Consider the following 142,323-nt stretch of genomic DNA (forward strand, 5'->3'; position numbering starts at 1 on the left):
TTTTGTTTGTTTGTTTTTGTTTTTTTCTTGTGAATGGTCCAGGAATATAGGAATATAGGTATATATGAATAAGACAGGAATATATGAATAAAACAGGAATATAGGAATATAGGTATGTAGGAATAAGACAGGAATATAGGAATAAGACAGGAATATAGGAATATAGGTATATAGGAATAAGACAGGAATATAGGAATATAGGTATATAGGAAAGACAGGAATATAGGTATATAGGAATAAGACAGGAATATAGGAATAAGACAGGAGTATAGGAATATAGGTATATAGGAATAAGACAGAAATATAGGGATAAGACAGGAATATAGGTATATAGGAATAAGACAGGAATATAGGTATATAGGAATAAGACAGGAATATAGGAATAAGACAGGAATGTAGGAATATAGGTATATAGGAATAAGACAGGAATATAGGGATAAGAAGTTATAAGCAAAAGAGATGGAAGCCGACAGCCATCAGCTCTGACAGCAAATAGGGATTAACCTTTAACTAGGCCTTTCTTTGTTTTTCGATGGGCATCGCTGTCAGCAACCCAAATGTTATTTTTTCCCTGCAGCCCTGGGATTAGCTAGTCTCGATAACCTCCCCCACTCACAACCAAAACCAAAGTTAACTTTTAATGAGTTCTTCCTGACAACCTGCTTTGCACTGTTTCGTATTCTCCCTGCCATGGGAGCCCAGCTATGTCAGGAAAAGCTGCAGGTTTTGGGCAAACATCAGTTAGCCATGTTGGGAAAGACTTCAGGAATATCCACCTAGCAATGAGTTGAAACCCTCTAAACCTTGTTAATGGAAAACTGTTAATCCTAAAAAGCAATTTATCTCTAAAAGTTTGACTTCGAAATTGTAAAAATTCTTTTGTCCATGCCTAATGTCTGCCCCTTACTATAAAAAGGGGCTCCCTTACTATAAAAGGGGCTCATAACGCCCCCTACAGTTGCTACAGTTACAGAATCCCGAACTCTGGCTGTGGTCTCAGCTAGCTGACAAGATTTGGTGCCCCGCGGTGATTTTTTTTGGGATAAAGTTTTGCTTCTGGTTTTTGACTGTGGTTTACACCCCATTATTTTGCATGTTCACCTTGGACCCAACACTTGTTTTCTACAGGCTAAACCCACAGTCCATAGTGGGGGTAACAGAGTTCTGCCCCATCTCCACCCCCCTTGTTTGGAGAAGAGCCAGTCTTAGTACTCTTTCCACTCCCTCCCACTTGGGACCTACAAAATCTCCAGCTCAAAGTCCAGTTCTGCATTTCCCACACTGCAACACCCACACAAGGATCCCCGCCACTGTGCACCGGGGAGGAGAGGCTCAGAAACTCAGAATCAGGTGAGTGGCAGAGTGGGGTGGTCACCATTGCCCTGCCCAGCTACAGGTTCCAATATTCTTCCAGGGCCAGCTACTTCCTACACCTTGATTAGTCTATCTGACCCCTGCCTGGGCCTCTAGCCTCTCTGTTCTTTCCCCACACATACTCCACCTCAGAAGAGCTTGTCTGAGGTCCCCCTCCCCCCCCTTTCTTGGCTGGTTTTAGAATCCTTTTTAGTAGAAAATCTCTCCCTGGCCTGCAACACGCTTAGGAACCAAACTGGTTATGCTCATCTCAGAGCAAGAAAGGTATCAGGTCTGGATGGTGTGGGGCATTTCTGAAGGTAACAGAAGCTCAAGGAGGAGAAGTGAGGAGAGGCACCCACGCGCCAGGGGCCGACCTTCCAGCTGCACAGGGCCAGTGCTCAGTTTCCTGAAACATGCTGGAATTTTCCCACAAAATGTCAAACCCTGTATTGATTCAACCTTAGAGTGCTTTAATGTCTGGACTATGCTCGGGCACCACGGACATGCAAAGTTCTGCAGGAGAGCAGTGATGTAGCCACAGTAGTGACCTTTGCTGGAGTTAGACTTGCCTCTGATCCCAGGTCTACCTGTCACCTCAGTGAGCTGTCAGAGCCCCAGGATCCCAATCTTAAAGCAAGAATTCAACACAGTATTGTGAACTTGTTAGAAAAGTGAGTCTTATATTCTGTTCTCAATGCAGCAACATGGAGTTGATGGAGGATTTCTCCCGTCCACCACTGGTGCCGGTGAAGGGCATCCCACTCATCAAATACTTTGCAGAGGCTATTGGGCCATTGCAGAACTTGACAGTCTGGCCTGATGACTTGCTTATCAGCACATACCCAAAGTCTGGTGAGCAGGGTGTTATCAAATGGTGCTTGGGAGGTCTTTGTGGGTTGGGCCAAGGTGCCCTGGTGGGTGAGGGAGACAGCTGTCTGCAGCATGGAGCGGTGGAAAGTTAATCACACCATGCAGATACATGTCCATGTGGAAGCTTATTACTAAAGGGAGAGAGGAGAGAGGGGGGTGAGGTGCATGCTACCTTTGGTGGTGGGGAGAGAGAGTGAAGGGGGAGGAGTTTTTTCTTAAAGGGGGCTTTACATAAGATGATGTCAGGAGGCTGGGCGAATTCCCAAGGGGTGGGTCCCCAAGAGGCGGTTCCGAATCCTAACATTTCTTCATTTTTGATTACTATAAAAAGGTGAGCAATTTGGAGGAGAGGAAATGAGGGCCCCAAATTCTCAAGACTGCTTCCTGCTCACAAGGGGCGAAGTGGGAGGAAGTTAGGAGTCAGGGTCACATGTGGCAGGAGGTATGAGTGAAGAAGTATTAGTTAGCTGTCATCCTGGAGACTCCTTGAGGGAGCTGAGAAGGCAGGTTGCCAGGGGAACAAATAGATTGTTATCATTGGCCCCATGAGCAAGGCTAGCCATGGAGAAGTGCTAACTGCCAGAAAGAATGGAATGGAAGAGTGCCCTGGTTGTACAGAAGAGGCAAGGGTGAATGAGCGAGGCAGGAGAGCACATATGCCCTTCATTGGCACATCTTGGAAAACCAGGTTCCAGTTGGGGGGTAGGTGCTGGCTTGAGCCTGGAGTGGTAGTACCAGCAGTGAAGTCCCAGGAGCTTGGCAAGATGGCACACCAAATTGAGGGATGATGTGTTCCAGGAGTACAGGAGCCTTCACATCTGCTGTTTCTCTGGAGGTGGAAAATGTCCTCATCCTGGAAAAATGTCAACAAGTTAGGAGATAATGGAGTTTTTATAAGTCAGCATGTGGGTGAAGAGAACCTGCTGGTCTTCACCCGGTTGTTCTTGATTGGTGGTGCAGTGGCTGGGGTGCATCATCTGGAGGTGGTGCAGTTGCTGGGGTGCATCTGGAGGTGGTGCAGTGGCTGGGGTGCATCTGGAGGTGGTGCAGTGGCTGGGGTGCATCATCTGGAGGTGGAGCAGTGGCTGGGGTCCATCTGGAGGTGGTGCAGTGGCTGGGGTGCATCATCTGGAGGTGGAGCAGTGGCTGGGGTCCATCTGGAGGTGGTGCAGTGGCTGGGGTGTATCTGGAGGTGGTGCAGTGGCTGGGGTGCATCTGGAGGTGGTGCAGTGGCTGGGGTGCATCTGGAGGGTCTCTGAGGATCTGGCCTTGGCACGAGTCTGCCAGGAGGGGTGGATCTGTGCAGGAACCTGCAAATGTCTATAAAATACTGGAATAGATTTGTATCTTGGTGTCATAACAAAGTGATGGCTTTGGGTTAGAAGGCAGGAACATCTATCCAATTGGGCCTGGTTTCAGCCCAATGAAACACATCTTTAAATCTATAACCAGAGGAAATTTACTGAATGGAAGTGGTTGAGTGAGTGAAGAAGGAGGAGGGAGGCTTCCCTACTCTCTCCAGTGCTAGCCTGTCTCTAACAGCTGGAACCAGGAAAGTCCACAGAAACCTTGGAGGTGAGGGGGAGAGCTGTTAAAACTGGCAACATCATCAGGTTGAGGAAGATAAGTGAACAGAAGTGAGACAGTTTTCCTATCTTCATATAAACAAACTTAAAGCACTTTTTAAAAATCTAATTCACTAAGAGATACTGAGAGAAGTCATTGAAAAATGAGTTAATCTCTTTTTTAGTCTGGTAGCAAGGTGAACAGTGTGAACTGTGTCTAGATTTACTATTATCTCTAAGAGAATGAGACCTGTGAATTTTATATAGAGAACTGAGAAGGCAGCTGAAGCAAAGCCTGGTCATCAAATGGCATCTGAGAGCTGAGAAGGATAAATTATACCTGAGTGCAGACCAAGAAGCTTTTGAATCTATTAAAAATGACAGGGACCAGTCCATTTTCAGTTAGTCATACCCAGGTCTCCATATCATTGGAGGCAGAAGTGTCAGAACAGCATCAATCTTCAGCCTCCAGATCCATAAGGTAGGTGTTTTTTTTTTCATGAAAGAGGGACATAGGGAAGATTGATCTTACTTTTTTTTTTTTTTTTTTTTTTTTTTTGGTTTTTCGAGACAGGGTTTCTCTGTGTAGCTTTGCGCCTGTCCTGGAACTCACTTGGTAGCCCAGGCTGGCCTCCAACTCACAGAGATCTGCCTGGCTCTGCCTCCCGAGGGCTGGGATTAAAGGCATGCACCACCACTGCCCGGCTGATCTTACTTTATCTAGGCTAAAGGGGTGCAATAATTCTCCGATGTTCTGCTGGGAGTCCAAAGTCTGGGCTATGTCCTGGCAGCAGGTGTCACATTGGGACATCTTGCCCAGAGGTCAGTGTTGCCATCATCCAGGTGGAGACATCGTGGTGCCTCATAATCTTCTTCAGAGACCTTGGGTCACTGCTAGGATTTGGGAGTCTGTCCGATATAATAAGCTTTTTGATTAACATTTTAAATGCCATATTCTGCAGATCTCTGAGCATTTGAGGATTGCCTGTCAATCAGGTATGAAGGACAGATTATCAACTTGTGTTCCCTAACAGTCTTCAATATGTCAGCAGCTTTCATAAGACTAGGACTTACTGTCTCCTGAGAAGGCAAAGAAGAGTGACAGCGGAAAGATCCCAGAGTCAAATGAGAACAGGAAAAGGGGGCTTGAGAGTAGGGATGTGGCCCAACTCTGGGGAAAAGGCCCTCTCAGGCGACCAGTAACTCCATTACAGAATGAATATATATACACACAAATATCTTATTTATCAAACATATGCCATTATTTATGTCAGTTCTCTAGAAGCTTGATATTGAATACTTGGCAAAGACATTGGTATAAATCTCTAAGTTAGCTATTGTTAATCTGAACAGATAAATTTCATATCAATCTAAGTTTTTTGAGGTTTGCTGTTTTCTTACTCTAGAAGGAGATAAAATGAACAGAGAGCTCATTAGGACTAAATGTATTTTTTTTAACCTTAGTAAACCTCAGTAAAAGATGACTGCCAGCCTTGTGGCTGTCTAAATCATGATGAGGTCCGGGGAACAAAATTAAATGTTATTTAGACTTAATTTTGAGAGCATATGTAAATTAAATCTGGACATATAGTTTTCGCAATTAGTTACAGGTTAACAAAATTAGCAAGGATAAGGAGGCCTACATGCTTAAGCCTGAATAGACCTTGAGTAGGGAGAGACATTTTTTAAGCCATTGGCAGTGATATCTGCATCTATTACCATTTTAAGGCCCTGTAGCTCTGATCTGATCTTTGAGTACAGCCAGATCATAATCCTGAATGATTTATATAGAAATAATAATTTCTTAAGCTTATATAATACCTCTTTGGTTCTGCATAAAGAAAATCCAGTGTCTTATTGCAGAACCATTTTAGTTAAAAAAGTCTATCAACTGACAATATTGGATCCAGTTTCCTGGTATATCAATGGGCATTAGGTAACCATTTTGTCCCCTATGCCAGGGTGTTAACCTTTAACTTAGCCTTTTAGCCTGTTTTGGGAGCAGGGAGCATAGGATGACATATTTTCTTCCATAACTGCTTCAAGCCAAAATGGGGTGCAGATGGTCAGAGCCCAGTGAGGCTGAAAGCCTAGTCAAAGGTAAGGAGGGAATTTAGGCCTATGGGGTATTTATCAGAAGCATGTGGTCATCTGACCTAGCTGTAGAGACAGGAAACAATTACATTTGGCTGGACTGGTCCACATCATATCAGCCTTCAGCAAGTCCAGAGCTCGTGGTCATTTGGAGCAGGTTACAGTCAGCAGCTGCTGCTTCGATGTGTTACCAGCCAAGTGGAAACTTGCTGAAGCAGATAGACTAGAGACAAAAGTTAAAATTTATGAACTCATTTGGAACCTTTAGGCCCACAGCCTTAGTAATTGGGAAGGGGAGGATTTTGAAACTCAAGCTGTACTGTTATACTTATCTGGAGTCATTTTGACCTCTGTGAAGTGGATCCAATGGCTTCTTTTGATCCTCTGAGGCTTATATAAATTTTTACTTAATGAAAGGACATAAAACCTTTAGATATATTAGTATTACCAAACAGTACTGAAATCCATATCGTAAAAAAACAGGCAATGAATATCTACAAAATTACAGTAGACTCATACCCTTGAGTCCTAGCAGAAGTACAGATTTGTGTTAAAAGCATGTACATTTTTTTGGAGACAGCCAGGTACTGTAGATGAATTACTAAATGGTCTTATTAAATAAAAACCCAGAGCCAGATATCAGGGTTGAAACCTGAAAGATCAGAGGAATAGGAAAAGCCACAGCTAACCTCACCTCACCAACTCCACAGTTTCCAAAGAGATCTACTTCCTGTATACCTACACCTATATGCCTTTCTGTTCTCCTATATCATTTGCTCTCTCTGTCCAGCTACATCACTTCCTCTTCCTGTCCAGCTCTGTCACTTTCTGTCTGTCTGTAAAGACCTCCAGAACTCTATGGTTAGTACTGGAATTAAAGGCGTGTGTCAAAATGCTTGGCTCTGTTCCCAGTGTGGCTTTGAACTCACAGAGATCCAGACAGATCCCTGCCTCTAGAATGATAGGATTAAAGGTGTGTGCTACCATTGCCTGACTTCTGTGTTTACTATAGTGGTTGACTTTTTCCTCTGATCCTCAGATAAATTTTATTTGGGGACACAGAATATTGGGGGACACAATACATCATCACAAGGTGCACAGTGAATGGAACTGTCTCTGACTTGATGAAGTTTAAGTCTATATTTAGAAGAAATATAAAATATAAAAAGAAAATCTACAATCTTGAGCTTATAACCCAAATAGTATCAGAATTCTATTAACATTAAAATCTGAAATTTTAAAATCTTAATATAACAATATCATAGAAGGAGAAAGTAATCTGAAGCATTTAAATCATTTATGTCAAGAGACCTAGCAGCTTTAGGAATAGTAAAAGTTGATTTTTTTATCTATAAAATGAGGTGGCAAGCGGGCTATATCATCATCATGTGGTGCCACTGATGCCCTAGAGCCCGGGAGAGAGGAAGAGGATAGATCTCCAGGCCCTGCCCACAAGAGTGCTCAAGTGGCCACAGAGGAGCACCAGACTGATACAGGAAGCTTGAGTCCTTGGCCCCTGTAAAATAATGCTTGGCTTGAGATGGAGCTTTCCTATCCTCCCCCCTCCTCGAAGAGATGGCCTGAGCACCTGGCACCCAGCCCATGCTTGAACCATGGACAGGAAGTCACATTTTGCTGCCCTTAGTAAAGATGGCTCCTGCCATCTTTCAAATGCCCTTATCAAATATGGTGACAGAACTATAAGACCTGTTTGTCTTTGACCTTAGTCAGGATGGTGCCTGCCTGACCACTTAATTACCCTCTGGCACCTGACCATGTGTTCACAAGGGGTTTTTTTTTTTCTTTCAAGACATATGAAACATATATGGAACACATAAACTCAAGCATTCAAAAGTCAGTCAGAAACACATTCATGTGGCCACATCAATCACACATTTCCATCTGTGCATATGAAATAAACTTTTTCAACAGAATGACAGACAAAACTTCCCAGGAAACTATCAGCTGACCAACTTAAAAAGTCAGAGATAACAATTACAGGACTTCAGGCATAGACTGAGAGACAGCATGGTGGGAGGAAGGCAGGAAGTAGCAGAAGAAAAGGGAGGCATCCTGGGTCTCCTGAGCCTCAGTATCAGCAGCAGTAGCAGAGGGAAGGTGGGCTGTGGGGGGAGGGGTGGGGCTCGAGGTGGTGGCAGCAGGAGGACTGAGAAGAGTGGGAAACAGGGAGCAGACAGAGACAGGACAGTACGAGACAGTTTGAGCAGAAACTTGAAGGAGCGGGTGGTGAGGAAGGAGTCAAGGGTTAGGAGAGCAAACAGTACAGGTGTAGAAAAAACCTGGAGCCAGATACTGGGATGAAAGCTGAAAGATCAGAGAAACAGATCAAGCCAGCCCCATTCTTACCTCTTTGAAATCCTCAGCCTCAAGAGAGTGAGTTCCTCTACCTTCAGGCCTTATGTACCTTTCTGTGTCCTGCCATATTACTGTCTGGGATTAAAGGTATGTGTCCTGCCCAAGCAAAGACATGAGATCTCAAGTGCTGGGATTAAAGGTGTGTGCCACCACATCTGGCTCTGTTCTCAGTGTGGCTTTGAACTCACAGATATCCAGACAGCTCTCTGCCTCCCAAGTGATAGGATTAAAGGCTTGTGCCACCACACCCTGACTTCTATGCCTAATTTTGTGGCTGGCTTTGTCTTCTCATCCCCAGGAAAGCTTTATTGGGTACACAATGTTTCATCACAAACAGGGATCACAGGCAGCAGTTATAAAGTTAGAAGTTTGGTAGGAGGCTCATTTTCCATAAGTGAGATAGAAGAAGATCCAGCTGGCTGAGCTTCCAGCATCCCAGAGGCTCAGCAAGGACGGATGACAGAGTGGGGTGGTCAGTGGATCATCATCCAAAGATTTAGGGGCACTGGAGCAAGCTGGCACAAGCTGTCCCATATGTGGTCGGACAGGAACAGGGGCTGGAGGGCTGAAAGACCAAGATGTGTGGTGCCCGGTACAGAGTCTTTGGACAAGGCCAAAAGGTGAGAAACCATTGTTGAGAACGATACAAATCCTCACTTGTGGAAAATGGCCAGAAGGTGTAGGGGGCTTACCGATTATGGAGTGAGTGTTGAAGTTTCCAGAGATTCTAGCATCTCAGAGTGCCGGCAGGCAGGAGCAAGAGCCAGGAAGGCCTCTGCTGAGTTACACAGCACCAATGTTATGAAATGACATGTGGGAGGCCTTGGTGGGTTGGGCCTAGGTGTCCCAGTGGGTGAGAGAGACACACCATGCAGACACTGTGGAGGGCTGAGGCTGTGGCTGCAGCATGGAGCAGTGAAAAGTTACACCATGCAGACAAATGTCCATGTGGAAAGGTTATTATTAAAGTGAACGGGGGTGGGGGGAGGAGGTGAGCACTACCTTTGGCAAAAGGGAGGAAAGAGAGAGAATGAAGAGGGAGGAGTTTTTTCTTAAAGTAGACTTTAATAAGATGATGTCAGGATACTGGGCAAGTCTCTCAGGGGTGGGTCCCCAAGAGGGAGGCTCAGAATACTAATACAAAGGTTTCCCTAATGTCCTATAGACCTCACTTGGGCAAGTAGGTCCAGACTCTGGGTCCTCCTCACCTCTTGTTCCCTTCTTTCCAGGTACTACCTGGATGAGTGAGATCCTGGACATGATCTACCAGGACGGCAAGCTAGAAAAGTGTCGCCGGGCCCCCATCTATGCCCGGGTGCCCTTCCTTGAGTTCAGATGCCCAGGAGTTCCCTCAGGTAAGAGCACTAGGGTGCTAGACACAAGTGGAGAGAGGAAGGACCTCTTAACAAAGTTCTCTGTTCAACTATAGGTCTTGAATCTTTGGAAGAGACACCAGCCCCCAGGCTCCTTAAGACGCATCTGCCCCTGTCCTTGCTTCCTCAGAGTCTGCTGGATCAGAAGATCAAGGTAAAAACAAAAACAAGAAACACCAGTTATGATGGTACCTTCCAGCATTTGGAAAGTAGAGGCAGAAGGATCACCGTAAGTTCAAGACCAGTCTGAGCTGTATCTGACCCTGTTTCAGGAAGACAGAGAAAAAGAAAAGAAAGGATAGAGGAAGGGAAAGAGGGGGAGACAGGGGAGAAATGGGGGCTAAGGGGAGAGGATGCAAAAGCTCCTAGGGTCATCCTAGCCTTGGTTTGTTCTGCTGGGAATTGTGGGACTACTCAAGCCCTGTTTCATCTTGTATGGACGGTCTCTGGCTGTCACTCTGGCTGGGCTCAGATAACAACGAAAATGGAATTCTTCAGTGTAAGCTACAGAAGCAGAGTCCAGGTGCTCACAGGACATAGATGGAGGGGCTGGTGGAACTCTGACCTACCACATGTATGTGTTGACAATAAAAGAGTCAGATAAGCCGGGCGGTGGTGGCGCACGCCTTTAATCCCAGCACTCGGGAGGCAGAGCCAGGCGGATCTCTGTGAGTTCGAGGCCAGCCTGGGCTACCAAGTGAGTTCCAGGAAAGGCGCAAAGCTACACAGAGAAACCTTGTCTCGAAAAACCAAAAAAAAAAAAAAAAAGAATCTTAAAAAAAAAAAAAAAAAAAAAAAGAGTCAGATAAAATATAGTTCATGGAATAGCCAGGACTTTGGCATCAAAGATGTAATTAGGTCAGTGGTACCCATACTATGAAATCTCAACAAGTCAATTTCTAGACCTGTGTTCTCTTCTGCCATCCCCAAAAGAAGTGCTGAGAGTCCCCAGTGCTAGAAAGTATGGCTCCTCACTGGGTCCTGTGAAAGGTAACAGGACAGCAGAAGGAACCAGAACTAGGGACTGTCTGCCCCTGCAGGTGATCTATATTGCTCGAAATCCAAAGGATGTGGCTGTCTCCTACTATAATTTCTACAACATGGCCAAGGGGCTGTTCCCTGATCCAGGCACCTGGGAGAGCTTCCTGGAGAACTTCATGGACGGGAAAGGTGAATCTGAGTCTGTAGCAAGGAGGGGGCTGGACCCAGGGGCAGAGCTGGAGCTAACAGGGCCTGTGTCTGTGCTGTCTTGTCCCCAGTGTCCTATGGGTCGTGGTTCCAGCACGTGAAGGAGTGGTGGGGGCTGACACACACTCACCCTGTTCTCTATCTCTTCTATGAAGACATGAAGGAGGTGAGGATGCCTGCTACCACTTCCTTCTGGGTCCCACAGGCAGGAACCTCAGGAACCTGGCCCTGTCCTGGCCCTGAGCCCCATCCCTATCCCAGCCCCACCCCAGACAGCACCTCCCATCCTACCTCCTGGCTCAGGATCTCAGCACAGAGCATGCTCAGTCCTTATCTTGGAGTAGGTGTCAGTCATGTGCCAGGATAGACCTGGTGGCTTGCTGCTCTTGCTTCTCCCTATTCCAGAGGTGCCAAGTCTGGGCACCAGTGATCAAAGTCTATCCCTGTCCTCTCTAGAATGAAACCAGGGTAGGGTAGGAAGCTACCTACTTTGCCCCAGGGAAAGAGGCTCAGACTTAAGACACAGGGAGTCAAGAGGTTCTTAGTGGAAAGGCATAGATAGCTTCCTGTCACATCACAGAGGTGCCTCCCCTTGTCCCAATGAGCATCATCAACCTCCACTGAAGCATCCTTCTGTGCTCCAGGACCCCAAAAGGGAGATCAAGAAGATTCTAGAGTTTTTGGGGCACTCCCTGCCTGAGGAGACCGTGGATCTCATTGTTCACCACACATCCTTCAAGAAAATGAAGGAGAACACCATGGCCAACTACACCACCCTCTCTTCTCACTACATGGACCACTCTGTTTCCCCCTTCATGAGGAAAGGTGGGTCTCAGGAAGGATGGGTATTAAGGGATTTGGAAAGCTTCCAAAGCCACTTGAGTCTCCTCTGTGATTGTCACTCCGTCTTTCTTCTGTCCCTCCCAGGCATTGCTGGGGACTGGAAAAACACCTTCACTGTGGCCCAGAATGAGCGTTTTGATGTTCAGTATGCTGAGAAGATGACAGGGTGTGACCTCATCTTTCGCTGGCAGGTCTGAGTGACAATATGACTAATCACCCCAGAGAACTGTCGACACCACCATAACACCTCCTTGGGGATAAATGAGCATGTCTTCAACCTACCCCTCCATTACAAGTCAAGGGGAGAACCTAAGCTGCAAGACTGAAGACCAACAAAGACAAACCTTGAGTTTAAAAAGGACTGGGAGTTAGTTCAATGTCATCATGCTTGGCTGGCTTGTCAGGTCCTGGTTAGATAACATCAAAAAGGAAAAAACATTTTTTTTTTGCTTGTTTGTTTTTGTTTTTGTTTTTTAATGCCATAGGCATAGGATTGAGAATTTAAGGACAACCTAAATGCTCTAAAACACAAAAGGTGAGGTGTGGTGGCAGCACATGCCTTTAATTCCAGCACAGAGAGGCAGAGGCAGGGAGATCTCTGTCTGAGAAAACATAAGAGGTTCCAGGCCAGCCAGAGCCCCACAGTGGTACCTGATTAAAAATAAGTGCACACTTGTAACCCCAGCACTTTGAGATAGAGACAGGAGAACCATATAGATGTTCAGGGTCATTCTGCTCCACTACAGAGCAAATTCCAGGCTAGCCTTGGCTCCTCACAGCCTGTATCCACGTGAGGAAAAAGAGGAGGAGGAGTTGCTGCCAGGATGTGGGCTCCACAGCAGTCAGGTCCAGCTGGGGCCACAAGGCAGGGCTGTTTCCACAGCACTGGAAAGAATCGGAAAACAAAGAACTGGTACTAGAACAGCTGGGCCTCTTCCCATCGCACATCCTGCCGTGTGGGTGGGGGGTGGTATAAGCTTGATGGGGGCTGTGGTGCAGTATTTAAACTTGATCAAAATAAAACCCTAGTTGTCTTTTCCCAAGAGGACACCACTGGCTGACATAGGCCTGCCAGTCAGCTTTCCTTTTCTGGGCTCCATGAGGTTGTGGGTCCCTAGGATGGGTGAAGGGGGACCTAATATCCATTTGTGCGTTTGTTGGCTTCTACCCTTAGCAACAGGTGGTAAGCATCCATTGCTTTATGAGTCTCTCCCCCAGCAGAGATTCTCTGTGTCTGAAACCCAGCCCATCTCCCCTGTATGTGATGGGTCTCTCTGTACCTGTCATACCACAGGGAGAGGAGGTTGGGGTGCCCATTCTTACTCCAGCCGAACAACAACCACAGAGACAGAGACCCAGTCCCTGCTACAGAAGGGGCTCATAGAAGCTTTTCAGGAGTTCTCAACTTCCTGATGCTGTGACCCTTTACTACAGTTCCTCATGTTGTGGTGACCCCCACCCATGAAATTATTTTGTTGCTACTTCATAACTGTCATTTTGTGACTGTTATGAATCAGAAGGTAAGTATCTGATATGCACGATATCTGACATGTGACCCCGTGTAAGGGTCATTCTACCCCCTTACAGAGTCATGACCTACAGGGTGAGAACTGCTGCTTTAGACAAATATGAAAAATGGAGGGAGAGCCGGGTGGTGGTAGCACACTTTTTTTTTTTTTTTTTTTTTTTTGAGATAGGATTTCACTCCATGGCTTTGGAGCATGTCCTGGAACTTGCTCTGTTGCCCAGGCTGGCCTCGAACTACAGAGATCCACATGTCTCTGCCTCCCCAGTGCTGGGAATGAAAGTCCCGGCACTCGGGAGGCAGAGGCAGGTGGATATCTGAGCCAGCCTGGTCTACAGAGTCAGTTCTAGGACTGCTTGGGCTGTTACACAGAGAAACTCTGTCTCAAAAAAGACAAACAAACAAAATTGTGATTTGAAAAAAAATCTAAAAAGGAGGGAAATGAATCACCAGATAGTAAACTCTAAATCCAAATAAATCCCAGGCCCCACAGGCTGGAGAGACGGCTTAGCAATTAAGAGCACTTGCTGCTCTAGTACAGGACCTGATTTCTGTTCAGTTTCCATACTAGGCACCTCACACCAGCCTGTGACACTAGTTCCAGGGAACAGATGCCTCTGGCCTTCACAGCCACCTGCACTCACAGGCATATATATCACCGAACACACACACATAATTAAAAATAATCTTAGCTGGGTTAAGAGCCCTGGCTGCTCTTTCCAAAAGTTCTGAGTTCAATTTCCAGCAACCACATGGTGGCTCACAACCATCTGTAATGAGATCTGATGCCCTCTTCTGTCATGCAGGCATACATTCAAATAGAACACTTAAATACGTTATGAATAAAACTCTTAAAAAGTAATAAAATAATAATAAAAATACAATTCTTTAAAAGAAAGGGCTAGGGAGATGATTCAGTGGTTAAGAGCTCTTGCTGCTCTTCTATGGGACTTCAGTTCAGTTCCTAGCACCCACATCAGGTACCTCACAACTGTCTGTGAGTCCAGCTCCAGGGATCAGATGCATGTGGCCTTACAGCCACCTGCACTCATGTATAATGCCCATATGCACACATTTACACCTACACATAATTTAAAAATCATAAAAATAATTATTTAAATAAAAGGAAAAAGGAGCTGGTTGGTGGTGGCGCAATCCTTTAATCCCAGCACCAGGCGGATCTCTGTGAATTTGAGCTCAGCCTGGTCTACAGAACAAGTTCCGGGACAGCCAGGGTTACACAGAGAAACCCTGTCTGGAAAAGCAAACAACAACAAAAGATAAGGAAAAGCCAGGTTAGGATTAACTGGGGGAAGGAAGGGAACTGGTTGTGGGGGAGTCACAGGAGGGGAATATGAGAGAGAACCATGTGAGAAAAAAAGTTTAATGACATCACTATGATAACACATGGGAAAATTTATGGCTGTATACAAGTCATAAATCAATGAAGCTGAGCATGGGGGTTCATACCTGCAGCCTTAGCACTTGGAATATCAGGGCAGGAGGGTCCACCCACATTCAAAGCCATCCTCAGCTATAGAGCAATGTTGAGGCCAGTCTGGGCTAAATGAAACTGTGTCTTGAAATTCCCTTCTGAAGGGAAGATTGAAGCTCGTAAGACTCAGAACATGAAGCTTAAGAGGGGCAGGATGCTCAAACCCTAAATGTCTCCAGCAGCTGGAGACACCTGTGCTGCCTTGTCACCTAGGCTCCTGTAAGTCACCCCCTTTTCCCCCACAAGGTAGCTCCTTAGCTCAGTAAGGTGGAACCTTGTGGGAGCCCACAACTGACTCAGTTTCTCAGTTTGAATCTGAAGTCTATTTTGAGTCAATAGAGTTCAAGCTTGCTTGCTTCAGGGCTGTGAGAAAGTCCTGATTAGCTCACAGAGTCCCCTTGAAGGGCTGTGAGAAAGTCCTGATTAGCTCACAGAGTCCCCTTGAAGGGCTGTGAGAAAGTCCTGATTAGCCCATGGGAAGGAACACACTATCTAGCTAGTTGTAGGCTGCTGATGCCAGTCGGGGGTATACTGAGATAGAAAAAGAAACTGCCTGCTCCTTGAGGCAAGGACAGGATAGACAGTGGTTGAATGCCTGTGCTGTGTTCTACCTCTGTCCTTCCAGACTGTATATAAACTGGCTGTGAAGTAAACTCAGGGCTGTCCGGCATTGACCGGCAGACCTCTCGACTCTGTTCTGTCTTCTTCATTGTCTCTACAATCTGCACGCCTCTACCCAGCTACCCAGCTGACTGGTCAGCAAACTCCAACAGAACCTGTGGACCTGTTCCTTTACTCTGGCCTTGGCACCCTTTTTGAGCTGAACAACTGTTTGGCAATATCTTCCCTGGAGAAGACACCCAAATGTTCCCATCCCCTGTGACTGAGCAGCCCATGGTCCTACGCAGGGGCCAGTGTGGTCACATCAAACCTAAGGATATGGAGATCAGAACTCCACTGGGTTGGCTTCCACGGGACAGCAAACAGCATTCCAGGTGAGGAGCAAGACTCAACACTGCTTCCCGGGAGACACATAGAGCCTGCCAGAAGTCTTTGTCTTGTCTGAAAACTGGGGTGTTGAGAAGGAGGAGAGGCATGTCCAGCTGCTTGGGAACTAAAACCCTGAGCACTGTCACTCCCCTAGCAGGCTGGCAGCGGGCCACCCTGTGGTCTGGGGGCTACATGGGTGCCGGCAGCCCAGACCAAGAGCGGACCTAGAAGGCTTGTGAGCAGCCTTCGCAGGGACTTAGAACTTCCTTCCTTCCTTCCTTCCTTCCTTCCTTCCTTCCTTCCTTCCTCCCTCCCTCCCTCCCTCCCTCCCTCCCTCCCTCCCTCCCTCCCTCCCTCCCTCTCTCTCTCTCTCTCTCTCTTTCTTTCTTTCTTTCTTTCTTTCTTTCTTTCTTTCTTTCTTTCTTTCTTTCTTTCAAGTTGGGACCTGAAAGCCCTAAGTGGGGAGAGGAATCCATCCAAGTGTACTAACTCCAATGGCTGGAAGGGAGGCAGAAAAAGCCAAGTCTCTTAGTTACCTCAGAGCCCCTCCACATGAAAGGGGCTGATACAGCCGGTCCAGATTTACAACTTAATGGCTGTTCAGGCCTGGGTCCCTCACTTCCGCCACTCTGGGGTCCACTGCTCTGGGGTCAGAGTTTTCTGCTCAGAGACATGGACGTGCGGGAGCTCTTCAGCTAAGCATTCATTCACCAACCTGGGGGAGAGATGGGATTGGGAAATGATCGGCCTCAGCTGGGGTGGTAGGCTCCGAAGCAAGCATCATCAGGGAGACAGATGTCTCCAGGAAGTGGGGATTCCAGGAGAGGAAAGAAATCCAACCACAAAGGCAGGGGCACTCTCGGGTTACGGGCCACATCTTGGGGCTTTGGGAGTGAGTCCCCACCAGGGTGGCCAGAGACAGGAGCTGCAGCCTGGGAAACTCAGGTTAATGTCTGGTGCCTGTGTAGGCCAGAAGAGGGTAAAAATTCCCCTGAAACACAGTCCTAGATGATTGTGAGTCCCCCAGATGGTGCCAGTGCTCTTAACTACTCTCTCCAGCCTCCAGCCCCCTCTTCCTCCATCACCCCTCTTTTAAAGCAAGGTCTCACTATGTAGCCCAGGCAGACCTTAACTCAGGTTATCAGGATTGCATGGCAAAGTGCCTTTACCCACCTAACCATCTCACTGGCCCCTTATTTTATTAATAAACTTCAACAGATTGATATGGTGAAAATTGGCTACAGAGAAAGTGTATTTTTGTAAAGACATCTCAAACAAGGATGTGAGAAACAAAATGGCCCACGTTTACTTAGGACTATGGTGTTTGTAACCCTGAGGTTTACCACATCAACACTCCTCATTCCTAACTCTAACCACTATACCTCAGGAAACCACCTTACAACTTTTCTAGACAGGGTTTCTTTGTGCAGCCTTGGCTATCCTGGAACTCATTCTGTAGACCTGGCAGGCCTTGAATTCAAGAGATCTGCCTGCCTCTGCCTCCAGAGTTTTGGGATCAAAGGTGTGTGCCATCACTGCCTGGCCACCTTACAACTTTTTACAAAGGGAAATGTTTAAGAAGTATAAGTAGCTGAGCAGCAGTAGCAGGTGGATCTCTGTGAGTTCAAGGCCAGCCTGGTCTACAAAGCAAGTTTCAGGACAGCCAGAGCTGTTACACGAAGAAACCCTGTTTCATAAAAAACAAAACAACAACAACAACAAAAAATCCCACTAATACATTTTTTAAAAAGACTTTTTTTTTTTTTTTTTGTTTTTTGTTTTTCGAGACAGGGTTTCTCTGTGTAGCTTTGCGCCTTTCCTGGGACTCACTTGGTAGTCCAGGCTGGCCTCGAACTCACAGAGATCCGCCTGGCTCTGCCTCCCGAGTGCTGGGATTAAAGGCGTGCACCACCACCGCCCGGCACTTTTTTTTTTTTAATGAGTACTCCATCTGCACGTATGTATGCATGCATGCCGGAAGAGGGCATCAGATCTCATTATGGATGGTTGTGAGCCACCATGTGGTTGCTGGGAACTGAACTCAGGACCTCTGGAAGAGCAACTAGTACTATTGATTGCTGAGCCATCTCTCCAGCATCAGGAAGATATTCTTTTTGTTTGTTTTGTTTGTGTTTTGAGAGAGAGTTTCTCTGTGTAGCCCTGGCTGTCCTGGAACTTGCTTTGTAGACCAGGCTGGCCTTAAACTCACAGAGATCCCCCTGCCTCTGCCTCCTGAGTGCTGGGATTAAAGACATGTACTACCACACCCAGCACAATCTTTGTTTTCTAAGATTTAATGCGTATGCATGTTTTGCCTGTATGTGTCTGTACACCACCTAGTGCCTATGGAGGTCAGAATAGGGCATGAGGTCCATTGGAACTGGATCTGATTGTGAGCCTTCATGTGGGTGCTGGGACCTGAAACTGAGTCCTCTGAAGAGCAGCCAGTGCTCTTAACTACTGAGTTATCATTCCAGCCCATTTGCTTAATCTTTAAATCTTGTTACATTTGCACCCTGTAGGGAAAATGTGAAGTTTTGAGTGTGTTAGATTTCACAGGAGGCAAAATGAGACCAGAGTCTGAGCTCAGACAAGAATGTGTTTATTACCACACACAGAGAGGGCCAGCCTCTCTCCCTGGGGGATATGGAGGGGTGTGCAAGGGAGAAAAGCTAGCTGGGACCCTTTACAGAGCCTTGGGAATGACGCTGATGCAGCTGTGGGGCTGTGTGGGAGCCTGAAATCTCTCTTCCCTGGAGTTGTTTGCGTCAGACAAGCGAGGTTATCTTGGAACACAGGCTCTCTTTACAAACATTCCTATCCGGGCTGAGTGAAGTTGAAGAGGGTCAGCTGTAATCTCCTAATAAGTCTGTTTTTACAAAGCAAAAGGCACTCTACCACAGTGAGCGTGTTGTTTACCTGGGCAAGGCTAAACCAAGGAACCATAGGAGAGGCAAAGCCTTCTTCCCCAGGGTGAAGTTCAGTGGGATGGCAAAGCCTTTCTCCTGAGTGCAAATGTTGACAGTGTTTGCAGAAAATGTCCATTCTCCACATGTTTACAGCCTGCAGACTGATGCTTTACAGAGTGCTCCTATCATGGTTAGCTAACCTGCCTCCTTGTTTATCTGATGGAATAACCCCACCTCCTTGTTCAACTGTACTAAAAGTGCTGAACTAGAGTGCTGCAGCTAAATCCAACCCCAGCTTTTCTGTACCTGTTTCCATGTGTCATTTATTTATCCCGTCAAAAATACTCAGGGACTGAGGCTGTGCAGGATGAGGCAGCATCCTTTGAGGAATGTAACTTGGAAAATGACAGGATCATAGAGCCCCTGTAAAGATATCTAAGCATGACTACTCTCTAAGTAGGCCACACCCAGGTCCTGGGATGTATATTGTCCTTTTCCTGTGTGACTGTCTCAATATTTAATAAACTCACTAGCTGCTTCACTCCAACTCATTCGAAAATCAAGGATCTGACCTTCCCTAGTGGCTGTCCCCAAGGTCAAGGGAGCACCTCAGATGCTGGTCCTGTGTTGGTATATCCTCTAGCACTGACAAATCATTCATTCAGCTTGACACTTCTCTGTTTCTTTTGGCTTATGTGATGAAAGATTTGTCAGCCTTGTCTTTTCAGAACCAACCAACGGCCGTTTCATTGACCTGTTGTGTTTTCCCAGGCTCCATGTCTCTAATTCCTGCCTGCCCTGTTCTTTTCATTTACTCATTTGTGGGTGGACTTTTTTCTAAGTCTTGAGATGCATGCATTTACAGCCTCATGAATGCTCGGCAAGAACTCTACCAATTAGCCACATCCCCAGTCCCAATTCTTAGGAATTTTTAAGTTGCCTTGTTCAGTCAGAACTGAACTGCATGCTCACTCCTGCGTGATCTGGAAAGCCCCATTCCTCTCTCTCTCCAAACCCCAGCCCCTCAGAGAGCCTCTGAAGAAAAGGAGCCAAAAAGCCCAGTTCCCCACATTCTTGGCAACTACTGCAGCTCCTCCCCTGAAGTTGCAGCTGCCCAAGTCCCCGCCTAACGTGCTCAGCTTTTGACCAGATTTGGGCGCAACCCAGCTTGTGGTGGATACATCATCACCTCTTGCCTAGCCTATAAAGTCTGTCTGTTTTGTTTGTGGGTGTGGCCTCTCCGGCCTCTATTTCTGGGACTAGAAAACAGGCCTGGCAGTTGTTTTGCATAAATAACCCTGTGGTTACACTTTTTCAGTTTGTCTTGACCCCACTTCTTGAGTCAGCAGAGAAACCTATCAGTCCTCCCTGATCTCCTCAATGAACGCAGGTTGTTACAAAATCTATTGTTCATCTCCATGTATCTGGATAGTATCTGTACAGTCCCTTTGTTTGAGACAGGGTCTCCCTAAGGCAGTACTGGAACTTGATAGTCTTGATAGCTCAGACTGGCCTTGAACTCAGAGATCTACCTACATGTGCCTCCCATGTTCTAGGATAAAAGGCATGCACCACCTCACCTGGCCTTTATAGTTTCTGTCATCTCTTGTCATTTATCTTGTTTTATTCCACTCTGATCTTATTAAATGCAAAAAACAAAAACCCCAACCAACCAACCAAACAACCAACCAACCAACCAACCAACCAACCAGGTCACCGAGATGGCTTAGTGGATGAAGGCACTTGTCCCCAAGCCAGACAAGTGATCTCAACCCCATGGCCCACATGGTGGAAGAGAACTGACTCCTGCTAGATGTCCTGACCTCTTGTACTGTGGCGTGTGCTCCCGCGCTGTCCTGCGTGTACGCACACACAATGTAGCAAGATTTGAGAGATATGAAAATATATTCTAATTATTTTGTTGTTTGTTAAGGCTAGCTTTCAGATTAAGATGTGACCTGTTTTAGAGAAGATCCCATGGGTGGCTGAGAACATGTATTCTATAGCTTTGAGCTGGAATTTTGTATAGATGTCATTTAAATGTAACTCTGGTTTTTCTTGTTCGTTTTGGTCTGGATGCCATAGCTACTGGTACAATTGGGTATTGAAGTCATCTACTACTATTGTATCTGGACCCATCTGTCCTTTTATCCCCATTAGCCTTTATGAAGCTGGAAGGCCCAACATTTGGTGCATATATATTTACAATTGTTCTATTTTCTTTATTAATACATACTGGCTTCTTGACTTCCATTCTTTCACATTCAGTCTCTGTATGTGTTTCTTAGAAACCAAAATAAATTTAATTTCTTTTAAAAGACACAGCCTCAGTCAGGTGTAGTGGCACACAGCTTTAATAACAGCATTTAGGGGGCAGAGGAAGGCAGATCTCTGAGTTTGGGGGCAGCCTGGCCTACATACTGAGTTTCAACACTACCAGACCTTGTCTCCTCCCTCCCCCCAAAGACGACAAGAGTCTCACTATGTCACCCTACCTGCCTCTTCCTCCTGAGTGCTGGGATTAAACACATGTTCCCCTGCCTGACTCTAGTTTCAGAGCACTGACTGCTATTTTAGAGAAGCTTGTCCTGATATGTTTGTAATCTAGGAAATAAAGCTTGCCTGAAGATCAGAGGAGAGAGCCAGCCACAGAGTTAGGAACAGAGCCAGGCAGTGGTGGCACACACCTTTAATCCCAGCACTAAGACGGTTGAGACAGTAAGTAATATGGCTGGGTAGAGAAATGTAGGTGGAAGTTTCTGTCCCACCAAGAACTCCAAATACCCAGCAGCCACTTCCCAAATTACCACTCTTATATTAATTTTAACTGCTCAGACATTAGCTCAGGCTTATTACTGGTTAGCTCTTACACTTAAATTAGCCCATAATTCTTATCTATGTTTAGCCACATGGCTTGGTACCTTTTCTCAGTTAGGCATTCTCATCCTGCTTCCTCTGTGATTGGCTGGTGACTCCTGACTCTGCCCTTCCTCTTCCCAGAATTCTCCTAGTCTGCTTGCCCCACCTGTATTTCCTGCCTGGCCAATCATCGTTTTATTAAACCAATTCAAGTGACAAATCAGTATACAAGAGCGTTATCCCACATCACTTCCCCTTTTTTGTTGAATTAACAAGGAAGGTTTAACCTTAATATAGTAAAGCAAAAAGTTATTAAGTAAGAATTATAGTAACAATATCCAACCCATTTGCATTTGACAAAATTAGAGAAAATACTAATTATCTATCTTTTTTTTATTTTACAATACAATTCAGTTCTACATATCAGCCACAGATTCCCTTGTTCTCCCCCCTCCCGCCCCCCATTAATTATCTATCTTATCTTGGTGAGTTTAAAGTTTTGTACCTAATTCACTTTCTAGCCTAACTTGTATTACCAACCAAAAACTACCTTTTGATGTCTTTCAAACTTATACACTTTATGCCTCTTTAGTGAGTTTCTTTTCTGAATTTGTTAACAAGGAAAACTATATCTAGTCTTCAACTCCCTCAGAGACCATTAGTTAGCGATGACAAGGTAACACCAAATTGTAAGATGAAACAAAAAGTGTTGTGGGATGTCTTTCTGTATGCTGTGAATATGTGTTGCTCTGATTGGTTGATAAATAAAGCTGCATTGGCCTATGGCAGGGCAGGATAAGGTTAGGTGGTACATGGAGTCAGGGAAAATGCCAGCCTGCCGTGGAAGAGCAACAAGGTGCCAGCAGACCAGTAACGCCATGCCCATGTGGCAACATATAGATTAATAGAAATGAGTTAAGTTATAAGAGCTAGCTAGCAAGGAGCCTGACCCATAGGTTATATAATTTGTAATTAATATTAAGACTCTGACAATTATTTTATAAGTGACTGCAGGACCTTGGGGCTGGGTAGGAGCAGAGAAACATGAGACCATGGGGTGGGACTAGAGAAACTTCTGGCTACATTTTGGCACTCAATGTGGTAGCAAGAATTTCCACCCAAAACCTGAGAAAGCTTTAAAAAAAGCATTCTAAAACAGGGCTAAACACAGCATCCTAGTTGTGTCTCTCAGGCAAGCCATGAATCAGGGAAGCCGTGGTGTGTGGCCTTAAGCTACAGTATAGTGGGTTTGTGGCATGTGGGTTTGACCTACAGCGTGACAGGTTCCTGCTGCAGTACACAGAGGTGTCTCCAAGCAGTGCAGCACACTACATGGTGGATTTAGCTTTTGCTAGTACAGACAAAAAAAAAAAAAAAAGTTTTGGGCTACATGCTGATGGATGGATGCATAGACCCACTGCTTCCCAGACTCGGTGGTGAGCATGGAGGTAAACATCTCCGCCATGTTGGGAAGCTGAGGTGGGTGGAGCCAGCAGCCAGGGCTGCCACTTTGGTCCTAAGCCACACTGCAGTTTAAATCAATGGTCAAAAAGTGATTACAGATTCACAATAAAGCAGATTCAGTTTACAGTGTGTGTAAAATGTATGAAAGCTTGGGAGTGAGAGGAAAAGGAATACAGACAGTTATATAAAGTAACAGTTTTAAAAAATAAAGTCTTTTTTGTGGCTGTCTTTCTCTTGCTGTGGTAGAAGTTTTGAGATTTCTTTTATTTATTTTATTATTAAGATATTTTCTATTCATTTTACATACCAACCACAGATTCCCCTGTTCTCCCTCCTCCTGCTCCTCAGTGTTTCCCCCCACCAACCTCACCCCCCCCATTCCCACCTCCTCCAAGACGAGGTCTCCCCTGGGGAGTCAGCAGAGACTGATACATTCAGTTGAGGCAGGTCCAAGCCCCTCCTCCCTGCACCAAGGCTGTGTAAAGTGTCTCACCATAGGCACTAGGCTCCAAAAAGCCAGCTCATACACTAGGGATGGGTCCCGATCCCACTGCCTGGGGGCCTTCTAAACACTTCAAACTAAACAACTGTTTTGCCTATCCAGAGGCCTAGTAGTACCATGGGAGCTCCTCAGCTATTGGTCCACAGTTCATGCATTTCCACTAGTTTGGCTAGTCATCTCTGTACTTTTTCCCATCATGGTCTCAATGTCCCTTGCTCACAGAATCCCCCCTCTCTCTCATTGATTAGACTCCTGGAGCTCAGCCTAGCTCCCGGCCATGGAGCTCTGCATCTACTTCCATCAGTCACTGGATGAAGGCTCTATAATGACAGTTAGGGTATTCAAATACCTGATCACCAGAGTAGGCCAGTTCAGGCACTCTCTTGACTACTGCCAGTAGTCTATGGTGGGGTCATCCATGTGGATTCCTGGTAACTTCCCTACCACTCTGTTTCTCCCTATTCCCATGATGTCTTCATTTACCATGGCATCTCTTTTCTTGATCTCCCACACTGTCCCTGTTCCAGCTCAAACCTCCTGTTCCCCTATGTTCTCATCCCCCATCCCCTGCCCTCCATTGCCCCCCTCACCCTCAGTTTGCTCATATAGATCTCATCTATTTCTCCTTCTCTGGGCAATCCATGCATCCTTCCTAGGGTCCTCCTTACTAGCTAGCCTCTCTGGAGCTGGGGGTTGCAGTCTGGTTATCCTTTGCTTTACATCTAGTATCCACTTATGAGTGAGTACATACCATGTTTGTCCTTCTGAGTCTGGGTTACCTCACTTAGGATGATATTTTCTAGTCCATCCATTTGCCTGCAAATTTCATGATGTCATTGTTTTTCTCTGCTGAGTAGTACTCCATTGTGCATATGTACCACGTTTTCTTTATCCATTCATCAGTTGAGGGGCATCTGGGTTGTTTCCAGGTTCTGGCTATTGCAAATAATGCTGCTATAAACATAATTGAGCATATGTCCTTGTGGTATGATTGAGCATTCCTTGGGTATATGCCCAAGAGTGGTATATCTGGTTCTTGAGGAAGATTGATTCCTAAATTTCTGAGAAACTGACATACTGATTTCCAAAGTGCCTGTACAAATTTGCATTTCCACCAACAGGGGAGGAGTGTTCCCTTTGCTCCACATCCTCTCCAACATAAATTGTCATCAGTGTTTTTGATCTTAGCCATTCTGACAGGTTTAAGATGGTATCTCAGAGTCATTTTATTTTGCATTTCCCTAATGACTAAAGATGTTGAGCAATTCCTTAAATGCCTTTCAGCCACTTGAGATTCTTCTGTTGAGAATTCTCTGTTTAGCTCTGTAGCCCATTTTTTAATTGGATTGTTAGGTATTTTGAAGTCTAGTTTCTTGAGTTCTTTATATATTCTGGAGATCAGCCCTCTGTCAGATGTGGGGTTGGTGAAGATCTTTTCCCATTCTGTAGGCTATTGTTTTGTCTTATTGATTATGTCCTTTGCCCTACAAAAGTTTCTCAGTTTCAAGAGGTCCCATTTATTAATTGTTGCTCTCAGTGTCTGTGCTACTGGTGTTACACTTAGGAAGTGATCTCTGGTGCCAATCATTCAAGACTACTTCCTACTTTCTCTTCTATCAGGTTCAGTGTAACTGGATTAATGTTGAGGTCTTTGATCCACTTGGACTTGAGTTTTGTGCATGGTGACAGATATGGATCTATTTGCAATCTTCTACATGTTGACTTCCAGTAATGCCAGCACCATTTGTTGAAGATGCTTTCTTTTTTCCATTATACAGTTTTGGCTTCTTTGTCAAAAATCAGGTGTTCATACATGTGAGCTTTAATGTCAGGGTCTTCAGTTCGATTCCATTGGTCCATATGTCGGTTTTTATGCCAGTACCAAGCTGTTTTTATTATTGTAGCTCTATAGTAGAGCTCAAAGTCAGGGATCATGATGCCTCCATAGGTTGCTTTATTGTACAGGATTCTTTTACCTATCCTGGGTTTGTTTTTCCATATGAAGATGAGTATTGTTCTTTCCAAGTCTATGAAGAATTGTGTTGGGGTTTTGATGGGGATTGCATTGAATCTGTAGATTGCTTTTGGTAAGATTGCCAGCAGCCAGGGCTGCCACTTTGGTCCTAAGCCACACTGCAGTTTAAATCAATGGTCAAAAAATGATTAAAAATTCATAATAAGGCAAATTCAGATGGAATAAAACCCTAACAGTTTACAGTGTGTGTAAAAATATATGAAAGCTTGGAAATGAGAGGAAAACTTTATAGAGTTATATAAAGAGATAGTTTTAAAAAATAAAGTCCTTAAAGAGACAGTAAAATATAAAAGTTAAGCCAAGCAAAGATGAAAATTACACAAAGATTCTGGATCTTGCATATTTTTATGTTGTCTTTGGGATTTTTAAGTGCAGAGAGATATTTGACTATAAAGGCTACCAAGTTAAACCAATATGTATATTTTAAAGGTATCTTGACTTTGAAATTTATATCTAAGGATATGTTGCTTTAAAAAAGAGGTTCTGCTTTTGTTTCCACAGAAGATGAGAACCTGTGGATTGCTTCAAGGCTAGTATGGTTTGATCAACCAAGACTCCCCCTGGAAGTTCTCTGATGACACCATGACCCAGATGATCCAACATCCAAAACAGCTTCAAAGCAACTGACTGAGATGATCCAGCCTCACAGACTACTACAGCCTAGATTTAACTATAATTCTTAATTTTCTCAGGATCCCCATAAGATTGCCAGGGCCCCCAACCAGTAGGAAGTAGTATGCGAAGTTATGCCCAAATTCCCAAAATATTGTTTATAAATGTTTATTTTTACTTAAAGGGGGTTGATTATATATGCAATCACTTTCTAGTGCTGTCTCTTTTAAAGACTTATTTATTTATTATGTATACAGGAGAGGGTGCCAGATCTCATTACAGATGGTAGTGAGCTACCATGTGGGTGCTGGGAATTGAACTCAGGACCTCTGGAAGAACAGTCAGTGCTCTTACCCTCTGAGCCATCTCTCCAGCCCAACAATCACTTTCTAAAGAAAAGGGGATAATATAGATATGATAGGATAAAAGGGTAGATTATTGAATCTACTTTTAAAGAGCAACAACTTGTTTGAAATGGTTTACATTGCTATGGATTTTAGTTTAATTTTTTATTTTTTTATTTTTTTATTTTTTGGTTTTTCGGAACAGGGTTTCTCTGTGTAGCTTTGTGCCTTTCCTGGATCTCGCTCTGTAGACCAGGCTGGCCTTGAACTCACAAAGATCTGCCTGCCTCTGCCTCCCGAATGCTGGGATTAAAGGCGTGTGCCAGCCGGGCGGTGGTGGCGCACGCCTTTAATCCCAGCACTCGGGAGGCAGAGCCAGGTGGATCTCTGTGAGTTAGAGGCCAGCCTGGGCTACCAAGTGAGTTCCAGGAAAGGCGCAAAGCTACACAGAGAAACCCTGTCTCGAACAACCAAAAAAAAAAAAAAAAAAAAGGCGTGTGCCACCACTGCCCAGATTTTAGTTTATTGATAAAAATTTAAAGTTAAATTTGTTATACTGTATATATTTCTACTCTTGTTTAAGGTATTATGCTTATGCAACTCATTTAAAACTGTAATATATAATTAAGAAATACAGATTAATAATCAGTCATTTATGATAATCAAACTTATAATCATGTTAATTAAGTTTTCTAGGTATACATAGATATATTTCAATAGGTAGATAATCTTCAAACACTTCAAAGACCTACAGAATATGGCATTTAAAATGTTTTAAAAACTTAGACTTTTCTGGACAGAGACACTTCTGCTCCTGGCAGCAAAAATTACTTGAAAGAGGACAATGGGCATCAAAGAAACTCCATATTGAGTTTGCTTTCTCTGTGGCAAAAATAGCCATTTGAGCAAGAAACTGCTCTTGCCTGGAATGCTTGGTATGGTATAAACTGGACATCCAGGACCCATAGGAAAATAACCACTGAATTTTGCCAAAGCAAGGCAAAATAGTCCTTCAGATTCCTGCTTCATAGACTGCCAGACATTCCATGAGACATAGGGAAAAGTGACTGAGAGACTCTAGGCCTATAGATTGAAGATGGATGCCCCAATGTTGCAGAGGAACTTTGGATGACTGTCCAGGTAGCCAGCTCTCTCTGTCATTTCTAGAATTATGAAGTTGCTTGCAATGCACTTCCTGTTTATTCAGGTAATATCATATCCTTCTGGGTTCTTTGATGTAGTTGAAGACTAGATAGATATAATTTTCATTGGTTATAATAAAAGATAAATTAGATATGCAACTTTAGACTCACAAATATAGAAGATAGAATATTTTCTTTAAATTTGCCAAATACAAATAGACTAGATATTGTAACTGTCATTCTTGCTTGACAATTGTTTTATTATATGTAATTTTACTATGTTAAAGTTAAAACCTTCCTTTTTGATTGGACAGAAATAGGGAAGTGCTGTGGGATATCTGTGTGCTGTGAATATATGTTGCTCTGATTGGCTGATAAATAAGGCTGCATTGGCCTATGACAAGGCAGAATAAGGTAAGGAGGTACATGGAGTCAGGGGAAATTCCAGCCCACTATGGAAAGAGTAACATGGTGCCAGTAGACAGGTAATGCCATGCCCGTGTGGCAACATATAGATTAATAGAAATGGGTTAAGTTATAAGAGCTAGCTAGCAAGAAGCCTGACCCAAAGGCCATATAATTTGCAATTAATATTAAGCCTCTGAGTGATTATTTTATAAGTGGCTGCAGGACCATGGAGCCAGGCTATATCAGAGAAACATGGGATTGTGGGGCTGGGTGGGACTGGAGAAACTTCTGGCTACAGAGAAAGGAATATAAGGCAGGAAGAGATAGGAATTCATGCTCTTGCAGAGGCTCTGTAGGGTGAGGTTAAAGGTGGTAGCTGTGCCTTGCTCTGTTTTTCTGATCTTTCAGCTTTCACCCTGATATCTGGCTCTGGGATTTTATTATACTAACACTTAGGATTCGTGCATCATATGGCACCCAACATGGGACATAAATTCATGAAAAAGCCTTTTGCCTGTAGCTTTGCAGCCACCAGGTCAGGCCAGAGCTGCACATGGCCGGAGTCTCCACCCAATCTGGGCTAGAGTCCTTACCCCACCAGCTAAGTTTCTGTTGCCGCCCCCTCTGCAGCAAACTCCATAGGTTTTTGGGCTCCACAAACCACAGGAGTTAGCCAGTTTTGCACATTCCTCTGTGCAGACAGCTGACTCCACAGGCACAGGCACAAGCCCAGACCCAGGCACAGGCACAGGTCCAGGATCAGGCTCCAAACACGCCCGGATTAGCTGCTTTTGCATGTTCCCCTGGGCAGACTGTTGGCTCTTTGGCTTCTCCATTCTCCCAGTGGGTCATGGCTTTCTCTGGGCTCCCTCCTCAGGCTGCTGCCACATCATCATCTGAATTGCCATTGTCAGCAGATTTGGTGAATCAATTGGGATTTCTTCAAGGGAGAAATTAGTTAAAAGAGTTTTTTCCCCCACATTAAAAAAAAAAAAACAGGAAACAATATTACAATGGAAGGAGTTTGGTCTCTGTTTGATAGTACACTAGATGGCCTGAAAATGGAACAATTAAATGAAAGGATAATTAACTTAGATGGGATTGACGTAATGTCAATAATAAACATTATCAGTTTGATCATTCTTGTTTTATCCCTAAAAAAGTTGGTTTATATGAATGCCAAGTTGGTTGATATGAGTGCCAAGATACAAGTCTTAGAGAAACTTATTAAAATAGATCATAAAGATATTCAGACTCAGACAGAAAAATTTAAAGGAGAACCTATTTCAGCATTGCATTATAAGGTTACAGAGAAACAACCTAAGGCTTTCAAACAGCCAACCTTCACTTATCCAGTAACCTTACAGGAACTGCCAAATGATAGATATCCCCAAGACTGTGTAAGAGCTGAATGGACTCCTATGCAAATGTTAGATTTGAGGAAATTCAAAGAAGCAATAGACTCATATGGCATGCACTCATCATTTGTGAAGTAGATGTTAAACTCATGGTCAACTTGTAATAGAATTATTCCTCAAGACTGGAAAGATTTGGTTATAGCTGTCTTAGAGGATGGTCCCCAATTACAAATGGAGGACCTATTAGAAGGATGAGGCTAAGACCATTGAACAATGACGTAAGGCTAGAGATATTAAACTCTCCCAAGATCAACATCTTGAAGAGGACAATTATGCTGATATACAAAGACAATCTTTATATGATGACCACACCCTGGCTTTATGCTGCACTGTAGCATTGAATGCTTGGGACAAAATTGAAGAGGTAGGAAAGAAAATGGAATTGTTTACAAAAGTTATACAGGGTCCCAAAGAAACCTTCACTGATTTCTTACAAAGATTGACTTTAGTAGTAAATAGAATGATGCCAAATTCAGAAGCTAGACAAATAATAATTGAATTTCTGGCTTTTGAAAATGCTAATGCACAATGCAAAAGGGTAATTAGGTCATTAAAGGCAAGATCAGCACCCTTGGAGGAATAGATATAATCAATATTGAATCCCATGACCATTATGAGCTTGGGTAGGAGAGGTGATTTCCAGAGATTTGAAGAAAAACAGTAATGTCAAATGTTTCAAATGTGGTAAACAACGTCCACTTAAAAGGGACTGTAAACAGAGCATTCCTTACATTTTTTTCAAGGAATAATTCCAACAGAATGCCCCTTCCTTCTGGATTATGCAGAAGGTGTGGCAAAGGCAGACATTGGACTAATGAATGGAGATCAGCAATGGACAGACAAGGTAATCCCTTGTCTTTGCTGTCGGGAAACATCCTGAGGGGCCTCTTGTAGGCCCCATGTCAAATTTGGTTCAGTCCTTTCCTGTCATCATGTAAGAAACTCCTTCCCAGAGCAATTAAAGAACCTAGTGTCTATTGTAAAAAAACTATACTGCTCTGGATGATAGAATAGCTATAGAAGAGAGAACAAAAATTTCAAGAGAAACTAGAACAAGAGAGATCTCTCAATTAGAAGAGGTGATAGTTCATCAACCAGCATGACCATTCAATTTAAACTAAATTATACTGCTAACAAATATTTTTCATTTGATCTGATATAACTTGCCAAAAGGGAACCTCCCCAAAGTTAGGGTTCGGGAAGGGCTTTGTTTTTGTCTTTCAGGAGAATTACGGCTAAGGAATCTGAAGAACACTGAACAAATGAGACATCTGAAGAAAAAGGATAAATCATCCAGAAAAAAATGTCCCAAGGAAAAGAGTAAATTGGCCTATTGGTATATCACATAGCTAACAGGATAAAATTTCATAAATCTTTCTAAATGTTTGTTTCTGCTGTTCTCTACAGATACATAATACAAATGGTCTTTTTGTAGTCTTAGTTCAATTAAAAATGAAAGCTGGCTGGGCAGCGGTGGCGCACACCTTTAATCCCAGCACTCAGGAGGCAGAGCCAGGCAGATCTGTGAGTTCAAGGCCAGCCTGGTCTACAGAGCAAGCTCCAAGATAGGGTTTCTCTGTATAGCTTTGGTGCCTGTCTCAAAAAACCAAAAAAAAAAAAAAATTAAAGCTGGCTTTGAAGTTGGAGTGTGGCTCTCTCCTTCTCTAAACCCAAGCATGCTTGTTAAAGAAAAATGAAAAATCTCTGTATATCACGTCAGAAGAGCTACCTGATATGGGACAGAAGAAAAACCAAAATTAAGGGACTATTCTATTGCTACTAATCTCATAATCCTTTGGTTTTTACTCTTTAAAACTTTTTAAGGTATGAATTTTATATCAAAATTTAGAAGATATATATATATACATATATATATATATATACATATATATAATTTTAAACTTCTGTCATGATATCAATGGTCATATAGAGTACTAACTAATTCCAGAAAAAAGGCTTCATCTAGCTTCCTGTACATGATTTCGAGTTTGAGTCTCTTATCAGTTTTCTGCAGTGAACCATGACCATGACTAACAGCAACCTTTGAAGTCTCCAAAAGGATGACGGGACCCTACAATGATGATTTGATCAGGATGATGATAACGCCACTAAGCTTTGGACTACAAACTGTTCAGGACAATTTTGAGATGGCTAGCTGAGATGATCCAGCCTCACAGACTGCTATAGCCAGGACTTGAGACGAGCCCTGAACTTTCCCATTACGCAGAGACCGGACAACAAATGACATAGCTACCTCTCCTGTGATTTGACGATTAACCCAAAATTTTTCTTTTCAGGATCCCCTAAAGATGCCTTCGCCCCAAGACAGCAGGAAGGAAATTTAAGAACATGATGCCCACATTCCCAAGAGGTGTGGTGGGTAAATTTGGTTGTTCAATGTGTTATGGATATTTGTCATTAATTAGGGTGGTTGTTATTGGTAATGGTCAGGAAAAAAGCTAAACAAAGGAGATTAGATTCAGGGTTCTTGTTTGAAAAAAAAGTAGATATAGCTATAAAAGGTAGATTATTGGATCTACTCTGAAAAAAAATATAGAAACAATAGGATAAAAGGATAGATTATTGAATCTACTCTGAAAAGAAAAAGGGAGAATATGGATATGATAATATAAAAAGATAGATTATTGAATCTACTTTTAAAAAGCAATTACTTGTTTTAAATATTTTACATTTATATAGATCTTTGTACATTAATACAAAGTTGAGATTAATTTTGTTAGAATGTACCCTACATACATTTTTAATCTTGTTCAAGGCATTGTACCTATACAGCTCATTTAACAATGTAATATAATTTTCTAGTCCTTTAAAGTTATTATTACCAACTACTTAGGATGTAAAGAAATTCAGGTTAGTAGTTACTCACCTATTACAATCAAACTTGTAGTCAGGATAGGTATATTTTCAAAGTCAGAGATATATTTTAGATAGACAAGTGGTCTTCAAACATTTCAGAGATCTATGGAATATGGCATTTAAGATGTTTTAATAACATAGATTTTTTTTTTCTAATGACAATGAGACCTGTCTGCTCCTGGTAGCACCAATCTACTTCAGGGAAGATGATTGGTATTGAAGAAAACTCCATATGGAGTTTACATTCTGTGGTAAGTTAGCTATTGGGCAAGAAAATGCCCTTGCCTTGACTGCTGACAGTATGCTGTCCAAATGGGACAAGCAGGACACAAAAGAAAGGACTGATGAACTTTGCCACAACAAAGTAGGAAAGCCCTTCAGAAAACCCTGCTTCACAGAAAGGTCTGTCAGATATGCTAAGCCTGTAGGCTGAAGATGGATGTCCCAACATTGCAGAGGAACCTTGGATGACTGTCCAGGCAGCCAATTATTTCTGTCATTTCTCACATTTTTGGAAGGTGCTTGCCTGTACTTTCTGTTTACTTAAGTAATATTATTTCATTCTTGGGTCTATGAGGAAGTTGAAGACTAGATAGGTATAGTTTTCCTTGTTAACAAATTCAGAAAAGAAACTCACTAAAGAAGTGTAAAGTATATAAGTTTGAAAGACATCAAAAGATAGTTTTCGCTTGGTAATACAAGTTAGGATACAAAGTGAATTAGGTACAACACTTTGAACTCACCAAAATATGATAAACAATGGAGTATTTTTTCTGAATTTGTCAAATGTTTATGGACTGGACATTGTTATGTAATTCTTGAATGTATATATTGTATATACTTATTGTATATAGTTTTTCTTATATTAGTTATAACCCTCTTTTATTATTGTAGACAAAAAAGGGAAAATGTGGTGATATATTTGTAATCTAAAAAATTAGCTGGGCAGGGGTGGCACATGCCTTTAATCCCAGCACTTGGGAGACAGAGCCTGGTGGATCTCTGTGAGTTCAAGGCCAGCCTGGTCTTCAGAGAGAGATCCAGGACAGGTACCAAAACTACAGAGAAACTCTGTCTCTAAAAACAAAAACAAACAAACAAAAAAAAGCTTGCCTAAAGATCAGAGGACAAAGTGAGCCATAGAGTTAGCCACAGAGGCCAGGCAGTGGTGGCACACACCTTTAATTCCAGCACTTGGGATCACATACCTTTAATCCCAGCACTAGGAAGGTTGAGACAGGAAGTGAGATGTCTGGGCAGAGAAAGGAATATAAGGTGGGAGGAGACAGGAATTCCAGCTCTTGCAGAGGCTCTGTCAGGCTGAGGACTTGGTAAGAGGCTGTGGCTTGCTCTGCTTCTCTGATCTTTCAGCTTCCTCCATTCTGATATCTGGCTCCAGGTTTTATTATAAGACCATTTAGGATTGGGGCAACAGAAGCTGTTGATTCCCAAAACCCACACAGGCCAAATACTCACACACACATAGGAAAGCTAAGCATGAGTCAGAGTGAGCAAGCCAGTAAGCAGAACTCCTTCAACATTTGTCTCTGCTGCTGCTTGACTTCCTTCCCCAAATTCCCTTAGTGATAGGTTAAGACTCGAAAGTGTAAGCCAAATAAACACCTTCCTTCCCAAGTTGCTTTTGGTCATGGCGTTTATTCCAGGAGCAGAAAGTAAACTCGGCCAGTTCTTTTCATGTATGCTCTCATTTTCCTGTGCTCTTACGATGGACACTATCTCCTCTGGGTTTAGGATTCCTTTTAAGTATCTTCTGCATTGCTGACTTAATAGTAATTGCTTTAATTTGTACAACACTTAAAATGTCTATTTCTCCACTAAATATAAAGACAACTTTGCTGGACACAGCAACTTTGGTTGGCAGTTATTTTCATGACTTGAAATTTGCCATTCCATGTTTTCCTGGCTTTCATAGTCTTGAATGATAAGTATGATGTTATTCTGATGTATTTGCCTTTGTGAGTTGGCATTTTTCTTTTGTATCTTTTAATAGTGCTTGTTTCCTAGTTTGGGTATCTTGACTACTATGTGTCATGAAGAGGTTCTCCTCTATTGGAGTTTTAAATACCTCTTGTGCTTGGCTATCCACTTCTTTTCTTTTTTCTTTTTTTTTTTTTTTTTTTTTGGTTTTTCGAGACAGGGTTTCTCTGTGTAGCTTTGCGCCTTACCTGGAACTCACTTGGTAGCCCAGGCTGGCCTCGAACTCACAGAGATCCGCCTGGCTTTGCCTCCTGAGTGCTGGGATTAAAGGCGTGTGCCACCACCACCTGGCTACTTCTTTTCTTATATTTGGGAAATTTTCTACTAAAATTTCAGTGACTAGGTTTTCATTTTGTGAAGACCATACTCATGGTGTCCTTTATTCCCTCCACCAGTAAGATACATTGATTCCAATCACATCTTAGAACAGTAGGGTACATTTATTTCAACTAGTATTCAATTCTCCTTAAGATTTATTTGGCCTAAAATCACTCTATGTAGTCCAGACTCAAACAATCCTTCTGCCTCAGCCTCTCGGGACTTAAAAGTATGCAACAGCATAGCTTCAGGTTTGGTTTCGTGACTGTATCCCAAGTTCTTGTAAGCTGTGGTTATGCATATATATTTTTTGTTCTTTATTGTTATCTAACTATAGTATTCCTTTGGCCTTGCCTTCCATCCCTGATAAGTCCTTCTTATCACTGGTCTATTACTTGGTGGTACTTTCCACTGTTTTTATTTGATTTGTCCATTTTTTTCACTCCTAACATTTATGTTTTTCATCTAAAACACGCCTTGCTGAGTTTTGCATCCACGTCGCTAACTTTGTTCATCCTGAATTATTTTCTTACTTTGTTTGCTTGTGTTCTCTTTGAAGCCATTAATTTTACAAGTAAACTTAATTCTTTTTTAAACACAGTATGTAGCCACTACTCCCAACTTAACTTTTAATTTCACACACACACACACACACACACACACACACACACACACACACACACTTAAAGATTAAAAACAATTATGTATAGATATGTGTGTCTGCATGTGAGTGCAGGTGACCACAGAGAGCAAAACATCACACCCCTGGAGCTTTGATGGGTGCTGGTAACTGAACTCAGAACACCTGGAAGAAAAGCAAGTGCTCTTAACCACTCAGCCATTGCTCTACTCAACTCTGAATTCTTCCTCCAGTTCTTTATCAGTTTCAGTATCTTGGATCTGGCAGTAAAGGTGTTATGTTCCATTCAGGGACCATGCTACCTAGTTTTTCATGTTTGTTATGATCTGTGAGTCTGTTGGGACAGATGCGACCCCAGTATTCCTAAGGGGGGGAAAAAACATAAACCATTGAACAACCAACCAACCAACAATAGCAAGTCAAACCAGATATAGAAATGCATTTTAGCCAGGCGGTGTGGCCCATGACTTTAATCCCAGCACCTGGAGGGCAAAAGCAGGCAGATCTCTATGAGTTTGAGGTCAGTCTAGTCTACAGAGAGAGTTCCAGGACATCTAGGGCTGCTGCACAGAGAAATCCTGTCTCTGGGGAAAAGAGAAAGCACTTTAAATCTACTGAAGTCAACTATGATACCACCAAGAACTGCAGAAAATAAATTGCCGAAAAAGAGTGTAACTGGGCGTGGTTATATATGCTTTAATCCCAGCAGTCAGGAGTCGGAGGTGGGCAGATCTCAGTTTGAGACCAACCTGCACTGCCTATCTAGTTCCAGGACAACCAGGAACACATAATAGAGATATTGTCTCAAAACACCATAAAATAATTGGGTAAAGGTTGGAACAAGAATTGAGTGAAGTAAAGGAAAGAGGCACAGAAAAAAGAAATTAGATTCTTTAGTTAAACAAAGAAACAAGAGAAGCTTGTTAGGAAGCAGGAGAGGAGACAGCAAACAATAAAATAAACGCACAATAAAAAAAAGTACATGAGCAGAATTAGAATCATAAGGAACAACAACAAAAATCCCTATACTTTAAAAAACAAGATCAAACTGGGGGTGGTATCACATGCCTCGATCCCAGCACTTGGTAGTTGTAGGAGGATCAAGAACTCAGGACCAGGCCGGGCGGTGGTGGCGCACGCCTTTAATCCCAGCACTCGGAAGGCAGAGCCAGGCGAATCTCTATGAGTTCGAGGCCAGCCTGGGCTACCAAGTGAGTCCCAGGAAAGGCACAAAGCTACACAGAGAAACCCTGTCTCGAAAAAACAAAAACAAAAACAAAAAAAAGAACTCAGGACCATCCTCAACTATGCTACACAACACCTCTCAAAAATAAAGTAAACTTATCAGGAGTATAGAAAAAACGGGAAACACAAGAGCCGAGGGAAAGAAAATGCAGGAAAACGTCCTGGGTTTGGAATGGAGCCCACTAGACAGGAGAGCAGGCAGTTACCTTGGAGATTTCCTGTTTTATGCTGTTTCAACTGGTGCTGAGCCCAGAGTATTCAAAGGCCAACTGCTCAGCAGAGCCAATGCTCCTCAGAGACCTCCCTTCTTTGTGTCCTAGGAGAGACTGTAGTCTCATCCCATCCCAGACTCCCCCGTTTGTATACTTCAGGGTGGCTGACGTCTAAGCCAAGTGTGTTCCCCAGTGACTGAAACATTTATCAGAGGACCCATCTTAGCACTTTCTACTCTCGCTGAGCATGAAACACTCCTGCAGGAAGGAGGGACTCCATGGAGTGACCTAGAAACCTGCACGGCTGAGGCCGTCCTGGAGTTTACACCACCTGCTGCCTCTGTCCTGGTGCTTCTGCCCTCAGAAGTACCCAGCCCCCTTTCCTACAAAACTGCATGTGAAAAGGGGGGGGGTGACATTCCTGACCTCTGTCTCAGAGCTGCCCCACCCTCTAAGGAGGGTGGGGCCACCACTGCCAAGCGTCTCGTGGAATCTGTCCAGCCTTCCCCTAAGCCACATCTTAAACAGCCACCCTCCTCCAGGAGCTGAGGCTGGGGAAATCCAGGGACAATTGACTGTGATCATTTCCTGTTTTCAGGCCCCCAAAGTATCTCAGTCCCAAGCAATATGCCCCTTCCAAGACAGAACACGCCAGGATGGACGTCTCAGTTTTGCCTTGTCACACAGGAGTTCTCTCACACAAAATGCTACAGCTGGACTTAAGTTTAATCTTGTTCTGGGGCTAGGAGAGACCACCTTCAGATTAAAAAAAAATACATACACAACACACATATGTTGTGTGTACCTGTGTATACACATGTGCATTCATGCTGTGTGGGGATCAGAATACAACCTGTAGAAGTCAGTTCTCTCCTCTCACTGTAAGGGTTGATTGAACTCAGATCATCAAGCTTTGGCAGCAAGTGTCTTTTTCCTCTGAGCCATATTTGTCAGAATTGCTGGTCACTCCCTCAGCTGCACGACCACACATGCGCAGTTCAGTAGCCAAGTAAGAGGCCTTACGTCTTATGTCATCCGTGGGCTCTGTGGACACTCAATCTGAGCATGCGTGGTGTAGCTCAGTAAACCCATATGCACATGTTCAGGGAAATCCTTAAAAAGCCAGTTACAGACCCACCCCACCCCCCACATGTCTTTCACAGGCCTGGTCACTCTCTTCTGTCCCACCCCCCTCCTAATGAAGCTCTGATATTGGGTTTTGTTGTGCCTTGTGACCCTTCCTCACAGAGTAAAAGTGCTGCAATAAAGTAAAACCAACAATATTGCTGGCCCAAACTACCCTTTGGGTCTTCAGTCTTCTCTTTCTCCCCGTTCACTGGCTGCAGGTGCGCTGGCAAAGAGACTTTCCAGAGGCAGTGACCTGTAAGCACACTGTTGAGACTGCTACAGCTCTGAGTTTCAACTAGACACTGTCCCTCCAGAGATGCTGCTCTGCTTGTGACCCTTTCCACAGGTGCCGAGTTCTGAGATGGATCCTCTCTATATAGACGCCAACTTCCGCGAGTGGATCCCCTCTCCATAGGAGCCAACTTCTGTGAGTGGATCCCCTCTCCATACATTCCTGTTAGTGGATCTCAAGCCTCTAAGGCCTGGCATTGGATCCTAATGCCCACCCATAAGAAAAAAAAAAGACATAATACATGGAGAAATGAATTTATAGTTTTCTTCAAAACTGAGAAATGCTCTATAGCTTGTCTATAGACTGGAGAAGCCAGAAGCTAGGAGGACACATAGGGTGGTGGTCTCTCTCCTGGGACACTGGTCTCCCTTGTGTTTTCAGAGCTCCTGCAAGGACCCATCTTCATTCCAAGCACAGAACTCTCCTAATGAGACTGGGTGTGGTGATTCACAGCTGTAATCATTGCACTTGGGAGTCTGGAGCAGGAAGATTGTCACAAGTCCAAGGCCACCTTGAATTACATTGTGAATTACTGGTCAGCACAGGCTTGCTGTAGAATATTTTGTGTTCTGCCAAAAAAAGCTTGCCTGGAGATCAGAGGGCAGAGCCAGCCACTAGTTAACTATAGAGGCCAGGCCATGGGGGCACACACCTTTAATCCCAGAACTTGAGAGGAGGAAGCAGGAAGATCAGGCAAGGCCACCCTGGGCTTCACAAGATTGATCCAGTCTAAAAGAGAAACAGAGGGGGGCGGTGGTGGCTCACACCTTTGATCCCAGCACTTGGGATCTCAGGCATTTGATCCTAGCATTTGGGATCTAATGCCTTTGATCTCAGCACATGGGATGCTCATACCTTTAATGCCAGCACAATAGGGAGTTGGTGACAGGATCGCCTCCATTCAGTCTGAGGATTCCTAGTGACAGGATGTCCCCCATTCGGTCTGAGACTTTGTAGAGGTCAGAAGTCTCTAGTGGCTGCTGTGCTTCTCTGACCTTTCACCTTTCACCTTTGATATCTAATTAGGATCATGCTAATTAGGATCATGCTTCATAGGCTACAGTGTGAGACCTTGTCTCTGTCAGGTCCAAATTCTGTTCCAAACCCAGAATTTCTCAGGAACCTATAAAGCGGTTCCCCTCTCCCAAAGGAGCCATTTCCTTATCATTGGCAGAAAGGACAAATGGCCATCTGTGGTGTCTAATAGCTTACTACAATAAATGCTGGCCTCCAGGCTTCCTCAGTATCCTAAGTACCTGTTAACACATTCAGTCCATGCTGGCATGCCAATTCTTCTCATCCCAACCCTACCCTAAACTTACTCAGCTCAGAAGCTTGCCTTCCCCCAGCTTCTCATTGTCCTCACAACCCTGCTATTTCCGCTGTACACATGCTCTGTCTTCCTCTGTGTCCTCTTCGCTCTTCATCTCTTGCTGCCCCACCCCCGCACCCCCCACCCCTCATGGCCAAGTCCATTCTGCTGGCCATGTTCAGTCTTCTTTCTCTCTGGAGTCTCCCACATGCCTCTGCCTGTACCCTTCCTCATATCCACAATACAAACCTTCCCCTCAATCGTACCTGGGAGCAGACATGTCATCAGTTTGTACAGTCTCAAACAAACAAGCTTTCCCCTAGAGAAACAGAATTCTTAAATCTTTCCTGGAGGGTCTTGTCACCTGCCGTTCTACAGCTCTCCCCTGAGATACAACTCTGTAAAAGTCAGCAGATGCACACCTGTGACTCAGAGACTCTGCAGCTCCAGTGCAGCTTGATGCAGAAGACGAAGTTCTAGAGGGTGGGGTTCTTCTCCTTCCTGGGGCCCTGAGACTCACCCAGCTGCAGCCTTTCCTGTCTTTGTGGAGTTGCTTGCACGTCCAGAGGGTAAAAACCTTTCTAGGGACTGTGTGGCGCTGGCTGAGGTAGCCCAGCAGCCATGAGGCAGGGGCACCTTCCAGGGCCTTTGGACTCCAGGTCTCTCCCCGGAACAGCCTCATCTACTTTGCTGCAGCTCCAGTTCGCTGACCTTGCTCCCTCTCAGCGCTCTGTATTTTCCCTGGGCTCACCAAGAAGTTCCGGGTACTGCTGTGGTTGCTCTCATCTAAACCCAGATGTCCTCAGGACTGGCTGGGAGCCAGCAGGAACATGAACAGCTTTGTCCCCATTTGGCCACGCCCCTCCATTTGCTAGATGGTGTCAACTGTCCATTGATCTACTCTTGTTTTCTACAGGCTAAACCCACAGTCCACGGTGTGTGTGTGTGTGTGGGGGGGGATAGTAATAGAATTCTGTTGCAAGAATTCTAAATGCTATTATAATAATAAAAAAAACCCTGGTGCCAGATATTGGGTAAATGCTGAAAGATCAGAAGACAAAGAAACCACTAGAGAAACTTCTCACCACTACCGAATGCTCAAGCTGAATGGAAAGTGAGATCCTGTCTCCACAAATCCTCTGACTGAAAGCCTCCGAGTCCTCAGCTGAAAAAGCATCTAGCTCCTGTCTCCTCACGCCTTATATGCCTTTCTCTGTCCAGCTATTTCACTTCCTTTCTAGTACTGGGATTAATGGTGTCTGTGATCCCAAATGCTGGTAGGAAAGGCATGAGATCTCAAATGCTAGGATTAAAGGCGTGTGCAACCTCTGCTTGGCCTCTGTGTTTAATCTAGTGGCTGGCTCTGTCCTCTGCTCCTCAGGCAAGCTTTATTTGATACACAGTACACCACCACAGAGTTCCGCCCCATCTCCGCCCCCTTCTACTCCCCTTGTTTTTGGAGAACAGTCAGTCCTAGTAATAATGCCACTCCCTCCCACTTGGGACCTACAAAATCTCCAGCTCAAAGTCCAATTCTGCATTTCCCACATTGCAACACCCACACAAGGATCCCCGCCACTGTGCACCGGGGAGGAGAGGCTCAGAAACTCAGAATCAGGTGAGTGGCAGAGTGGGGTGGTCACCATTGCCCTGCCCAGCTACAGGTTCCAATATTCTTCCAGGGCCAGCTACTTCCTACACCTTGATTAGTCTATCTGACCCCTGCCTGGGCCTCTAGCCTCTCTGTTCTTTCCCCACACATACTCCACCTCAGAAGAGCTTGTCTGAGGTCCCCCTCCCCCCCCCCCCCCCTTTCTTGGCTGGTTTTAGAATCCTTTTTAGTAGAAAATCTCTCCCTGGCCTGCAACACGCTTAGGAACCAAACTGGTTATGCTCGTCTCAGAGCAAGAAAGGTATCAGGTCTGGACGGTGTGGGGGCATTTCTGAAGGTAACAAGCTCAAGGAGGAGAAGCGAGGAGAGACACCCATGCGGCAGGGGCCGACCTTCCAGCTGCACAGGGCCAGTGCTCAGTTTCCTGAAACATGCTGGAATCTTCCCACAAAATGTCAAACCCTGTATTGATTCTACCTCAGAGTGCTTTAATGTCTGGACTATGCTTGGGCACCAGGAACATGGACAGTTCTGCAGGAGAGCAGTGATGTAGCCACAGTAGTGACCTTTGCTGGAGTTAGACTTGCCTCTGATCCCAGGTCTACCTGCCACCTCAGTGAGTTGTCAGAGCCCCAGGATCCCAATCTTAAAGCAAGAATTCAGCACAGTATTGTGAACTTGTTAGAAAAGTGAGTCTTATATTCTGTTCTCAATGCAGCAACATGGAGTTGATGGAGGATTTCTCCCGTCCACCACTGGTGCCAGTGAAGGGCATCCCACTCATCAAATATTTTGCAGAGGCTATTGGGCCATTGCAGAACTTGACAGTCTGGCCTGATGACTTGCTTATCAGCACATACCCAAAGTCTGGTGAGCAGTGGTTCCCCTAATGTCCTGTAGACCTTACTTTGGTAAGCAGGTCCAGACTCTGGGACCTCCACACCTTCTTTTTGTTGTTTGTTTAGTTGTTGTTGTTGTTGTTGTTGTTGTTTTTCGAGATAGGGTTTCTGTGTGTAGCCTGGGCTGTCCTGGAACTTGCTCTGTAGACCAGGCTGGCCACAAGCTCAGAGATCCACCGGCCTCTGCCTCCCAATTGCTGGGATTAAAAGTGTGCACCATCACCTCCTGGCTCCTCCTCACCCCTTGTTCCCTTCTTTCCAGGTACTACCTGGATAAGTGAGATCCTGGACATGATCTACCAGGATGGCAAGCTAGAAAAGTGTCGCCGGGCCCCCATCTATGCCCGGGTGCCCTTCCTTGAGTTCAGATGCCCAGGAGTTCCCTCAGGTAAGAGCACTAGGGTGCTAGACACAAGTGGAGAGAGGAAGGACCTCTTAACAAAGTTCTCTGCTCAACTGTAGGTCTTGAATCTTTGGAAGAGACACCAGCCCCCAGGCTCCTTAAGACGCATCTGCCCCTGTCCTTGCTTCCTCAGAGTCTGCTGGATCAGAAAATCAAGGTAAAAACAAAAACAAGAAACACCAGTTATGGTGGTACCTTCCAGCATTTGGGAAGTAGAGGCAGAAGGATCACCGTAAGTTCAAGACCAGTCTGAGCTGTAACTGACCCTGTTTCAGGAAGACAGAGAAAAAGAAAGGAAAGGAGGGAGGAAGGGAAAGAGGGGGAGACAGGGAGGGAAGGGGGGCTGAGGGGAGAGGATTCAAGGGCTCCTGGGATCATCTGAGCTTTGATCTGTTCTGCTGGGAATTGTGGGACTACTGAAGTCCTGTTTCATCTTGTATGGACGGTCTCTGGCTGTCACTCTGGCAGGGTTAGGATAACAACGAAAATGGAATTCTTCAGTGTAAGCTAGAGAAGCAGAGTCCAGGTGCTCACAGGACAGAGATTGGGAGGGGCTGGTGGAACTCTGACCTACCACATGTATGTGTTGACAATAAAGGAGTCAGATAAAATATAGTTCATGGAATAGCCAGGACTTTGGCATCAAAGATGTAATCTTAGGTCAGTGGTACCCATACTATGAAATCTCAACAAGTCAACTTCTAGACCTGTGTTCTCTTCTGCCATCCCCAAAAGAAGTGCTGAGAGTCCCCAGTGCTAGAAAGTATGGCACCTCACTGGGTCCTGTGAAGGGTAACAGGACAGCAGGAGGAACCAGAACTAGGTATCATCTGCCCCTGCAGGTGATCTACATCGCTCGAAATCCAAAGGATGTGGCTGTCTCCTACTATAATTTCTACAACATGGCCAAGGTGCACCCTGATCCAGGCACCTGGGAGAGCTTCCTGGAGAACTTCATGGATGGGAAAGGTGAATCTGAGTCTGTAGCAAGGAGGGGGCTGGACCCAGGGGCAGAGCTGGAGCTAACAGGGCCTGTGTCTGTGCTGTCTTGTCCCCAGTGTCCTATGGGTCGTGGTTCCAGCATGTGAAGGAGTGGTGGGGGCTGACACACACTCACCCTGTTCTCTATCTCTTCTATGAAGACATGAAGGAGGTGAGGATGCCTGCTACCACTTCCTTCTGGGTCCCACAGGCAGGAACCTCAGGAACCTGGCCCTGTCCTGGCCCTGAGCCCCATCCCTATCCCTATCCCAGCCCCACCCCAGACAGCACCTCCCATCTTACCTCCTGGCTCAGGATCTCAGCACAGAGCATGCTCAGTCCTTATCTTGGAGTAGGTGTCAGTCATGTGCCAGGATAGACCTGGTGGCTTGCTGCTCTTGCTTCTCCCTGCTCCAGAGGTGCCAAATCTGGGCACCAGTGATCAAAGTCTGTCCCTGTCCTCTCCCAGAATGAACCCAGAGATCATGCCAAGACAGCAGGGTAGGAAACTACCTATTTTGCATCAGGGCAAGAGGCTTAGAGTCAAGGCATTAGTTCTGAAAGTTTCTTGGTAGAAGTGGCCAGCTTCCTGTGGGTGATCCCCCCAAACTTATCCCAGTGAGCATCCAGAGTTCCTCTCTACACTCCAGAACCCCAAACGGGAGATCAAGAAGGTCCTAGAGTTTTTGGGGCGCTCTCTGCCTGAGGAGACTGTGGATCTCATTGTTCATCACACATCCTTCAAGAAAATGAAGGAGAACCCCATGGCCAACTATACCACCATCCCCTCTGAAATCATGGACCATGGTGTTTCTCCCTTCATGAGGAAAGGTAGGTAGTGGACTGGATGGTCATTTGGAGTATTTGGGGAAGGGACGTTGGATGCACCAACAAATCTGCAGTCACGTGGGTCCTGTGGCTGTGACTCAACAGTCTCTCTCTTTCTCTCTCCCTCTCAGGTACCACTGGGGACTGGAAAAACACCTTCACTGTAGCCCAGAATGAGCGCTTTGATGCCCATTACGCTAAGATGATGAAAGGCTGCAACCTCAAGTTCCATTGCATCTGTAAGTGGAGGAGGCTATACTGGGAATAAAGGCAAGCTGACATAATCCATTATGACCTCAAGACTAAAACATGACGCATCCTGCTGTATTCCTACAGGAAATCTGAGCTAGGAGAATGAACAGGACTGAGGACGTGTATGAACAAAGATGGTTTTATCAACGTGTGTCAGGAAAGCAATGGATCCGAGCACTGAAGAGGAACCCAAACACGCAAGAACAGAAGACAAACTGTGTTTTACCTGAAAGAATAAAGGCCCTGGAGCTGACTGGGTCTTCTCCCTTCTGTGGCCACCAGTCCGTGTGTCTGAGGGGGGAGGGCAAGAGGTTCTGAAGCACTGAGGCCCAGGAGACACGGTCAGAGGGAAGAGTATTTATTTGATTACAGGAACTCCTTTGTTGCCTTCTCCTGTGAGGTCGGCAGTGGCAGACTCTAGCCTGCCCCCAGCTTCACTTTTTCTTGGGCTCCTTACAAGCCACCACGTACCTCTGGGCCACATTGAGAGGAGGGGAGTAGCCATCTGCATAGGAGGTGTCTTCAAACAGGACTGAGTAGTCATCCTGAGGCTGTAGGACACACAGGAAGGGCTGGTCAAGACGTTTCTAGGCCAGGGCAGCCTCTCCTTGCCCAGAGTCCCAGCTGATCTCCCTGCCTCTCCTGCTTCCCTCTCTACTCTGGAGACAAGGGATCTACCAGGAAAGCCTATGTTTAGGAGATGAAGGACAAGAAGACAGCAAGAAGGAATCCTGAAGAATGATTCAGGGGACCGACCAACCCTTAAGGTTCTGGTGTCATCAAAGGCTTTCTATGGTGGCTCCTTACCCGCTGTGGGGGTGTGTGGATCAGGGCACGGTAGAAGCAGGTGGTCTGGGGATATAGGGCCAGCACCAGCTGCTCCTTCTGAAACAAGGCCTCAGGGTCTGTCTCAGGGTTAGCTTTCCACTGGGGCAGTGGGATGATGCGCCGACGGCTCAGGGTGTGTCTCCTGGGGGAACAACATAGGCCGTGACCAATGGAGGCTTCTCCCCCAAGCTTGGTGACCCCACTGCTCCCCATATGGACACTCACTCTTTCCCTTCTTCATCAATGTCGTCTACCTCATACCTGCGGGCAAACAAAAGGGAAACAGTGCTGGGACATAGGGCACAGTCTGCATCCAGGAGGAAGGATGAGACAGGATGAAAAGAGGCTGAAGCAGCTTGAGGGAGCACCCCACACACACACAGCCTTCGGGGGAAGTCCTCCCCGAGGCGGCAGAAGCCAGAGCAGTGAGAAGGCAAAGTCAGACACACACTCACTTGTTGGTAGCATGGCTGTAACTGACTACTTCAGCTAGGATCCACTGCTCATCCCCATCCACAGCCTTCACTCTAGCAGCCACCTTGTCTCCAGGTTTGGCCACATAGTCCCCTGAGGCTGGAATGGCTCCACAGAGCGGTGGGGGCCTAGGAGAGAAAGCCTGTTAGTCTGGCCCCCTGACACCAGCCCTCTCTGGCTAGTTCCTGCCCTCACTTGTCACCAGGCTTCCCGATCCAGAGGGGCAGGGTCATGGCTGACTGCTGCAGCAGCGTCATCAGCACCCCTCTGCGCATGGTCTTCCGTGGGGGCTCCGAGTCATTGTAGAGACCTGCGATCTTGGCCGCTGTGGGAAGCAAGTGAACCCCTGAGGACACGTGGATGGTACCTGACCCAGTCACACCCCAGCAACTGCTCTGAGCTGGAGCACTTTATACCAGCATCCCAACACCATCCATGCCCCTTCTTAACAGACATCTAAGGTTGGGAAGTGACAGGCCCAACTCTCAAAAGGGTGAGATGTCAGGACAGTGGCCACCATCATGGAGAAGAACTAAAAAGGAGGGTTTCCAGGAAGCAGGTTACATTCCATTTCCTGATCACGGTGCTGGATATGTGAATGTGCTGGGTCAATGAAAATTCCTGAAATGAGATACTTGTGTTTATCTCCTTTCTACTAGTGTATGTAATTTCAGTGGAAGTGGCACAAATTATCTAGTGTGGATCACTGGCCTCATCAGCCATGGCTCATCACACTCTTCAACTGAAAACAAACAAAAATGGTACCATGATTACGCTAAAGGGTGAAGAGTTGCATCTGGGGCAAGACAGAAGTCAGGAAGCCAAGGAGGTGGCACCTGAGGAGACCCACAAAGCAGGGAACTAAGCCAGTTTCACATGTGTGGCTGGCTTTGGGGCACAAAGAGTGACAGATGTCACCAAAGCACGCCATAGAGGGAGCAGTGGTAGGAAGGAGAGAGGTGACCAGCCCTGGATAGAGTGAGTAAGGGCAGTGGGAAGGGTGGGGTAAAATGACTGGGTCTGGGCAGAGAACTAGGCACACTCCTGGCCTCTGAGTCTGTCTCCGACAACTGTTGGGTGACTCCACCAGATCATGTGCCATGCTCCCTGCTGGGCCGTGACTGCTTTCCCCCAAGCCCCCACCATGCCTGGTCAAGAAACGCCCTGCATTTCTCCCACTCACCGATCCGCCTCTCTTCCAACAGAGACTTGATCTCAGCTATCTTATCCAGCGCTTTGCGGAGGATGCTAGGCAGGGAAGGGAGAAGAGAGTGCTCGGTGAGGCACTCAGCATAGGCTTCTTGGCCGTTGGGCTCCCCAGACCAAGTCTATGCTGCAGACTACAGATCCTGTTGTATGTCCTGTAATCCTGCCACTCTGGAGGCTGCAGCAATCCTGTAGTGAGTGTGATGCCACCTTAGCTACACGGTGAGCTCCGGGTCTGCCTAGGTTAGAGAGAGACCTCACTTCAAACAAAAAAGGAGGAGGTTTGGATATGGCCCAGTGAATTAAGTACCTGTTGCACAAGCTTGAGGATCTGAGTTAGATTACCAACACCCATCTGAGAGTCAGACATGGTGGCATGTGCCTGCAATCCTGGCACTGGGTTAACGTGGAGACAGCTGGACCCCAGGAGCTCATTGGCCAAACACCCTAGCCAAGTCAATCAGTTCCAGGTTCAGTGAGAGACCCTGTCTCAAAAACTAAGGTGGACAATCAAGGAAGACACTGATATTGACCACTGGCCTACACATGCACTCTCTCCCATGAACATGCACACTCACATGCCTGGGAACCTACACAAACATATATTCATACTGCTTAAATATACATACCACATATATACACAAAATAAAAAACAAAGAAAAAATATGAGACCATAGACCCTAAATAGAAATAGGTATTACCCCAGGTATCTCAGTCAAAAAGTCTGTATACGTCACAATCCTGTGACAGTGGCCCCACAGGATTATAATGGACTTGAACAAATTTTACTGCCTCACAGCACCACTGCCAGCTTAATGTCGTAGTGCACATATTACATTCTCTGCAGTGACAGTCACATACAAGCAGGGCACATACAATCATATACACTCAATAACACTTGATTATACTATTGACTACGCCACTGACTTAGAAATATACTGAGGCTGGAGGGATGGCTTAGCAGTTAACAGCACTGACTGCTCTTCCAGAGGTCTCAAGTTCAATTCCTAGCACCCACATGGTGGCTCACAGCCACTTATAAAGGGATCCGATGCCCTCTTCTACCATGCAGGTGTATATGCAGATAGAACACTCACACAAAATAAACAAACAATATTTATCTGGATAGTGATGGTGCAGGACTTTAATCCCAGCATTCGGAAGGTAGAGGCAGGCAGGCAGATCTCTTGAGTTCTAGGCCAGCCTGGACCACAGAGCAAGTTCCAGGACAGTCAAGGTTACACAGAGAAACCCAGTCTTGAAAAACCAAAGCAAACAAAACAAACATTTACTAAATTATACTTTTGAGAAAACACATGAAACACTGGTAGCTACATCACACATTTCATGTTCAGAGAATGTCTTTATTGTGTAAGAGGCCACAGTGAGTGGTCAATACATCCAAGTTTGTGTCAATGCTCTGTGATGTTCACGGTAGGATTCATCAATGACAGGGCTCAGAATGTTAACTAACCAATGATTATAAATTTTATTCAGTGCTCAGGATGGAGCCAAGTGCCATGTGAAAGCCTGGCAACTGCTCCAACGCTGTTTTCCACTGCGAAAGCATAGGGGCAATGCAGTAGAGTGGCAGGACAAGCCCTGAGAAAGCTGGTGCATGAGGTCACTGATACTGCTTTGGCCAGTTCTGTAGAGATCCTGCCAAAGCTCTGACCCCATCCTGAGATGACAGGAACGGAAGTTCAGATCTGAGTATGCCACGTCCCTAATAGGCTGTGTTTGAGCAGGTGGTCCTTAGTTGGTGGAGCTTTTTGCAGGGTTGTGGACATTTAGGAGGGGGGCCTTGCTAAAGGAAGTGGGCTGGTGAGGGGCAGACCTAATTTAGTGTCCTGCCTGAGCTCTCTGCTTCCTTAGTACAACGCAGGGCAACCAGCAGCCTAGAGCTCCTGGTGCTGCGCCTAACCTTCTCACCATGAAGCCAAAGGAACCCCTCTTCCTTAAGCTGCTTTCTTGTGGGAGTTTCATTACAGTAAGGAGCAATAATAGGGAAGCTCCAGGGGCTGGGCTAGGTAGCAGAGGGGGAAGCAGAACCCTGGGGGGCCTAGAGAGGCCAGGCAAGCTCAGGGCAGCCCCAGTTACAGGGACTCATTCCTCCAGGACTGAAGCCATTTGCACTCCTGGGTAGTCCTGTACCCTGAGCCTTCAGAAGTCAGTTTACAAGGGTTCCAGGCTGGCAGGCAGGCCAGCAGTGGATATCACTATACAGGTTCTCCAGAAGCCTCTTCTCTCAGATCTTGTGATCAGCAGAACAACTCGATTGTGGGTCATTTTTTTCTGTTTCCACAGCAAACCCTTAGCAAAGCTGTAGCTTGGGAGTGTTGGGACTCAGACAGTGAGGAACCCAGAAAGCAGACAAAGAATGATAGTCAGGAGGCCAGAGATACTGTGAAAGGCTGATATTGCTGCTGGGCTTGTTTGGAGAACATAGTTTTCTGTCCTACATTCAAAGTTGCAGTCTACATGACATCAAAGGAACAGCAACAACAAAACCCACCAAGAACCAGCCCAGTGCTTCAGGAACAAACACAAAGGGATACTAATCGGTGATGTGAAGTGGGATATTCAAACAGTCACAAGAGCTTGCTGATAACACAGTGGGAAACACACCTGGGAGATCCCACATCAAGTAAGGAGACAGCATCTTGGGCCTTCGAATAGAAGGCTACTACTGTGGTGCCAATGCCTGAGGTGCCAAGCCTGAGTCTAGAAGCCAGGAAGCACTAAACACTCTCATGGGAGGAACATGCCACAGAATAATTAACCTATAACCTTCAAAAGGTCAAGTCATAAATGGCTAAGAGAGTGAAAAGTGATCCAGATCAAAGCCTGGAGACCGGACATTTGAGCAATGGAGATCTGCACTAGAACAGGCCTCTTTCACGATGAAATAGGAATAAGCTCTCTGGGTCACAGTTTTATATCTGCACTGATATCCTAATTTATATGCTATATAAGAAACAATATGGTGTTTATTACTAATCACCCAGAAGAATTCAGTAACACCGGTGGCATGGGTTTGTCTGACCTAGATGGAGAGTAGCTTCATCTCTCTTGCTTGCTTTCTCTCTCCCGGCTACTGAGTTGGGAAGGTCTGGTTGGGTATTTGTAGGGTGATGAAAATCTGAATTAGCAAAAGGATTTCAATGCAAGCCCATGTTTACCAAACAGGCTCCTAAGTGTTGAATGCTGGGTAAGTTGTGCCAGAGTCATTCCATACCAAATTCGTTTGAGTCTTCACTCTGTCAGCAGTTAGGACAGAAAGGGCAGTTGACTTTTTACTCCCAATGAAGATTTGGAGTCTGCAAAGGCGCTGGGTCCCATCCCCAGCACTACAAAAGGAAAAACCCACAAAACCAGAAAAACAAACACATGCAGCCCTCTGACCTACACGAGCTACTCCAGTCCAGATGAGTGGGAGGGCACGGCACTCAGAAGAACTCATTTTGTTTCTTCTGTAGGAGCAGAGCCCACTCCTCTTTCTGTTCTGTGCTCCAGCCTCACATGGGGAGCCACACCAGACGCTTCTGTCCAAACTAGAAGCTTTGCCATCTTGAACCTCCCTTCTGACAACTACCTCCCTAAATAGATCTCAAAAACTGCTCTATTGAACTGGTTTTTGCTCTCTACCCTTCTACCATGTTCCACTGACCTCCATCACCACCATGGACTTGGTCTCTAACTGGCTTTGAATTCTTCCCCAACTCTTCTTTTTTATTGCAGCTTTAAGTCTTATTGTTTCCCGAGGCCTCTAGAGTGAGGCCTGTGGCACTCGAGGCCCTTAGGAACCACCTCCCCTGCTTCTGAGCCATGTAGGCTACTCTGGTCCTTATCCCACAGCTGGCATTCTGAGGGGCCCTCAACACACAGCCACTGTTAAAAACAGCAGACTAAGACTTATTAGGAAGGCTTAAGATTATCTGCCTACAACTTGCATTAAAAAGTGAAGAGGCTGGGCAGTGGTGGCACACATCTTTAATCACAGCACTTAGGAGCCAGAGCCAGATGGATCTCTGTGAGTTCAAGGCCAGCCTGTTCTACACAGTGAGATCCAGGACAGGCACCAAAACTACACAGAGAAACCCTATCTTGAAAAAAAAAAAAAAAAAAAAAAAAAACCAAACAAACAAAAAAAAAATTGAAGAGAATTGGCTACACATAACAACACATCAACGGTAACTTCTGTCAGAATCCTGTGAGATGTGTTCATTTAAAGTAAGTTGAGCTGTAGAAAGGCCCTGTTCAGCAACCTAGCAGAGTACTAACTATGGACTTCTGCCTTAGAAACCAGACTTCCCCATTTACTAGCTCTATGAGTTTTGAAGATTTATTATCCCTCTATGATTCAGCTTCCTTAACATTTACTGTTTATTGTACCAATTTAACAGTAAATTTAACAGTAAATTGGTACAATACTAAAAACTACATCAAAGGAATGCTTTGAGGATCAAGTGGAGTAAAGAAATATATAAGGTATTTGGACCAGGTATGGTGGAGCACACCTTTAATCCTAGTACTAGGGAGGCAAAGGCAGCCAATCTCTGGGAGTTGGAGGCCAGCCCGCTCTACATAGTTGAGTTCCAGGACAAGGGCTACATTGTGTGACTCTGTTTCAAAAAATAAAAATATTAAAAAAGTACTTGGAATGGTAACATGACCACAGTAGTACCATATAGTGGTTGTTACCATTACAGGCACAGCAGTGCCATATAGTGGTTGTTACCATTACAGGCACAGCAGTGCCATACAGTGGTCCAGGTTACCATTACAGGCAGAGCAGTGCCATACAGTGATCCTGGTTACCATTACAGTCAGAGCAGTGCCATACAGTGATCCTGGTTACCATACAGGCTGCAATAGTCAGCATATTCCCATCGGGGGAAGAATAGTTTATAGAATCCAGCATTCTCTCCACATTATCCCACTGTCTGTTCACAATCCAGTGGGAGTTATCACCAGATTTTAATGGCAAGGCAACAGTTTCAACTGACTTGACTGCAGGGTCACCTGACTAGGAAATGGTACACAGGGACATGACACTGATTACTGCATCTATAAAGCAGTGAACTAAAGGGGAAGAATGGGTAATGAAGGTAGGGCTTGGGAAAGCTCAAGCAATGGGAGAGGCAGAGCAGGAGGACCCTCTTCACAGACAGAAGGCAAGCTGGGGCTGTGGCTTCCGGTCACATGTGGTCCAGAATAGAGGTCAGGGAACGGACAGCAGCTGCCCTGTGGGTGGTACTCACTTGCACTCAGCCTCCGCATCGGCCTTGGCGGTTGTGTAGAGGCCACGCAGCTTTGTCCGGTAATAAGGAGAAACTATAAACACAGGATGAGGAGGCATGAGCAAGAGGAGGTGGCAGCATGGGACCCTGACCCAGGACATCAGAATCAGCTTGAAGAGGCTCAGAGGCCAGGGCCTGGATTCTAAGCTTTAGGAGTTCAAACATGCTCCCAAGAGGTTAGTAAGATGGCTCAGCATGGAAAGTACTTGCCTTGCAAGTACCAGGAAACAACCTCTATCACCAGAACCCAAGTAAAGAAAAGCCAGGCACCTCAGATGTGGTAGCATTTGCTTTAATCAGCACTTGCAGAGGCAGGTGGATATCAGTAACCTGAAGGCCAGTCTGGCCTACACACTGAGTTCTAGGACAGCCAGGGATATATAGTGGACCATTTCAAAAACAAAAACAAAAACAAAAACAAAAAGTGAAAGGTGCCTGAGGAATGAAACATGAGGTTGGCCTCTGCACACATACACAAGTGCATATATGCCCCCTCACAACACACATTAAAAAAGTGTTCCCTGATCATCAGGGTCACATTTCCATATGGTAAAGACACCACCACCATTCTTTTTTTTCTTTTTAATAATAATTTATTCGTGCTTTAGGTGCATTGTGTGTGAGTATGTCAGATCCCCAGGAATTGGAGGGGATGGTAGTTGTGAGCTACCATGTGGCACGTGGGTATTGGTAATTGAACCTGGGTCCTGGAAGAGCATCCAGTGCTCTTAACCACTGAGTCACCTCTCCAGCCAGCCCCCACCATTCTTAGAAAGCACTTCTAACCTGCCACCTGTCCATACCAAGACAGGTACAGAGAACCAAGAAGAAGCTGGTACTGTCCAAAGTTATTCTGAGTTAGAAAGCACCAAGCACAGGGAGGGTAAGCTGCCTTTGTGCACATTCAGAGGCCATGGGGGAACTCTGCTCCAGAAAAGCCCTGTGCCCATGAGCTCTAAGGTAAGGGTGAGTTTTCATGCACACAAGGCTGCCTTTCCAGTCCTGAGCTGACAGACTCTGAGGTCCTGTGGTGCAAGGCAGTCAGTCAGTCATCAGTCCCTGTCACTTTAGGTCATTCAGCCAAAGGAACAACGACCCTGAAGAGCAACTTTGGACTATGCAGATACAAGCAAAAGTCCCCTTGGAAGACATAGTAAGGCCATGCTCCTGGTCTCAGTCCTTCCCACCTCCCTTCTCTTCTGCCTCATTTACTCACTCTTGTTCTCAGTCTGCATTCGCTCATGGGTTTTCTGGATGTTCACCAAGTTGTGCTCGCTCCTCGAACGCTCTTCCTGTAAAGTTGACGTCAAGAGGCCATGAGGTTGACCTTTACCCTAACGACAGCCCACTGTTTACATTACGGCTCCCTCTGCGTTGTGCTGCCCTATGGGTTGAACAGCCGCTTCAGTTGTAGACCTCTCATTACAGCATCATACACAAGAGTCCTACCTCCCTAAACATCCTCCACACCCCTCCTAGCCTTTCATCCCACCCCAGTTCTCCCAAGGCTCTGCCATTCACATCTTTTTACTTTCTCTAGTGTGTCTTTTCTGGAATTTGTCACACAGTTGGAATGAAGCATACAATATGTAACCTACTGGGATCTTTCACTTAGCAAATATGCACCAGTATTTTAGGATTCTTATTTTTCAGGGTACACCAACTAAGGGTAGGTTCTGGAGAGAAATTTCTGGGAATTGCTCCCTACTGGCTCACTGGACCATGTGGTGCAGAACAACTAGTGTGTGGCTATAAACATCAATAAGCCGGACATGGTGGCACATGACTTTAATACCAGCACTTGGGAGGCAGAGGCAGATAGGTCTCTGAGTTCTAGGCCAGCCTGGTTTAGAGAGCAAGTTCCAGGCCAGCCAGGGCTACACAGAGAGACCCTGTCTCAGGAAAACAAAACAACCATACATACACACATACAAACTTCAGTGAGCAAATGCTTGGAAAGGTAATAATGGACAAATAGAGTAATGGCATGCTCAACATGCTATGAGTATGCTACAGGAACAAACACATACAACTCTTTATTTGTGAATGAGAGAAAAGCTATTTGAATATATAGGAGGAAATGGGATTTCGAGCACTATGGGGCTGGAGAGATGGCTCAGCAGTTAAGTGCTGCTCTTCCAGAGGACCCAGGTTCTAGTCCTTGCGCCCATGTGGCAGCTCACAATTGTCTATAACTACAGTTCCAGGGGATCTGATGACTTCTTCAGGCCTCCAGAGACACCATGTATGCATGTAGTAAACAAACATACATGAGGGTACTCACCCATAATCGTAAAGTAAAAATAAGTCTGAAAACAAAAAGATTAGAGTACTAGATATCACCTGGCAGATGCAATTCCTTGGTACTACACTCAGGACAAATAAATGTGCATGTGACTGTCACCTTTTTAATCCCAGAACAGGCACTGTACATTTTCTGGTCTGAAACATGTACCTTACTACACCTAGGTCATCAGTATACATCTGCAACATGAGTGGCAGAGTCAACACTGACCCACAGACAGAAAAGGGCTTTGGAAGAGGCAAGTGACAGCCTATGCCTTGTGGGACAAGACAAATACATGATGAATGAGGAGCTGCATTCAGAGGAAAAGTATTTGTTAATTAGGATAAGATGATCAACATGAGTTCTCTTATAGGAAAAAAGCCAAGAATGGAAGTCAATTTAGAAATGGTGGGGGACTCTAGAGTCAGGCAGGACCAGCACAAATGCTAGGCAACTCTAAAACCACCCATCGTGGGGAAAGAAGGGGTTATAGACTGAACCAACAGAGCAGGTTAGGCATTGTGAACAGATAGAGGCCAGAGAAGCCACGAGACAAAGGCCTTCCACCCTCATTCCTGCAGCCTATGGACATCTCCAGGGTACTTGTAACATGTGAAGTACCATGACTACACAGTAACAGAGCAACCTAAGCTATGTCCTGAAGCACTGTCATTACCAGTAAGAAATACTCTAAATACCACCTGTGTCTATCTCAAAAGAAGGTGGTAGGCTCTAATACATAATGCCATGGTAACCTGTGTCTATCTCAAAAGAAGGTGGTAGGCTCTAATACATAATGCCATGGTAACCTGTGTCTATCTCAAAAGAAGGTGGTAGGCTCTAATACATAATGCCATGGTAACCTGTGTCTATCTCAAAAGAAGGTGGTAGGCTCTAATACATAATGCCATGGTAACCTGTCTGGACTGAGGCAAGGTGACTGGCTTTGTTTTCAGCTGAGCTGCAGCCCAGAAATATGTGGTCATGGGCCAGGTTAGTAATCTGGGTAGCAGATGGTGAACAGGGTTAACTCAATAAACCTGGGTTGTCTAAACCCCACACATTCTAAAGTGCTTCCAGATCCTGGAAGTTAACTCTAAACCCTTCGACTGGCTTACCTCATAAGAACATCTGTGTTTACTTGGAGTTTGGGGGTGGAGGAAGAGGAGTTTGGGGGTGGAGGAAGAGGAGTTGGGTGGAGGAAGAGGAGTTTGGGGTGGAGGAGGAAGAGTTTGGGGTGGAGGAGGAGTGGGTGGAGGAGGAGGAGTTTGGGGTGGAGGAAGAGGAGTTTGGGGGTGGAGGAGGAAGAGTTTGGGGTGGAGGAGGAGTGGGTGGAGGAGGAGGAGTTTGGGGTGGAGGAAGAGGAGTTGGGAGGAGGAGGAGTTTGGGGTGGAGGAGGAAGAGTTTGGGGTGGAGGAGGAGTGGGTGGAGGAGGAGTAGTTTGGGGTGGAGGAAGAGGAGTTTGGGGGTGGAGGAGTTTGGGGGTGGAGGAGGAGGTGTTTGGGGTGCAGGAAGAGGAGTTTGGGGTGCAGGAAGAGGAGTTTGGGGTGGAGGAGGAGGAGTTGGGGTGGAGGAGGAGGAGTGGGTGGAGGAGGAGGAGTTGGGTGGAGGAGGAGGAGTTGGGGTGGAGGAGGAGGAGTTGGGATGGAGGAGGAGGAGTTGGGATGGAGGAGGAGGAGTTGGGGTGGAGGAGGAGGAGTTGGGGTGGAGGAGGAGGAGGAGTTGGGGTGGAGGAGGAAGAGTGATTACGGATGGGTACGGCTCTAAACTGACTGCGGTGACAGTTATACAACTAAACTTCTAAAAATCACTGAATTGTGCACTTTCAGCAGGAGCCTTGTGTGGTATGTGACCTGTCTTTCAAAGCGCTGTTAAACAAAAGTGAGATCTTGTACTGGACAGAAAACCCCACAGGAATGGCAGTCAGACACGAGTCTCCCCCTCCCACCTCTTCTATGGTATCTTAGCTCGTGGAGGTCTCTCTGAACATAAGCCCCTCCTCTTTACAGCGTAACACCACAGCCCATGCTTCACTTCGCTCTTACCTGGGTTTGCTTGATCAGCTGATGGAGCTCTGTGAGAAGCTCTGCAATTCGGGAATCAGCAGAAACGAGGGCCATGGGACGAGCCTGTGACGGGCATCTGGTCGGAGGAAAGAAAGGAGGGAAAGCTGTCAATGTCTGCTGTGGGTTGAACTGTATTTCCGACCCACGAAGTCCTAATCCTTGGTACATGTAGATGACGTATTTGGAAACAGGGTCTTTGCAGACGGAAGTCAAAAGTAAGATGAGACCGTCACCTGGAGCGACTGTGTCCTTATAAGAAGAGACAAACGTACACAAGGGAAAGATAACCAGAGAGGCCGAGACTGGAGTGATGCAGCAAGCAAGCGACTGTTGTTGGCCTTACACTTGAAAGCTTTTGCCGTTGCCTGCAGAATGGCCAGAATGACAGCCAAGCACTACCACTCTGCTTCAAATAAGACTTTACATGAAGACGATTTCCAAGTCAAAGAGACATTATTTTCTCACTAGAGAAGAAAGACAAATCACTAAAAAAAAAAAAAAAAAACCTTTTTCAAGGTAAAGTAAATGCATTATAATAAAAATAAAATGTTTTTGCATAACAAAAATTAGAAAAAATGACAATAAAAGGTAAAAGGAGAAGTAATGACTAGTTGAAGACAGATACATCTAAAATAAAGGTTTACTTGGGATGAGGAAAATACTTTTTGGAGGGGTGCTGGAATTTTGTGTAATAGCTGCCTCTTAGAAGGGTTGTTCTGGTGCCAGGGATGGTGGTAGATACCTGCAATTCCACCTACTCAGGAAGCACAGGGGAAAATTCCACATTCCAGGCCAGACTAAGCTACAGGAAAACTTATTTCAAAAAAGGAAACAAAACAAAGAGTGGGTGTGTAGCTCAGTGGTAGTGTTTGCCTAGTGTGCACAGGTCCTAGGTTCAATCCTAGCACTGGGACAAGGAAGAAAAGGGAGAAAAGGCTTTCATGGACAGGATCCTGAGGGTGCACAACAGGGATCCTAAGGAAGCAAGGGACACACGGCTTCATGCCCACTCTTTGTATAACCTCACCCAGAGGAATATAAGCAGAAGCTCAGCGTTTTCTAAAAAGGGCTCAGAGAGGTAGAAGACCATGTGGGATAAAGACAAGAGACAAGGTTTACCAGGAGAAATGATCTGGTGCCAGAGAAGCCCCCTTCTGAGTGTGTGTGAAATGCACACCGAAGAACATCTTCCTAGGCATTGGGGGTGTAACAAAGAAACAGAGAGAGAGCTGGGGAACAACCCGCTGAGGTGACAAGCAGCCTCTTGAAAAACAAGATGTTGAGCTCAAAGAATAATTAATACAGGTACATTACTGCCTACTGGGCTCGATATAGGAAAACTCTATGCAAAAGGGGTGTGCGTGTGAGTGCGTGGGTGTGTGTGAGTGCGTGGGTGAGTGCGTGTAGGGTTAAAAAAATTAAATAAAAATGTCCTGTGGGGCTGGAGAGATGGCTTAGAGGTTTAGAGCATTGACTGCTCTTCCAGAGGTTCTGGGTTCAATTTCCTGCAACCTAATGGTGGCTCATAGGCATAGAATGAGATCTGATGCCCTCTTCTGGTGTGTAGGCCAACATGCAGACATAATGCTGTATACATAATACATCTTTTATATATTATATTTTGTTATTTTCATTAGGTTGTGTGTGGGAAATTATAAACGCCCTCTCCCTGGAATCACTCCCTTATCCAAAGACAACTGTTGCTTTGGTTTGTATATTGTTTGAAATGTATGCAGGAAATAATCCTGTTGGAGCTTGAAAAGTCTCCCCAAGAGACTATCCTTTTTGGTGTTCTCATTGAAATGCCAGAATGTCTATATTTGCTCAAATCTATGGTGACTCATTGTCTGTGGAAATATAGGGGTGCATATCAAAGGATCTGTTGACCAATAGTCTCGCAAGCTATATTTTCTTGTTTGGCCCATCAGAATAATTAAGTCAAGGAATTTCTCTTTTTTTTTTTTTTGGTTTTTCAAGACAGGGTTTCCTCTGTGTAGCTTTGCGCCTTTTCCTGGAACTCACTTGGTAGCCCAGGCTGGCCTCGAACTCACAGACATCCGCCTGGCTCTGCCTCCCGAGTGCTGGGATTAAAGGCGTGCGCCACCACCGCCCGGCTTCAAGGAATTTCTTGATGTCCTTCTGTGTAACTGGAGACCACTTCAGTGTTCTAGATGGTGTTTTGAGTTTCACTGCAGTTTGATCATGATGGTTGGGACAGCTCTTTGTACAACATCTCAAACAACTCAACACCAAATGAGACATTAAATTCATCACCAAAAAAGAGATTGGTCACAGAGGCTACAGAGTCACACTGAGAAGGAAATGTAGTGACCCCGGCATGACCTTCAAATGTTTGTAAGTGTGGTGGTGTGCCAATTAAGACCAAAAATTATCAGTAGCTTAGTTAGTGTAGGAATCTCTTGAAAGTACCGCTGCCTTGGGTTTCCTTCCAAGTTAATAATTTTACTGTCAGTAGAATCTGTAGAATTATCTCCAGCATTGTCAAAAGCAGTCATCCACATCTTCAACCTCACTAGGAATATATGATAGATTATCGTTGAATACTTCCAGAAGTACATCAGTTTCACTGGTTTCATTGGGTTTCCTCCTTTTTCCAAGAGAGGACATTTCTAAAAGCACCAGTAACATGAAGACAAAGACTATTGAAATGACCAAAATACAATGTAACTGCAATGCTTTATGGGTTCGTGCAATTATATAGTTTTTGCAGATTAGCCTGCATGGTTTCCACCAATGAAATCGTTCATTCGAAGTGGACAATACAGAGTGTTGACATCTAGTGTTGACATCTAAGGTCTATCACAGACAGTATGTGAAAAATGAGAAAACTCATGAGCAGTCCTTAAAAGATGGTGCACGAAACACAGAAAACTCATGAGCCATATGAAATGTGTTAATAGATAATGGTCCTCAAACTCTTCAGAGATCTGCTGAATATGGCATTTAAAGTGTTTAATTTAAAAAAAAAAAAAAAGCTTCCTGTAATAGACAGAAATGCCAGCTCCTAGCAATGACCCTGAGGTCTCCAGGTTTGAAAGAAAATGACCCCCAAATGGAGTGGCACTATTAGGAGGTGTGGCCTTGTTGGAGCAAGTGTTGTTTTGTTGGAGGAAGGGTGTCACTGTTGAGGCAGGCTTTGAGGACTCCACTCATATGCTCAAGTCATGCCCCATGAGACAGTTCACTTCCTGTTGCCTTTGGATCAAGATACAGAATTCTCCAGCACCATGTCAGCCTGCATGCCACCACACTCCCAGCCACCATGCTCCCCGCCATGATGATAATGGACTAAACCTCTGAAACTGTAAGCATCACCCCAATTAAATGTTCTCCTTTATAAGGATTGCCATTGCCATGGTCATGGTGTCTCTTCACAGCAATGGAAACCCTAACTAAGACAGTTCAGTTCAGTTCATATGTAAAAATCAGGCCTCCCTTTTCTAGAGCTGCTAGGTCTCCTGCTAAGAAAGGCAGACAGTTTACCTTGCTGACAGGCTTCACACTAAAAGAGTGAAACTCGCCGGGCGGTGGTGGCGCATGCCTTTAATCCCAGCACTCGGGAGGCAGAGGCAGGCGGATCTCTGTGAGTTCGAGGCCAGCCTGGGCTACCAAGTGAGTCCCAGGAAAGGCGCAAAGCTACATAGAGAAACCCTGTCTCGAAAAACCAAAAAAAAAAAAAAAAAAAAAAAAAAAAAAAAAAAAAAGAGTGAAACTCACAAAACAGGTTTCAGTGTAAACTTTTATTATTCCTTTATTTAATGAACTTGCTTTATTTACAATGCTCTCAATAATCAACCACCTGTGTTTCATGGTATTTGATTGGATGGAAAGAAAAGGTTTGAAATTTATGTAAGTTGTGAGAATCTAAGAAAGTAAATGAAAGTTGTAAAGGTCTAAGGATGTGAAAGTTTAAGGAAGTTCTGAGGGTATAAGAAAGTGACTTAAAGCATGTAAATGCAAGCTATAAAGGTCTGAGGAACTGATTTAAGGTATGTGAAAATGAGAAAGGTTTCAGATTTCTTCTCCTCTCTGCTATTGTTATACTAGATTTCTAAAGTTCAGCGTTTTAATATTAATCAAGGGAGTTTTCATAGGCTATTTATCCAGCCCTAGTAAAGCAATGACTGTTATCAAGTCACAAGCTCAAAACTGTAAATGTCCTTGGTTGTCTTCTAAGTATAGATTTAAAAGTGCTTCTCATTGTGCTGAAAACATCTCTGTCCAATCTACACATCCAGCCCTCTGGAGAGAGGAAAGAGTGCTCACGCTTTAAACCCAAACCACAGCTTTTGCTAAGACTCAGCTCTTTACAAACACTTACAATGAGCATTTCAGTACAGATTACTAACAGTGGTAATGCTAATACATTAAAAACTTGTACCTCGCCGGGCGGTGGTGGCGCACGCCTTTAATCCCAGCACTCGGGAGGCAGAGCCAGGTGGATCTCTGTGAGTTCGAGGACAGCCTGGGCTACCAAGTGAGTTCCAGAAAAGGCGCAAAGCTACACAGAGAAACCCTGTCTCAAAAAACCGAAGGAAAAAAACAAAACAAAACAAAACAAAAAAAACTTGTACCTCTTTTTGTAAACATTAAAAAAAAAAAAAAAAAAAAAAAAGCTCGTCGGGAGGTGGTGGCGCACGCCTTTAATCCCAGCACTTGGGAGGCAGAGGCAGGTGGATCTTTGTGAGTTTGAGGCCAGCCTGGTCTACAGAGCAAGATCCAGGAAAAGGCGCAAAGCTACACAGAGAAACCCTGTCTCAAAAAACCAAAAAAAAAAAAAAAAAAAAAGCTCATGTAAACTTCAGTGAGCTCTGACTTGTACCTACCTGTCATAGGTCAAACTGACTCCAGGTAAGTACTCCTGCCAACCAACAGCCTAAGCCTCCCTGCCTACCGCCTATTCCTAAGGGTGGGATATCTATTTCTTCCCCCACCCCTACACACACACCCATTGACTGGCTTGGGACTACTTCCACATCCACAACTACCAGGACTATGGGCCTGAAAGTTTCAAAAGTACACCCGACATAAAAAAAATTTTCCCCTACACTTAATTTCTGTCCCTACTCTGTTATCTGTCCCAGCAGGTTTCCATCAGCTGGAGAGAGCAAACTGCTCCCAGACTGCCTGCAATGCTCCAGCTGTCCAAGTGTTCCTTCAGAACCTGCATCCCAGACTGCTCCAAAGGGGCCTGTGCTTCACTAGCCCCAGGTGGTCCCTTAGAACTTGGGCAGTGATGGAAACAGATGTCGCCCCAGCACGCACTTCTCTCTCCTTTCTGGGCCTTGACCAGCACTCCAACCACCCTGGGCCCCAACTACCACACCCCAATTTCAGCTAAGAATCAGGTACACAAGAGATTATGTCACCTTTTATTATCAACAAAAAGGCTGCAAGGTTAGGCCCCAAAGAAACTCAGGACAAATGGCTAACTGTGTTGCCTATTAGCACACCAAAGTGTCTGCCTGGACTGCAGGCTCACTCAGCACCTGTGGCTTCTCAGCACTTCTCCCCTTGGCCCTACCTTAAACCTCTCTAGCCCAGGGGACTTCTCTTCCCTCCCCCAGCTTCTTCTAGTTATATAACCACGCCATTTTGGTCACGTGCTCTTTTGGTTCTCTCTTAATCCTCTTGGCCCTCTCCCCCTACCCCACACCCATCTCCTCTCATGGCCCAGTTCAGTCTGGATCCTTCCAGATGCCCCTGGCGTATTCTCTCTCATATCTACAATACAATCCTTCTCCCCAGCCCTACATTGGAGTGCCATGTCCTCATTTTCATTCACAGCTGTCTCTCTAGTCCTGTCCTTCACAGAACACACAGCTTGTTGCAAAGGCTCAGGCCAGCCCCATTCCATAGCTGCTGCTGTCCTTGGCAATCATCCCATGATCATGGCACCTCCAAATATGCTGGTGTCTCTACTACAACTGGGCGGCACTTCACCAATAGCCTCTCCTGGGCTCTCTTCAGGGCCCCTGCCACACGGTGCCAAGCCTCAGCCGCCCTCCAAGACCCCTTCCATCCCAGAGCTTCAACTGCAACTGAGGCTGCATTTAACCAATGGCTTCTCACAATGCCAGGCCTCGGCTACCCTCCAGGATCCCTTCAAATCCTGAAGCTCTCATGCCACCATAACCAGTAATGCAGGGAGATTCTTACATAGTATCAAGTTTGGTTGCCAGCTAGAGATGCAGCCTTGGCTCTCTCTGGATCACAGTTTCCGATGCTGGTCTCTTATTAATCACTGCTTATTTCTCAACTCCAGCTAACCAGCACTGATTGTCCCACTAAAGCAAAAGTGTCACTTTAGTGGGTTGGTCTCTGATTCTTCAGCTCCAGCTGACCAGACACCATAGAATCTTAATTCAAATATATTATACAAACTGTCCTGAAAGGCTTTGAGGGACTCAAACTCTACAAGCCAGGCCTCCATCATTGGCATTTCTCCAGAACGCCTTATCTCCCAAGCTCCACAGAACAAACAAACAGTCCATTAAGCTCTAAGCACCCAACTGCTTTTCCAGCCCCAAAGTTCCTAAGTCCATAATTCTCCTGAAAACATATATGTAGGTCTGTTACAGCAATATTCCACTCCCAATACCAATTTGTCTTAGTTAGGGTTCCTTTTATTTTCTTCCTTTTTATTTGTTTATTCATATATTTTATGTATACGAGTGCTCTATCTGCATGTACGCCTGCATACCAGAAGAGGGCATCAGATCCCACCATGTGGTTGCTGGGAATTGCACTCACGACATCTGGGAGAGCAGCAGGTTCTCTTAACTGCCTTGCCCTTTCTCCAGCCCCATTAGTTAGGGTTTCGATTGCTAGGATTAAAAACACCCTCATCAAAAACAACTAAGGGGCCAGGCGGTGGTAACGCACACTTTTAATCACAGCACTCGGAGGTAGAGGCAGGTGGAGCTGTGAGTTCAAGGCTAGCCTGGTCTACAAAGTGAGCTCTAGGACAGGCTGCAAAGCTACACAGAGAAACCCTGTCTCAAAAAAGAAAAAAACAAAAAAACAACTTAGGGAAAAAAAGGTTTATTTCAGTTTATACTCCATGCTGAAGGGAAGTCATGCCAGGAACTTAAGGCAGGAACCTGGAGTCAGGAACTGAGGCAGAGGCCATGGAGGAACGATGCTTACTGGCTTTGTTCCCATGGCTTATTCAGCCTGCTTCCTTATATAGTCCAGGACTATCTGCCCAGGGCTGACATTACCCAATGGGCTGGGCTCTCCTAGTCAATCACTAATTAAGAAAATGCCCCACAGGTTTGCTGACAGGCTGATATTATGGAATTATTTCTCAACTGGGTTTTGTCCTTCTCAGATGACTCTAGCTTGTATCAAGTTGATAAAAACACAAACCCAACCAGGACAGGTGTTCAGATGGTAACTGAGGTGGCAAGGTAGCACTAGGGAAAACATCTAGACTAATGAACAGAGACCAACTCAATGTTGGGCTGGAGAGACGGCTCTGCAGTTAAGAGCACTGGCTGCTCTTGCAGGGGACCCTATTCTATCCTCGGCACCCACAAAGCAGCTCACAACTGTCTGTAACTTCAGTATCAGGACCTCTCTGGCATCCCTGGGCACCAGACACACATGTGATACACAGCCATACCTGCAGACAAGATACACACACACATAAAATAAATAAAAGTAAATTAAAACCTATCTTCACATCTGTGGCTGATCTCCAATAAAGATGCAATGATAATTCAATAAGGAAACATGTTTTGTCCTAAGTGATGCTAGGGACCACTGAAAATTGGAATACAGAAGAATGGATTTAGATTGCTATCTAAGATTTACCCAAAACAAAACAAAACAAAAAAAAAAAAACAAACACCAAAAAAAAAACACCCAAATGATAGGAAAATACAATTTCTGAAAGATACACATCTTTCTATCATTATGACAAAATATCAATATAAATCAACTTACAAAGACACACAGCTTTCCCTCACCATGACAAAATACCCAATATAAATCAACTTATGAGGAGAAAAAGCTTATTTTGACTCAACTTCAGAATTTCAGTCCACGTCACTTGGCTGTGTTGCTCTGGGCTTGAGAAAGGACAATACATCATGGTGGGGGACATATGACACAGGGGCCTGCTCACCTCATGACAGTCCAGAAACAGAAAAGGCAGCAGGAGCTGAGGTCCCAATATCCTTTCAACTGAGCCCTGGTTCCTCCTTCCTGGATGACCTGTTCTGTACAGTGTGGAGATGATCTTTGTCAAGTAGGAGCAGCACCCAGCAAAACACCATCAATGAATTTTCAAAACCTCCAGCAGAGAGGACTGGAGTAGTCCAATTGAGAGAGCAAAGAAAAGGTAACTTGGAACTGGGTGCTTATGAACATCTAGCAGAAACCGACTGAGGAAGCTGAGGCAGGCAGCTAGAGTTCCCGAGTGAGTGGTTCTCATGGATGAGCTGTCCGGGGCTGAACTCTCGGGTCACGGTTCCCATTTCGGGCACTTACATGATGGAATAAACAACAGTAGTCTATGTAGAGAATGGTTCACCTTCTGGCTGTTCTCTTCTCTCCTGTCACAGGTTAGAGGCCAGCCCATCCCCAGACAAGGGACCTTAGTGGACAATGAGATAAACATGCTTGGGTCTGAAATGGAGGGGTCATTCCCAATTCCAGAGCCAGCCTCTCAGTAAGCTCAAACAGCACATGACGACTGACCAGTATCATGTACATTACAGGCTTATTTCCTAATGGTTCTACCACCTCGCTACACACTGACAACTAAGCCTTTAACACACGGGCCTCTGTGGAGATAGTCAAGAGTAAAACTAAGTAGGGGCACACACTTACAATCTCAGGGCTCTAACAAGACCTTGTCTTTAAATAAATAAATGTAGCCAAGAGTGGTGGAGCACACCTTTAATCCCAGCCTAGGGAGGCAGAAGCAGGTGGATCTCTCTGAGTTCCAAGCCATGCAAAGCTACACAGTGAGACACCCCTCAAAAAAAAAAAAATCTAACCTATAGAAATATAAATGTCCAACAAACAATAACATTCTCCCCTTAAAAAAAATCCAAAAAAGCAGCCGGGCAGTGGTGGCACATGCCTTTAATCCCAGCACTCGAGAGGCAGAGCCAGGCCAATCTCTGTGAGTTCGAGGCCAGACTGGTCTACAGCGTGAGATCCAGGACAGCCATCAAAACTACACAGAGAAAACCTATCTCGAGAAAACAAAACAAAACAAAACAAAAAACAAAAACAAAATCCAAAAGAGCAAAATAAAAAATTAAAGGAGAGCCAGTCTGCTTGTAATCCTTAGGAGGCTGAGGTAGGAATGATGTGGAATTGGAGGATAGTCTGTGCACAGAGAGACCCTGTCTCAAAAAGTTTTAAAAAAGGCCACAGATGTAATTCAGTGCAAGGGAGCTTTCCTAGAGAGAACTCCAGGGATCAATCTCTAGTACTGCAAAAAGAAAAAGAAACCGCAATATCCCACATCGTGTGCACAAGAATGTATGATCTCTGAAGGAAACATTTGGTATGCTCATAGGCATAGGCTAATAGGAGCCACTGTGCCTCCTGCCTTCTGGATCTGACAACAGCCACCTTTAACTCCAGGTCTGGGGGAACTAATATCCTTTGAAGGCTCTGCAGGCACCATAAGCACATGCATATATCTTCACACACACACACACACACACACACACACACACACAGCCTCATACAGACACACATGCACATATACACATAAATAAAAAGCTTTTTTTAATCTTAAAGGAATAAGAAAAAAAGAGGGCTAGAGAGATAGTCCAGCAGTTAAGAGTTTAGCACTGTTGCAGAAGACGTGAGTTTAAGTCCCAGGATCCACATTAGACAGGAATCTGACACCTCTGGCCTCTGCAAGCACCAACACTCACATGCACATACCTCTACACAGACTCACCCATACACTAATTTAAGATAAAATAAATGTTGAAATAATTAAATAAAGAAGAGAGACCGGCGAGCCACCGCCATGACAAGCGATATGTAAGGTACCGGTGAGCCACGAGCCATGTGGCTACTTATAGATTTATAGAAATGGGTTAATTTACGATAGAGAAACAGTTAACAAAAAGCCTGAGCCATCAGGCCAAACAGTTTAAATAACATAAGCATCTGTGTGTTTATTTTATAAGTGGGCTGTCAGACTGCCGGGGCTTGGCAGGACCTGGAGAGAAGCTCTCCAGCTACACCTGGGTACAATGGCTCACGCCTACAACTCAAACTTTGGTAATTGGAGGCAGGATCAGGAACTCAAGGAAAGCTTACTTGCATAATGAGTTCCAGGCCAACCAGAGCTACATAGCAAGATCCTGTCTCAAAAAAAAAAAAAAAAAAAAAAAAAAAAAAAAAAAAAAAAGCAGTCACAACAGATTTATTTTATTTTGTATTATTTATTTTTTTTGAGACAAAGTCTTATCATGTAGCCCAGACTAGCTTCACTCTCATGATCCTTCTGCCTTAAGCTCCAGGGTGCTAAGATTACAGGCATGTATACCATGTCCGGCTGTTTGTTTCAATTTATAAGAAATATCCAGAATATGCAAATCTGAGTAGGGAATGAATAGTGAGAACAGAAAGAGACTATTAAAAGGGCACATGGCTTTTTCTGTCAGGTGAGAAATTGTGCTAAAAAGATGCATAACCACTGGGTGTTGGTCACTCATGCCTTTAATCCCAGCACTTGGTAGGCAAAGGCAGGAGAACTTCTTTGAGTTCCAGGCAAACCTGGGCTACAGAGTGAGTTCCAGGAAAGGTGCCAAAGCTACACAGAGAAATTCTGTCTTGAAAAACCATTAAAAAAAACAGTATAACCCTGAATATACAAACATTGACCTGGGTGTATAATGCCAATCACCCTAGTCCTGGGCAAACACTCATCTACTCTGTTTTCTTTTGTTTTTAAGATTTGCCTACATTACACTTAATTTCTTCGTACTGCTGAATAATAGTCCATTATTTTGATATACAACATTCCATCAATTTGTCAACTGATGGACATTTGATTTGTGCTAACTTTTTGGCTACTGTAAATAATGTACCTATGAAAATTCATGACAAAAATTACAGTTTTGCTAATGGCATGGTAAAAACAGACCTTAGCATTAAAAGGAAGGTTAGGGTTAAAAAGTGAGGCTAGAAGCACTGAGGAAGCCAAATTAAAAGGTTTACTACAGGGTAGGAAATGGCAAACTGATCAGGTAAGAGCAAGAAGAGAGTGCTCTTAGCTGCTGGGCCACCTCTCCAAACTCTGAAACTGACTGCATATTTAAATATTTTGAATTAAGTGGAATATGTTAGTAAAATAAAGTTCACCACATTTACTTTCAGAAAAAAAAAAGAACAAGTGTTTTTAACTGCTGAGCCACCTCTCTAGCCTCTAAACAGTATTTTTAGCACCACAGGATTATTTATTTTCACATGAAGAAGAATTATGTGCCAGAAAAAAAAGCTGGGTGTAGGGGCAAATACCTTTAATCCCAGGATTCAGGAGGCAGAGGCAGGCAAATTTCTGTGAGTTCTCATACTGGTCTACATACCGAGTTACAGGACAGCCAGAGCTACATAGTGGGACCCTTTACAAAAAAAAAAAAGTATAAAGAGCCATGATGGCATGCCTATAAATCCCAACATATTGGAGACAGGGCCAGAAGCAGGAGTAACTTGAATTCAAGGTTAGCTGGGGCTATTAAATAGTAAGACTCTCCAAATCTGATTATCCTCAAAATTGACATGTCAAAAAGTATAAAAGGTCTAGTCATGGAGCTGGAGAGATGCTCAGCAGTTAAGAGCATTTGTTGCTTTTGCAGAGGACCTGGGTTCACAACTGTAACACCAGTTCCAAGAAATCAGACATCCTCTTCTGGCCTCTGAGGGCCCCAGACATGCACATGATGCACATACATACATGAAGGTAAAATACTTATAAATAAATCTTGAGAGAGATAAAAGTCTAGTTATGCTAGGCATGGTGGCATGTTCCTTTAATTCCAGCACTCTGGAGGAAGAGGAAGGCAGGTTTCTATGTGTTTGAGGCCAGCCTGGTCTACAAAGCAAGTTCGAGGTCACTCACAAGAGTGTAGGTTGTGAAAATGGTTGATAAGACTCTGGTTCAAAAAAAAAAAAAAAAACCTTGCATTATTTAGAATAATAGGATGTAGTGAATCAGGAGCTTGGATTAGAGATGACTGGGATAAATATAAGAACAATCAACCTCCAGGCTGTTGCTAAAGCCTTAGGAACTAGTGGGAAAGAGGCTACCTGCTGAGTGAGAAAACCAGAGAGCAGAAAAGGCCCCACTGAGCTACTACAAAGAAGGTTCAGGGTGGACAGGTGAGCTCAGGGAGAAGACCCTGGGAAAGCATGGTTCTCTGCTGCTGAAAGTGAGAAGTTAGGGCGATAACTCAGGAACACCAGTAAATTCAAATTTCAGCTCCTCCTCTAAACTCAAGTTTGTTGCAAACTCAGCATTTTCTATAGGAAAGGACATCATGGAAGAAACATTTTGTCTCCTGTAAGCTGCTACTTGACCAGCCTGTCACTATGGTTACACAGAAGCCATCACCAGCATGCCCATGGTCAATGTAGCAATTGAAAAGAACACAGGGCTGCCAGGTGGTGGCAGCAGGTGCCTTTAAACCCAGCATTTGGGGTCAGAGGCAGGATCTCTGCGAGCTTGAGGTCAGCCTGGTCTACAAAGTAACAGGGCAGCCAGGGCTACACAGAAAAACCCTGTCTTGAAAAAAACAAACAAACAAACAAAACCCACAGGGGTCCTGCTGGACAGTGAACACAGCTTAGTCTACCTAAGGCCTGGGGTTTGAGTCCCAGATAAAATATAATGGCTAATTTTATGCGTCAAGCTGACTGTCCTACAGTTACTAAAACATTATTTCTGGGAGTTTGTGAGGATGTTTCCAGAAATGCTTATCATCCAAACTGCAGTTCTCAGGCTTTTGGGTTTAGACTGGACCTACTTTGGCTTTCTTGGGCCTGCAGCTTGTAGATGGTAGCCCATCAGACTTCTCAGCTCCATAACCCTGTGACCCAACCCATGCTAACACTCTCTCTCATGTACCTCTCTGCTGTATCCTACTGGTTCTCGTTCTCCAGAAAACCTAACAGGGAATTCTTTACTAAGCACTACCACATGCCAACTGCTTTTGTGCAGGTCATTTTCCTAATAACCCCACAAAGGACTGTTCACTTAGTACTTGTGAGAAACTGAATCTAGAGAAATAAATTATCAAGGTCCACAAGGAGTAAGTGGCAAAGATGGGGTTCATATTCAGATTTTTGTGACTACAACCTAAGCTTGAACATTCAAGCAACCCTTAGGATCATCCACATCCACTCATAATGTAAATGTTCATGAAACTAACTTCTGTTTGGTTGGGACCTCCAGCTCCCTCCTTCATGAGCCAGAAAGACCCATTCCTGTCTCTCCAAGCCCTGCCCACTCAGAATCTCTGAACAAAGGGAAGGCACCAAAAAGCCCAGTTCTGCATTTTTGGAGGCTACAGCAGCTCCTCCGATGAAGTTGCCAGCTGCCCAAGACCCCCACCTAAAGCGCTCAGTTTTTGATCATACTTGGGCACAAACCCAGCTTATGATGGGCACATCAGCACCCCTCACCTACAGGTTATATAACTTTTTTTTTTTTTTTTTTTAACACAGATGATCCCATTTAAAAACCTTTGTAAGAATCTTAGCCGGGCGGTGGTGGTGCGTGCCTTTAATCCCAGCACTCAGGAGGCAGAGTCAGGTGGATTTCTGTGAGTTCGAGGCCAGCCTAGTCTACAAAGCGAGTTGCAGGAAAGGCACAAAGCTACACAGAGAAACCCTGTCTCAGGGGAAAAAAAAAACAAACCAAACCTTTTTAAGAATCTTAATACACACACATTTAGAAATGGGAGGGGGTGTCTCTGTCCCCACTTCTAGCTTCAGAAAGTTGGTACTAAAACTATAGATTCATTTGACCTCTCCTACTGACCCCACACTATCCTAGAACAACCATAGTGAATCTAGGCCCTCTGCACCAAACAAGCACACACTTAGGGAAGTGTGTGCTATTCTCTCTGTCTGCCTGAAGTACCTCTGAAGAACCCTTCTTTTCTTCCTTTTTAGGTCACTCTAATTTATTCAACTTTCAGGATTTAATTACAGTTGTCAAAATAAACTTTTAGTAGGGCAGTGGTGGTGCATGCCTTTAATCCTAGTGCTCAGGAGGCAGAGGCAGGTGGATCTGAGTTCAAGGCTGGCCTGGTCTACAGAGTAAGTTCCAGGACAACCAGGGCTACACAGAGAAAACCTGTCTTGAAAGACCAAAAACAAACAACAACAAAAAAGAACTTCTAAAAGTAGAGCTTATCAATTACTTTCACACCAAGAACATGTTTATATAAGAAAGTAGGGGAAGAACAACACTCTCACAGACAGTCACAGGCTCCTCCACTTAACACAAGGCCAATTAAAATTGGAAAGTTCCTAAGGCCTGCATATGAACTTTATTCTTGTTATGTTTTTATTGCTGTTGTTTTGAGACTGGAGTCTTGGTATGCAACTCTGATTGTCCAGAAACTTGCTATGTAGAGCTGGCTAGCCTGGAACTCCCAGAGATTCACCTGCCTCTGCCTCCCCAGTGCTGGGTTTGAAGGTGTGTGCCATCATGCCCTGTGGAGGCCCAAATAACTCAGGGTCGAGAATCTGAGCTTGCTTTACCAAGCAGGGCTGCATAAGGGGATAATTTGGCCATGGCCATGGTTAACAGGTGTTTGGAAGGGTCTACACTTGGCTGGGCGGTGTGCTTTGATCTAGCAAGGGGGAGGTCTTTTGCTCTGATCCTTGGCATTGTTATAAAAAGCCTTTTTGAATACATGGAAAAGGCTGTTGGGTTTTGAACCAGGTCCTCTGGAAGCTATCCTGTGTTTCTGCCCTTCTCCCCTTTGCTATCTTTCTATCTAATATTTTCTTATCCCACTCTCCTCCTCATAGGAACCCTGGGAAAGGTGGGAGCTAGCCTCCCACAATGCCCAACTTATTTTCTTGCTTTTGAGGTAGGGTCTCACTGTAGTCCGAATTGGCACTGAACTCACATTTCTCCAGCCTCAGCCTTCAGAGTAAACTTCTGTTATTGTATTTGTCATTCATGCATACGATGAGCTGTCTCACTAACAGCTCTCCTACCAGATCCCAAGCTCTGAATACAGGCGCTGCTCTAGTCATCTTCCTGATCTGCACAGGCCTTGGCACACAGTGCTTTCAAATCAGATCGTTGAAGAGAGCTGAGTCCTGAACACACCTTAGAGCAGTCTTTCAGCTTAGAACACTGCAACAGTTTTTAATCTAAGCTACTCAAGTTCTCCTGTCTCCAGAAAAAGCTGGTAAACACCAACATCTTCCAAAAGAGACTATCTATTTCCCACATATGTAGAAGAGGTGTTGCCCCTTCATAATTCCACTCAGTAGTATTTGCTAATTATCTAAGACATGAAGGATGTGCAGTAGTGAAAGAAAAACAATGCAGAATGGACATTAAACAAATATAGTCACATGCCAAACAATGCCAGCACCAACAACAGACCAAACACATGACAGTGGTCTCCTAAGACTACAGTCCAGATTTTTATATTCAGCTCTAGCATTATATCTCCTCTTGAATGTCTAATATTATTAGTATAAATCTTACTATAATATTATAATAGTTACTATAATTGCCAGGCGTGGTGGCACTTGCCTTTAACCCCAGCACTCAGGAGGCAGGGACACAGGTGGATCTCTGAGGCCAGCCTGGTCTACAGAGTGAGATCCAGGACAGCCAAGGCTGTTACACATAGAAACTCTGTTTCAAAAAACAAAACAAAGATTATATGCTCAAAAAATATAAGCTCAAAACTTCCATCACCTCATTACTTCTATTAAATATTTATTTATTGCATGTAGGAGCACATGTTCCACAGGTTTACTGGTTTTCTTCCTACCACGTGGGTCACACTTAGGCTGTCAGACTTAGTGACTAGTGTCTTTACTCTCTGAGTCATTTCCCTGGCCCTCACCTAGTATTTTTACTGAACCTTTTCTGTGTAGACACACAAATACTTTTCATTTTATGAAGACTACCTATAGTATTTGTTATAGTAATATGCTGTATATGGGTATAGCCCAAGAGTAACAGGTATGTATGTAGTAGGCTACACAATCTAGGATGTATAAGAACATTCATATGACAAAATCACCAAACAGAGCATTTCTTAGATTGCATTCCCATCATTATGTGATGCATATGTTCCATATACTTACTGTTAGGGTGAAATAAGCACTAAAGAAGATAAAGACATGTGATGATTAGTTTTAACTTGACATCTAAATCACTTGGGAAAAGATTCTCAATGTCTAGATCAAATTGGCCTGTGAGAGATTACCTTGATTATGTTAACTGGGATGGGAAAACCACCCATCCTTGATGGCATCATTCCCTGGGTGTAGGTCCTGGACTGTGTAAGTGTAGAGAGGGGCTGAACACAGGTCAACATTCGTGCATTCACCTCCCTCTGCTCCTGACTGCAGCTGTGACACGCAGCTTCGAGCTCCCGCCTTGGCTTCCCCACAGTGATGGACTATAACCCGAATGCTCAGCCACACAAACCTTTCTCTTCCACGTTGCTTTTTTGTCAGGGTGTTTATCACAGCAACAGGAAACTAGTACAATACATAAATGGATAAATCAGAATACAAAAGGACAATATACAATTCGGCACTGAGACTCAAGAATAATCCTGTTCTAACACACTGATGGAGAAGAGTGGGGGAACCCCACAAATAACTCCCAAGTTCCCAGCCTGAGTGTCTGGAGGATGGGAACACTAGTGAAAGTATGAGCATGTGAGGATAAAACCAAAGATTTCAGTTTGGCTCATATCTGAAGTGTCTATTAGACATACACTAGAGCTGAATCTAAAAATCTGCAGCACTCATAAGACCAAGACAGGAGGATCACCATGAGTTCAAAGTCAGTCTGGGCCACAGAGTAAAACCCTTTCTCAAAATAATAATAATAATAATAATAATAATAATGAGCTAAAGCAATGGCTTAGTGATCAAGAGCACTGGCTGTTCTTCCAGAAGACCCAGGTTCAATTCCTAGCACCCACATGGTAGCTGATAACCATTTGTTCCAGTTTCAGAAAATCTGACAACCTCTATGGTCTCTGCATGGGGTGTATAAACATCAGACAAAATATTCATATTCACAAAATAAAAGTAAATAATCTTTAAAAAACAAAATGTTGCTGGGCATAGCAGCCCATGCCTTCAATGCCAGCACTGAGGAGGCAGAGGCAGGCAGATCTCCGAGTTACAGGCCAGCCTGACTTCAAGGACAGGTAGAGCTACACGGGGAGACCAGCCTCAAAAAAAATTTTTTTTTTTAAAGTTGCAAAATATTTTTAAATAATAAAAATACACAAATACATCTAAATAAAAATAAAAATAAATCTTGAGTTGAAGGTAGAATTGTTGGGGACATGACAGCCAGCACTAACCTGATGGCATTATGTTATGGCCTGCTCTATCCCGATCAATTAATGACATTTGCCCCAGAGTGCTCAGATCTGTGTAATAATTTATACATAACTCTCCTGTGATAGCCAAAGAAACTTAATATGGTACCAGGCATCCTTTAGGGGCCCTTTACCATTGCCCAGCCATGCCTGTGATATCCTAGTGGCCTGCAGGTGAGATAAGAATAAGATAGTGGTGTTCCTGCTTTCTGCTTTTGTAAACTTGCTCATCGATGTGGACTGAGATGAAGTGGTCTTTTTATCACTATACAATGAGAAACAATGGAGGGTTGAAAATTTTCCTTAGAAACTCTTCTTTTAGCCCCTTCAGCAGGCACGTTGTTTGGTTCTAAGGTTGCTGTCCTTCTGCTAATAGTAAGAATAAACTCAGGGTTGGGGATTTAGCTCAGTGGTAGAGCACTTGCCTAGAGCGCAAGGCCCTGGGTTCAGTCCTCAGCTCTGAAAAAAAAAAAAAAAAAAAAAAAAAGAAAGAATAAACTCATTTAATCTAAATTTGAATTGAGCGTAGGTCCCAGTGGATTCAAATGCCACAACAGAATACTGAGCTAAAAATATAAATTCGAGGGGCCAGTGAGAAAGCCCAGCAGATGTAAGTGCCTACACCAAGCCTACACCTGAGTTCAATCCTAGAAGCCCACAAAGCGGAGGGAGAAAACCAACTTCTGAAAGCTGTCCTTTGACCTCTACACAAGTGCCATGGCATGAACACGACTGCCTTCACACACTCACTAAATACTTTTAAAAGGAGGGTAGAACTGAAAGCCAGGCAGTGGTGGCACACGCCTTTCATTCCAGCACTCGGGAGGCAGAAGCAGGCGGATCTCTCTGAGTTCAAGGCCAGCCTGGTCTACATAGTAAGTTCCAGGACAGCCAGGGCTACAAGGAGAAACCCTATATCGAAAAACAAAAACAAACAAAAAAACAACAACCAAGATAGAAATGAGTTAGCACCAATATAAATGTTATTTATATTGAAAGTGTTCCAGGAAGTGAACAGAAAGAAAGGCAAGATGTTTATGTATTTCGATGGTACAACCATTACAGATAAAGAAATGGAGCAAGAGTTTTAGGTAATGAAAGAGGATGTTACCAAGCCTTCATCGCTTAACTTGGCAACTCGCAAGTGAAGGAGGCTTTGGTGCAGCTGTTTCCCCGGAATGACAGGAGACAGGGCTTCCCTGGAGAGAGCTGAATGGAGAATGGCGGGGGAAGATGCTAATGAGTAGCAGCCGACGCCCTAGGCTGCCGTGTGAACTGACAGATGAGTGAGCCGGCGGGTGGATGAAGTTATACTGTTGTGTAAATGGACACCTCTGGGGAAGGTGTCGCTCAAGTCTGTAAGCTCAGCACTCGGGGCTGGGGCAGGACTACTGCGAGCTCCAGGCCAGGCTGAGCGAGACCGTCTCAAAAACCAATAAGCCTTTGAGCAAGTAGGAAAAAGTGCAGGCGTCCGGGGCCCCATTTCAGGCCGAGTACCTCACCAGGTGCCTGCCCCCAGGTAAGCCAGCGCCAGCCGCTTCCCACCTCGCCAGGGACGTAGGGCGCACGCGCAGACCCAGGGAGCCGGGGCGCAGGCACCCACAGCCCCGCCCCCTTCCCCGTCCAGGGCGCTTGCGCGTCTCCTCCGAAGCCGCCTTAGCGAGCCGGGCGCCGGGCCGGAACGCTGGCCCTTCGTTCCCGCGCTGCTTGGAAGTACCTTGCCATGGTCCCGTCCCACCTACCGAGTCTGGGGCGAAACAGCACGTCGCGCTGGTAACTGAGGTGGTGGGAACAGGAGAGTCGCTGGAACGCTTCCTCACAGGGTAGTACAGCACTGGTGTTCGAAGGTTCGCGGCACGTCAAGAACCACACACGCTGTTTCTCTTATGAGCGCGGTCGAGCGCGGAGGACTCCTTTGCGCATGCCCGATACTTCTCTGTGACGTGCTGCATTGCACCCTGGGAAACGTAGTTTTTACTTTGACACCTGTGCCCTAATCTATTTAACCATGACTTAGTCGATCAGAGTGCTTGTTTGTTTTCTGCGTCTTTGCATACTCCCCCGAAAACTTTCATATAAATCAAGCGAACCGAAAGGCATATATGGAGCCTTGCCTAGCATGTGGGAGGTAATGGGACCGCATTCTCAGCACCAGAAAAAAACAGAACATCGGATTGTTGAGGAGAGGGAAAGAAGTCCTCCAGGAGGCATATGAGAACTCCGAACTTTAAGATAAATTTTGTTGGGAATCTAAAATTTACATATGTTTTTCGAGACAGGGTTTCTCTGTGTAGCTCTGCGCCTTTCCTGGAACTCACTTTGTCGACCAGGCTGGCCTCAAACTCACAGAGATCTGCCTGCCTCTGCCTCCCTAGTGCCGGGATTAAAGGCGTGCGCCACCACCGCCTGGCCCCAAAAATATTTAAATTATAAATAAGCAGTTTTGAGCTCAGAAGTCACATTTTTTACAGAATCTTCCCAGGAAATAAAAGATGTAGACATGCATACATTTAGCTATAAACGTATTCCTTGGAAGCCTACCTTGTGGCCTTAGCCTGGTCCTTGTTTCAATCCTCAGGACTGCACCCACTCCCAAGTATCTGTACTAGTATTTCATACATAACCCCTAAAAGGTCAAGATAGTTTGGTGGTTAGGAGCACTTGCTGCTCAATCACGAGGACCAGAATTAGAAGTCCAGCACCCACTTCAGGTGGCTCACAACTGCCTGTAACTCCAGTTCCAAGGATCTGATGCCCTCTTCTGACCTCCAAGAACACACACACACACACACACACACACACACACACACACACACACACACACACACGAAATAAATCTTTTTTTTTTTTGTGGGTTTTTGTTTGTTTTGGTTTGGGTTTTTTTTTTTTGTTTGTTTTTTTTTTGTTTTTTGTTTTTTTTTTGGCAATGTTTCTCTTTATCGCCCTGGCTGTCCTGGAACTCACTCTGTAGACCAGGCTGCCATCAAACTCAGAGATCAGCCTGCCTCTGTCTCCTAAGTGCTAGGATTAAAGGTGTGTGACACCAGCACCCAGTGAAAATAAGTCTTGTTTGTTTTGTTTTGTTGCTTGACAAAGTTCCAGCATTTTAATTTTGCAAATCATAACTTTTCAGCACCTTCTTGCTTTCTATGATTTTTTATGTTCATTGTTGTTTTTCCTGCATGTATGTCTGTGTGAGGGTGTCAGATCCCCTGGAACTGGAGTTACAGACAGTTGTGAGCTGCCATGTGGGTGCTGGAAATTGAACCTAGATTCTCTGGAAGAGCGGCCAGTGCTCTTAACCACTGAGCCATCTCTCCAGCCCATTTACTTTCGTTTTTAATGATTCTCACTATGTGTTAAGGGAGTTTCCCTATGCCTGTTCCTTTGGGAAATTTTGTGTGAACTTTGGTGAAGGATAAGAATATATACAGTGCCGGGCGGTGGTGGCGCACGCCTTTAATCCCTGCACTCGGGAGCACTCGGGAGGCAGAGCCAGGCGGATCTCTGTGAGTTTGAGGCCAGCCTGGGCTACAGAGTGAGTTCCAGGAAAAGGCGCAAAGCTACACAGAGAAACCCTGTCTCGGGGAAAAAAAAAAAGAAGTTAGACTGGGGCTGAAGAGATGGCTCAGTGGTTAAGAGCACCGCCTGTTCTTACAGAGGTCCTGAGTTAAATTCCCAGCAACCACATGGTGGCTCACAACCATCTGTAATGAGATCTGGTGCCCTTTTCTGGCCTGCAGGGACACATGCAGGCAAATACTGTGTACACAATAAATAAATAAATAAATATTTTAAAAAATCTACTTTCAAAACTGTTCCTAGGCCGGGCGGTGGTTGTGCATGCCTTTAATCCCAGCACTCGGGAGGCAGAGCCAGGCTGATCTTTGTGAGTTCGAGGCCAGCCTGGTCTACAGAGCAAGTTCCAGGAAAGGCGCAAAGCTACACAGAGAAACCCTGTCTCGAAAAACCAAAAAAACAAAACAAAACAAACAAAAAAAAAAAAAAAAAAAAAACCTGTTCCTATCACTCTATTCATCTCCCTTTTATTTATTTATTTATTTATTTATTTTTTTAAAAAGAAGGTAGACTGGCTTGGTCCCCCTCTGCCATACACAGGAGCACACACTGAAGGAATCAGAATGGTATGGTATAATGGAAAAAGAGTAAGATGTCAGGACCTTCCTTTGGGAGCTTACAAGGAGAACAGTTCTATATTATAAGACAGGCACAAAGGAATACAAGCAGGAAACAGTTCAATGCTTGTGCTACACTGTACAAATGCTGCATTATACCTCTTGAGGAATGAAAATTGCTCTTATGGGTTTGTTTCTCAGGATTCAATGTCTGATCCCTCCTGACCACAAAGACTGAGACCATGCAGGAGGAAGTGTAAGAGGGTGCGTAGTGGGGTTACCGAACCCCAATAGGCATTTAGATTCTTGCTTTGTGCTTCTAGAAAAATCCTGGTAGGGTTACTGAGCCTTAGAGGACAATAGGTGTTTAGATTCTTGCTAAACTTATTGTTTTTTGCTTCAAGAAAAATGCTGTAATGGCATTGATGACCTCTTTACCCCAGAATAATTGTTTGCTTTCAATATTGACTGTGCTCAAACTATAATGCAATTATAGAGTATATGAGGTGCAGCCTGTTTTCAGCAAATGGTCAGCCATGCTGATTGACCCTTAGGTCCTGTCAGTCCCTTTCCCTCACCAACTCCACATCTCCTCTTTGGGACCTGAACCCCGCTGGAGCTGGACTCTGGCAGTTTGGTTTTTCGAGACAGGGTTTCTCTGTGTAACAGTCCTGGCTGTCCTGGAACTAGCTCTCTAGACCAGACTGGCCTTGAACTTACAGGGATTGACCTGGCTCTGCCTCCTGAGTCAAGCGCTGGGATTAAAGGCGTGCGCCACCACCGCCCAGCTGAAAATAAGTCTTTTAAAGTTGATAATTACATACTGTTATTCTCCGATAGAATTTCAGATTCTATAAGGTCAAGATCATAAGTTTCATTCATTTAGGCATCCCTAGCATGCAGCACTGTGCCCAGCACACAGTAAGCTATCAGATATTATTCTTTTTTTAATTTTTATTCATTTTTTATTTTATGTACAATGGTATTTGCCTGTGTATGTTTGTGTGAGGGTGTCAGATCTTGGAGTTACAGACAGTTGTGAGCTGCCATGCGGGTGATGGGAATTGAACCTGAGTCCTCTGGAAGAACAGCCAGTGCTCTTAACCACTGAGCTATCTCTCCAGCCCCATCAGATATTTTTCTATTAGGGAACATTAAATTTCAACACTGGAACTATTTCAGTCCCCAGACTAACAAAGAAAATTAAGAGAAATGATGAGGCTAGGTGTGGTGACCCACAGAGGTTTCCTAGTGAGAACTTACTCAGGGTCCGAGAATCTGGGCTTGCTTTATCCAGCAGGGCTGCATAAGGAGATGATTTGACCACGGGCATGGTTACCAGATGTTTTGAAGGGTCTACACTTAGCTATATGGTGTGCTTTGATCTTGCAAGGTGGGAGGGTCTTTTGCCGCTCCCCTTGGCATTTGTATAAAAAGTCCCCCCCCCCCCCGTTTTTTTTCAATTTAGAAGAGGAAACGGTTTAATTCATTTTATACTTCCAGGTCATGGGCCACCATTGAAGGAAATCAGGGCAGGAACTGAAGCAGAAACCGTGGATGATCTTTGCTTGCTTACTGGCTTTGTTCTCTGGCTCATGCTCAGCTAGCTAGCTTCCTTTTTCTTTTTTTCTTCTCCTTTCTTTTTTTCTTTCCTTTTTTTTTTTTTTTTTTTTTTTTTGGTTTTTCGAGACAGGGTTTCTCTGTAGTTTTGGAGTCTGTTCTGGATCTCGCTCTGTAGACCAGGCTGGCCTTGAACTCACAGAGATCCTCCTGCCTCTGCCTCCCAAGTGCTGGGATTAAGACATGGGCCACAATGCCCATCTTCAGCTAGCTTTCTTTTTCTTTTTTTTTCTTTAAAGATTTATTTATTTATTATGTATATAGTGTTCTGGCTGCACATATCACTGCATACCAGAAGAGGGCACCAGATCTCATTACAGATGGTTGTGAGCCACCATGTGGTTGCTGGGAATTGAACTCAGGACCTTTGGAAGAGCAAGCAGTACTCTTAACCTCTGAGCTATCTCTCCAGCCCCTCAGCTAGCTCTCTTATACAACCCAGGCTCACAGTGGGCCTAGCCCTCCCAGATCAATCATCAATCAAGTTAATTCCTATCAGACATGACTACAGGCCAATCTGATACCCCGATCTAGCTGTTGACCCTATAAAACCTACGCTCAAACCTGTTGAACCTTGTCTTCTGTCCATCCGTGTAGCCCTAACTTTCTTTGAAATGAGGGAGTGTAGGGGAACAAGGAAATGGGGTGTCAGTGTAAAAGGATGGCCTACAGACTTTATAGGAGGGTCTTTCCACTTTCACTTCACAAGATACAATTTTTTTTAAAAGCTCTTTTGAATAAATGCCTAGAGCTGGGTATTGACCCAGAGCCCTCCTGAAGCTATCCTGTGTCTCTTTCTCCTCATTGCATAGTTCTATCTTTGTTGCTCCAATTCTAAAATGGTCTTTTGATAAAAATCCCAGAGCCTGCCAGGCGGTAGTGGTGCACACCTTTAATCCCAGCACTCAGGAGGCAGAGCCAGGCAGATCTTTGTGAGTTTGAGGCCAGCTTGGTCTACAAAGTGAGATCCAGGACAGCCACCAAAACTACACAGAGAAACCCTGTCTAGAAAAACCAAAAAAAAAAAAAAAAAATCCCAGAGCCTGATATTGGGGTAAATGCTGAAAGATCAGAGAGACAAAGGAACAAGCTACAGCCACCTCTTACCTCTAGGATGCCTCAGCCTGTAAAGGCTTTAGTTCCTATCTCCTCACACCTTATATACATTTCTCTGCCCAGCCATATCACTTCCTTCTTGGTGCTAGGATTAAAAGCGTGTGTGTGCTTCCCAAGCAAAGGCATGAGATTTCAAGTGCTGGGATTAAAGGTGTGTGCCACCTCTGCCTGGCCTCTATTTAATCTAGTGGCTGCTTCTGTTCTCTGATCTTAAGGCAAATTTTATTAGGGTACACAATATATCATTACATATCTTTCTACCTAATATTTCTTCATTCCTCTTTCCTCCACCCAAGAACCCTTCAAAAGGTGGGAGCAGGTCAGAGCTGGACGCCCACAGAGCTCCACAGCTGGAGAGATGTCCAGCAATTAAGAACACATACTGCTTTTGCAAAGAGCCCAAGTTCAGCTCCCAGTGTCCACATTGGTGACTTACAATGGCCTGTGATTCCAGCCCCAAGTGTCCACATTGGTGACTTACAATGGCCTGTGATTCCAGCCCCAAGGGTATCTGATGCTTCTGCTCTTCTCTGACACCTGCATTCATGTGCACATACCCACACAGAGACATATTCTTTTTTTTTTCCGAGACAGAGTTTCTCTATGTAACAGTTCTGACTGTCCTGGAACTCACTTTGTAGACCAGGCTAGCCTCCAACTCACAGAGATTCACCTGCCTCTGCCTCCCAAGTGCTAGGATTAAAGGCATGTGCCACCACCACCCAACCCATTTCATTTTTTAAAGATTTTGTTTTTAGGATGTATTTATTATGTATACAAGTGTTCTACCTGCATGTATGCAGGCAGGCCAGAAGGAAAAATATGGAACGCTTCACGAATTTGCATGTTATCCTTGCTAATCTTCTCTGTATTGTTCCAGTTTTAGTATATGTGCTGCCGAAGTGAGCACTTGTTTTTAGTTTTATGTGTATGATTACTTTGTCTGCATATGTGTACGTATACTATGTGTATGCCTAGTATTTAAGGAGGCCAGAAGAGGGTATCAGATCCTCTAAAACTAGACCTACAGATGGTTGTCAGCCACCTCATGGGTGCTGGGAACTGAACTGGGGTCCTCTGCAAGAGCAACAAGTATTCCCAACTGCTGAGCCATCTCTCCAGCACCAACCCTGCATTTCTTACCATCACTCAGTGAATGGCACTACCACCCATCCTGTCCCATTTTGGAAAATTATATCATGAAGAATTGCACAGCCAGGTGTGGTAGTGTACCCCCTCACATTTGGGAGGCAGAAGCAGGAGAATCTCTGAATTTGAGGCTAACCTCCTCCTCTACAGGGAACTCCGGGACATGTGGGACTACATCGAAAAACAGATATATTGTCTCAAATAAACAAAAGAATTCTACAATTTTTACTGCTTAGTTTTTGTTGTTGTTGTCTTAGACAATATTTCACTATGTAGCCTTGATTGGCCTGGAACTTGATCTGTCGACCAGGCTGGCCTCAAGCTCAGAGATGTGCCCTGGTCTGCCACCTCCCTGTTTTGTTTTTAGAAGCCGGTGGGGCTTGCACTCCTGATCTCACTGCGGCTGCCTCCTAGGTGCTGGGATTACAGATTTACCCACCAGGCCCTGCTACAAATTTTCCATTTTTAAAGGTCACAGAAACTATCTCTCCTGAAAGTCAAATATGGACATAGTTGCTCATTATAAGACATTTAGGTTTCACAATTGTGGTCTTCATTACTTTTCCTGTTGCTATGAGTAAAAATACCCTTAAAAAGGCAATGTAAGGAAGAAAGATAGATGTAGACAATTTTTTTTTTTTCGAGACAGGGTTTCTCTGTGTAGCTTTGCCCCTTTCCTGCAACTCGCTTTGGAGACCAGGCTGGCCTAGAACTCACAGAGATCCGCCTGCCTCTGCCTCCCAAGTGCTGGGATTAAAGGCGTGTGCTACCACCGCCCGGCTAACAGATTTTTCTTTGGACTGCCAACTCACAAAAAAGTGACATGGAGACATTATTAATTATGAAAGTTTGGCTTTAACTTGGGCTTGTTTCTAACTAGTACTTATAACTTAAATTAACCCGTTTTTATTAATCTACATGCTGCCATGTGGCTCATGGCTTTTACCTCTCCTTCTGCATTTCCTACTTCATCTCCATCTCCTCTGGCATCTCTCCCAACTAGATTCATCTCCTCTTCTTTTCTTTCTGCCCAGAAGTCCCACCTAACCTCTTCCTGCCTAGCTATTGGCCATTCAGCTCTTTATTAAGACCAATCAGAAAGCACCTTGGCAAAGACACATCTTCACAGTGTACAAAAAGATTGTTCCACAACAGAAAGATTTATTTGGGTTTAGTGTTTGGTCAGGACTAATCAAGGTGATGTGAAAATAAGAAAGAGACCTACCTCAACAAAAGGATATCTTTAATGAGAACAATGAAGGGCAGCTGCCTGTCTTAGAAGTGGAGACTGCAGAAGTACAGGGGTTGGGGGTGTTTGGAATTTTTGTAGTAGAAAATTTCATATGCAGATCCCCCACCCCCTGTCAGCCCGCCCACAAAGTCTCAAACTCAAACAACCTTCTCAGGAGTTTACTGGCTCCCAACTGTTTGCAGATGTTATTAGCCTGACAACTTTCCAGTCAGGGATTTCTCAGCTTCTCTGAGGCTTTTTTTTTTTTTTTTTTTTTTTTTGGTTTTTCGAGACAGGGTTTCTCTGTGTAGCTTTGCGCCTTTCCTGGATCTCGCTCTGTAGACCAGGCTGGCCTCAAACTCACAAAGATCCGCCTACCTCTGCCTCCCTAGTGCCGGGATTAAAGGCGTGCGCCACCACAGCCCGGCCCCTGAGGCTTTTAAGTCATTAATCCATACTTACAATTCAAGATACAGTCCATCAAGTCACAACAGCAGGAACAGAGTCACAGAAACCTACAGTTTAAGAAGCAGAGATGCCCAGGCTAGTCTCAAACTGGTGATCCTCCTGCCTCTGCCTCCTTCAGCAAATCCCACCAGCATGCACCACCACCACCACCACCACCACCACTGGAACTGGAGAGATGGCTCAGCAATTAAGAGCACTGATTGCTCTCCCAGAGGACCCAGGTTCAAATCCCAGCACCCGCAAGGCAGCTCAGGCAAAACACTGATGCCCATTTTAAAAGAAGGAGGAGGAGAAGGAGAAGGAGGAGGAGAAGGAGAAGGAGAAGGAGAAGGAGGAGAAGCAGAGATGCAGCTGGGCATGGTGGCACATGCCTTTAATGCCAGCTCCTCAGGAGGCAAATGCAGATGGATCTCTGATTTCGGGGCCAGCCTGGTTCACACTACATAGTGAGGTCCAGGACAGTCAGGGCTACACAGTGAAACCATGTCTAGAAAAACAAAAACAATGGAGTACTGATGCTTGCTAGTGCTCAGTCTGGGATCCCTGCCCAGGACTCACTGTCCAGGATCCTGTCCACAGTTCTGCCCAAGATTGAGGTGGGTCTTCCCATAGACGTGCCCAGAGGTCCATCTCTTAAGTGATTCTAGACCCTATCAGGTTGACAATTAGCATTAACTGTTACAGTTGTTAAATTTTGCCTTCAATTCCTGATTTTCTATATATGTTAGTCTTTTGGTTTTTTGTTTTACCTGAGTCTTACTGTGCTGAAGGGACAAAAGCACCTTGTCCTAAGTACTGCCATTTTGACTTCAGACTCCATTTTACCTGTAAGGTGAAACAAAGTTCAGGTTGCCAAGCCTTAGGGGAGCTGAGAACTTTCCAATGACTGATCAACCTCCTCCTTAAACAATAGAAATAGTCTGTTCTCTGAAACATTATGGCTGTTCCTAACAACAGAAAGAACAAATGAATCTGATTGGTTGGACTAAAAAGCTTACATTCTGTGTTGGTTGACAATGATGGAATACATAAGGAAAGTCCCTAAATTTTAACTTCTGATTAGCAGAAATTTAACTGTAACTTGGCAACAAATGTGATTTTTGTGGGTATAAACCCCACTTCTACCCCTGTTCAGGAATGCCAGGAAAAACAAGGCTCCCAAGTCCTTGTCCTGCAGCCCTGATCAATCAGCAGCCCTGATTATGTGATGATTTATTAAAGACTTTGGAACCCATGAATGTTGTCTCTCTCCTTCCTCATGGCACAGGTGTAACTGCACATCTGCAGTCCCAGCTGCTATGAAGAAGGAGGCAGGAGGGTTATTTGAGCCCAGGAATTAAAGGCCAGTCTAGTAGGAGAGTCGAAGGAAGAGGGAGGAAGCAGGGTGTGTGTGTGTGTGTGTGTCTTCCTTGTCACATCCAAATGTCTCAAGACAAACAAACACAAAACCAAACCTATTAGCCAGGCATGGTGGCACATACCTTTAGTCCCAGCATCTGGGAGGCAAAGCACGAGGATCTCTGTGAGTTTGAGGCCAGCCTGTCTGTATAGCTAGCTCCAGCACAGCCAGGGCTATAGAGAGAGATCCTGTTACAAAACAACCTATCATCCCATCTTCAGTTTTTGTTTCACTGCCTCTCACTTGATGTACTCCTCAGAACCAGAGCCTGAAGGTTGTCCTTAAGACCCCCACTTCCTTCCAATCTTCCAAGTCAACCCGCCACTAAGTACCTGCAAAATAAAGATACATTTGTCGGGCACCCAGCCCTGCTGGAAATGTTCTGCATGTATACTCATTTATAGAATACAAATTCATGAACTTAACCTTACCATGTCCACTCTAGTCCGAGGGCCTCCTCTGCTGCAACTGAAGCGTTATTCTATTGTTTTTAGCCTGGTGTGGTGGGTTGAGCCTCTAATTCCAACACTCAGGAGTCTGAGCCAAGTTCAAGGCCAGCCTGGTGTACAGAGTGAGTTCCAGGACAGCCAGGGCTACACAGAGAAACCCTGTCTTGAAAACAGCAACAACAAATCCCCAGCTTGAGGCTAGCCTTGATACACAGTGAATCCCAGAGTTCTGTGCCAACCTGGGCTACATAGTGAAACCTTGTCTCAAAAAGGTCCCCTAACATAGGGGGCGGGAGGGTTGGGGTGGGGCAGGGCTGTGGTTCAGTTTGCAGAGTACTTGCACAGCAGGTGCAAAGCTTCCCAACTGCATAAACTGGGTGTGATGCTTAGGTGGGAGATGTATGAAGATCAGAAGCTTAAGGTCATCTTTAGCAACAAGGAATTCCAGAACAGTCTGGGCTCCAAGAGACCCAGTCTAAAAATAAAAAAGCTTCCTATTGTTCTAATCCCAGTTACTGTTTTTTTTTTCTTATGCATTTTTAAGCCACATTGTATTTTATTAGGGCCCTGTGTGGGCATGCAACAGCCACAGCCAGGCAGCTGTGCTGAGTTCACAGTACAACCTGTGGGAGCAGAACCTCACTGCCGTGTGGCTGCTGGCGTTGAATTTAGGTCAGCAGGCTTGGCACCAAGTCTCTCTACCTTTGGCTCCCTCTCACTATTCCCTTATCTGTTTTTGATTCAGGAAGGCTGGCCTTGAATCCCAGGGCTAGAGCCATCCTCCTGCTTCAGGTTCCTGAATAGCATTAGCCTGTTTGCTTGTTTGTTTGAGACATGGTCTCTCTCTATGTAGTCCAGGCTATCCTGGAGTTAGATCTGTAGACTAGGCTGGCCTCCAATTCACAGCGTTCCACCTTCCTCTGCTTCCCGAGGGCTGGGATTAGTTTGCCACTGCCTGGCCTCCTTATTTGTCTTTTTAATTGGTTTGTTTCTAAGACCTGTCCTTTTGTTTACATTTCTTCATTTTTATATGTATGGGTATTTTGCCTTCTTGTATGCCATGCCTGGTGCCTACAGAGGCCAGAAGAAGGGGTCACATCCTCTGGAATTGGAGTTACATATGGCCGTGAGCCACTGTCTGGGGACGAGCACCAAACCTGCCTGGAGAGCAGCCAGCACCCTTAACCACTGAGCCATCTCTCCAGCCCCCATGTCTGCTCTGTGACTTAGAACAAGTGTGCCATCAATTTTTTTCCTTATGTTTGAGACAGATGAGCTATGTAGTCCAGGCTGGCTTTGAATTTGCTAATTCTGCCTCAGCCTCCTGAATGCTGCTGTAGGCCTGTGCCACTGAGCTTAGTTTAGTTAGACATCCAACATTTTGAAGTTGTTTAGACCATGATGATGGATCTCTAAAGTGCACCTAACCATTGGCAGTCACATACACTGTCATGGTGTACCACCTCATGCCTGCCCCCTTGTGGCCGGTGTGAAGATTTCTCTGGAATGTATGTTCGCTAGTTAGAACAATACCTTCTTATACAGTCTCTGAGAGTCTGTTCTAACCAGACCGGTCTCTCTAAAATGCAAATGTGTTCATGCCCTGGTACACCTATTTCCTGCTTGGGTCTTCTCCATCACTCTCCTCCCTCAGAGCTTCTGTAAATGCTCAGAGAGCGTTCCTCTTCCTCCCCTCCTCCTCTTCCCCTCCTTCTAAGATTTATTTTTTTTTTAATTTTATGTGAATGAGTGTTTGTATGCACACATGTACATATGTGTGCAGCGTCCACAGAGGCCAGAAGAGGGCTTTGGATCTTCTGGAACTAGAATCACAGATGGTCATGAGTCACCATGTGAGTGCTGGGAACCCAACCCAGGTCCTCTGGAAAAGCAGCCAGTGCTCTTAACTGCTGAGGCATCTCTCCAGCCTCTTCTCTTGTTTCTTTACCTCCATGGCTCTTACTCACTGTGGATCTTCCTGACTGGGTCATCCTCTCTGCCAGTCTCTCACAAGATTGTGTGGATCTCTGTCACTGTGACAGTAACCCAAAAGCCACAATTTTAGGTGATAGGGGAAGTGGTGGTGGTGGTGGTGGTGGTGTGCTTGTACTTCTGGGAATCAAACCCAGGGTCGTGGGCATGCTGGGCAAGTTCACTACCACTAAGCTACATCCTCAGCCCAACAGGTGTGGCATTTGATTCAGGTGTGCCCTGTCTTTTATTCCTTGGATATTAAAATCCATGAAGGCTAGGCTCTCTTCTGTGTTCTCAGCTTGGCATTTGATATAAGTATTTCTTAAGTAAGCCAAGCAGTGGTGCACTCAGGAGGCAGAGGCAGGCCAGTCTGTGAGTTGGAGGCCAGCTTGGTCTATAGCTTGAGATGCTGTCTCAAAAAATTTTTTTTAAATAAAAGAGCAAATGAAGGTGCCATTTCTGGCTTGGGAAGGCTGTGGCAGGCAGCATTTTGGTGGGGTGACTGCTACAGTCTTTGGTCCACAGCTTTGCCTGACCAGGAATTGCGTTCTATCACCAATTTCTCAGGATAGCTTCCCAATGATGCAGCCCCCAAGAGACTGAGTCTGCGGAGTCATTTGGGGAGAACAGTGGGGCTGACCAGAATATTCTCCTTTCCTGGAAAAGCCTCAGCAGGTGAGGAAACCGGGGTCTCCATGCTCTCACCTCATCTCCTCCAAAGAATCTTGAAACACCTCCGGGAAGGCCGGCATGGCAGCCCACATCTGTGGTCTCAGCACCTGGGAGCCAAAGTCGGGAGGACTGTGAGTTTGATACCAATCTGGGTTACTCAGAAAATTCCAGGCCAGCCTGAGCTACATAGCAACACTCTGACTCAAAGAGGGTTGGGGTTGTAGCTCTGTGGTGGAATGCAAAGACTTGTGTTCAGTCCTTAGCACTGGGGGAGGAGGGGATACAGAGATCTATACTGAAGGGCACTGAAGTTCCAGAGCACAGCTTCCCAAGACACACTTTACTGAGCCCTTCCCACTGCAGAAGGCTAGCTCAAAGTGGGGACGGTCTTTTTGCTTGGAGGCTGCAGGTGTCTCTCTCAATTTCTCCCTGATCATGCCCACTCAACACGTTTGATGGAAGCAAAAGGCTTTCTCTCCAAATATGGCCTGCCTTGGCAGGCAGGTAGAGGAGACTGATTTTAATTGAGTGAGTCTTGATCCTGGTGTACACACAAAAGCCACATTATAACCAGAAGGTGGCAGAGCACGCATGGAGTCCAAGGACAGAAGGAAGGCGTGAAACACAGGGACTCCTGGCAATTGCTTTACGTCTACTTAGACGTTACATACTATGACAAAGTCTGAAGTCCACACTATATGACGGAGAAAATGAGCTTCTCCATGACCCCAGTCTAAGCTATATCCACTATGCAGAGTTTGGTATATGTTCTACTGTCTCCCCTTTTCATGCTCAGTAAATAAAACAAATTTTCCTACCAAAACACTACAAAGCCAGGTGTGGTGGCACATGCCTATAATCAATCCCAGCACACTGGAAGCCGAGGATCAGAGTTAGAGGCAGACTGGGCTACAAATCAAGACTGTAAAACACAGATAGACAGATAGGCTGTGGAAGCCTGCTGGGTGTGCTGGGTGATGCTGGGCTCAGGATCACCCTCTGACGGCAGTGTGGCTGGACTCCTGGGTGTGGGGGCAGTGCCTGGGACAGGTTCCCCAGTGCTGCCCTGGGGCATCCCTAGCCTCCAGACATGCAGCCTGGCAGTGTTGCTGGCTCACCTTGCTAATGTGGGAGTTAGTAATTAAGTCTGCGTTGTCATCCTCTCCAAGAAGCCTTCAAAAATTACAGTACCATGCTACCCACATACCTCTCGTCCCGGCACTAAGCATTTAAATTCCCTCCAAGATGGGGCAGGGTGGCACAGGTCTGTAATTTCAGCGTGCAGGAGGCCAAGGGGGGAGGATAGCTGTTTAGAAGTTAGCTTCAGTCTGGGCGTGGTGGCACAGGCATTTAAACCTAGCACTTTGCAGACAAAGGCAGGTAGGGCTCTGTGAGTTTGAGGCCAGCCTGGTCTACATAGGGAGTTTCAGGACAGTCAGGTCTATACAATGGAGAGATCCTTTCTCAGAGAGGATTGTGTGTTGCTCTCATTGGTAGTAAAGAGCTAACTGGCCAATAGCTAGGCAGGAAGAGGTTAGGCAGTAGAGCCAGACTAAGAGAATGCTGGGAGGAAAAAGAACAGAGTCTAGAGGAGACTCCAAGAGAAGCAAGACGAACATGCCATGTTAAAGAAGGTACTGAGCCATGTGGTAGAATGTAGATAAGAAATATGGGTTAATTTAAGTTGTAAGAGCTCCTTAGTAACAAGCCTAAGCTATTGGTTGAGCATTCGTAATTAATAATAAGTCTCCCTGTTTTTTATTGGGGAGCTGGTAGACCTAATGAAATATTCCACCTACATGAGAGCTGTGTTTCTCAGCCCAGAAAGTGTAATCTAAAATCTAAACATAACCCCAAACTGTGGCTTCTGACTCTATAAAACCCACCTAATTGCTCAGAAAATGTAACTTGGGGTAGGAACCAAAAAAACACACCTGCAGATGAATGCCTATGTGAGATTACGATGTTATAACTCAAACCTATATAAGCTGTGGGAGATTTCTGTTCATGGCTCAAATCCCATAGTCATTAGCCAAGCCGCAGACTCATGCTTTTATTAAGGAATTCTCCTTATCAATCTCTGTGGTGCTTGGAGTGATTTCTCACTTTGAAGGCTTAATTCTGCCCTTAGGAGGGAATGGCAGGAATGTGCTTGGTTAACCTGGGGTCAAAGAAACAAGCACAACAGATGTTAGATGCCATTGGCTACACTGGAAGTAGATATGAAATTGGAACCAGATAACATTTTAGGAAAATAAACATTATTTGTTCTTTTTTTTTTTTTTCCAGGTGGGTGTTGGGCATTGTGGCATGTACCTTTAATCCCTGCAGAAGCAAGTAAATCTCCGTGAGCTAGCATGGTCTACATAGTGAATTCCAGGCCAGCCAGGGCTGCATAGTGAAAGCTGCTGAAAGTGGTGGGGAGAGAGCTAGAGAGATGGCTCAGCAGTTAGGCCACTTACTGCTCTTGCAGAGGACCCAGGTTCAGTTCCCAGGAACCACATGAGGACTCACAACCACTGTAACTCCAGTTTCAGCGAATCCAATGCCTCCTTCTGACCTTCTCAGTCACCAGGCACACACAGAGTGCACATGCACACATACAGAAAATCTTCTTTTTAAAACATAATTTCTTTATTGATTCTTTGGGAATGTCACATCATATAGCCTAATTCTGCTCACCTCCCAGTCACCCCTATCCTCCCCTCACCCCTGCAGTGCCCCCCAAAATAAAAATAAAAATATCAAAACAAAGCAAGCAAGTAAGCAAACAAAAACAAGAACAAAACAAAACAAGTCTTCGATTATCCATCTTTTCTGCCTCTCCAACACCTCTCCATTCATCCTGGTGGCATTGGGTGTGGTGTGTCACATAGTATATACCCTTTTGTCCAATCAGCTTTACTAGCAAATGTTCATTGCAATGAGTCATTGATCTGGTGCAAGGCCTCTGGTTTCTGGTACACCATCATCACTGGATCTTCACCAAAACTGCTCTGGGTATCTTTCCACAGGGCTGCCCTGAGTCTTGGAGAACCTGCGGGTATTGGGTATTGTTTGGCAGGATCAGTCCCTTCATGAGCTCCAGCAAGTCCTAGATGGGGTAGATATTAGGGTGGGCCAACCCAAGGCCCAGCTGTGGGCCTGGGTAGTAGCTGAGTTGGTCAGTCCAGGCACTGAGGCTGCCCTCCTCGGGCGAGGGGGCGGAGTCAGCTCCCCTGTGCTCCTGCCATCAGGGTCAGGGGCAGTTCTCCCTTGCCTGTGATGAGGGATGGGGCCATCTCTCCCAAGTGCTCGAGGGGTAGGGAGGAAAATAGGGAAGGAAGACAGCTCCTGTGAGTGTTGGGGCCAGCTCTCTTGCTGCAGTGTCCAGCGAGAGGCGGGGCCAGCTTTCCCAGGGCTGGGGCTGACTCAGCATGGCCCTGGGATTTCATCATGTATGGTTTCTATGGCCCCTGAGGTGACACAGTCCACAGACCCAGCTGCAGCTGGGCCATGTCTGGCCCTTGGCAGCAGCTCAGGCCAGAAAGACATCCTGGCTCTGGGGGGAAGCACTGGCCGCTCAGATCAGGATGGCTCTGTCAGGGGCATGACCCCCAGACACCAGCAAGGTCACAGCCCCCACCCTGGATTTCCATGTAACCTTTGGTGGCAGCATGGGCCTTGGACTTCAACAGACTCCAGTAGGACCACGGATCCAGACATGGTCCTCAGCAACAGCCAGGTCTGGATGTCACCATTGCCCCAGGTCACAGTGCAGGCCACTCAGATTGGCCAGAAAATCTTTTTAAAAGGTGTGTGTGTGTGTGTGTGTGTGTGTGTGTGTGTGTGTGTGTGTGTGACCAAATGAGTGCAGATGCTAGGGGAGCTAAAACATGTCACATTTCATAAAGCTGGAGTTCCAGGCTATTGTGAACTGCCCAGTATGGGTTCTGAGAACCAAACTTGGGTTCTCTGCAAGAGCAGTCTGTACTCTGAACTTCTGGGCCATCTCTTTAACTGCTTTTTGAGACAAGATCTCACTATGTAGTACTGACTTCAAACTCTCCATCCTCCTGCCTCCACTTCTAATGAATGTTGGGATTGCATAGGAACACTACCACACTTGCTGTTAGGATTTTGTTTTTTGTTTGTTTGTTTTAAATAATAAATGTTTGAAATTTTTTATTTATCTATGTATTTGTTTTTGTTTTTTTGTTTTTGTTTTTGTTTTTTGAGAAAGGGCTTCTCTGTGTAACCCTGGCTGTCCTGAAACTGACTCTGTAGACCAGGCTGGCCTCACACTCAGAAATCCACCTGCCTCTGCTTCCCAAGTCCTGAGATTAAAGGCGTGTGCCACCACCACCCCCTGGCAGGGTTTGTTTGGTTTGTTTTTTTGTTTGTTTGTTTGTTTTCTGCCCTCGTGGATGATTTTGATAATCAAGCCGTTTACATTTACTACCATGTCCAGGTGTTTTTATTTATGTGTATGTGTGCATTCATGGGGTGGGGGGGTGGCTTGTGGGTGCATTTTTTTGGGGGGGGGGGTTCGAGACAGGGTTTCTCTGTGTAGCTTTGTGCCTTTCCTGGATCTCGCTCTGTAGCCCAGGCTCGCCTTGAACTCACAAAGATCCGCCTGCCTCTACCTCCCGAGGGCTGGGATTAAAGGTGTGTGCCACCACTGCCCGGCTGTGGGTGCATTCTTGAACCAGAATCAGGGTAAGTGTGTGTGCAGGTACCCTGCGAGGCTAGAGTGGGCGAAAGATCCCCCCGGAACTAGAGTTACTGGTACTAATTAGCTGCCTAAAGTGAGTGCTGGGAACTGAACTCTTCCTTGGAAGATGGGCACTCTTACTTACTAGCCCTTGCTCTAGTCCTGGGGATCTGTTTTTATGACTATGCAGGTGTGTACAGTAAGGCTTGTGGGAGCAGTGTACCCTGGTAGAGAGCATGTTTCACAGTGACACCGTTGAGAATTGATGGTGGATGCAGATTGATTTACATCAGACTTAGGAAGCTCTTACCAGGTGTGTGGTGACGCAGGCCTGCAACACCAGTTACTTGGAGGCTGAGCCAAGAGAGTCACGAGATTCAAGGCCAACCTGGGCAACCTAGAAATACCGTTTCAAAATCAAACAAGGCTAAGTTCTCTGTAAACAGCAACCTCTTTATTGACTGCAATAGGGTGGCTGACTGTCTCCACCTCCTTACCAGTGTTCCCACTGCCATGCCACGGTGTTCCCTTCCAGAGCTAACAAACCTAATGAATACAAAATTTTTAGCTCGAGCCGGGCGGTGGTGGCGCACGCCTTTAATCCCAGCACTCGGGAGGCAGAGCCAGACGGATCTCTGTGAGTTCGAGGACAGCCTGGGCTACCAAGTGAGTTCCAGGAGAGGCACAAAGCTACACAGAGAAACCCTGTCTCGAAAAACCAAAAAAAAAAAAAAATTTTAGCTCGAGTAAAAGTCTGTACTATGATAGAACTATATCACATTTGAAATTAAAGGGTTTGAAAATCTTCCTATCTACCCCTGAGTTAGTACAAGCCACACAGCATTGATGGATGTGCTGATCACCACACCCTTGTCTGCAGGCGGAGAGAGTCAGTACTTTTGTGTTGTAGTGGTGATTGGTTTATTTATTTTGTGAGTGTCTGTGGAGTGGGGAAACCCTCATGTCACAGCACACATATGTTGAGGACAGAGGACAGTTTTCAGAAGCTGGTCCTTTCCCTCCACCTAACATGGGCTTGGTAGCCAGCACTTACCCACTGAGTCAACTTGCTGGCCTGTTTTTTTGTTTATTTGTTTTTACTTATTTTTTCAAAGTAACCCTGACCCTACCTCCTGAGTTAAAGGATTAAAGGTGTGTCACCATGCTCAGCCTCTTTTTGTTTTTGTTTTATTTAATTGGTTTTTTGTTTGTTTGTTTGAGTCAAGATCTTGTTAAGTTGCCCAGGCTGAACTTGAATTCATGATCTTGCCTCAGCTTCCTGAGTGCTGGAATTACAGGTGAGTGTCACTGTGGTAGACTTGACAGGTTGAGGTTTTTTGTTTGTTTGTTTGTTTGTTTGTTTGGTTGGTTTGGTTTTGGTTTATTTTGGGTGTTTTTTTTTTTTCCGGTTTTTCTAGACAGGGTTTCTCTGTGTAGCTTTGGAGCCTTTCCTGGAACTCACTCTGTAGACCAGGATGGCCTGGAACTCACAGAGATCCACCTGGCTCTGATTCAAAGTGCTGGGATTAAAGGTGTACACCACCACCCCCTGCTTGACAGGCTGAGTTTTTAGAGCATTCCTGAACTGGGGTTGGGTTATTGCCTCTAAATCCAGGACTAGAATTCCTTATACCAAGACTCCTTTCACTGACTAAATTCACCTCCTTTACTTCCTGGGGCACTTCTGGGATGTCCTGGTCCAGCTGACTTCCAACTGTCCTTTTCCTGTGGCCCTCTCTGGAACAGGGGCACCAAGCAGTCTATTCTCCATTACTTACTATGCTGTTCGATAATTTCCTCACTGGACACTGTTTTCCACTGTTCAGTCTAGGAGCTCCTTGAGTACAAGGTACTGAGTGTTCTCCATTTTGGGTTGTTGTTTTGTTTTGTTTTTATATCCTCAGCACCAAGCAAGGGAACCCATGCCTAAACATTCATGCAATAGAGAATGCTTGCCTCTCTTCTCATTTTCTTCTGCTATCATCTTGTCTTGCATTGACCCCTGGTCTTCTCAGAGGCTAAGGACATGCTCTAGTCCTGAACTCTACCCTGAGCCCTGGTCCTTTCTTCTTCTTTTATATGGGATTCGATTTCTTTATCTGTTAATGAGGCCTTGAGGGCTGGAGAGATGGCTCAGCCTTTAAGAACTCTTACTCTTACAGAGGACCCAGGTTTGATTCCAGTACCCACTTGGTGGCTCACAACTGCCCACAATTTCAGGATGCACATGATGCAGACATACATTCAAACAAAATATTCATACACATAAAGTACAATAAATAAATATTTTTCAAACAAGATTAAAAGGGGGTTGTGATTGCTAGTCTCTGGAGTTAAATCCAGGAGTTGAAATGTTTATTCTACATTCTTCTATTCTGTTGTTTTATTTGTCCATTATCTTTTTTAGTTACCAGGAAAAATGTATGACACCTTTATTAAGCTAAAAACATGTATAACTCATAGCCATCATTACAACAAATTTCATGCCAACAGTATTACCTGTTTTGTTTTGTTTGTTTGTTTGTTTGTTTGAGACAGGTTTGTTTGTCCTGTAGCCCAGGCTGGCCTGGAACTTGCTATGTTGTGAGTGACTGTCCTCCCAGCCAGGCTACTGCGCCATCTTGGGGAGTTCCACTGTACCCCCTTGTAAAAGACTTATCCTAGGGCTGGAGAGATGGCTCAGAGGTTAAGAGCACTGACTGCTCTTCCAGAGGTCCTGAGTTCAATTCCCAGCAACCACATGGTGGCTCACAACCATCTGTAATGAGATCTGGTGCCCTCTTCTGGTCATACATGCTGTATACAAAGTAAATAAATAAATCTTAAAAAAAAAAAAAAAAAAAAAAAAAGACTTATCCTAGCTGGGCTTCTTGACTCTTTACCCTCCTCATGGAGGGGTGAGGAGGTCATGAGACCCTCACCTGTGCATCCAGGTGATACACCTTGCCACCTGTTGTATGCACATGGCCTGGGAAGAGGCTACAGTGTACAGGCTGGGGGATCGTAAAGGGAGAGCTTGGCCCTGCTGGGGGTGGTAGGGCAAGGAGCACCTACCCAGGCAGGGAACCTTCCTTACCTCTGCTCCGGAAGGAAGCCCACAAAACTCACTGATTGCCTAGGATGGACCTTGGCAGAGTCATGCCTTTATTTGTTGTTGGGAACGTAGAAGAAGTGGGCTTTGTGTTTCTGTCTCCTACGAAGGAATTTTAGCAAAAGTAGCTGGGGTAAGTTTGAACTTCTGATCTGGGGTTACAGGTGGGCACCACCACACCCAGTTTATGAAGTGCCGGGTGGGGTGGAGCGGGGTGGGGGAGAATGGAACCCAGATTTCCAGGAATGCTGGGCAAGCACTCTGCCAAGTAAACTACATCCCCAGCCCTGCCCCCACCTCTTTATTAACTTCTTTACTTGCTGTAGGAGAAATTTCTGCAAGTCGTACCAGAGTATCAGGGAGGTATGCACATTTCAGCATCTTATCAGTATTCCCCAAGCACTTGTTAAAGCCAGAATCTGTGCTCAAAATGAGATCACAGAACCTAGAGAAGTTCCCAGCACAGCCTCGGGTTGAGGGTCCTGTGGGCCAAGCACAAGCTGTAATTACTGGGCTATTCTGGGTATTCCTGGCCACCTCCTGGGAAGTTATAAAGGTATAATAAATGATAAAGAACAATTCCCCCAAACAAAACAAAACCCCAGAATTCCTTGTGGTTCACCATATACACACCCGGAGGCCACAGGATGTGAAAACTTACCTCTTGATTTTCCAAAGAGTCACTTTTGAGGTCCTACTGATGTGAGTGGAATTTTAGATTTTTCTTTACGTCCCTTTTTCGGATTCCTATTTCTTCACTCAGCTTTCTCCACAGTGTTTAAGTTTCTTCTCATTCCTGAAAGATCCCAGCCAGGTACATTTACCCTTACTCCATCACAGAGGATCTTTGTGGTCATCAGTGAGGCCAGGCTGGAGCAGCTTTTAGTTTATGCTTCAGAGCAGAGCATTCAGAAGCTAGACACAACAGTATTGACCGAACTTGTCAAAGTTTGTGTATTTGGGTTGTCATTTGCTGAGCTGGGTGTTCAAAGAATGGAGGACAGGCAAGATGCCTGCCCTAGAGAATAACAATACTATCTTCAAGGCACTGTGCTAATAAGGGCCTCCCTATTTTTCCTTCTAAGATGGAGTCTTAGCTGGGTGCAGTGGCACACACCTGTAATCCTAGCCCTGGGGGAGCAGCAGAATCATGAGTTCTAGGTTAGTCCGTGTTTAAAAAAAAAAAAAAAGCAAGTTGGGTGTGGTGGTGCATGCCTTCAATCCCAGCACCCAGCGTTATGGAGGCAGCGACAGATCTCTGTGAGCTCAAGGCCAGCCTGATCTATGTAGTGAGTTCCAGGGCTATGTAGAGAGGAGAGAACCTGTCTCACCCTCCACCCCCATAAAAGCAAAGTCAGGCATCGTGGTGAACTCCTTTAATGCTGGTACTCAGTGTTAGATCAGGATTGATGAGGTGATGTGAAAATTTAAAGGAAGGGGGAGATGGACCTCACAGAGGCAGACTGTCCTTTACCAGGACCATGAAGGATGGCAGTTTCTCCAAGGAAAAAGAGACCTGAAGGTTCAGGAGGCTGGAGGGATTATAGGGCAGAAAAGGGAAGTTGTGAGGTGGAAAGTTCCCTCTGTGCCTCTCTGTTCCCTGCAATCTCAAGGTTGTAAATCCCTGCTGTTGGTTTTCTTGTCAACAAGAGCAGCTGCCTTACACAAATGTCTCTTCCCAGATACCTGATGGCTCCCCTTCCATCCAGGTGCTAACAGCCAATTATCTGTTTTCTATCAACCCTAACCCTTCCCCATAAAAGGAACCCCAAAAGTCAGTGAGGGACTGCTCTCTGAAACCCCGACAGGGTGAGGCAACCATCTGGCCAGTCCCATGTGCACCTCTGAATAAAGCTTGCTTTAATCAGACAGTCGTGGAGATGTGTTTTGCCTCAGGTCTGACACCAGCTTGGTCTACACAGTGAATTCCAGGCCAGCCAGGGCTGCAAAATGAAACCCTATCTCAAAACAAAAGAGAGAGAAAGGATAATTTGGAAAGGAGGAGACAAGATCTTGCTGTCTTTTAGACTGGCCTCAAACTTGTGACCTACCTTCTTCCTCAGCTTCCCAAACAGCTGGGATTTCAGGCATGCACTGTAACATGAATCTTAAAATGGTCTTTAAAAAAAAAAAAAAAAAAAACCCAAAACCCAGAGCCTGATATCGGGGTGAAAATTGAAAGATCAAAGAAGCAGAGCAAACCACAGCCACCACCTCTCACCTCACCAGCTCCTCAGCCTGAAAGATTACAATGCACCACAGCACCAGGCTAAGAATCCTGGCCCCTTGGAAAGGATAGATAGGTAGATAGATAGATAGATAGATAGATAGATAGATAGATAGATAGGTAGATAGAGTGTAGTGTGTGTATTGTGAGAGAGACAGAGACAGACAGACACACACACAGAGAGAGAGAGAGAGAGAGAGAGAGAGAGAGAGAGAGAGAGAGAGAGAGAGACAGAGAGAGAGAGAGACAGAGAGAGAGACAGAGAGAGAGAGACACAGAGAGAGAGACACAGAGAGAGAGAGACAGAGAGAGAGAGACAGAGAGAGAGACAGAGAGAGAGAGAGAGAGAGAGAGAGAGAAAGAGAGAGAGGCTCACAAGTACTGCACAGAACTTATATACAGGTCAGAGGACAATCTATGGGAGTTGGGTTTTCCTCCCACCATGTGGGTCTTGGGAATTCAGGCCCTCAGGCCTGACAGCAAATGTTTTTACCTAGTGAGCCATCTCATAAGCCCCAAGAATTGTCTTTTTAATGCTCACAAAGACCCCACTAGGGTCTAGACATGAGGAAACAAAGACATAGAGAGGTTAAATAACTTGTCTGATGGCACACAGTCGACAAGGGGTGGAACTAAATTTTGTTTTTGTTTTTTCGAGACTGGGCTTCTCTGTGTAACTGATCTGGCTGTCCTGGAACTCTCTTTGTAAACCGGGCTGGCCTTGAATTCACAGAGATCCACCTGCCTCTGCCTCTGAGTGCTGGGATTAAAGACTTATGCCACTACTATCTGGCCTAAATGTTGGGTCCAGAGCCTTTTGCTTTAACCACTGATTAAATAACCAATAAGTTGATTCAAGTAGAGACAGATGATGAAAAACTAAACAAGTAGAAAAGATACTTTATCTTGATTTTCTCTGTGTAGCCCTGGCTCTCCTGGAGTGGTGGGATTAAAGGCGTGCGCCACCACCGCCCGGCCGGAACTGGCTTTTTAGACCAGGCTAGGCTTGAACTCAAAGATCTGCCTACCCAGTGCTGGGATCAAAGGCCTGCGCCACCATGCCCGGCAAGATTCTTTCACTACTGTAAAGTGGATGCTGGAAAGCTAGTAAAATAGAGCTGGGTGACAGCATGGATGATGGCTGTTGATGTGCTTGGTTTGCTCTGGTATTTATTGTTTATTTTTGACAGGGCCTCGATATATGCCTCAGGCTGGTCTTGAACTTGAGATCCTCCCACTTCAGCCTCTGTGTGGCTGGTTACAGGCCTGTCATCATGGCTGGCATATGTCTGGTGCTTAGGACAGGGATGTGTACCGCTATGCTGAAGAGCCATCTCCCCACAGCACAGAGCTTTCCAAAGGCATGTGAGGCTCTCCGCATGCTCGGTTCAAGGCCTGGTCCAGAGAAGGCACAAATGCCTGGGAAGGAAGAGTGCAGGGGGAGGCACCTGGCAATGACCACACATACACCATGCCAACCCTTGCCACTGTGTGCCAGCTAGGGTCTGTGCAGATCATGGGTCCTTTGTCAGTCATAGCACTGTGACCTTGAAACAGACACTCCTAGGGCCTCTGTTTTCCTTCTTTGAGGAGCAAGGAAATAACAGGATGTCACATGTTGGCCCCGGGCTAAGCCCTGTCATACACAGGCAGGTGTTCTCTTTGTCCTGGATTTGCACAGGAGCAAACCAAAACTAGGAAGTTGACGGCTATCATGGTGTGTGGTGAGGAGGCAGGGAGAATTTCGTGTGTCTTTGGAAAGCTCTGTGCTGTAGGGAGACGGCTCTTCAGCATAGCCGTGCACATCCCTTGTCCAGCTGCCCAGGAGCCCAAGGACCTCTGGCATGTCACCAAGGAGGCTGGTGGCAGAAGTCAAGGAATGTAGCATCTACCTCTCAGCAGGCCTAGGACTGCCCCTCAGGGGGCTTCCTAGGGGGGTTGGTGTGGCTTGTCATAAGGAGGGGGAAGGGACACAAGAGAAAAGTAAAGGGCTAGGGGGTGTATCTCAGCGCAGAACTCTGTGCAAGATTCGGGGTTTAGTAAGGAAAAGAAAAGCAGGACAGCTGTGTGTCTGTGTGTCCCACATCCTGACTGTACTGCTGTCTTGATGGACACTCAGGACAAAACCTTATTTACAACCCCTTTCCCTACAACCTGACTCCAACCATGTCACAGTAGAGGGATTATTTTGCTGTCCCTGTGATAAAGCCCTGCAGCTCCAGGGAGCCGTTTTCTGTGCCTTTGTCTTGATGCATTAGCTCCAGTTTTTGTTTCTTTGTTTATTGTAGGCTCTATTGTAGGCATTGTTTTAATGGTGATTTGGGGGAGACAGTATCACCTTATAACACAGGCTGGCCTTGTGGGAAAAGAATAATCTCAGTGTCACACAAAGAAATACACAAACAAAGCAAACACGAACTAGCAGGGCACTTTCCTTTTTCTTTTTCTTTCTTTCTTTTTTTTTTTTTTTTTTTTTTTTTTTTGGTTTTTCGAGACAGGGTTTCTCTGTGTAGCTTTGTGCCTCTCCTGGAACTCACTTGGTAGCCCAGGCTGTCCTCGAACTCACAGAGATCCGCCTGGCTCTGCCTCCCGAGTGCTGGGATTAAAGGCATGCGCCACCACCGCCCGGCTTTTTTTTTTTTTTTAAGATTTATTTATTATGTATACAATGTTCTGTCTGCATATATGCATGCAGGCCAGAAGAGGGCACCAGATCTCGTTATAAATGATTGTGAGCCACCATGTAGTCGCTGGGAATTGAACTCAGGACCTCTGGAAAAGCAGCATGTGCTCTTAACCTCTGAGCCATTTCTCTGGCACTTTCTTTTCGTAGAAAGAGTGTGTCATGACCCGACCCAGGCTAGCAGGTACAGTAGGACACGAAGTTCACTTAAGTTTTATTCTAACACAAGTGGTGACTTAGTCTCATTCCACTGGTAGGAGCTTGACCTCATAATCTGACACTATTGGCTAATTTAGGATCAAGCCTAAAGGAAATGAAAGAATGGAGAAAGGCTCTGTGTCTGTTCTGAGATCAGCGGGGCCTTTGCATAAAAAGAGTTACATCAGCTAGGGGAGATTAAAGATTTTCACAAACATTTACAGTGTTGGGGAATCTATGGAGTATTGGCCCTTGGCAGGCTAGCTGCCTTAGATAGAAAAAAAAAAAACAAGTTTCTCAGAGCCTTGGCTTTAAAATCCTGCTGCTCCGGCGTCCAAACGCTGGGATTCCCAGCCTGCTCACACCCAGCAGCTCTGTTCGCTGTTTCCTTCACTTGTGTTTCTTTTTTTATGTCCACACTGCAGGTCGGACCCAGAGCCTCAGACATGCTAACTAAGCAAACTCTCTACTCTGAGTTCAATTCCTAGTCTTCTTTCAACTTTTTTTTTTTTTTTTTTTTTTTTTTTGGTTTTTCGAGACAGGGTTTCTCTGTGTAGCTTTGCGCCTTTCCTGGAACTCACTTGGTAGTCCAGGCTGGCCTCGAACTCACAGAGATCCGCCTGGCTCTGCCTCCCGAGTGCTGGAATTAAAGGCGTGCGCCCCACCGCCCGGCCTTCTTTTAACTTTTTTTTTTATTTTTTTATTTTTGGTTTTTCGAGACAGGGTTTCTCTGTGTAGCTTTGCGCCTTTCCTGGAACTCACTTGGTAGTCCAGGCTGGCCTCGAACTCACAGAGATCCGCCTGGCTCTGCCTCCCGAGTGCTGGGATTAAAGGCGTGCGCCCCACCGCCCGGCCTTCTTTTAACTTTTTATTTTGAGAGTCTCACCAAGTTTCCCAGGCTAGACTTGAACTCACTCTGTAGCCCAAACAGGCCTTGAATTTGCCATCTTCCTGCCTCAATCTCCCGAGTAACAGAAATCTCTCATCAGCTACCAGGGCCAGACTCCATAACGGTATTCTCTCTTTCCTGTCATCATGAGGTCTGTAACTAGACCAGTGCTGCTCTGGCTCAAGCAACCTTCTTACTTTTTTTTTGTTTTGTTTTTCAAGACAGGGTTTTCCTGTGTAACAGTCCTGGCTGTCCTGGAACTTGCTTTGTAGATCAGGCTAGACTCCAACTCGCAGCTGGGATTAATGGTGTGCACCACCACTCAGCCTATTCTTACTTTTACATCCTAGGTTTACATTTTCTTTTACTCTCTATCCTCTATCTCTCCATCTATCCATCCATCTGTATGATTATGTATGTTTATGTATGACTGTGATGTAAACACGCGTGCCCCCTCTGTGTGTGTGTGTGTGTGTGTGTGTGTGTCGCACACGTGCGCGTGCAGAGAACACCTTATTCTCTTGAAACAGAGTCTGTCACTGAGCTTGGAGCTAGGCTGGCAGGCAGTAAGCCCCAGCAGTCTTTCTGTATCTATGATGACTCTCCACAGTGCTGTGGTCACAGATGTATACACACCCAAGCCTGGCTTTTTACCAGTGCTGGGATCCTAACTCAGTCTTCTTGGGCCCCAAGCACTCTCACCCTCGAGCCATCTCTGTAGCGGTATCCTGGGCACACTCATCACTGGAATCTGGAAAGCAGAGCCTTGGTCTTGTTGTTCAGGGGAGGGAGCAGCAAGCAAAAGTATGACTTCTTCTTCTTCTTCTTCTTCTTCTTCTTCTTCTTCTTCTTCTTCTTCTTCTTCTTTAATTTTTACATTATTTCATGATTTTATTAAATGTACATAAATATTAGCATGGCTTCTTCTTATGCAGAGTAACCATGGTCCTGTAGCAGGCTTGGGGGAGGATCGAATTCAGGTAATACTGAGACGGAAGTGCAACTAGGAGGCTCTCAGCCTGTGGAATCCGGCCAGCCGAGGAACAACATCTGGCTGGGTTGAGAGGTTTGGTTTCACTGGAATCCAGTTTTGTTTTGTTCTGAGACGTGGAATGTTTTGTCTGTCTAACTCCCTGCCTAGAGACAAGGAACACAGAGTTGATGTGGGCACCCTTTCTGGGCTAACAAGACTCACAGGGTTCAGATCCTTCCATCAAGAGTAGAAAATTCCCCTCCCCTCAGGGATCCGGGAACTATGCGGAAGAGGAGGTGGAAAGATTAGTAAGGGCCAGAGGGGATGGAGGACACCAAGGAAACAGTGTCTTCCAGACACAAAAGGACTGATGCACACATGAACTCAGAGACTGGCAGCGTGCCCAGGACCTGCCCAGGTTCAAACAGATGGGGTCCCAGCACTGGGAGAAAAAAGTAGACACAGGCTCCCACCCCTAACCAAACTGACATCTGCTTACAGAGGGAAATTCGTTTTCTCCAGTATCGTCTCACTGGTTATATTAACCACAGTTAAGGGCAGGCCCTTTGTGCAGCAGTAGACAGCCAACACAAGGGTACTTTTTATAGACTTTTTGTCTCATACTGTTTTGTTTGGACATTTTTTTGTCTCACTGGTCTTTTGCTTGCATATTATAGTTTCTGATTTTGTGTTTTTATGAATTTTGGTATGTGTGTGTGTGTATTTTGTTGGGTCTCAGCACCCCCTCCGCCCATCACCACCATCACCACCACACATGTACTAATGGCTGAGGTACCTATTAACATATCAAAGCAGATGCTGTCTCCAGCCTCTCTTGGCATTTCCAGTACCTGGCTGGCATAGCCCTGCCCTACCCTAAACTCTCCAGCTCCGTCTGGGCTTCCCTTCCTCTGGCTTCTCCGATTCCTATATAACCAGCCTTTTGGCCACACCAGTCCCTTTGCCTTTTACCTCTTGATCTCCAGATTCCCAGGACTCTGCTTCTTGGCCACGTGGTCAAGCCCTCCTCTCCTGTCTCTCCTCACTTCCTCCCTGGTTCTCCCCCTCCCTCACAAGGCCCCGTTGAGTCTGCCAGCACGTTCTGGACCCTTCCAGATGGCTCTGGCTGTGTTTCCCTCATATCTGCAATAAATCTTCTCTACCATACCTAGGAGCTGTCATGTCCTCCTTTTAAATCTTTTTCATTCATATTTCTTCTTCTTATTATTATTATAACAATTATTATCACTTACCTGTTTGTTTCCTAAATAGAGAAAGAGTGAGGAGTTGGGTGAGTGGGGAGGACCTGGGAGCAGCTGGGGAAGAGAAACCTTGATGAGAATACTTTGTATGAAAACCCTTTAAAAAACCTTTTATATGCATTGATGTTTTGCCTGCATGTTATGTCTGTAGGAAGGTGTCAGAGCCACCACTGGAACTGTAGTTACAGACAGTTGTGAAGTGCCATGGAGGAGCTGGGGATTGAACCTAGGTCCTCTGGAAGAGCAGCCAGTGTTCTTAACTGCTGAGTCATCTCTCCAGCCCCAAAACTTTTTTTTTCAATTAAAACAAAAAAGAGTAGAAAACTCCACTTCACATGTTTCTTTTTTCTTTTCTTTCTTTCTTTCTTTCTTTCTTTCTTTTTTTTTTGGTTTTTTGAGATAAGCTTTTTCTGTGTATCTCTGGCTGTCCTGGAACTCGCTCTGTAGACCAGGCTAGTCTTGAACTCAGAGATCTGCTTGCCTCTTTTTCCTTGAGTGCTGGGATTAAAGGTGTGCGCCACCACTGCCTGGCTTCACATAATTCTTATTTGAACTTAAAATTCACACTAATTCCTATCAAGTTCACACCTAAGACCTGGCATGACGATGTATGTACACTAGCAGCCACTGGGCTCAGGAGGCTGAGGCAAGAGGGTTATTCCAACCCAGAACATTAACTTCCACTTGAGCAGCCTAATGAGATCTAGTCTTAAAAAAAAGTCCTGAGCTTGGCATGGTGGCACATGCCTGTCTGTAATCCTAACACAGAGGAGGCCAGTGTGGACTGAAAAATTTTAATATTTAACTCAAGCTTAAATTCCTACTGGCTGGGTGTGGTGATGTGGGCCTTTGATCTCAGTACTGCAAACTCAACACCAGCCTGGTCTACACACCGAGTTCTAAGCCAGCCACAGCTACAAAGTGAGAATGCCTGAAATAAAGGGAGGGGGCACACGTACCTGTTTGTTTCATTATGCCTTCCACACCAATATATTATTTTACTTAAAATAAAAGTCACATTTATATATTGTGTATATGTGTGTCCGGGCATGTGAAGGTCAGAGGACCATTTGTGGGAGTTCTCTCCTGACACCGTGTGGGTCCTGGGGACCCCTGAACTCAGGTTGTCAGTCTTGGCGGTAAGTGCCTTACCCACTGAGCCATCTTGCCAGCCCACAATTTATTATTTTATTCTAAATTCCTCTTTTTCCACTCTTCTTTTTGCCACAGTGAGGGCACTGTATGGGACATCATGGGAAATTGTGACTAACCCTTACGCCATTGGCATCTGTTGCCAGGACCTTTCCAGGCTTTCTGCCACCGGAGCCTCTCACCAACCAAGGTTGCTAGGGTTATCCTCTGTTAAAGGGGAAACCCGGAGCAATCAGAGAGGGAAAGTGACATGTCCAAGGTCACACAGCAGACACCGGATCTCAGTTGACTTGTTGAGTTTGTAATCCCAGTGTTTGGGATGCTGAGGCAGGAGAATTGCAAGTTCGAGGGCCAGCTCTGCCAGAAAGAAGGGCAGAGGAAGGTGGGTCAGGGGTCAGAGTGTTGAACCCAGGGTATTTGCTGTCTCTACCAGCCAGCTAGCCTCCAGCTCCTCCGATGAAGGGGAAGTCCCTAGGAACTCTATTGAAGTACAGTAAGGGGACTTTCCATAAAAATAGATGCCTTGGGCGTGGTGGGATAGGAGCTGCTGACCTGGCATGTAGTGTGCCAGTGTCCCCTCCTCTCCCCTTTCAGTGTGTATGCTGCCACCAAGTCATGAGTCTGAACCAGACTAGAGTGGCAGTGGGGGGCAATGTGTGGCCATGACCCAAACCCAGGCCTGTGGCAGAGGTTGAAATGATAGGAAGGAGTGGCCCATCTGAGGCCCTCTGCTCTCCCTGGCGGACATCCCAAAGACGGTTTGTGCCCAGATCCTATCTGCTCCCTCCTCCCCCAGAGGCGGGAATCTTCCACGTGGAAAAACACAGCTTGGGCCTGGGTGAGCCCTGTGAGGGAGGAGAAAGGGGAGGGTGCGCCTCTCTGCTCAGAGCTGGTGTCTATGGGCCCAGTTCTGGGAAAAGGCCAGATTGCATCAGACAGGACTCGGAGGGCGGGAGCCAGCCTGTGTCTGAGGAGGAGACAGCTGTATAAGTAGGGGTGAGGGAGCTGGGAGAGGGCAGACAGTTGGAAAATACGACACAGGCAAGACCAGAAAGCAGACCAGGCATGACGACCACCTTGCCGCCAACAACCAGTTCCTCCCAGCAACCCCTAAACCCAGAGGATGAAGACGGCATCCTGGATGAGTATGACCAGTACAGCCTGGCCCATCCTTACGTCGGTAATGGCAGCTCTTTGACTTTGGTTTTCCTGCTTGGATTTAGGTTTTCTCTCCCAGATTGCCTTCTCTAACTAATCTGTTCCCTACCCCCAAAGTAACCCCATTCTAGCCTCATCTACTGAATTCTGTCTTCCTCAGCCCTGAGAACTCACATCTGAGCATCTTTCATTCTATGCATGAGTAAACAGCAGGGATAGAGTGCCCCAAACTTACATGGTGACTGCCGCCCCCAGGCATGTCCGCCCTTCCCACCCCTATGCTCCCGGTCCCATTTGTCTGTCCTCTGAACTCACACCTCTCCTCTGCCTGTGTCCCACCTACCTGCGGCTCCACCAGTCGGGGGAGGTCGGAAAGGTCGTACCAAGAGAGAAGCTGCTGCCAATACCAACCGCCCTAGCCCTGGTGGACACGAGAGGAAGCTGCTGACCAAGTTCCAGAACTCTGAAAGGAAAAAGGCCTGGCGCTGAGGCCGAGCTAGAGGTGAGGAGCCAAGAGCCAGAGAGCCAGGAAAGGTGGCTTTGCATAAAGTGACAGGCTTAAGTGTGCTATGGAGTAGGATGCGGGGAATCAAAAGTGGGTGCCGGGCTGGTGGGATGGCTCAGCAGGTAAAGGCACCCGCTACCAAGCCTGGCCACTTGTGCTTGATATCTGGGACTCACATGATGAAAGCGGAGAGACTCAATTGCAAGTTGTCCTCTTAGGGAGACCCTGCATCTGTCACAGAGGGAAGTGAACCTGAGAAGAATGAAAACCCGGTGCAGGTTGACATCATCAGCCTGGGTCAGACTTCAGGGGTCTAATGCCAGGCGGTTCACTGGCAGCAGATTTAAAACATTGTATACTTTGGGAAAAGGTTTCCGGGCAACAGTCAGTCCAATTCCAGGGCACAATAAAGCTTAAGGTGTGGCTACATAGAAACTCTTTTACAAAGTATGTGTGACCATGAGGGTGGGTTCCATAGTTAAAAGACCCGGAATCTAATGTGGTGTCTGACCAATGGCACAGAAGTCAACAGGCCATGAAGCACATGTGACATCTCCCCTAAGGATGGGTAATGGTCTAGGGAGGGAAGAGTCTGCAATAATCATTCTGGGGAATTAGGGTAAGGTCTGCCTCTATAGCAAAAGGAGGGTGAGGTCTGCCTCCACAGACAACAAAAGGATCACCAGGTCGTTAACAAAACCCACTCTCAGCTTTCTGGATGGAATGCAGGTATTTGATCTTCTCTGTTGAGGAGACACCCCTGCATGATTGACATTTGTGATTCTCTTAGTGCTTCTCTGTGAGGACAAGGACCATGCCCTCAGTGTCCTCTGACCTCCCCATGCTCACAGTGGCCCAAGGACATGAGAATACACATGTGCACACACATGTATGCACATTTACAGACCAATAAATGAAAAAAAGTAGTGTGTCATCTACAGCAAGAATAAAATGAGACCCATATTTGACTCTGGGTCCCCTGGTGACCAGAGGTGGGGAAAGTTTCCCACAGAGCCCTTCCCATCGGGAGGAAATTTGGCTTACAGAAAGGGAAACTAAACCTGGACAGAGTCAAGAACTTCTCAGGTTACAGAAAAAAATGAGAAGGAAAGCCAGAATTCAAACCAGGTGCCGCCCTGGTTTCACCACCCGCTTTCCCTCCCCACAGACGAGGCCAGACCACAGACATCACACCCAGCCATGGACACAGGACAACCACACCCAGCAATGGATACAGGACCTTGGAGAAATTAGGAGATACAGGCAGGACCGAGGCCTGCTTGACTCCTTCCCACCCAAGTGAGGTTCTGGAGAGGGGGCACCAAAAAAGCCCTTCCAGACCCAGCAAAAGGGCAAGATCGGAGCAAAGAGCAGGGGAAGGATGGGGGAGCTAGCACCCCCCAAGAAGAAATGTGAGGGGAACCAGATGCCTCGGGAGGGCGGTGACAATAAACAGTTCGGCAGCAACAGCTCTCGGGTGTGTTTTGTGCTGTCTTTGTGTGTCGTTGCGTCTGGCTGTGTCGGTGGTGTGTCCGTCTTGGGAGAGTGTATTGGAACGGCAGTTTTTTTATTATGTAGGACTGGAGCCTGTGAGCAGGTTCCTGGCTTTGCTGCCTTTTTGTAATGTATGCAGATACTTTGGGGGGCCCTTTTCCGCAGCCTCTCCTGGGGAGATTGCTTTGTTTCTCTGCAATGCTGCCCCAGAGACAACCTGCAGCCAGCCCTACACATTCTTGAACAGGATGAGGTCATGTTTACATAAAACTGCTTTTTGAAGAGAATGGTACTATTAATACTATTTGCAAAATGGAAAAATAAACAGCTGGGCGGTGGTGGCGCACGCCTTTAATCCCAGCACTTGGGAGGCAGAGCCAGGCAGATCTTTGTGAGTTTGAGGCCAGCTTGGTCTACAGAGCGAGATCCAGGACAGGCACCAAAAACTGCACAGAGAAACCCTGTCTCGAAAACCAAATAAATAAATAAATAAATAAATAAATAAATAAATAAATAACCAGAAATTTAAAACATAGGGAAGACTGGCTGGGCAGTGGTGGCACGCCTTTAATCTTGACACTTTGGAGGCAGAGGCAGGTGGATCTCTCAGTTCGAGGCCAGCCTGGGCTACAGAGAGAGTTCTAGGACAGGCAGGGCTACACAGACAAACCCTGTCACCAAAACAAAATAAAAGACAAAAAAAAAACAAACAAAAAAAAAACACACACACACACACACACACACACAAAAATGGGGAAGATTCGTTTTAAGTGACCCAGGGCTCAAATCCAAGCATGGAATAACAGGCTGGCTTCCAGGACAGGATGCTGGGTCAGCTGGGCAGAGTTCCAGGAGAGTGTGGAGCAAATGAGAAGATGGTTGGAGCTAAGTGTATAGTTGACTGAGGTCTGAGTTTGGAATGCAGTAATGACACTCAGACAAAACAAGGTAGAAAGTTCTTTCTTTCACACATAATAGCTTCAAGAGTAAATAATCTTAAATTACAGATGGCAATTCTGTTGTATCAGGCACACCCCATACATTTCTACTCTGAAACCCCAAATAGCTGCTTCAGTACCTGCCATCACATCGGCATCTCAGTCTGTCAGGCAGGAGAGAGATTAGAAGAAGCCACACATAATGTTTTCCCCTCCTTGAGACAGAGGATCTCTGTTTCTCAGGCTGTTCTCAAACTCCTGGACTCAAGTGGTCCTCCAGCCTCGACTTCCTGCGTGCTGGGATTCCAGGCAAATGCCACGACTCCCACTTTACCTCCTCATTTTTAAAATAATTTATTTATTTTTTTATTTTATGTGCACTGGTGTTTTGCCTACATGTAGATACATGTGAGTCAGATCCCGTGGAACCAGAGTTGTAGGCAGTTGTGAGCTGCCATGTGGGTGCTGGGAATTGAACCCAGGTCCTCTGGATGAGCAGCCAGTGCTCTTAACCTCTGAGCCATCTCTCCAGCCCCTTATCCCCTCATTTTAAGGCCACCATTTGAAAGTAGAGCATACAGTGCTTGCTCACAGTTTAGTCACATGCTGCATCCACCTTGAAGAGAGGCTGGGAAAGCCATACTGAGCTGCTCGGCCGTGTGCTAACCCAAGCTTGGGTGAAGGTGGGGTTTTATTAGAGGAAGGAGAGGGGGAACACTGGCAGAAATGAACAAGAAGCCTCACTTGTACTCAGGCCCAGCCAAAGAGGGAGGAAAGGGGCCGAGCTCCAGCCCTGGGCTGAGCCTTTGGTTCCTTCTCCACATAAACCCTGCTTGTAGAGCTTGGAACCCATTGCCCTTTGGTAGGGCCAGGGGTTAGGGTACCAGCTGACTCAATGACATTACAGCGGGCTGGGACCAGCTGGAATTCTCAGGGACCATATTCAGCCACCTCTGAGTCCAGACTAACAACAGAGTCTCTCCTGGACTCTGCAAATGGGAGCATTAAAAAACAAAAACAAAAACAAAACCTGCTGGCCTGGCTGGGCATGCTGGCACACATCTTTAGTCCCAGCACTCAGAAGACAGAGCTTTGTGAGTCTGAGGCCAGCCTGATCTACAGAGTGAGTTCCAGGCCAGTCAGGGCTCCATAGTGACAACCTGGCTTTTTTCTTTTCTTTTCTTTTCTTTTTTTTTTTTTTTTTTTTGGTTTTTCGAGACAGGGTTTCTCTGTGTAGCTTTGTGCCTTTCTTGGAACTCACTTGGTAGCCCAGGCTGTCCTCGAACTCACAGAGATCCGCCTGGCTCTGCCTCCCGAGTGCTGGGATTAAAGGCGTGTGCCACCACCGCCCGGCTAACCTGGCTTTTTTCAAGACAGGGTTTCTCTGTGTATTTGTTTGTTTGTTTGTTTTTTGTTTTGTTTTGTTTTTTGTTTTTGTTTTTCAAGACAGGGTTTCCCTGTGTAGGTATTCGCCTTTCCTGGAACTCACTCTGTAGACCAGGCTGGCCTCGAACTCACAGAGATCCACCTGCCTCTGCTTCCCGAGTGCTGGGATTAAAAGCGTGTGCCACCACGGCCCGGCTCTGTGTAGTTTTGGTGCCTGTCCTGGATCTCGCTCTGTAGACTAAGCTGGCCTGGAACTCACAGAGATCCACCTGTCTCTGCCTCCCAAGTGCTGGGATTAAAGGCGTGCGCCACCACTGCCACACTTTTTTTTTTTTTAATAGTCTTGGCTGTGTAGACCAGTCAAGTCTTGAATTCATAGAGATCTACCTGCCTCTGCTTCTCTCAAGTGCTGGGATTAAAAGCGTGTGCCACCATGCTTAGCTCATTGTTTTAACATTTGCTAGTTGCCTGTTATTTTACCAGGGCAGGCCTGAAGCCCAGACTTTGCAAAGAGTGACACATGGTGCTACCATCAGCTCTAGAACCCGGAGCACAGTTGGTAGCAGCACCTCTGGGCAGTGTGCTGGCAGCAGCACACATCTATCTGGGTATGGGCTTCAGAAACCATAGCAACAGTGCCCATGTTTCAGGCTGCTGCCCTGGGACAGGTCCTGTTCATTTGTTTGTAGGGTTTCTTGTCTTCTGGCCATCAAACGTGGGTCTCCATGCTAAGAAGGCAGTCTGCCCAGTGCCAGGACTTTACAGGAGTTCCTCCTTTTAATCCTTACAGTAACCCAATGGGACAGATTACTAATGTTCCCATTTTCCAAACAGAAATCCAAGGCTCAGAGAATTCAAACTTCACCTTGTAAGTACATACCAAGTTATATAGAGTAAGTTATATTGTACTTCCTAGTTCACTTAAGAGTCATGCAGCTTCAACCAGTGGGGCAGCCGACTATGAGCTCAGGTCTATCCGATTTCTAACCCCTGCCCTTTTTCCTTTTTATGGTATGCTTAAGAAACACAGAGTCCTGGCAACAGGAGACCCTAGATTGTAGATCTAAGGATAGGTCTTCTCACCCATCAAAAGGTGAGAGCAACATCCCTCTGTCAAAGAGAAAATGAAGGTCAGGAATGCCCTGTCCCAGCTTTTGTAGCCAGTCCTAGCTGCTGGGCCCTTCAGCACCTGCTTCTTAGGAGACACACATCCTCCTTACTCTTGGCTCCTGATTGGCAGCCCTCTGCCTCATCTGCCCCTGGCACAGCCTCTGCCCGGGAGGTCTTCCCAGGCTGTTCTAGGAACTGTTACAGCAATTCTTGGAAGCTCAGCTATCTCAGACCAGGAAGGACCCTGAGAGAATGTCCCTCTTCTTTACCCCTCTTTTTACCCCCTGCTTCTTCTGGGTGCGTATAACGTCTATTACCACAATTTCGGGGATTCCTCACTAGAACTAGAGAAATCACTGATCTCTTTCCCTTCAGGGCCTTCCAGAAACTTCTCTGAGATTTCCACAACTGAAAGGATTCCCAGCCCCTTGCAGAGAATTGAGAAACTCACTATTTCTCCCTTCTAATTTTTCTATAAAACCAACCCTTTCTCAAAAGCCAGCTCATAGTACATATACATGTGCATACATTCATATATATACACATACACTTACATTTCAGGATGACTCAAAGTAAATTTTCAACTAGCACTCCTTAAAGATAATGCTGGTAATAGTCATAGCTGTAGCCACCGCTGTGTTGGGTGCCTCAGGGCTTCCCCAGCTTCGTCTCTCGCACACTGTTCCTTCTAGTTCCGCCCCTGGGGCGCTCGTGATACGTTGTATTTACTTAGCATTGGAAAATCACCGCTTTACCCTTTTTACTCAAATGCGTTTAAAAAGGAAACTGTGTAACCATTCTAAGGCGTAGCGAAGTATCACGAGCAGAAATTAAGTCTGGCCTAGTATGGTGTCTTACAATCCCAGCCCTTGGGAGGCTGAGGAAAGAGGATTGCAGTCCCCAAACACAAAACGAACACATAAATAAAGCCTAACTGTACAACTTCTTTAAGAACTAGCAAGGGCAAGGCCCTGGGTTCGGTCCTCAGCTCTGGAAAAAAAAAAAAAAAAGACATTATGTTAAACCGGGCGGTGGTGGCGCATGCCTTTAATCCCAGCACTCGGGAAGCAGAGGCAGGCGGATCTTTGTGAGTTCGAGGCCAGCCTGGTCTACAGAGCAAGATCCAGGAAAGGCGCAAGGCTACACAGAGAAACCCTGTCTCGAAAAACAAAAACAAAAAAAAAACAAAAAAAAACAAAAAAAAAAAAAAAAAGAAGTTCATCTAAGCCTGGCATGGTGGCTCCTGATTTTAATCCCAGCATTCAGGAAGAAGAAGCAGGCAGATCTGTGTGAGTTGAGTTTAAGGCCAGCCTGATCTACAGAGTGAGTTCCAGGCTAGCCAGGGCGACACAGCAAGGCCCTGTCTTAAAAAAAAAAAAGAAAAGAAAAGAAAAAAGAAAAAGAAAAAGAAAAAGAAAAGAAAAAACAACAGAAAAGAAAAGTCATGCCTGGCCTCAATTTATTTCTCACCCACTTCACAGTGGTGCAAAAGTCATACACACTCAACAGAAAGTGTACTTTGTTTTGAGACAGTTTCTCGTAGCCCAGCTTGATATGTAGTTGAGAATGACCTTGAACTGCTTTGTTATTAGTGTCAGGGGAGGCCTGGGTGCCACAATGTGTGTGAGGTCAGAGGACAACTTTTCGGAGTCATTCTCTCATTCTCCCTTACTAGGGTTCTGGGGACCAACTAGAACTGCCAAGATTGCCTGGTAAATGCCTTTTGTCCACTTAGCCATCTTGCTGTGCCAAACTTGGGCTTCTGATCTTCTTGCCTCCTCCTTTTGAATGCTGGCATTACAATGAACACCACTGGCCCAGCATGGGGGCACATGCCTTTAATCCCAGAGCCTGGGAAGCTGGGACAGGCAGATCTCTGTGAGTTCAAGGCTGGCCTGGTCTATATAGTAAGTTCTAGGACAGCCAGGGCTATGTAGAGAGACCCTATCTCCGTTCCACTCCAAAAGGCCCACCACTGCTCCCCATTTTGTTAGGTGATGAGATCAAGCCCAGGGCTTCATGGATTCTATGCAAGCTCCCTACCAACTGAGCCACACCCCTAACTCAGCATTTTAACTTTTAAAAATTACTTCTATTCATTTATTCATCATATATTTATTATTTACATTGTGTGTGTGTGCGCGCGCGCGTGCGCGCGTGCGTGCGTGCGTGCGTGCGTGCGTGCGTGTGTGTGTGTGTGTGTGTGTGTGTGTGTGTGTAGCATGGTACATAGTATAAGTGTAGAAGTCAGAGAACATCTTGCAGAAGTCAGTTCTCTCCTTCCACCATGTGGGTCCTGGGGATTGAACTCAGATTGTCAGGCTTGGTGGCAAGCACCTTTACCTGCTGAGCCATTTTGCTGCCTTTCCCCATTTTTTATTTTATTGATTTATTGGTTTTTCCAGACAGGGTTTCTCTGTGTAACAGCCCTGGCTATCCTGGAACTCACAGAGCTCCACCTGCCTTAGCCTCCTTAATGCTGGGATTGAAGGTGTACACCACCATGCCTGGCTTTCACTCCATGTTTAACATTACATTTATTTATGTACTTATTTAATATGTGGAGAGGTTATACATACTACAATATACATGTGCAAGTCAGAGAGCAACTTGTGGGAGTTAGAAGTCGATTCAGTTCAGCTCCTCAGACTTGGCAGCAAGTATTTTTACCCTTGGAGCTAGTTCACTGGACTTATTTTATTATGCAGTTTTAAATATTTGTTTTTATTTTTGTGTGTATGGATGTTCTGCCTAACATGTATGTCTGGGCACTACATGTATGCAGTGTCCACTGAAGCCAGAAGAAGACATTGGATGCCCTGGAACTGCAGTCACAGATGGTTGTGAGCTGCCATGTGGGTTCTGGAAGAACAGCAAGCTTTTTCACTTTTTTTTTCATTTTTATTTATTTATTTATTTTTCTATTATCAGCTTGATACACTATAAATTCTTATCCTAATAGTGAAATGTTTCATTGAGGCTTGCAATAATTGAGTAAAACCAAAACTTATTATAAGCCACAGTCATCCTAGGGTCCCCCCTGCTATGTAGCCTCCCTGGCTCTGTGGGTTGCAGTCTGATTGTTCTTTGCTTTATATCTAGTATCCACTTACGAGACAGCAAGTGTTCTTAACCACTGAGCCATCTCTCCAGTCCTTTTAAAAATACTAATGAATTAATTACTTAGATTTTTAGAAAGGAAGTCCTAGCTTTCTTCTGCTGTTGTCAGGAACACTATGACCATGAGCAACATAGGGAGGATTTCTTTCATCATCTCTTTCCGGTCACAGTCCACCCCTGAGGGAAGTCAGTCAGCTCTGGAACCCAAGCAGGAGCAAACAGGAAGCATACAGGAGCACTGTTTACTTCTTTCCCCTCTGGCTCATGCCCAGCCAGCTTGCTTTCTTCTTTGTGTAAAATTATTTTTTAAATTTGGGTATGTGGACATGGCAGTGTGTGCACATGAGCGCAGGTGGTGGAGCTGGAGCCCCTGCAGCTGGAGTTAAAGGGGGTCATGAGCTGCCTGATGTGGGTGCTGGATGTGGAGTCACCTGCAATAGTAGTGTGTGCTCTCAACCATCGAGCACAGTCCTTCAGTCCCTCAGCCACCTTGTACAGCCTGGACCCAGCTGCCTAGGGATGCACTCACGGTGAGCTGGCCCTCCTGCACCAATTAGCAGTCAAGAAAATGACCCGCAGACATGTCTACAGGCCAGTCTGATCTAGGCAATTCCTCAGTTGAGGCCACTCTTCCCAGGTGACTCTAGTTTGTGTCAAGATGACAATAAAACTAACCAGTGCACAAGGTTTGACAGTGTTGCCCAGGCTGGCCAGGAATTCAAGATCCCCTGCTTCAAGCTCCCAAGTGCTAATGCTGCAGGTGAGTGATTCCACCCCCAACGTAAACATTTGCATTTCCTAGTTATATTTCCAACTTGCAGTGGGCTGACTCATCAAGGCATGAAGCCATCATAAACTGTGGAGCACCTGCACCCATTAGGTGAAGTGTTGGGTGTCCCTGGTGCCACTCAGGTTTTCTTTATATTGTCAGTAATGTATTGCCTGGTTGTGTGTCTGGGAGGATAGCCTTGGATTGGAGTATGACACCAGTTGATTCTGTACATCTCTGTGGACACCTACAGTGGGTCCTGTGACTTAATCTGATGTTGTCATTACATGAATTTCGTGCAGACTCCACAGTCCTACAAGACTGCCATCACCATAGAAGCCAAGCTAAAGCCTTGGCCTTCTGCACTTCTGACCCATGGAGACAGGTCAGGGATGACCACAAGAGGGCACAAAGGCAAGTCAGCTCAGAGCCCTGAGCCAGGAAAGCAGGATGTGTGATCTGCCTTCCTCCTGACACTCTCCAGCAGTCTTGTCATAAGACATTAGATTGGGCCGTCAGGGAAGAATTCTTACAGAGTAGAGAAGCCCCTTGTGATATGGCCAAGCTAAAATTAGGGTTAGAGATACAAATGACAAAGACCGAGGGGAATTGTTATTGAGGAAAAACTTTGTCCCATAAAATGCCCTTGGTAAACCCCCAAAATCAACTCAGAGTTTGAAGGATTTGTCAGAGCAAAATCTACAAAACCTTTGTGTGCGTGTGCGTGTGCGTGTGCGTGTGCGTGTGTGTGTGTGTGTGTGTGTGTGTGTGTGTGTGTGTGTGTGTCTGGTGCCAGGAATTGAACCCAGATCTTTGGCACATGCTACGGCTCACACCACTGTGCTATATTCCCAGTCCTTGTTTCCTTTTAGTTGACCTTAAACTCACTGATTTTGGAGGCCGCACACTGGGCAGTACATTACTGACTCCTGTTAGCTTTGGCATCTTCGGCCTGAAGGCTAGGCGGACAGTAGCTTAGGCTTCTTTGCAGAAACTTGAAGGCTGCTTTCGCTTGTAGCATCGGGACCACTTGAACCTATGGATGGACCATAAAAATGAGATAAAAAAGTGTGGTAAGTCTTGTCTTATATTGCTTCTGTCCCTTTTGCTACCTCACACTTTAAATTAAATTCTAATCTGCTCTACAGATAGACGTGTTGCTTACGGGAGAAACGTTTAGTCCAAGACCAACTATGACATAGGCAAACCTAGCCTATTTCCCATCAAATCATCTCTTCTTCCCCACTCTTGGGCTTTCTCAGCAGCTCTGCAGCTGAAGAATGTACAGTCCCTCAGCCTTACCCTTAGGCCCAAACAAAACCCTGAGAACAAAACATTTATGGAAGAGGATGACATCAAGCCAGGTGTGGTGGCCTGTGATCTCAGCCCTGGGGAGGGAGAGACCGGAGGACCAAGAACTCAAAACCAGTCCAAGGCCAGCCTGAGTAGCATGAAGCCAATGCTGGCCATGGTGGTGCATGCCTGTAATCCCAACACTCAGGAGACAGTGGCGGAAAGATTGCCAGAAGTTTAAGGCAAGCCGGGACTACACAGGGAAACTCTATCAGAAAATCAAGGAAGGGAGCTGAGATGTGGCTCGGTTGGTAGAGTGTTTCCCTGGTATGCTCAAGGGCCTGTGCTCTATTCTCAGCATCTCATAAACCAGAGGTGGAGACCAGAGAGTCACAAGTTCAGGGTCATCTAGCTACATAGTGAGTTCAAGGCCAGCCTGGAATACATGAAGCCCTGTCTCAAAATAATTAATAATAATAAAAGATGACCTCAACAACAGAAGGAGATCAACAGTTCTGGGTTTAAGCTACTGCCACTAGCCTGCCCCAAGGTCAGAATAAGTGTGCAGAGGAAGGAAAAATACCTTTCCTTTCAAAACCATGCCTCTGACCAGTGGACGGCTACTTTAGTTCCGTCCAGAAAACTGAACTCTGCTCTTGTGTTTACTAATGAGCAGCTTGTTCACCCCTTTGGTCTGTACCAGTTCCCTTCTACTCCAGAGCTGAAGTGCCTTCAGGGAGCCTTGTCACTTGCGTATACTACACGGCATGCCCTCACTTTTAGTCCCCATGTCATCAGAGCCTGCCACCCGGCAGCAACAGCAGCTATAAAAATTCAGGCTTCCCAGAGCCTTCTCCTTGGGCTCAGTCATTTGCCAAAAGGGTCCACAAAACTCAGGAACACATCTGCCTCTGTGGAGCAGTGTAGACAAAGGTTACCACTCAGAAACAGCCCGAACACAGGGGAGCTGATGAGGAGGTAAAGACACTCCTGAATGTCACTTTGCTGGGCCCTCCCCCTACATGTCACCTTCCTGATCCCCCCCACACACTGTGTACTCTCCAAATCTTCTTTTAGGTTTTTAATGTCAGTTCTAACTCACAGATCAGCTTAGTTGCCTTTTTTTTTTTTTTTTTCCAGAGCTGAGGACCGAACCCAGGGCCTTGCGCTTGCTAGGCAAGTGCTCTACCACGGAGCTAAATCCCCAGCCCCAGCTTGTTTGCCTTTGAAGCTCCACTCAACTTCTGGTCCCTACCCCTCTCAGGGGCTGTGGGGAGGTAAGAGCCAACCCTCTAGTGACTGAAAAGGGTGGGAAAAGAACCCTAGCCCATGTTCCTCTTGCCTGGCAGAAAACTCAAGGGCTTCAGGAGCTCTGAGCCCACAACTTGGGGAAGAAGACTTGCTTACTTCCTTCTTTTTCCTCTCTTCTCTCTCTATCTCTTCTCCACCATCCCCTCTCTCCAGGGTATTACTATGTAGCCCAGGTTAGCCCCTAACTCTCCATTCTTCTGCTGGGATTATAGGTTTGTGCCACCAAGCCATGCTTATAAATCGTCATTTCTTTTTTCTGTTTGTTTCTGTTTTGTTTTGTTTGAGACAGGACCTCAGGTAGCCCAGGCTGGCCTTCAACTCCCATTGTTACTGGAAATTTTGGGGAGTCCCACCAGTGCTGCCACTTATTACCAGGGAAATCGGGGTTTCCCACTTGGAGTTCTTAGTCTCATTAATAAAAAAAGTTTAAGAACAGACTCAGAAGGAAGTTCTAGGACAATTTTATTAGAGTTTAAGAGAAAAACCCCAGGGCAAACTGTGTAAATCTCTCGGCCAACTGCTTGAGGGAGGGAGACGGAGAAGAGGGAGAGAGAGAACCATTTCCTTTGAGTTACACATGGAGGTCAGGCATGGTAGACAAGCAGCTGCATGGTGGGGGTGAGAGCCTTGGAGCAGGAGTGAGGCCACAGTTAGGAAAAGCATGCTTGGGGCAGAGACAGACTGACTGAGAAAATGGCTCGGCGTAAGGGTGCTTAGAGCAGGAGTGAAGCCACAGTTTTAGAAAAGCATGCTTGGGGCAGAGACAGAGACTGAGAAGATGGCTCGGCCTAAGGGTGCTTACCGTTCTTGTGGAAAGCCAACTCCAGTGGCTCCAACACCATCTTCTGGCCTTCGAGGCCTGGTGTGACAAGCCAATACACCCAAACACATATAAACAATTTAAAAAAACTTAACTGAAAAGAGATAGAAGGAAGAGAAGGAAAAGTTACATTTTTCTGAGAAATTAAAAAAAAAAACAGCAGACTCCTGAAGTTGCTTAGCTTTGTAGGAATTCTGGGAAGGAAAAATACATTGTATCATTAGAGGGCTAATTATTCCTCCCACCTCATTCGAATGGCTTAAGGTGGATCCACTTTCCTGACCTGCCCAACTGGTAGCTTGGAATGGTAGATTTGCACACAGGCAGAAGAAACAGCTTTTCCTAATGGGCCTCCTGTGAGGTCTAAGCTCCGACTCCAGGAAAGGAGGAGGGTTACAGGAGTTGGGGAGATTGAAGAGATTTCCAGGAACTGCAGGCAAGTACGACAGGTTTTATTCACTCTGGGTGAAGGTTGATAGGCAGGCAGCCACTAGTCAGCCTCCAGCAAACACCCAGGCACATGGATGAGCTGCACACAGGCAGACAGTTGAAATTAGAGAAGATGGACTTCCATCTCGAGGCCACATTTATGCAGAATCTCATAAAAGTAACACCCTGCCAAAATAAAGTTAAGCAATAGCCCCCATCCCTAAATGCCTGTGCTAGTTCTTACCATGATGTAGTCCCAGAACACAGGAGGTAGAAGCAGGAGATTCAGGAATTCAAGGGCAGCCTGAGCTACACAGACCTTGTTTAAACTAGAGAAGCCGGGTGTGGTGGTGCACACCTTTGATCCCAGCACTCGAGAGACAGAGACAGGTGGATCTCTGTGAGTTTGAGGCCAGTCTGGTCTACAGAGTTCCAGAACAGACAACTTTGTCTTGATAAAAGAAAAATTAAGGTAGAAAAAGTTGGATAAGGTGACATATGCCTTTGATTCCAACATTGAGGAGGCAGAAACAGGTGGGCCTCTGTGAGTTACAGATCAGTCAGGGCTAACCGTATCTCAAAATCACAGCAATCATATTATTAAAGTGGAGAACAATTGAGGGAGATACCAGACATCAACCTCTGACCTCCATGCAAACACACACACAAACATGTATGTGTACCTGCACATACACAAACATATACACACAGGACAACACGAAACTCCAAGGGTTGGGATGTAGCTCAGTGGTCATTCCCCCAGTATGTGTGTTGGGAGAGTTTTCTCCATGAGGGTGGGGAGAGAGAATATAACCCACCCTTCTAATGTCCCAGTAACAAACCAGCATTCAATCCACCAACCAAAGCTCCTTCTGGGGAAGCAGTGAGTTTATTAGGTTTATATAGAGTGCTGTGAGAAGGGCTATGGGCAGGAGCGTCTGGAAGGTCTGTAGTCAGCATGGATGATGCTTTCTCCAGAGTCACACAGATGGAGTCCCTTTCCTCTAGTCTTTCCCAGCCTATAGACTCCAGCTCCTCCCCAAGACCCCAGGGATGTGTACAACTAGGAAAGAACTCCATACAGCTGGCTGGGAGGAGGGGCTGGTGAGGGTCCCATGACCATTCCCACCCTCCTGTTATGAGGGGACTGCAGGAGTCAAGATAAAGCCTGGCTGTGACGCCTTTGCCAAGCAGACCTGGCGGTCTTAGGGAGAGGGCAGCTGGGCTGTTTAGAGGACTGTGCTGTGCCACACTGTAGAAGTCCCCAAGTTTGCTTCCCAGCACTGTGGGGAAGAAAATAAGAGAAGGAAACCCAAGCAAAGCTACACAGAGAAACCCTGTCTCAAAAAACAAACAAAAAAAAAAAAGAGAGAAGGAAACCCATGCATTACCTTACACTCCAGAGTCCTTGAAACTTAGCTATTATGATACAAAAAAAAGTTCATAATGGCACACCGAGAGACAACATGGGAAGGCCACAGTCTAACTGAAGTCCCAGCTGAAAGCTTCTGAACCGTTGTCACCCACCAGACTGGTGACTGAACAGAGACTGCAAGTGAGTTTAGTCCCAGCTGGGCAGTCACTGCCAACAACTGAATCTTCAGAGGAGGCCCAAGATGTCTGAGGCCTAGTTCTTGACACGAAGATCCACAAAGAGTGTAATAAAATGTTTACATGCTGTGTTACACTGCAATGTTTGAATTCCCCTGGAGACCTGTGGTGGTTTGAGTAAGAAAGGCCCCCACAGACTCATATTTGAATGCTTAGGGAGTGGCATTAAGAGGTGTGGCCTTGGTGGAGGAAGTGTGTCACTGGGAGTGGACTCTGGGGTTTCAAACGTTCAAGCCAGTGTCTCTCTTCCTGCTGCCTGCAAATCCAGATGTAGAACTCTCAACTCCTTCTCCAGCACCATGTCTGATGCCATGCTTCCCGCAATGACAATAATGGACTAAACCCCTGAACCTGTAAACCAGCCCCAGTGAAATATTTTCCTTGTAAAAGATGTCACGGTCATGGTGTCTCTTCACAGCAATGAAAACCCCAACAAAGACACCACCCATACCCGGATCCTATCTGCAAACTTGACCTGCATGTGTAAGAAATACTAAACACAAGCAGACATAGGGGGCACCCGTCTTTAATCACAGAGCTTGGGAGGCAGAGGCATTCAGATCTCTGTGAGTTTAAGGCTAGCCTGGCCTACATAGTGAGCTCCAGGCCAGCCAGGGCTACATAATGAGACTCTGTCTCAAAAAAAAAAAAAAAAAAAGAAATATTGAATATTATTTATTCACTTATAACACTGTAAAACTTTTGTTTACAACAAGAAATTCAAAGTAAAATCTTTATACCAATGTTTTAACCCCCACTCATAACCTTGTGTTTACACAAGGCCCTACTGCATGCATTCTTACGACTTTCACGGTTGACCCCTCCCCACTTAATGTTTTCTTTTGTGCTAATTCTTCCCAAACTGGCCAAATTTGAGAGACTATGAGGTCAGACCCCATTCAGTCGGGAGAAGACACAGTCTTTAACCTGTGTTAGAATAAAAATCAAGCTGGTCGGTGGTAACACATGCCTTTAATCCCAGGACTCGAGAGGCAGAGGCAAGCAGATCTCTGTGAGTTCGAGACCAGCCTGGTCTACAGAGCGAGTTCTGGGACGGCCAAGGCTGTTACATGGAGAAACCTTGTCTCGAAAAAAGGAAGAAGAATAGGAGGAGGAGGAGGAAGAGGAGGAGAAGGGGGAGGAGGAGGAGGAGGGGGAGGAGGAGGAGGAGGAGGAGAAAAATCAAGGGCTGCAGAGGTGGAGAGCACTTGTGCCTCTCGCAAAGGACCCTGGTTAAATTCCCAGCATCCATGTGGTGGCTAGTAGCCATCATAATGTAACCCCAGTTCTGGGAACCTGGTGTCCTTTGCTGAATTCCAAAGGACAGGAGTCCAGCTGCACGTGCTGTGCTGAGTGCTGCCTCCTTAAGTCTTCCTGTTCAACTCTACAAAACACATACTGAGCTTTAGAGATCCTGCACCTTCTCCATCAGAGCCATCCCCCAACCCAGCTTCTCTGTGTCCACTGTGTTGGTCCTTTCTGCACGCCCTTGCTGCCTCAGTCAGGTGTGTCCCTGTGTCATGCAAAGACTCAGCGCCTGACAAGGTAGCCCAGGCTAGCCTCAAACCAAAAATCCTATCTCAGCTGGGTTTATAGGAGTAATCACAACCAGCTGGGTGTTTCCTTCAAATGACCTCTTTGCTTGATGTAGGGGAGGGTTTATAGTCGCTATCCACCACGGCTTTGCTCTGCCTGCTTCACTCTTCGATCTTTATGGTTCTTGTGCCTTGAGTCCCTTAAAGCTGCTGACTTAAACTGAGGCTGTAGTGATAGCCTGCTATGGCCTGTCCCCTCCGAATTCCATGTTGCAGGAGGATGTGGGGGGTACGGGCTTGTTTTTGCTATTTTATTTGAAACAGTGTTGCAGGAGGACATAGGGTACAGGCTTGATTTTGCTGTTTTATTTGAAACAGTGTTGCAGGAGGGTGCCGTGGCATGTTCTGTATGCTGTGAATGTGTTGCTCTGATTGGTTGATATTAGTTATCAATGTTGATTGGCCAGTAGCCAGGCAGGAAGTATAGGTGAAATAAACAGACAAGGAGAATTCTGGGAAGTGGAAGGCTGAATCAGGAGACGCCAGTCGACCGACCAGGGAGAAATGGGTTGAGTTTAAATGTAAGAGCTAGTCAGTGGTAGGCCTGAACTAATGGCCAAACAGTTTTAATTAATATAAGCTTCTGAGTGATTATTTTATAAGTGGCTGTGGGGTCTGTGGGGCTGGGCAGGACCAGCGAAAACTTTCAGCTGCAGGAGGGTGTGGTGGTACAGGCTTGTTTTTGCTGTTTTGTTTGGTTTTAATTTACTTATTTAGAGACAGTCTCACTATGTAGCCTTGGCTGACCTAGAACTCTCAAACTCACAGAGAATGAGTGCTGGGATTAACAGTGTGCACTACCATGACTTGCTATAGTCTTCTAGCACTTGGAAAGTAGAGGTAGGAGGATCGGAGGTCCAGGCCACCTGGGACTACATAAGACTGTCTCAAAAAAGGCTGGGAATGAGGCTGGAGAGAGACTCGGGTTAAGAGCACCTGTTTTTGCAGAGGACTTGTTCTATTGCAGGTACCCCCAGGGTGGCTCATAACTGTCCATAATTCCAGTTCCAGGAGATCCAGTGCCCTGGAGCAAGATGGCTCAGGAGTTAAAAGTGGGTACTGGTCTTGAACAGGACCCGAGTGTAACTAGAACCTTTTCTCTGACCTGCTTGGTCCCGCAGCAGCTTATAAAATAATCACTCATAGGCTTAATATTAATTATAAACCCTTTGGCCGATGGCTCAGACTTATTACTAACTAGCTCTTACAACTTAAATTAACCTATTTTTATTAATCTAAGTATTGCCACGTGGCTGTGGCATTACCAGTCTGCTGGCATATTGCTCCTTGGGTGGCTGGATGGCATCTGCCCCTGACTTTGCCTTTCTTCTCCTGTATCTCTGCTTGGAATTCCTGCCTGGCTCTGGCCTGCCTTGCCATAGGCCAAAGCAGCTTTACTTATTAACCAGTGGGAATAACACATATTCATAGCATACAGAAAGACATCCCACATCACTCTAGTTTAGTTCCCATATCACGTGACCCAAAACAACCTGTAATTTCAGATCCAGAAGATCTGACAACATCTTCTGGGCTGTTGAGGCACTTCCTATACACACAGCTAGGAAAATAGCTTAGAGGCAGAGCACTTGCTCAGCAAGCATGAAGCCCTAGGTTCAATCTCCAGTCATTTAAAAGAAAAAAGCTTGCCGGGTGTGGGTATTACAAGGCCTGACCCACAGGAAACAGCAAGAAATACCAGATTTTGCTAATCTGAGATGAGAGTCAGACCAGGCACTCAGCTTCTCACTTGCTGGGAAACCCTTGAAAGTCACCTTCTGGTCTTTGTTTCTTCCCTTGGAGAACGGGGCTCAGTAAACAGCAGTTTCCTTCCCAGAGGAACTAAGGGCTCAGAGGAACAGAAAATGCTACATAAGGAGACATCCTGGGAAAGGGACCAAGCCCAAACACATTTACTTCTTTCATATGTGCCTTATATACACAGCTAGAGCTGGGTGGTGGTGGGGAACACCTTTAATCCCAGCACTCAGGAGGCAGAGGATCTCTGTGAGTTTGAGACCAGCCTGGTCTACAGAGTGAATTCCAGGACAGACAGGCTACACAGAGAAACCCTGTCTCAAACAAACAAACAACCCCCTCTATAGTGGGTAGCCATTCCAGCCTGGTGAGATGGCTCAGAGGTTAAGAGCACTGGCTGCTCTTCTAGAGGTTCTGAGTTCAATTCCCAGCACCCACACGGTGGCTCACAACCATCTTCAATACTCCCCCAAAGTTCATTATCAATTACCCACCTAGGTGAAGTGGCACATGCCTGTCATCCCAGGACTTGGGAGGTTGAAGCAGGAGGATTGGGAGTGGGAGGAGGGGCTCCTGAGACCCTTAGTTAGCTGCTGATGTGGGAAGGACATTTTCTTCAGTGGTGTAGCCACTGGCATAAGGCGTCCATGTTCCTGTCAGCAACACACAGAAAAAAGACATGAAAACAAAGGGACACTATTTTCAGTGGGTGTGGGAAAGGACAAGAGATGATAATGAGCGTGTTAAAGAAGGGGAAGGGGCCCCAGAGGGCAAAACAAAACAGGAAACAGCTTCATAGTCTGATGAGCGTTCGTATATGAGAATGTTCAGACCACACCTCTCCTGAAGCCTCTTTTCTTCGCCCTCCCTTTTCATTCTGGACATTACTAATGAGTAAGGACTTATGCAGAGGCAGAGGGTTATCTAGGAGAGTCATTTCAGATCCGCCACTGACTTAAACCAGGAATGCCCCACTAGCATCTTTAAGTGTACTATTACTACCCCCACCACTCTTCAGGGCAGAGAGAAGTGTCTCTGGATGTAGAAGACACAAACCCTCAGAAATAATTGCCCAACATCAGGGTTACTCTAGATCAGAACTCCAAAAGCTAAAACAAGACTTTTCCCAGAAAGGAATTGTAGGCAGAGTTTCTCTGTGTCTCAGCAGCTGTTCCCAAATAATCACAAAGAGGCTTAATATTAATCGTAGCTGCTCGGCCAATAGTTCAGGCTTGTTACTAGCTAACTCTTACGTTTCAAACTAAACTCATATTTTATCTATGTTCTACCATGTAGCTGCTCACCACCTTATCTCACTATGAAATGTTCATGTCCTGCTTCCTCTGTGTCTCCTGGCGACTCCTCAGACTCTGCCCTTCTTCTTCCCAGCGTTCTCCTAGTCTGGCTCTCCCACCCAATATCTTCCTGCTCAGCTATAGGCCAGTCAGCTCTTTATTAGCCAATGAGAGTAATACATATTTACAGTGTACAAAGATTGTTCCACAGCAAGGAGTGACTGAAGTAGACTGGTTACATAAAATTTAGCAAGAAGAACAAACTATAATAGTTAATAGAGATGAAGCATTGCAATGAGTAGTAACTGTAGAACACTCTTTTACTCAGAACTGTGGCCATGAGAAAGGCAGAAGAATTGAGACAACTGACCTCTTTCCTTGAATTAATGTACGGTGCTTCTCAGCTAGATGCCAATGCTATAAGATGGTCAAAATAAATGGGAAACTCTTAAGCAAAGCATTAAAATTTATAAAATGCTTGCAGTCTTATACATGGTAATATGAAATAAGAAACAGACAAACCTCCCTGGCCACTAACCTATTTCAGAAAGATCACAGTAACAATGTACCTTCACTTGGGGAAGAAGACCAGAGACTCCCACAAGGAAATAAAACTATCCCAGACATTGCTTATCGTCTACTATCAGAATAACTATCAGAAATTAAAACGCAGAATGAAATCCTATCCTGGGGGGTCCCTGCAAGCATCACAGCTGGCGTCACTTGTCTCCCAGTGAGATAAGAAGGAGAACTCAGTTCAGCTCGACTTCATTGGTACTGGGTCAAACATCTGGAGAGTCTGATGCCAGGCAGTTTATAGTAAGCATATCCAAACACATACAATTTGGAAATAAGTTTCCTGGTATAAGACAATTCCTGGTGCACAAGGAGTCAGAATTACATTGGAACTCTTTTACATGTGACCATGAAGATGGGTTCTATAGCTTAAGGGTTAAGGATCTGGTGTGGTCTCTGATCAAAATATCATAGAAATCAGCAGGCTAAAGCCAGGTGGTGATGGTGTACATCTTTGATCCCAGCACTCAGGAAGCAGAGACAAGCAGATCTCTGTGAGTTCGAGGCCAGCCTGGGCTACAGAATGAGTTGCAGGAAAGGCTCCAAAGAGCTCCAAAGCTACACAGAGAAATCCTGTTTCAAAAGAAAAAAAGAAAAGAAATCAGCAGGCTATAAAGTACATGTGACATCTCCCCTAAGGATGGGTTCTATTGACTGAGAAACAAAGCTAATGTCTAGGAAGGGAGAGTCTAGGATGAAGGCTCTGGGGAATTTGGGTGAGGTCTGGCTCTACAGATAGCAACTGCCTTAGTTTGGGTCTTTATTGCTGTGAAAAGACACCATGACCACAGCAACTCCTATAAATAAAACATTTAATTGGGGTGGCTCACTTACAGTTTCAGAGGTTCAGTCCATTATCATCATGGCAGAAATAATGGTGGCGTGCAGGCAAACGTGGTGCTGGAGCTGAGAGTGCTACATCTTGCTGGCAACAGGAAGTCGAATGACTGTCACACTTAGGGAAGCTTGAGCAAAAGAGACCTCAAAGCCCGCCCCCACAGTGACACACTTCCTCCAATAAAGCCACACCTCCTAATAGTGCCAGTCTCTTTGGGGGTCATTTTCTTTCAAACCACCACAACAACCCTGTGTGATTAACATTCCTGATTTCTACAATGTTTATCGGTGAACTTTTATGCCTACTACACAGTCCTACACAGATGATATAATTATTTATGGTAATGATGAACAAACCTTAGAAGAAGACAAGGAATCAGTCTGTTTAGAGAAATTAGATCTAGGACATGGACTATTAAGGAATCTAAAACTAAGAGAGACAAAATTCTTAGGGGTAGAATAGTCCTCAGAAGACAGACTACCAAACACCAGCCTAAACAATTTGTAGACATTAAAACCTCCACAGAATAAAGCAGAGGCCCAGGGACTTATAGGTTTATTTGGATATTGAAGGCAGCATATACCTTATCTGCAACTAATCTGCCAATCTATCTGTAAGGTCACCAGAATGACACAAGACTGTTAATGGGGCACCACACAGCAAAAGGGATTTGACACTATTTTAGCAAACAAAAGAGACTATACGACACTCACACACCCCAACACAACCTTGATTTGCACCATAGACATAATTTATATTAAGGAATATGATAATTGGATGTTATGGCAAAAAATAGAGTAAAATATGAAACCTATTGAATTTTGGTGTAAAAAAAAATCCTATACTCTGAGAGTAAATACTTAAAATTTTGAGAGACACATTTGGACCTTGTTTGAAGCATTAAAAATCTCAACCCACTGCGGCTGGACCAAACTATAACTATACAATGCCATATGCCACCATTACTTTGAGTCAGAATGATTGGAGAAGCGCTCCGCAGAGTACAGACAGAACCAAAGCTGTTACCCTGGAAATAGTACATCCAAGTGTTGTGGAATATTAGTTTAAGATGTGTCATATTCTTTTATGCTCTGGAATATTTGTTTAATGATGCAAAGATGTGATCCAGTCTTTTATGTTACATTTGTTTAACTCTGTGAAGCTGTGTTACTTTGTCTGCCTGAAACACCTGATGGTCTAATAAAGAGCTGAAGGACAGGAGAAAGGAGAGGCGGGGCTGCCAGGCAGAGAGCAAAGAAGGAGAAAAAGAAGAGAGAGGAGTGAGAAGAGGAGAGAGGACACCAGGAGCCAGCCACCCAGCCACCCAGCCAGGTATGGAGTAAAAAGGAAAGAAAAGATACATAGAACAGAAAAAGGAAAAAGCCCAGGGGCAAAAGGTAGGCGGGATAATTTAAGTTAAGAAAAGCTGGCTAGAAATAAGCCAAGCTAACGTCAGGCATTCATAAGTAAAAATAAGTCTCTGAGTATTTATTTGTAAACTGGGTGGCAGGCCAACTAAAGAGCAAGGAGTTAAAAAAACAAACAAACAAACAAAAACAAACCCACTACATCCAGGCAAGGGAACTCCGACAGGGTGGAGAAATACACAACCTGACTGGAGCCATAGCGGTCTTCCCACCAGAGGTGGACTAAGGAGGAACACCCATCCCCTATAGGGTCTTGGGGGTCCCCCTATAGCTCAGACCTACAAAATGCTTGGTTGAGAGATGGCTCTGCCTCGGTGACAATTAAAGTGGTTGTCTGGAAGTCAGCCACTTTCAGCCCCTCCGATGGTAAGACCGTCACAGAGGATGGCACATCCGAGTCTGTACAGCATGCAGAAGGCCAAGCAGCAAGGAGAGCTGTACAGCAATCCTTGGAGGAAGGCCACAAGATTATGTAAGTACGTACTGACTCCTGGGCCTTAGCAAATGGTATCGCAATCTTGTCTAAAAAATGGAAAAAAATTTACAATCAATGGAAAAGACCTTTGATCTGAAGAGGGAAGACTTGTTTGTTTTCTGTTTTTCTTTGTTTTTTGAGACAGGGTTTCCCTGTGTAGCCCTGGCTGGCCTAGAACTCGCTCTGTAGATCAGGCTGGCCTAGAACCTGTATCTCTGATACAAATTTAGTTCAAACCTTCTTAGTCCACCCACATAGCAAACAGGTCCATATGAATGGCTTGTTTGTTAACAACTTTGATGTCCTTATAATAAAACTATGTCACATAAAGACAAAGACCAAACACGATCACACCTTAACCAAGAATGTACCCACTTAATTGAGCCTTGGGAGTATGTATTAGTTTTTTGGTGGTGTTTTTTTGTTTGGTTGGTTGGATTTTTTTTTTTTTTTTTTTTTTTTGGTTTTTCGAGACAGGGTTTCTCTGTGTAGCTTTGCGCCTTTCCTGGGACTCACTTGGTAGTCCAGGCTGGCCTTGAACTCACAGAGATCCTCCTGGCTCTGCCTCCTGAGTGCTGGGATTAAAGGCGTGCACCACCACCGCCCGGCTTCATTTAATACTTAACAGTGCTTCTGAAACTTTAAGAGGATAGGACATTCCCAAACCACTCAAAAAAGTCCTATAACAAATTTCAAATTACCTAGAAGATGACTAAAGAGCAATTCATGAAGCAGCTGAAAAACATAAGGATAGCCTAAATTCTTATACAGAACAAGCACACGACTTCACTACTATGGTACATGTCCTCAATATAAGGGTAATAAGCTTAACAAGATGTTTAAGGCATTAATGAACCCTGACACTTAACTACATGGCTTCTAAGATTCTCTGGACTTGCATCTTGTGAAGACTCAGCCTTTGAATGTCTCACCCAAGGCTGGTCCTGGCTTTGGAACAGAGTGACTGATGGTGTTGTAAAACTTCTGTTCTGAATTTTGCTGTTATTGTTTGCTTTTATTTATATGCAATGGTATTAAGAGATGTTATTCCAAAACCCCTAATATTATGTATAAGGTATTCTGGGAACCAGGGACATCGCAGAAAAATATTGGGTCCCTCAGATTGTAAGGTGTACTAAATGGATGAGAAAAAAGGAAATAACAAGGAAAGGAAAGGGGGCTGGAGAGATGGTTCCGGGGCTAAGAGCACTGCTGCTCTTCTAGAGGTCCTGAGTTCAGTTCCCAGCAACCACCTGGTGGCTCACAACCATCTGTAATGAGATCTGATGCCCTCTTCTGGCATGCAGGTATACATGCAGCACACTCATACATTAAATAAATAAAATTTAAAAAATAGAAAGGAAAGGAAAGGACATGGCTGCTCCTAGATATGGTGAAGAGAAAGTTTATTATAGATAAAAGGGAGAGCATAGCCAGAGGCAGAGACATTTGGAGAGTCTAGAGTGGACATGTCCCTGAGCCATGTGAGGAGAGAGGGGAGGGAAGGGAATGGGGGAAATGGGGAACTAGGTGGCAGCAGCCGGAGGTCATAGCTACAAAAAGGTCTGGTAACCAAAATGGATTATACAAGAAAGAGCCTCGGGGAGAGGGCAGCCCAGCTCCTGGGCTGGAGAATTCAGGGTAGAGGGCAGGGTATGCCAACCATACCCTGAAACAGCTAGGGACTGAGGGATGCTGGGAGAACCTGGCAGCCAGGTCTGCTTTGACGTGTTAAATAGGCATCTCAACTGTTTTTCCTTGGTTTGAAACTTAACACCAAATGCTCTTTTTTGGTTTGTTTTTTGAGACAGGGTTTCATCTGTGTAGCCTTGGCTGTCCTGGAACTCACTCTGTAGACCACCAACTCACAGAGATACACCTGCCTCTGCCTCCCAAGTGCTGGGATTAAAGGCATGTGCCACCACGTTCTACATGTCCAAATGCTCTGATATTTGCCTTGACCAAGACTACATAGCACAAGGTGTATCAAGGGGATGGAATGTAAGGAATATAACTTAAAAATCATTTTGTGAGATTCAAAAATCATTTTATGTGACTTGGAATAATATAATGCATGTGAGATAGAAGCTTGCCACCAGGCTGCTCGGATAAGAGCTAGGCCTCAGCAGCAAGGCCCTGACAGGCCACCAGGCAGCTCAAATACCAACCTAGAGCAGGACAGACCATGATATGCTAATGAACTAACCCCAAGGTGGCATTGATATGCTAGTGAACCAGCCCCAAGCTGTGCTGTGAGCCCAGGTAGTACAGTACTACATACTGCCCAGTGAAACAAAAAAAAAAAAAAAAAGGGCAATTTTGGGAATGGTCTCTAGGATTGCACAGCTGTGCTCCCCAGATACGGTTTCTCTAACCTGTGTTGATACCCATCTCCTTGAGGACTCAACTCTGTGTGTGGCCCAGGACTCAGTGACCATTGAACTTCCAGTGCTGCCACTGGGCTGTCAGTGGTAGCCATTGACCTACGCTCTCAAGGACCTTCTGAACCTCCATGAGGGCCATCCTCCCAGCTTGCCACAGCTGAAGGACTTGTCGAATGTGGGTTGAGCCTGCAAGCTTTCGAAGCATCCTTCCCAGAGAAAATTCCCCAGGGGAACCCTGCAGCAGCATTTCTGCGTAAACAACTGTTCCCCACTTGCTGAGATGTCTGTTTAACTTTTCTGTCAGCATGGTATTATAAGGAATGTTTGTGTGAATAAACTGAGTATATGTGAGAGACAAATCTTGTGTGGACATCCTAATTGCCAAATGCCTTACAGCCCATAGGCTGTGCCTTCTGCATCCAGGCTGACCTTGAACTTCTAATTCCACTCTGCCTGCTAAGTGCTGGAACTAAAGGCTTGTGCCACTACACCTGATGGTTGCTGGCTAATTTTGTTCATTTTTTTCCTGCAGTTCAACACTCAATATGTAGCCTTGGTTGGACTAGAACTTGGTATGGAGACCAAAGCTGGCCTCATAGTGATCCACCTGCCTCTGCCTTCTCAGTCCTGGGATTAAAGGCATGCACTACTGTATTCCAGGGGTCATAGCAAAGAGAGGTGCTCCAGGAATGCCTCATCCCCCCACCCATGGCCCTGAGAGCTGGTGCTTAACACAGGAGGGTCACTCCCCAGGGCAGGGCCAGCAGCCAGGTTTGTCGTCTAGAAATACTCCTTTTCCTTTTTCGGACCCTTAAAGCACTCCGGCTCCAGACTCGCAAGGGAATCTCCAGGCTTTGATCTGTCCTCTGTCCCCTTGAATTCACCCTCCTCCCAGCTCTTGCAAAACACACTTCAATTATGAAATTAACCCTCTATAACCCGTCATGGAGTGTTCTGTACAGCCTTATCCTAGCCTCTCTTTTCTAAAAAGCCATTTTGGAGGGTTTTGTTTGTTTGGCTTTTAGCTGTTTGGGGAAAATGAACATTTATTATTTAACAAATCTTTCCTGAATCCCTATGGTATCATAGGGAATGTTCTTGAAGCTACAGACACAGCAGTAACTAGAGAGACATTCTTTCTGGAGCTTTCATGAACAACAGGGCACAATTACAAAAGAACAGCAGATAAGAATCTCACCACACTGTGTGTTTTAAAGTACCTTGGCTAAGAGAAGCTTCGTCCAGAAGCATTTAAACAAGGCCGGAGTCGGGCAGTGGTGGCGCACGCCTTTAGTCCCAGCACTCGGGAGGCAGCCTGGTCTACAGAGCGAGATCCAGGAAAGGCGCAAAGCTACACAGAGAAAGCCTGTCTCGAAAAAACAAAAAAAACAAAAAACAAAAAAAAAAACAAAACAAAAAAACAAACCAAAAAAAAAAAACCAAAAAAAAAAAAAAAAACAAGGCCGGAAGGAAGTCTTGTCATGCTGCAATTCCTGTTGATTCCTTAAGAGGACAGTGACATGCATCGGCCTCATTATATTGCAATATATTCATTGAGTGGCTGTTTCTGTCCACTACCATCTCTTTGCTGCCTGAGTATAAGAAGTGCCTAATAAATATTTGCTGAATAATTAATAATATTAACAATAAAATAAAGCTGGTCATGGTGGCACATGCCTTTAATCCCAGCACTCAGGAGTTCCAGGCCAGTCTGGTCTACATAGAAAGTTCCAGGACAGCCAGAGCTACATAATAGAGAGACTCATTGTCAAAAAGATAAATCAATAAATCATGATATTGAGGACGGGAAAAAAAAGATCAGATATTTCTTTGGAGAAAAACAAAGGCAGGAGGATTGTGTGTTCTGGGTCAGCCTGGACAATACAGTAAGATCCCCCATTTAAGAATAATGAAAACAAGCGCCGGGCGGTGGTGGCGCACGCCTTTGATCCCAGCACTCGGGAGGCAGAGGCAGGCGGATCTCTGTGAGTTCGAGGCCAGCCTGGTCTCCAAAGCGAGTTCCAGGAAAGGTTCAAAGCTACACAGAGAAACCCTGTCTTGAAAAAACCAAAAAAAAAAAAAAAAAAAAAAGAATAATGAAAACAGCCGGGCGTTGGTGGCACACGCCTTTAATCCCAGCACTTGGGAGGCAGAGCCAGGCAGATCTCTGTGAGTTCGAGGCCAGCCTGGACTACCAAGTGAGTTCCAGGAAAGGCGCAAAGTTACACAGAGAAACCCTATTTCGAAAAAACAAAAAACAAAAAACAAACAAAAAAAAAAACCCAAAAAAAGAATAATGAAAACAAACAAAAGCAGAAAAATATTTTCTTTTTCTAGTGCTAGGAATTAAACCATATATATTTATGGGTTAGGGGTCTGGGTTAGATGTGTAGCTCTAGTTCCTAGCTCCTCACAATCTCACAGACCTGCCAGTCGGGGGTGGCCTGCAGTCAGTTTAAGGCTCAGGCCTGGGGCAAGATCTGCTTCCTCACTCACTGTAAGCAGCAGGCCTTCTGTCCCCATTAACTATCATCAGGCGTTTTGGTTTTTGTTTTTGTTTTTGAAGTTTATTTATTTTTATTTTCTGTGTTTGAGTGTTTTGCCTGCGTGTACATATGTGTACCATGTGTGTGCCTGCTGCCCTCAGAGGCCAGAAGACAGCATATAATCTCCTGGAACTAGAGTTACAGACAGTTGTGAGCTGTCTGTCATGTGTGTGCTGAGAATCGAACCCAGGTCCTCTCCAAGAGCCACATGTGCTCTTCACTGCTGAGCCATCTCTCCAGCCCCTTCTTAGTTCATTTTGTGTTGCTACTAAAAAAAAAGCCACGCCGGGCGGTGGTGGCGCACGCCTTTAATCCCAGCACTCGGGAGGCAGAGCCAGGCGGATCTCTGTGAGTTCGAGGCCAGCCTGGGCTACCAAGTGAGTCCCAGGAAAGGCGCAAAGCTACACAGAGAAACCCTGTCTCGAAAAACCAAAAAAAATAAAAAAATTAAAAAAAAAATTAAAAAAAAAGCCAGGCAGTGGTGGCGCATGCCTTTAATCCCAGCATTCCTGAGGCAGAGGCAGGCAGATCTCTGAGTTCGAGGCCAGGCTGGTCTACAGAGTGAGTTCCAGGACAGGCTCCAGAGCCACACAGAGAAATCCTGTCTTGAAAACAAAACAAAACAAAACAAAATCAGTGACTGAATATTTTAATTTTAAAAAGAGCTCAATCAGAAGATAGTAAAAACAATCAAGATTTTAGCACTCAGGAAGCTGAGGCAGGAAGATATAGTTCAAGGTCTGGACCACCTACAAAGCCACTTCGTTAAAAAAAAAAATTATCCAAGTGTGCTGGATATGCCTTTACTTATAGCAATAGGGAGACAGAGACAGACAGATCTCTGAGTTTAAGGCCAGCCTGGTCTACATAGTGAGTAAGTTCTAGGATAGCCAGGGCTACACAGAGAAACCCTGCCTCAAAAACAAAACAAAACAAAATATAAAACGAACAAACAAAAAAACCTTTTTGTTTTTGACGTAAAAGCAAAGGGGATGATGTAACAGTGATTATTAATGGCTGGGATATCCAGCAGTCCAGGATCAATACCTGGTAGATGGCTGCTAGCTGTGTCACAACATGAAGGCTGGCATCACGTGGGCCAGGCAGAGCCCTCACATGGTCAGAGAGGAATCAAGGGATGAGGTGTAGGCTCCCTCTTCCTCCTTCTTTAAGGACGAGATCTCACCACGCAGCCCAGGCTACCCTTGACCTCCTCAGTCACACGCCTGCCTTGCTCTCCACCATACCCGCCAGGCTTGCTATTATGTAGCAATCACCCTTGCAAGAGAGTCTTCCCTTCCTAAAGCGCCACCCTTTGCCTCATTCTGTTTCTTAGAGGTAAGTCACTAAGTCTAGTCTGCTCCTGACACTGTGCAAAGCACAGTACCGTGGATGCGCAGTGGACAGCGGGGATTGTAGTGTAGGCCACAGAGAGGCCCTCACCGCACTCACAGGGATAACCACTGGTCAAAGGACGCAAAGAGCCTGGCTTCTGAGGTGCCACCAACTGGTGCTTGGATGGGGTGGGGAAAAGAGAGAGGGAGCCACCATGCCACTATCTGGACAAGAATGAGTCTGAAATAAGTGGCCTGTGACACAAAAACAATGACTTGGAGAGGATATCTGGCCAGCACAGGACACAGTGGCCATTTGGGCCCCTCTACACTGCTCTGGCCCTTTCTAAAGTCTGTGGACCGCAACTCACATCCACAGACAACTCAGAATAGAGTGTGCCAATTGTTGGGCATGAAATGGGAACCAGTTTGGGTTGAGCACTAGGGTAATTACAGATAAAACCAGATACTGCTTTCCTCATACCTCTGCTCCTGAGCACTGGAATTATGAGCGACTGTAGCAGCTGGCCATTTAATTTAAGGGATTCCCATGAAGTGGAGACCTGCCCAGCCCAGGACTCGCCAGCAGTAGGCCAGTCCACAGCCTCTCAAACTACACGGTGGTCCAGCGCTACTTACAGACTTCTTGTAAACTTAGAGACTGTTCCTTCATTCTGAGGCAGGATAGAGAGGCTGGGAAACTGTGGGATCATAGAAAGGAAAAGGGGCCCTCACGCGAGAGTATGGTTGAAGCCTCCCACCAGCTGAAAATCAAACATTCTAACACAATTAACAACATTCGTTGTGAAAGCTGCTGGCCTAGGGAGAATATAGGGCTGACAGGATGGCTCAGGGGGCAAAGGTGCTTGCTGTCCCGCCCAGTGACCTGAGTTTGATCCCCAGAACCTATGTGATGTAAGGAGAAAACTGACCCCCGTAACTTGTCCTTCGGTGGTCACATGTGTCCCCCAGAGATCGATAGGTAGACAGACAGACAGACAGACAGGTAGGTAGATAGATAGATAGATAGATAGATAGATAGATAGATAGATAGATAGATAGACAAACAACAGGCACTAGTTAGACTAGTAGGGTAGATTTTGTTTGTTTCCACAGTACTGGGGACTAAACCCAGAGCCTTGGAGATTCCAGGGAAATGGTTTATCACATCTCAGTCCTGATAGGAACAGATCTGTATCAATAAGAAACTATTGCAATACAGAAAGCAGGCCAGGACGAACTGAACTCAACTCTGGTTTCTGCAGAGGAGAGCTAGGCAACTAGGAAGAGGTACATAGTGAGCTCCAATTCACAAACTGGAAAGGAAGTGTTGGTTCATGTGAAACCCATTGGGGTTTTGTTAAGTGGTGGTTATAAAGTGAGGTTCCTTCAAGGCTGGGAGACAGGGCTCTGTCTTCAGATTGTAGCTGGAACAAACAATATTGTCCTCATGTCCCGACAAGGTCTTCTTATGTAGCTCAGGATACCCTTAAACGTGTAATCCTCATGCTAGTAAGTACCTATATGTCACACACACACACACACACACACACACACACACACACACACTTGACTTTTTGAGTCAAAATCTTACATGTAACCAAAGTGAACCTACAACTAGGCATCCTCCTGCTCCAGCCTTCTGGGTGCTAGCATCACAGGTGGGTGCCTCTGTGCTCAGCAGCAGTAAATTCTTTTGGCTGCCTTCAGTTTTCTGGAGCAGGTACTATAAGTCGAGATGGGGTAATCCTAGAGATCATAACTTGAGCTGTTAGAAACATAGTGTTTGCTCAAATCTTTATGAGTTTGGGTTCTAGAGGAAAAACAGCTCAGAGGTGTATGGCTAGAATTTGGACACAGATCTGGGCCCCGGTTTAGGCCATCCAGGCCCTTTCCTCCCATCTGAGGTCAAAGGCTCAGAGGTCAAGGTGCCTCCTCCTCTGAGTGGCTCCGTCTTCTCACGGAACTCCAGGTCTGTGCCCTCTTTGTTCAACATGGCCTATTTTAGGGTGCTCCGTGTCCACATCTTCCCTTTTGAATGAAGAAAAAAGCTGTATTCGAATCGCTTTGTGACTTCTGTTTGAGTTAGCAGGGGCTGCTTCTCCCTCCTCCTCCAGTAACAAGTGGTTTTCTGGAATCAGACCAGCAAGGATGGCATGAGGCCCTGAAGTCCTGACTAACCAGTCCTGGGGGCACAGAACCAGTCTATCCACAAGACCTGCAGAGCAAGTGTGACCCTGGACCAGAGTGCATGTGTGTTTGTGTTTGTTTGTGTGTGTGTGTGTGTGTGTGTGTATGTGTGTGTGTGTGTGTGTGTGTGTGTGTGTGTGTGAGGTGCAGAGGGGGAGCTTGATGTAGCTCCCTTCCCGATGGCCTGGTCCCTCTCTTGTTCATCTCCTTGTTACTGGTATTTCCTGTCAAAGCTTGAAACGCATTTATGTCTTCATTTGGCCAGAAGAGCAGTAGTGGACTGAGAGGGGATGGTTATGAGAGTCCTGGTGGAGAATGTATGGGTCCCCAGGTGCTGGGAGACGTCAGGCTTCCACAGTCTCCTTTGCTCACATTGTGCTTCTCAGTCCCCTGTATGCTCTGACTTCTGCTGACCAGCACAGTCATGACAACCACATCTTCAGTGATGAGGGAACATGAGTGGGTCTCGCTGCTGGGCCTGGAGCAGGGGCCGGGTGAGTAAGGGTCATGAATTTTCAGAATACTACAGAAATGGACACCTGACAATGTTGTTAAAAAATACTTGCTTTGTTTATTGGTATTTTTGAAACAGGATCTTGCTACATAGCCCAGGCTGGCCTCAAACTCATGCCAATTTTAGTGCTATGGCTTCCTAAGTGCTGAGATTACAGGCATTCCTGCAAGGTTTTTTTTTTTTTTAAAAATAATTTTTATTATTATCATATAGGAGCCAGGAGTGGTAGAACACGCCTTTAATCCCAGAACTCAGGAGGCAGAGGCAGGCGGATCTCTGTGAGTTGGAGGCCAGCCTGGTCTACAAAGTAAATTCCAGGACAGCCAGGGCTGTTACACGGAGAAACCCTGACCTGAAAAACAAAACAAAACAGAAAATGACCACATAGGAACTGGAAAGATGGCTCAGTGGTCAAGAGCACTTACTGCTCTTGCAGAGGACATAGTTTCATTTCCCAGCACCTACATGGTGGCTCGAAGCCACCCGTTACTCCAGTTCTAGGGGATCCAATGCCCTTTTCTAACCTTTGTGAACACCAAATACTCACATGGTGCACTCATAAAATAAATGAATAAATATAATAATAAAAAAAGAGTAGCTTGGGCTGGAGAGCTGGCTCAGTGGTTAAGAGCACTTAACTGCTTTTCCAGAGGACCTGGATTCAATTCCTAGCACCCACGTAGCAGCTCACAACCATCTGTAACTCCAGTTCCAGGGTATCTGATACCCTCACATGGACAAGCATGCAGACAAAACACCAATGCATATAAAATAAAAGTAAATAAATAAATTTTTTTAAAAGAGTATTTTTGGCTGGGTGGTGGTACTACATGCCTTTAATCCCAGCATTCGGGAAGCAGAGCCAGGGGGATCTCTGTGAGTTCAAAGCCAGCCTGGTCTACAGAGCAAGATCCAGGACAGGTACCAAAACTACACAGAGAAATCCTGTCTCAAAAAAAAAAGAAAAAGAAAAGAAAAGAAAAAAGAAAAGAAAAAAAAGAGTATTTTTGAAGGTCAGTGGCCTTTAATCCCACCACTAGGGAGGCAGAGGCAGACGGATCTCTGTGAGTTTGAGGCTAGCCTGGTCTAAAGAGTAAGTTTCAGGCCAGCTAGAGCTTTTTCTGAATAGGAAGAACTTTTAACTTAGCTATGAGGAGGGGAGTTAACTAAGAAAGAAAGGACTTGTAGAGAAAGAGTAAGACACACTCAGGGTGGATGGAGACTTTTCAAGGGGGAATCCTAAGTGTTCAGTGATAGCTAAGGATAGGATTTTGGAGGCTTTTGGTATTTCATTGCTCAATGGGTTTCTAAAAGACTCTTCTCTGCTGTATCTTTTCTCCTTTTTAGTGAGTGAGATTGCAGGGTGGTTCTGGAGGTGCCTTGGACAAAATTGTAATTATATAAGATAAAACATGGAAACATGGAACAGAAAGGTCCCACAAGGGGTTGGAATGTGTCTTTTCCTGTAAATGGTTTTTCTTGTGAGATCCTAGAAAATAACAGGTTTACAGTTGGGAAGGGAGAAAGGCCGCAGATGCTTAGGCCTATAGCATGATTCATCGCTGTTTTAACATTCATTTGAAATATCTCTATGTGAAAGAAACATTGTTTCTATAGTAAATATTGACAATAAATGTATTGGAATTTTTTAAATGTTAGATTTCTCTCTCTCTCTCTCTCTCTCTCTCTCTCTCTCTCTCTCTCTCTCTGTGTGTGTGTGTGTGTGTGTGTGTGTGTGTGTGTGTGTGTGTGTGTATGTGTGTATGAGTGTTTTGTTTGTATGTCATGTAGTACCCATGGAGGTCAGAAGAGGGAACTGGAGTTAAAAGATGGTTGTGAAACACCACGTGTGTACCAGGTATTAAACCCAGGACCTCTAAAAGAGCAACAACCACTGAGCCCATCTCTCCAGCTCCATATATTGGAAATCTTGACTCTCAGCTGGCAAGATAATTCAACCAGATTTCCTGACTCTTTTCCATTCCCATGTTCCTTTAATTTTTTCTTTCTGTCCTCAGTTAACAAAGTCAGATTGCTGGGTTCAGATCCCAAAGCTACCACTTGTTAGCTCTGTGAGCTTGGGAAGGTCTTTCTGAGACTCATCCGTATAAAATGAACATGAATAATAGTGTCAGCAACATAGGAATATTGGGAGGGGGAGTTGTTAATGAGGAAATAGTTGAAGTATAAGTCCAGGTGAGAAAGTTACAGACCTCTAAGAATAGAAGGCTAAAGGCGGATCTCTGTGAGTTCGAGGCCAGCCTGGGCTACCAAGTGAGTTCCAGGAGAGGCGCAAAGCTACACAGAGAAACCCTGTCTCGAAAAACAAAAAACAAAAAACAAAAAACAAAAAACAAAAAGAAGGCTAAATCTTTTATTAGCTATCAGCAAGAGCAGGCTCTTGCCCTAAAGAGCTCTGGACACTAAAACTCAGAAGTACAGAGATTTTTTTTTTAAAGATTTATTTATTTATTATGTATACAGAAGAGGGTGCCAGATTTTATTACAGATGGTTGTGAGCCATCATGTGGTTGCTGGAAATTGAACTCAGGACCTCTGGAAGAGCAGTCAGTGCTCTTAACCTCTAAGCCATCTCTCCAGCCCAGTACAGAGATTTTTTAACAGCAAAACTCACAATTAAACCACTGTCAGGTGTAGGTCGGGGAAACCTGGTAACATTTGAGTTGACTATAAATTCAGCAGCTATTTTGGTTATCATCTGGGCCATGGTCAGGGTCGTGAAAAGTCCCAAATGGGATGTGAATGTGTTGCTAAGGTGGATATGACTGTTCGGGGGGATTTAGGGACTGAAAATTGCCCGAGCAGACACAAAAATGGAGCCAGGGTAAGATCACGACAATGTCTTAGTCACTGTTCTATTGCTGGGAAGGGACACCATGATCAAGGCAACTCTTATAAAGGAAAGCATTTAATTGGGGACTTGCTTACAGTTTCAGAGGGTTAATCCATTACCATCATGATGAGGGCATGGCAGGATTGAGGTGATGCTCATGGCTTTGGAGCAGTAGCTGAGAATTACATCCTGATCCAGGGAGAGAGAGAGAGAGGTTTGGCTGGGTGTGGGCTTTTATAATCTTCAAGCCCATCCCCAGTAACATAAGGACATACCTCCTAATTCTTCTTAAATAGTGTGACTCCCTGATGACCAAGCATTCAAATCTATGGGCCTATGGGAGCTATCCTTATCCAAGCCACCACACAGAACAAGGCCGCTATCTTGGTCACTTCATAAGCATTTGACGACATTATAGTTCTATTCCACTACATTCATCATGAGCCTCACTAAGAATGACTAGGGCTGTGATTATGACTTACCCATCCCAAGGCCCTAGATTCAATCCCTAGAACATTAAAAATAAAATAATAGATAAAATTTAAAAATAAAAATAAAAAATAGAGAGATGACTGGGCCACACTTAATTGGTGTTCCATCAATATCTATATCTACCTATCTGTCCAGCCAGCCATCCTCTGTCTCAGTGCTGAGGATCATACCCAAAGACTGTATTTTTTATTCTTTCTCTTTTTTGGAGAGGGTAAGGGTATTTGAGACAGGATCTTGCCTTGTAGTGCTGGGATAGGCATGTACAACCAAGCTCAGCTCTAAGCATTTGTTTTTTGTTTTTTTTTTAAGATTTATTTATTCATTATGTATACAGTGGTCTTTCTGCATGTGTGTCTGCAGGCCAGAAGAAGGCATCAGATCTCATTATAGATGGTTGTGAGCCATCATGTGGGTGCTGGGAATCGAACTCAGGACCCCTGGAAGAACAGCCAGTGCTCTTAACCATTGAGCCATTTCTCCAGCAGCATTTGTTTTTCACAAAGGAATGGAGGACAGGAGGGAATGACCTGTCGACAGTATCCCAAAGGCCCTCCTCACTCGTTCACTCCCTGGCCAGTTGA

General features: G+C 45.4%; 4 protein-coding genes and 1 pseudogene across 8 annotated transcripts; 3 read left to right on the plus strand and 2 right to left on the minus strand.

Annotated features, from left to right (window-relative positions):
• Positions 1-1,243: 1,243 nt before the first annotated feature.
• Positions 1,244-12,059, plus strand: LOC131899567 (sulfotransferase 1A1-like). The gene is made up of 8 exons (XM_059251064.1): positions 1,244-1,350; positions 2,057-2,208; positions 9,491-9,616; positions 9,691-9,788; positions 10,675-10,804; positions 10,894-10,988; positions 11,467-11,647; positions 11,750-12,059. The coding sequence occupies exons 2-8, from the start codon at positions 2,061-2,063 to the stop codon at positions 11,860-11,862; spliced, it is 891 nt and encodes a 296-aa protein (XP_059107047.1). The 5' UTR covers positions 1,244-1,350; positions 2,057-2,060; the 3' UTR covers positions 11,863-12,059.
• Positions 12,060-31,296: 19,237 nt separating this feature from the next.
• Sult1a2 (sulfotransferase family 1A member 2) lies at positions 31,297-44,618 on the plus strand. 4 transcript variants are annotated; one of them, XM_059266867.1, is made up of 10 exons: positions 31,297-31,744; positions 38,005-38,213; positions 41,721-41,872; positions 42,164-42,289; positions 42,364-42,461; positions 43,147-43,273; positions 43,363-43,457; positions 43,936-44,116; positions 44,245-44,352; positions 44,450-44,618. In XM_059266867.1, coding segments are annotated over exons 3-10 (885 nt in total). In that variant the 5' UTR covers positions 31,297-31,744; positions 38,005-38,213; positions 41,721-41,724; the 3' UTR covers positions 44,452-44,618. The 4 variants fall into 4 exon arrangements, with proteins under 4 accessions (XP_059122850.1, XP_059122841.1, XP_059122858.1 ...); XM_059266858.1 differs by having other exon boundaries at positions 31,297-31,739; XM_059266851.1 differs by lacking the exons at positions 31,297-31,744; positions 38,005-38,213 and adding an exon at positions 40,902-41,008.
• A 91-nt stretch (positions 44,619-44,709) lies between these two features.
• Positions 44,710-76,056, minus strand: Sgf29 (SAGA complex associated factor 29). Of its 2 annotated transcripts, XM_059266886.1 has the most exons (10): positions 75,881-76,056; positions 56,509-56,605; positions 53,393-53,468; positions 52,138-52,210; positions 46,851-46,915; positions 45,863-45,992; positions 45,649-45,795; positions 45,419-45,454; positions 45,173-45,335; positions 44,710-44,916 (listed from the first exon to the last, which is right to left on the minus strand). In XM_059266886.1, exons 2-10 carry the CDS (start codon positions 56,581-56,583, stop codon positions 44,800-44,802), a joined length of 882 nt encoding a protein of 293 aa, XP_059122869.1. In that variant the 5' UTR covers positions 56,584-56,605; positions 75,881-76,056; the 3' UTR covers positions 44,710-44,799. The 2 variants fall into 2 exon arrangements, with proteins under 2 accessions (XP_059122869.1, XP_059122874.1); XM_059266891.1 differs by lacking the exon at positions 75,881-76,056 and having other exon boundaries at positions 53,393-53,560; positions 56,509-56,611.
• A 5,770-nt stretch (positions 76,057-81,826) lies between these two features.
• LOC131902868 (U6 spliceosomal RNA) lies at positions 81,827-81,920 on the minus strand (annotated as a pseudogene).
• Positions 81,921-106,394: 24,474 nt separating this feature from the next.
• On the plus strand, positions 106,395-108,652 carry Nupr1 (nuclear protein 1, transcriptional regulator). The gene is made up of 3 exons (XM_059251075.1): positions 106,395-106,700; positions 107,037-107,180; positions 108,352-108,652. Exons 1-2 carry the CDS (start codon positions 106,586-106,588, stop codon positions 107,165-107,167), a joined length of 246 nt encoding a protein of 81 aa, XP_059107058.1. The 5' UTR covers positions 106,395-106,585; the 3' UTR covers positions 107,168-107,180; positions 108,352-108,652.
• Positions 108,653-142,323: the final 33,671 nt, after the last annotated feature.

Source organism: Peromyscus eremicus, chromosome 1 (assembly GCF_949786415.1).
Source record: "Peromyscus eremicus chromosome 1, PerEre_H2_v1, whole genome shotgun sequence".
Classification (NCBI taxonomy): Eukaryota; Metazoa; Chordata; class Mammalia; order Rodentia; family Cricetidae; genus Peromyscus; species Peromyscus eremicus.

Bases quoted from the DNA above. Each gene is read 5' to 3' on its own strand.
- LOC131899567 (XM_059251064.1), top strand. From the start codon at position 2,061: ATGGAGTTGATGGAGGATTTCTCCCGTCCACCACTGGTGCCGGTGAAG. The intron at 9,617-9,690 runs GTAAGAGCACTA...GTTCAACTATAG, and splicing joins ATGCCCAGGAGTTCCCTCAG to GTCTTGAATCTTTGGAAGAG. The intron at 10,805-10,893 runs GTGAATCTGAGT...TCTTGTCCCCAG, and splicing joins GAACTTCATGGACGGGAAAG to TGTCCTATGGGTCGTGGTTC.
- Sult1a2 (XM_059266867.1), top strand. From the start codon at position 41,725: ATGGAGTTGATGGAGGATTTCTCCCGTCCACCACTGGTGCCAGTGAAG. The intron at 41,873-42,163 runs GTGAGCAGTGGT...CCTTCTTTCCAG, and splicing joins CAGCACATACCCAAAGTCTG to GTACTACCTGGATAAGTGAG. The intron at 43,458-43,935 runs GTGAGGATGCCT...TCTACACTCCAG, and splicing joins TCTATGAAGACATGAAGGAG to AACCCCAAACGGGAGATCAA.
- Sgf29 (XM_059266886.1), bottom strand. From the start codon at position 56,583: ATGGCCCTCGTTTCTGCTGATTCCCGAATTGCAGAGCTTCTCACAGAG. The intron at 52,211-53,392 runs GTGAGTAAATGA...CTGTGTTTATAG, and splicing joins AATGCAGACTGAGAACAAGA to TTTCTCCTTATTACCGGACA. The intron at 45,796-45,862 runs GTGAGGGCAGGA...TTTCTCTCCTAG, and splicing joins ATCGGGAAGCCTGGTGACAA to GCCCCCACCGCTCTGTGGAG.
- Nupr1 (XM_059251075.1), top strand. From the start codon at position 106,586: ATGACGACCACCTTGCCGCCAACAACCAGTTCCTCCCAGCAACCCCTA. The intron at 106,701-107,036 runs GTAATGGCAGCT...CGGCTCCACCAG, and splicing joins CCTGGCCCATCCTTACGTCG to TCGGGGGAGGTCGGAAAGGT.